The sequence below is a fragment of the Oncorhynchus tshawytscha genome, linkage group LG05, assembly GCF_018296145.1.
Source record: "Oncorhynchus tshawytscha isolate Ot180627B linkage group LG05, Otsh_v2.0, whole genome shotgun sequence".
Classification (NCBI taxonomy): Eukaryota; Metazoa; Chordata; class Actinopteri; order Salmoniformes; family Salmonidae; genus Oncorhynchus; species Oncorhynchus tshawytscha.
Window position 1 is genome coordinate 10,898,998 of NC_056433.1, and position 101,979 is coordinate 11,000,976.

Below are 101,979 nucleotides of genomic sequence, written 5' to 3' on the forward strand. Positions count from 1 at the left end.
TTCTTGTCCCTTTCTCCTGCTCTCTGTCTTGTCCCTTTCTCCTGCTCTCTGTCTTTTCTGCTTTTGACTGAGAAATCCCCTCTCTTTTTCTTCCTTATGTCTCTCTCTCTCTCTCACTCCCCTTTCTCTCCCCAGGATAAATGGCCTACTGATTAGATTAAAGTATATATTCCAGGGTTCCGTGTGGCTGTGTGTTCCCCAGCAGAGAAGCCGTAATGTCTGCTGTCTTCTCCTGTCTGGTGAAAACGTGGCATGGGAACTGCTACTAATGGTACCCTAACACACAGAAACAGGGCATGATTCCTTCCCCAGCCTGGCATTGCTTTTCCTCTGTTTTCACACTGAAATAACTCAGAAATAACCCCCTGAGGTGATTTCAGTGACTTGGTGTGTGTTTAGTGGGGTTGTGGGGTGTGCGAAAGGAACTCTCAGCGGTTGGAGTGGTAAACGTCACACGAAGTTGAGCCACAAACAAACATTTAAAGGACTTAACTAACTGTTGTCTCTGGACGTGTGTAACCATGTCTTTTCCAACTGTTATACTCTATGCTTTTATGGATGTGTATATTTGTAATAAGGAAAACTCAGGCCTCTAAGACAGAGTGGCAGATGGTAGAATGAATTAGGTTTAATAATAGCAAAAAGGGAACAACAATCCACATCATAGCAGAAGATTGTTGCAGTCTTAGACTGAAACACAGCGGGTACCGTATATACCTGATACATAATGGTGTAATACAATTCCTATGTGTGTATACATCCATGTGAATCGTCAGTGTGTCCTCGGTCCTTGGACCTTCAGTAACTAGCTCTGTCATCAATCATTATCATCAGATATATGAGAACAATTTATTACAACAGACAGAATCAAGTCTAGAGATAATATAACTATAGACATTTGTTGTAATTTCCCCATCACAATATACGTTCTGAATTCTAGGATCATTTCATCGTCCTTCCAATGATCTCTGTTCAGTTTATTCTACGTTACTGATACCACGGATACTTACCTCTTACCTGGTACTATAGGAATGGTTGTGAAATTATAATGGGTACCTTCTGGTACTTTCTTCAAAGAATATAACTGGTAACTAACTACCTGTTTTTCCTAGTGGTGCTTGATAGACTGATTCCTAGAGAAAGAGTAATTCAGTGTTGTAATTCCTAGGTTATTATTGTGTAATGACTGTTTTAACAATTTTAAAAGTAAATCAGAGGTAATTTCTTCACTGTAAAATTGAATGTACATTTTGTGTTATTGTTTGCTTTTACGGTGTCCTGCTCTGCCCTGCCTTACAATATATCAATGTCTGTGTGAAACGAGGTTGATGTATCAAATACTGTACACAATAACATACCAAAACATTATTGGCCTGGATGTCACTTCAGACAGAGTTGAATATCATAGTTTGCCAGAATGAACAGAAGAAAAGTTTTACCCCAAAATCAGTACGTATCCTGATAAAAAGCAACAACAAAAAAATATGAAAAACCAAAGTGATGGGGGAAATCCAAGTGGAAAGGAACAAAGTGAATTGAATTTAAAAAATGTTAATTTCATGCAAGGAGTTACTTGTAACCGGACACCTGTACTATATATAGCTAACAGCTCTGAGAGCTGGGAAGTTAAGAGGGCTGATAACTGAGTGTCAGTCGGCTTCCTGTTTCCTGGGCGAGTGCACATCCTTCTGGGACTCTGAGCAAGAGGAGTGGATTTCAACTACAGAGATCTTGAAAAGGTATGATAGAATGATGATCATATATTCTATAGTATTTTGGACATTTTTGCAAATGTTTAGGCACCTTTGTATTTTTCCTATCCTCTGCAGGTAAACATGAACATCCTACTGGTCCTGGTTCCTCTGCAGTTACTGGCTGTACCATCACTTTCTGTGAGTGCTACTTATTTCATTTGATGTGTTGCTTGGGTTTAAAAAACATACAGGGGAATAATGATGAGTGAGAAAGTTACAGACTCACCAATACCATACCCCCCCCCCACCTCAAAAATACTAACATCCCTTGTTATTGTATTTGATTTTAGATTTTTTTTTACTACCCTGTTGCCCATAGCACAGGGTAACACTGAACACATTATTAAGAAACACTATCTTACCTCTGAAGTTGCTACAGATTTTATTGAGTGTCTGACCAATACTCCACCACCTATTCTGCCTTCCTCTTGTGATTATTTAGTTGATAACTTTAATAGCAAAATATGGGCAACCTTTGATGCCATGGCTCCAGTAAAGTTGAAAAGGGCCACAGCCAAACGGAGAGGCTCTTGGATGAGTGATGAAACTAATCAATTAAAGAGAAGTTGCAGAAAGGCAGAGCAAAAGTGGAGAAAGTCAAAGTTACAGATCGATTATGATATTCTGAGACAGCAAATTGGCATATATAACAAGGCAATTAGAAATGCTAGACGGGCTCATTTTTCTAACTTGGATCACTAACAATCAGTTTAATTAGAGAGTGCTCTTCTCGACCATTGATGGCCTGATAAATCCTAACCCCTGCAAACCTACGTGAACTTTCCTCCACATCTAATAAGCAAATTTCAGCCAATCTCCAACCTTCCATTCTGAAGCAAAATTCTGGAGAAATTAGTGTTCAATGAGCTAAAGTATTTTTTAAGTGGCAACCGTATTTAAAATAAAAATCCAATCAGGTTTCCTACACACCACAGCATAGAAACAGCCTTATTTACAGTGTTACATGATCTTAGAGTCAACACAGATGCCAAACACCTGTCTGTCCTTGTACTCTTAGATGTAAGTGCTCCATTCAACACTGGTGACCATGCTGTGCTTCTGGACAGACCTATTTAACCGGTCGAGAGTTTTATTTTTGTCACATTTTGGACTCGATACTGTTCAGTTTATATGTGTTACCCCTTGGCAGCGTTATCAGAAAGCACAGCATTGATTTTCCCTGCTAAGCAGATAATACACAACTTTACATTTCTGTGTCACCAGAGGATTTTTAGCTCCGTGGATAAATTATTAGACTGTATTAGTGATTTAAATACTTGGATGGCTCACAACTTCCTATAGCTAAATCAAGACAAGGTACTTTTTGTTGGAGCCAAAGCACAGAGAAAATCTGACCACAAATGTTAATTCACAGGCAATGAAGATAAAATACCAACTAAAAAAACTAGGTGTTATTTTAGATTCTGAACTCCATTTCAAATCACACATTAGGAATGTGACCAAAATAGTTTTTTACCACCTGAGGAACATTGCCAAGGTGTGGCTGTTTCGCTCTCAGGCTGATACAGAGAGATTCATCCATGCTTTTATTACAAGCAGGCTTGACTATTATAATGCTTTTCTGTCTGGTCTACCCAAGAAAGTAATTTGTCAACTGTAAAACATACAGAATGCTGCAGCATGGGTAGTGACCGAGACCAGACTGAGCGCACACACCACTGGTTTTAAGGTCTCTGCACTGGCTGCCTGTGAGTTTTAGAATTCATTTTAAGATTATTCTATTGGTTTTTAAATCCATCCAGGATTGTGCACCCCAATACATGTTAGACATGCTTTTTAAGTTATGTACCCAGTAGGTCCCTTAGGTCCTCCGGAACTGGCCTTTTTAAACTATCCAAATGCCTTGGACCAAGAGGCATGGAGAGACAGCCTTTAGTTACTATGCCCCCAGCCTCTGGAATAGTCTGCCAGAGAACCTGAGGGGGACCAAGAGGCATGGAGAGACAGCCTTTAGTTACTATGCCCCCAGCCTCTGGAATAGTCTGCCAGAGAACCTGAAGGGGACCAAGAGGCATGGAGAGACAGCCTTTAGTTACTATGCCCCCAGCCTCTGGAATAGTCTGCCAGAGAACCTGAGGGGGACCAAGAGGCATGGAGAGACAGCCTTTAGTTACTATGCCCCCAGCCTCTGGAATAGTCTGCCAGAGAACCTGAAGGGGACCAAGAGGCATGGAGAGACAGCCTTTAGTTACTATGCCCCCAGCCTCTGGAATAGTCTGCCAGAGAACCTGAGGGGGACCAAGAGGCATGGAGAGACAGCCTTTAGTTACTATGCCCCCAGCCTCTGGAATAGTCTGCCAGAGAACCTGAGGGGGACCAAGAGGCATGGAGAGACAGCCTTTAGTTACTATGCCCCCAGCCTCTGGAATAGTCTGCCAGAGAACCTGAAGGGGACCAAGAGGCATGGAGAGACAGCCTTTAGTTACTATGCCCCCAGCCTCTGGAATAGTCTGCCAGAGAACCTGAGGGGGACCAAGAGGCATGGAGAGACAGCCTTTAGTTACTATGCCCCCAGCCTCTGGAATAGTCTGCCAGAGAACCTGAGGGGGACCAAGAGGCATGGAGAGACAGCCTTTAGTTACTATGCCCCCAGCCTCTGGAATAGTCTGCCAGAGAACCTGAGGGGGACCAAGAGGCATGGAGAGACAGCCTTTAGTTACTATGCCCCCAGCCTCTGGAATAGTCTGCCAGAGAACCTGAGGGGGACCAAGAGGCATGGAGAGACAGCCTTTAGTTACTATGCCCCCAGCCTCTGGAAGAGTCTGCCAGAGAACCTGAGGGGGACCAAGAGGCATGGAGAGACAGCCTTTAGTTCTGGAAGAGTCTGCCAGAGAACCTGCCAAGAGGCATGGAGAAACAGCCTTTAGTTACTGCCCCCAGCCTCTGGAATAGTCTGCCAGAGAACCTGAGGGGGACCAAGAGGCATGGAGAGACAGCCTTTAGTTACTATGCCCCCAGCCTCTGGAAGAGTCTGCCAGAGAACCTGAGGGGGACCAAGAGGCATGGAGAGACAGCCTTTAGTTACTATGCCCCCAGCCTCTGGAATAGTCTGCCAGAGAACCTGAGGGGGACCAAGAGGCATGGAGAGACAGCCTTTAGTTACTATGCCTCCAGCCTCTGGAATAGTCTGCCAGAGAACCTGAGGGGGACCAAGAGGCATGGAGAGACAGCCTTTAGTTACTATGCCCCCAGCCTCTGGAATAGTCTGCCAGAGAACCTGAGGGGGGCTGAACATATTAAAACACATTTTTAGATTTGCTTTTCCTCAGGGTGCTTTTTAGTTCAGTTTGTCATTATTTTGTTTTTTATCTCGTTATTTTTTGTGTAGTAAATTATTTCAGCTTTATTTTCATTGTTTTTTCAAATATGTTTTTCCTGTAAAGCACATTGATGTATAAATAAAGCTTGACTTCATTTGATTTGATGGTGAGAGGTTAGCATGTCTTGGGGGTATGATATTTGTGCTTCTGTAACTTTCTCACTCATCATTATTCTCAATTCGTTTAAGGCTAATATGTAATCAAGGTAGCATCCACAATAACGTAGAAGTGTTTAGAAACATATTCTGTTCTTATTTACAATAAAAGTGACCCCAAAATGACACTATACATTATTCACCATTCATTTCTATTGGGCACAAAATGATCCAGAACACAACCAAAACAAACAGCAAATGCATCCAACAAGTTTGTAGTCACAAGCTAAACCATAAGCTTGATGTAATCATTGCGTGCTAGGAATATGGGAACAAACACTTAACATTTAACTATACTGAACAAAAATATAAATACAAAATATAAAGTGTTGGTTTCATGTGCTGAAATAAAAGATCCCAGAAATGTTCCATATTTTCCAGAAATGTTGTGCACAAATTTACAAATTTGTTTACATCCCTGTTAGCGAGCATTTCCCCTTTGCCAAGATAATCCATCCACCTGACAAGTGTGGCATATCAAGAAGCTGATTAAACAACATGATCATTACACAGGCGCACCTTGTGCTGGGGACAATAAAAGGCCACTATAAAATGTGCAGTTTTGTCACACAACACCACATATGTCTCAAGTTTTCAGAGATCGTGCAATTAGCATAGTGACTGCAAGAATGTCCAACCTCCAACGTCGTTTGGAGAATTTGGCAGTACGTCCAGCTGGCCTCACAACCGCAAACCACGTGTAACCACGCCAGCCCAGGACCACCACATCCAGCTTATTAACTTACGGGATCGTCTGAGAACAGCCACCCAGACAGCTGATGAAACTGAGCAGTATTTCTGTCTGTTATAAAGCCCTTTTGTGAAGAAAGACTCTGATTGGCTGGGCCAGGACAACCCATGGCTGTGCCCCTGCCCAGTCATGTGAAATCCATAGGTTAGGGCCTAATGAATTTATTTCAATTGACTGATTTCCTCATATGAACTGTGTAAATCAGTAAAATCGTTGAAATTATTGCATGTTGGTTTATATCTTTGTTCAGTATACTTAAATACACATATAAGTGATTTTTTCCCAATACTTTTGGTCCCCTAAAATGGGGGACTGTGTTCAAAAAGTGCTGTAATTTCTAAACAGTTCACCCGATATGAATGAAAATACCCTCAAATTAAAGCTGACTATCCGTACTTTAACCTCATGATCATTGTAACATTTAAAATCCAAAGTGCTGGAGTACAGAGCCAAAACAAACAAAACAAAAAAAAAACTGGAAATACATATGATGATCTAATACTACTACGCAATACACCAACATGCATTTAAAACACCAATAATACAACTCATGTCATTACACATTACAGGCACACAGTCATATTTTGTTTACAAAAACAGCTGGAATGTGGGGATTTTATATTGTTACCATACTGGTGTGTAAAAGGTTTGTGTAATGATATGTAATTGTTTGTGGTGATAGGATGTTTTCCACTTGCTATTCTGGTGTATACTTACCGAGTACTGTGTTTACTGTCGGGTTATGGCATTTGGTGTGCTCACTGCTGTTATGTTCCAGCTAACGGCGCCCAGCAATGACTACTGGGGGGAATACGGAACCTATGGGCCATGCAGCCGCCCCTGTGGCACTGGAGTAGCCATGAGGACCAGGCAATGTATTACTGCAAGGTAAAAAAAAAAAACTAATGAATGTGAGAGAGTGTGTGTGTGTGAGAGAGAGAGATGGAGAGAGAGAGAGGAAGAGAAAGAGAGAGTTGAGAGAGAAAAGAGAGGCAGAGAGAGAGAGAGGCAGAGAAAGAGAGAGAGAGAGAGAAAAGAGAGGCAGAGAGAGAGAGAGAGGAGAGAGAGAACAGAGAGAGACAGAGAAAGAGAGAGTTGAGAGAGGGAGAGAGGCAGAGAAAGAGAGAGGGAGAGACAGAGAGACAGAGAAAGAGAGAGAGAGAGAGAGAGAAAAGAGAGGCAGAGAGAGAGAGAGAGAACAGAGAGAGACAGAGAAAGAGAGAGTTGAGAGAGAGAGAGGCAGAGAAAGAGGGAGAGAGAGAGAGGCAGAGAAAGAGAGAGGGAGAGAGAGGCAGAGAAAGAGAGAGGGAGAGAGAGAGACAGAGAAATAGAGAGTTGAGAGAGGGAGAGAGAGAGAGAGAGAGGCAGAGAAAGAGAGAGTTGAGAGAGGCAGAGAAAGAGGGAGAGAGAGAGAGGGAGAGAGAGAGGGAGAGGGAGAGAGTGTGTGTATGAGGATTGTATGTCTTTCTGACTCTCCTCTTTGATTTGCAGGACAGATGGAGGAAACAACTGCGTGGGATCTTCAAAATCTTACCGCACCTGTAATACGCAGGTACACACACACACACACACACACACACACACACACACACCTCCCCCCAATGAAAACACCAACAGAATGAGATTGTCTGTTCCATGCAGGCATGTCCCGTGGGTTCCAGGGATATCCGCGAGGAGCAGTGTGCCCAGTTTAATAGGATGGACTTCCAGAGTAAACGATACACCTGGCTGCCTTACCATGGAGGTACAATGGGAATGACATGCAAATTATAAAGTATAATATTTCACTGTGGATTATTACCCATATCCTCATTATACATACATGAAGAATGACTAATGTTTGCTGTTTACCTGTGAAGCGTCTAACCCATGTGAGCTGAACTGCGTCCCCCGTGGAGAGAACTTCTTCTACAGACACAGGCCTGCCGTGGTGGACGGGACACCCTGCTATGTGGGGCGCAGTGACATCTGTATCGCAGGCATCTGCAGGGTATTAGTACTTACCTTATATCCTTCTTTTCATTCCACATTTAATAGTCCAACATGCCATGCACACACACACAGACAAACACACACACTCACAGACATACACACACACTCACACACACACACACACACACACACACACACACACACACACACACACACACACACACACACACACACAGACAAACACACACACTCACAGACATACATACACACACACACACACTCACACACACACACACACACACACACACACACAGACAAACACACACACTCACAGACACACACACACACACACACACACACACATATGCATGCACACACATACACACACACACACACAGACATACATACACACACACACACACACACACACATGCATGCACACACACATACACACACACACACACACACAGACAAACACACACATTCACAGACATACACACACACACACACAGACATACACACACACACACACACACACACACACACACACACAGACACACATATGCATGCACACACACATACACACACACACACACACACAAAACACACACACTCACAGACATACATACACACACACACACACACACACACACACACACACACACACACACACACACACACACATACACACACACACACACACACACTCACAGACACACATATGCATGCACACACACATACACACACACACTCATATTGTCTTAATCTGTGTTATCTGATACCTAGGCGGTGATCAACGAAGAGATCCTCGGCATGGACCGTGACGTGGTGCCGGCCCCTCCCGCTCCTGCCGCCAACTTGCGCCACCGCGAGTCCCTCATGTACGCCTACACATACAGCGCCTGGTCCGAGTGCTCAGCCCCCTGCAACGGAGGCACACAGCACCGCAGTGTACAGTGCATGGTCCAGGACTCGACTGCACCCCACGTGGTGGATGACTCTTACTGCGACTCCCAGGGAATACCCAGGCCGGCCAGCCAGCAGGCCTGCAACCAGCAGCAGTGTGCCGAGTACAGTGTTTCCAGCTACAGTGTGGTGGGTACTGGGTAGCTACAGTGTGGTGGGTACTGGGTAGCTACAGTGTGGTGGGTACTGGGTACTGGGTAGCTACAGTGTGGTGGGTACTGGGTAGCTACAGTGTGGGGGGTACTGGGTACTGGGTAGCTACAGTGTGGTGGGTACTGGGTACTGTGTGGGGGTACTGGGTACTGGGTAGCTACAGTGTGGTGGGTACTGGGTACTGGGTAGCTACAGTGTGGTGGGTAATGGGTACTGGGTAGCTACAGTGTGGTGGGTACTGGGTAGCTACAGTGTGGTGGGTACTGGATACTGGGTATCAAATTTCAAATCAAATTTATTAATATAGCCCTTCGTACATCAGCTGATATCTCAAAGTGCTGTACAGAAACCCAGCCTAAAACCCCAAACAGCAAGCAATGCAGGTGTAGAAGCACGGTGGCTAGGAAAAACTCCCTAGAAAGGCCAAAACCTAGGAAGAAACCTAGAGAGGAACCAGGCTATGTGGGATGGCCAGTCCTCTTCTGGCTGTGCCGGGTGGAGATTATAACAGAACATGGCCAAGATGTTCAAATGTTCATAAATGACCAGCATGGTCGAATAATAATAAGGCAGAACAGTTGAAACTGAAGAAGCAGCACGGCCAGGTGGACTGGGGACAGCAAGGAGTCATCATGTCAGGTAGTCCTGAGGCATGGTCCTAGTGCTCAGGTCCTCCGAGAGAGAGAAAGAAAGAGAGAAAGAGAGAATTAGAGAGAGCACACTTAAATTCACATAGGACAGGAGAAGTACTCCAGATATAACAAACTGACCCTAGCCCCCCAACACAAACTACTGCAGCATTAATACTGGAGGCTGAGACAGGAGGGGTCAGGAGACACTGTGGCCCCATCCGAGGACACCCCCGGACAGGGCCAAACAGGAAGGATATAACCCCACCCACTTTGCCAAAGCACAGCCCCCACACCACGAGAAGGATTTCTGGGTACTGGGTAGCTACAGTGTGGTGGGTACTGGGTACTGGGTAGCTACAGTATGGTGGGTACCGGGTACTGGGTATCTACAGTGTGGGAGGTACTGGGTACTGGTTAGCTACAGTGTGGTGGGTACTGGGTAGCTACAGTGTGGTGGGTACCGGGTACTGTTTACTGGATACTGGGTAGCTACAGTGTGGTGGGTACTGGGTAGCTACAGTGTGGTGAGTACTGGGTACTGGGTAGCTACAGTGTGGGGGTACTGGGTACTGGGTAGCTACAGTGTGGTGGGTACTGGGTAGCTGCAGTGTGGTGGGTACTGGGTACTGGGTAGCTACAGTGTGGTGGGTACTTGGTACTGGGCAGCTACAGTGTGGTGGGTACTGGGTACTGGATAGCTACAGTGTGGTGGGTACTGGGTACTGGATAGCTACAGTGTGGTGGGTACTGGGTACTGGGTAGCTACAGTGTGGTGGGTACTGGGTAGCTACAGTGTGATGGGTACTGGGTAGCTACAGTGTGGTGAGTACTGGGTACTGGGTAGCTATAGTGTAGTGAGTACTGGGTAGCTACAGTGTGGTGAGTACTGGGTACTGGGTACCGGGTACCAGTATGGCCAGTATAGAGTCAACGTTAACAGTATAACAGAGGGCAGATTAGGAGAGTGTTTCCCAAACCTCTCTGTCAGCAAGATGTATCTGTCGGTACGCAAAATCATGTTCAATATACTGTACTTCTCCAGCAAGTTGTAAACTACTGTTCTAACCAACTACAGTGTCACCAAAGAATGATTTTCAGATTGCAGATTTTGTTTTGCCGCTAAATTCCCTAATTGATATGTCCAATGTCCAGTGCTCAGTGAGCTGTGGTGATGGCCAGCAGACCAGGGAGGTGTTCTGTGTGGGGGCTGGAGGAGAGCGCCTTGGGGAACAGGCCTGCAGCGGTCTGGCACGCCCACCCACAGTCCAGGCCTGCCGCAAACTAGCCTGCCATACACACATCACCTGGCATGTCAATGACTTCGGACTGGTGAGAGAGAGATTTTATTTCTTATTGGGTCAAAATCATAAATTACAAAGCACTTTAAACAACATACATAAACAATGAGAGAGTGAGATACTTTTGACAGACTACAGTACACTCTTATGTATCCTCTCATCTTTCCATACTTTTTTTTGTTGTCACTCTCTCCCTCTCTATCCTGCTCTCTCTCACTGTCCTCTCCCCCTCTCTCTCTCTCTCCCTCCTTCTCTGTCCCTCTCTATCCTTCTATCCTGCTCTCTCTCATTGTCCTCTCCCTCTCTCTCTCTGTCCCTCTCCTTGTCCCTATAGTGCTCTAAGAAGTGTGGTGGGGGGGTGCGTGAGAGAAGGGTGGTGTGTATGGACATAGAACAGAACCCACATGGGGAGGACAGATGTTCCCCCCACGTCAGACCCCCCACTGTGGAGCACTGTAACACCCAGAACTGCCATGAAGCCCAGAGTGAGTCCAATCCCTGTGTGTGTGATCCCTGTGTGTGTGTGTGTGTGTGTGTGTGTGTGTGTGTGTGTGTGTGTGTGTGTGTGTGTGTGTGTGTGTGTGTGTGTGTGTGTGTGTGTGTGTGTGTGTGTGTGTGTGTGTGTGTGTGTGTGTGTGTTTCTGTTCATCCTTGTCTCTCTCTGTATACAGTAGGTGTACCAAGTGTCCATGACCCAAGAGGACATGATAGAACTCTGAGAGGATTTGTGCCTTACGACCCTTCAGGTACGTGTGTGTGTGTATCAGTTTGTGTGTGAAATTATAATCATCCTTGTGCGTAGACTGTCTTGGGATAATTCAAGTAGAGACAGAAATAGCTTACCGTTTATTTCTCACTCATTTCTCACTTTAACAAATCAGAGTTGACTATGAGACTATCTATCCTCAGGTTAAAACACACTTCTCTGAAGACTTGTTCTCCCTGCAAGCCTTAATGATCCAAACAGTTCTGTTTTTCAAATTCGTTTTTTTTTCTACAGACTGTCCAATCAGCAAGTTACAAGTGACCAAATGAGATTTGTGCATGTTCAGACAGCAGTCATTTGCTGACATAGCTATGCTAGTTGTCATAGTAATGACGGGCGTGTGCACAGTGGTGTAAGTTGATTGGTGGTGGTCAGTTGAAGCTGCTGAGGGGAGGGTCGGCTCATAATAAGGTCTGGAATGGCATCAAACACCTGGAAAACCATAGGTTTCGTGTATTTGATACCATTCCACCTATTCCACTCCAGCCATTAACACGAGCCCGTCCTCCCACATTAAGGTGACACCAACCTCCTGTGGTGGTGGTGGTAGTGGTGCTAAAACACGCTTCTCTCATGGTACATACTATATGTCCCAGTCCTCCCTGTCTAGACCAAAGGTATCCAACTCTGACCCTACAAGGTCTGGATCCTGCTGGGTTTCTCTTCTACCTGATAACTAATTGTACCCACCTGGTGTCCCAGGTCTGAATCAGTCCAGGAACTAGCTTTGAGTTCCAGAGTTGAATTTGAGCGGTCTAGGCAGTGTTGTAATCCATCATAAAATCATAGCTACATATATACAATACAGGTTGCACTTGCCAAACTGGTAGGCCTATATCTAAAAAATATAATGTCTAGCTAAACATACCTCCCACTACTAAATATACTGTCTAGCTAAACATACCTACCACTACTATTAAACATACCTACCATTACTAAATATACTATATAGCTAAACATACCTACCACGACTAAATGTACGATAGCAAAAAATAAACACACCCAGTTCTAAATATTCTCAACATGCTCATTGTTATCCGGGTGGGTGTTTACTTGTATATGTACTTCAAGTATAATATAGAGTTCAGGTGGGCCTTCGTACCTCACCAAACAAAGGAAAGGAGGGTTGATCAATGACAAAAATCACGAGAAGGGCTTACAAAGAAAAACTTCCAAAAGGGCTAATTTGAGGTGAAAAGGAGTTGTGGCACTCCACAAAGAAAAGGCAGAGATTTATTTATTTTTGCTCATTTTAATCCATTGTACAGGATGCAAACAGACGACTGACATTTCAACGTCAAGTTAAAGTCTTCCTCAGAGTGAAAACCCCCCAAATCTCTGCCTTTCTTTGTGGAGCGCTCCAACTCCTTTTATCTTGAATGAGTCCTTTTGGATGTTTGCCTTGGTAAGCCACTCTCATTAAGGAGAGACTATTTTTTACACATTATGTAAACATGTGACCTTATGTGTGTTTGCTCTCTTTAGCCACTAACACAGTGTATGACCCTTACTCCACCACCGTGGTTGGTCCCCACTGTGCCCAGTCATACTATGGCTGCTGCCCGGACGGCCACACATCCGCTGGTGGGCATAGAGGAGAGGGCTGTCCCACAGATGACTGTGAACGCACCCGGTAAGACTATGGGTCTGTTCAGTATGGCACAACGTTACAGAACATTACAAAACGTTCAGATCGAGATAGCGTTGTGTTGAACACACATGGTACAAAGATGTTGATTGTGACAAAAAGGTATGTTACTTGCAGTCCAACTAGTGACTTTCAACTCGATGGCCTATTTTAGGGCTGCCCAACCCTCTTCCTGGAGACCTACTGTCCTGTGGGTTTTCAGTCCAACCCTAATTTAACACACCTGATTCTACTAATGAGCTGCTCAACAAGACGTTAACTAGCTGAATCAGTTACGCTAAATTAGGGTTGGACCGAAAACCTACAGGACAGTAGATCTCCAGGAAGAGGGTTGGACTGAAAACCTACAGGACAGTAGGTCTCCAGGAAGAGGGTTGGACTGAAAACCCACAGGACAGTAGATCTCCAGGAAGAGGGTTGGACTGAAAACCTACAGGACAGTAGATCTCCAGGAAGAGGGTTGGACTGAAAACCTACAGGACAGTAGATCTCCAGGAAGAGTGTTGGACTGAAAACCTACAGGACAGTAGATCTCCAGGAAGAGGGTTGGACTGAAAACCTACAGGACAGTAGGTCTCCAGGAAGAGGGTTGGACTGAAAACCCACAGGACAGTAGATCTCCAGGAAGAGGGTTGGACTGAAAGCCTACAGGAAGAGGGTTGGACTGAAAACCAACAGGAAGAGGGTTGGACTGAAAACCCACAGGACAGTAGATCTCCAGGAAGAGGGTTGGGCTGAAAACCTACAGGAAGAGGTTTGGACTGAAAACCTACAGGAAGAGGGTTGGACTGAAAGCCTACAGGAAGAGGGTTGGACTGAAAACCAACAGGAAGAGGGTTGGACTGAAAACCAACAGGAAGAGGGTTGGACTGAAAACCAACAGGAAGAGGGTTGGACTGAAAACCAACAGGAAGAGGGTTGGACTGAAAACCAACAGGAAGAGGGTTGGACTGAAAACCAACAGGAAGAGGGTTGGACTGAAAACCAACAGGAAGAGGGTTGGACTGAAAACCAACAGGAAGAGGGTTGGACTGAAAACCAACAGGAAGAGGTTTGGACTGAAAGCCTACAGGAAGAGGGTTGGACTGAATGCCTACAGGAAGAGGGTTGGACTGAATGCCTACAGGAAGAGGGTTGGACTGAAAACCAACAGGAAGAGGGTTGGACTGAAAACCAACAGGAAGAGGGTTGGACTGAAAACCAACAGGAAGAGGGTTGGACTGAAAACCAACAGGAAAAGGGTTGGGCAGCCCTGGCCTATATGGATGCCGTCCGTGTTTCTGTCTCACCTGTCTTTGTGTGTGCCTGTCTATACCAGCTACCTGTTGGTTTGTTTTCTATATCTTACCTGTGTGTGTGTCTGGTTGTCAGGTACGGCTGCTGTCTGGATGGGGTGACTACTGCTCAGGGTCATGGAAGGGCAGGATGTGCTGATTACCAACCACGTGCGGTAGGTAAGAGCTGCTACCACCCATTATACCAGAGTGGCGCAGCGGTCTAAGAAACTGTATCTCAGTGCTAGAGGCATCACTACAGACACCCTGGTTCAAATCCTGGCTGTATCACAACCGTCCGTGATTGGGAGTCCCATAGGGCGGTGCACAATGGGCCCAGCGTCGTCATGGGTTTGGCCGGTGTAGGCCGTCATTGTAAATAAGAATTTGTACTTAAACTGACTTGCCTAATTAAATAAAGGTTAAATATATATATATATATATGTCATACTGTCTGTCTGCCTGTCTTTCTGTATATATGTCTCTCTGTGTGTGCGTGTGTCTGACTTTCTATCTCTCTCTCTGCAGGACCACTCTGCCCCGGCTTATGCTCAGTCCGGCCATATGTGCTCCCTGTCACGTGACGATGGATCCTGTGCCAACTGGACATCCCGCTTCTACTACAACTCAGCCACTGGCAGCTGCACTCAGTTCTGGTATGGCGGTTGCCATGGCAATGCCAACAACTTTGTGTCCAGGGACGTTTGCCAGAGGGAGTGTGGCGGCGCCGTGGTGACACCACGACAGGCATCCCCACCTGCACGGTCTGGCATGAGACTAAGGGTGGGCGCGAGGGCGAGGGCATACCGCGCCCGGTCTTAAGAGACACAGGATGAAGGTGTTTCAGTCATACAAACACCGTACAGAGGAAAGGAAAGATATGAAGTTTTCCATATAATACTTCATATGTGAACAAATGTCTTCCAAAATCTGACCTGCAACATTTCTCTGTGCTTTCTGTCATTGTTGATATCAATAAACTGAACTGAACAAATCTGTTGCATCATGTTATCCTTCTTCTTGTGTCATAATATATTTTTATTTACTTTTTACACTTGAAGAGTGGCCCCAATTTATCACTGGCGTTATAAATATCACGTAGTAAATGGAGACTTTTATTTTGAATAGGTGCTTTTACTTTGAAATAGATAGACATTTTCTCCACTTTTTAGTGATGGCCATTCGGAATCTTTTCCGTGAGCAGCCAAATTGGCTCCTTTCACGTAAAAGAGCTGGCCTATTTGGCTCCAAAACGGCTCTTCGTTCAAAATGCTTAAAAATCGACCTAGAAGAGTACCACGCAGATGTAAAGCAAAAGGTTGTCAGATTGTGGAATGTGCGTTCAAATACATTTGTACCCGAGCAAAGTATTTTATATATATATATATTTTTTTTTTTTTACTCACTGAATAAATCTGCGTGGTACAGATTGACGCGCTCTCACCACTATTTATTGTTTCTGCAGTGAGGAATTTCTCTCTTTAGAGAAATGACTTGTGTGCTCCAAAAGCAATCGTAGCAGTACGCAAGCCAGGGAGTCAAACGTACGGCTCTTTCACCACTGCGATTCGGTTCCCGACGTTCAGCAGAAAAATGTCCGTTCAAAGGAGTCGTTCCCGAACGAACCATCACTACTTCCTTTCTCGCAATTTCTTTCCATACAGCTACATTTCACGGGGCTAGCAGAGCAATATAACAGCCATTTAAACGCTGAATCTGTAAGTCTAGCTTTAAAAGTATAATCGGACTCCAACACAAACATGGTAAGTGTGATTTTACACTGTACGAAGAGCAAAAATAATCTGAACTACATTATCCAATCATTCGACTCTTGCTGAGCTAGTTAGCTAAAACTGTGGCTAGCTGGCTAGCCCGAGCTACAGGGCTCTGGCAGGAGCTCGCAACTTTACTAGCTTAGATACACATTTGCCTAATGAGCCAAATGCAGTCATTTACACAAATGTTAGCAAGCTTCGCGGATGTTGATGCGTGTCATACAAGAATAGCAACTCTATGCGTTATCGAGACAGTAAGCAAAGCTGATCCGTTAGGAACTGTTATGAGGTTCGTCAGACCAAATTCCATCTGCTCTATTCTTATTGGATTAATTGTAACTTTGTATAATAAAATACCATTTGAGCAGTGGTAAAGTGTGTAACAACATTTACTTGATGCAATTGTGGAAGACAACGTCATGGTCGGTGTGTTTTGGTTGTTACAGTATAGGCCAAATACACACTTACATATGTCAAATTAAAAACGACAGTGTTTTTCTCTTCTTTACAGTCACACACCATTCTGCTTGTCCAGCCAACTAAGAGACCAGAGGGGCGAACATATGCCGACTACGAGTCAGTCAACGAATGCATGGAAGGTGAGAATCAGTCTCTGAAGTGGTTGTTCCCAGTAGGGATTAACCCCCCTCCCCTTTTTTTATGGGGGTATAGGCTACTACCCGAACGTCCAATAAGAAGACAGATTTTCATGTTTAGATTCAAAACGTTTTGCTACGTGTGCTCTACTGAACACAACCCCTGGTGTAGGCCCCACTTAAAGAACACACTGTGCCAACGAATGGTTAAAAGAAGTGGTTGGCCGTCCTATTGCCTCTGACCAGAACATTGGCCATGGCTTACTGTTAATATCCAGACGATTCTACATGGTGGCATTCTGCTTTTGACTGTTGGTCAGCACGGTTTGTTTTGTCCTGAACTCAGAAGTATTTTCACGTGTAGCCTCGTTCTATGTATCACTGTCTCAACCTGTGTCCCTCCTGATCCAGGTGTGTGTAAAATGTACGAAGAGCACCTGAAGAGGATGAATCCCAACAGTCCCTCCATCACCTATGACATCAGCCAGCTGTTTGACTTCATTGATGATTTGGCAGACCTCAGCTGTCTAGTGTAAGTAGTACTGTGCAACCTCACCGTTAGAGCCCAATGGTTTAGCAATAAATCCACCTTGCATTCCAGAGGTGCTATTATTATTAGGTATGGTTGTATTTGTTAGTTGACACCATAGCGAAATGTTTTGCAATGGGGGGGGAAACAAACAAACAAACAGTGTTTTCTTATTGGACAAGTTCAGGTAGTCCCTCACTGATTTCTTGTTTTCTTCCATTCCTAGTGAATACCACCCTGGTCTTTCCTGTCATTTCACAACTCTGCCAAGGTTTTAGGGGACTAGGGTTCCATTTTGGATCGTGACTAAGAATTGCCTTCTGTTTTTCCCCCGGGTAATTAGGTCTGGTAGAATTTATTTCCCGGGGTCAAATAGCCTTTCTGTACCAATTGAGCACAAGGCTTAATGTCGTGGGAGAACAATCTTATGTTCATGACATGTCTCTCCTGGGTCTTATTTTGGGAGTAGCAGGTAGCCTAGTGGTTAGAGCATTGGGCCAGTAACCCAAAGGTTGCTGGATTAAATCCCAGAGTAAAAATATGTGGTTCTGCCCCTGAACAAGGCAGTAGGCCGTCATTGTAAATAAGAACAAATTCTTAACTGACTTGCCGAGTTAAATTTAAAAAATGTTTGAGAAAAAAAGAGGGGTTCTTGTTGGAAATGTTGATGTATTTCTTCGCGGTTTGTCTGTTTTTATTCTGTTTGGTGGCTAATGAATACGAACCTCCTGCTCTTCATTCAGGTACCGTGCGGACACTCAGACGTACCAGCCGTACAACAAAGACTGGATCAAGGAGAAGATTTATGTGCTCCTGCGGCGTCAGGCCCAACAAGCTGGGAAGTAAAGGCAGGCAGGAAGGGGGGTAGCCAAGAGGTTGCCCCCATTGCACAGATCTAGGGTCAGTTTGCTCTACCTCGGTCAGAACCCAAACCACTAGGAGGTAAAAACCCTGATTCTGGAACAGTGCATGGGGGCAACTTCATCAGATGGGTGTAGGGGTGGGCCTTGGTTTTATTGGTCTGGGTTATTACTGGGCTGTATGAAGGGAGGGGGACAGTGGCCCTGTTCGAGTACACACAAAACAAAGTGCAGCCTCCCTTCCTTGAGAATCACAGATCTAGAAGTGATTGGATAGATGCGAGCAAGGTTATCAACCTATTGCTTTCGCCAATCCAACCAGATCAGTGAGTACTCCAAGGAAGGGAGAAAACAACTATATTGAAGGTATTCGAACAGGGACTGATCTGGGGGTGGGGTGACGGGGCAGTGATCTATGGGGTGGGGCTTGGGAGACAAGCCTGTGATTTGTTTGGGTCTATTTGTGGGAGGGGCTAGTTGCTTGGTGAAGATGGATCTATTGAACAGAAGAAAAACGAGCTAAAAACAGGACAACTATTTAAGTACTGTTTTTCTTTCAGCAATTGTTTTCCTTTCTGTTCAAGGAAGATGGATATGAGTGACTATTTGCTTTGTTTTTATACATTTTAAGGGAGAATTGAATTGTAACATGCCACTAAGGGTGTGATTTGTTCATTTAAAAAAATTAAATTAAAATGTTGATTTTTGATTTAGTGTGATATTAGTGTCGGTAGATTAATTTCCATATTTGCACCTCTTACTGTCATTCTCATTTTAAACCTGTCTGTTTTTGTAAATGTATTTGCCTGACATCTGATTTCATGTTCATTTTGTTATTTTCTCTGAATACAGGAAATTAACTATTGTTTTCAGATTTGATTTGGAGTGTCTTTTTTACTGAAAGCATATCAATATACTGCTTATGGTACAGACTGCATCTATGCTTTTTATACAGAGAAGATGTGAACAGGCAGAGCGGAAGAGGCTAATCTTTATGTAAAGATTATCAATATATAGCTCATCTTTGGTGGAATGAAGATTCACAAATGGTTTGAATTGTTTAGATAGAAACATTTGGTAAATTACCAGAGGATGAAACATGACATTCTCTAGGGAGACCTGAATCTGAAAAGATTCTTCCAAATAATTGAATATTACTGTGCACGTGTAGCAGTTATGATTCCTTGTCATTAGCTGCATGTATCTTCATATTTTGCACCAAGTGATGCTGAGAGGCTCTTGTCTTACGTTTTGAAACCTGTGTACTGTTGCTTTAAAATGTGGTGGGCTGCTCCATATGCACCCAGCTGCAGCCTAACAGAAGCCTGCCACTAAAACTAGGCAGGTTTCCATTGACTCAGGTTTATTTAACAAAAGCAATGTCGCAAATGTGACGTGAAAAGGAATATATAGAGACATTTTCTAAAAATGAAAGTTTTTATCCTTTCAACAGTGGTGGATTTATATTTTGGTAAAACTTTATTGCGAACAAATGATAGAAACTGATTTTCGAATAAGTGATTAATGCTGACTCGTTTTGAAGGTACGTGGGGCATGTAATATCACGTAACTGTAAATCACCAGTCCACATTTCATTCATTCTAATATAGCGTATGCTTGCAGGACAGAGCAACAAGTTAAATGTATTTGTCACATGCACCAAATACAATAGCTGTAGACTTTACTGTGAAATGCTTACTTATGAGCTAACAATGCTGAGTTAAAAAGTGAGAAAGATGTGCTAATAAAAAAAAGAAATAGTAAAACAAAATAACAATAACAAGGCTATCTACAAGGAGTACCGGTACCAAGTCAATGTGCAGGTGTACATGTAAGTAGGGGTAAAAGTAGCTAGGCAGCAGTGTATGTGTGTAGCGTAAATATGCGTGTGTGTGGGTAGAGACAGTGCAACAACAAAAACGCGGCCTATGAAGATGGGGGTGTGCTCGGCCCTCTGTTTCCTGTAGTCCACAATAAGCTCCTTTGTTTTGCTGACATTGAGAGAGGGGTTGTTGTCCTGGCACTACACTGCCAGTTCTCTGACCTCCCTATAGGCCGTCTCATCGTTGTCGGTGATCAGGCCTACCACTGTTGTGTTGTCAGCAAACTTAATGATGGTGTTAGAGTCATGTTTGGCCACGCAGTTGTGGGTGAACAGGGAATACAGGAGGGGACTAAGTACACATCCTTGAGGGGCCCCAGTGTTAAGGATCAGCGTGGAAGACGTGTTGTTGCCTACTCTTACCACCTGGGGGTGGCTCGTCAGGAAGTCCAGGATCCAGTTGCAGAGGGAGGTGTTTAGTCCCAGAGTCCTTAGCTTAGTGATAAGCTTTGTGGGCACTATGGCGTTGAACGCTGAGCTGTATGTAGTCAATGAACAGCATTCTCACATAGGTGTTCCTTTTGTCCAGGTGAGAAAGGTCAGTGTGGAGTGTGATTGAGATTGCGTCATCTGTGGATCTGTTGGGGCGGTATGCGAATTGGAGTGGGTCTAGGGTGTCCGGGAGGATGCTGTTGATGTGAGCCATGACCAGCCTTTCAAAGCACTTCATGGCTACCGATGTGAGTACCACAGGGTGGTAATCATTTAGGCAGGTTACCTTTGCTTCCTTGGGCACGGGGATTATGGTGGTCTGCTTGAAACCTGTAGGTATTACAGACTCGGTCAGGGAGAGGTTGAAAATGTTAATGAAGACACTCCGCTCATGCTTTGAGTACACATCCTGGTAATCTGTCTGGCCCAGCGGCATTGTGAATGTTGACCTGTTTAAAGGTTTTGTCACACATCAGCAACCGAGAGCGTTATCACACAGTCATCCAAAGCAGCTGGTGCTCTCGTGCATGCTTCAGTGTGGCTTGCCTTGAAGCGAGCATAAAAGGCATTCAGCTCATCTCGTAGGCTCGCGTCACTGGGCAGCTCACGCCTGTGTTTCCCTTTGTAGTCCGTAATAAATTTCAAGCCCTGCCACATCTGACGAGCGTCAGAGCAGGAGTAGTAGGATTCAATCTTATTCTTGTATTGACGCTTTGCTTGTTTGATGGTTTGTCTGAGGGCATAGCGGTATTTCTTATAAGCGTCCGGATTAGTCTCCCGCTCCTTGAAAGCGGCAGCTCTAGCCGTTTAGCTCGATGCGGATGTTGCCTGTAATCCATGGCTTCTGGTTGGGATATGTACGTACAGTCACTGTGGGGACGACGTCATCGATGCACTTATTGATGAAGCCGATGACTGAGGTGGTGTATGCCATTGGATGAATCCCGGAACATATTCCAGTCTGTGCTAGTAAGACAGTCCTGTAGTGTAGCATCCGCATCATCTGACCACTTCCGTACTGAGCGAGTCACTGGTACTTCCTGCTTTAGTTTTTGCTTGTATGCAGGAATCAGAAGGATAGAAATATGGTCAGATTTGCCAAATGGGGGCGAGGGAGAGCTTTGTGTGCATCTCTGTGTGTGGAGTAAAGGTGGTCAAGGATCCCCCCCCCCCTGGTTGCACATGTGACATGCTGGTAAAAAATTTATAAAACTGATTTAAGTTAGCCTGCATTAAAGTCCCCGGCCATTAGGAGCACAGCTTTTGGGTGAGCATTTTCTTCTTTGCTTATGGCCTTATAGAGTTGGTTGAGAGCGGTCTTAGTGCCAGCTTCGTTCTGTGGTGGTAAATAGACAGCTACGAATAATACAGATGAGAACTCTCTTGGTAGATAGTGTGGTCTACAGCTTATCATAAGGTACTCTACCTCAGGCGAGCAATACCTCAAGACTTCTTTAATATAAGACATTGCCCACCAGCTGTTATTGACAAATAGCCACACCCCTCCACCCCTCGCCTTACCAGAGGTAGCGTCTCTGTTTTGCCAGTGCATGGAAAATCCCGCTAGCTCTATATTGTCTGTGTCTTCGTTCAGCCACGTCTCAGTGAAACATAAGATGTTACAGTTTTTAATGTCCCGTTGGCAGGATAATCTTAATTGTAGGTCATCAATTTTATTTTCCAATGATTGCACTTTAGCAAGAAGAACGGATGTCAGTGGGAGTATACTCGCTTGCTTCCGGATTCTCAGAAGGCTGCCCGATATGCAGCCCCTTTTCCGGCAAATTAGTCTTGTCAGGTATCCCGCACTCTGGCCTCTTCCTTTTTCAGAGTCTCAGGGATTTGGGCCTGGTCCGGAATGAGCAGTATGTCTTTTGCCTCTGACTCATTGAAGTAGAAATCCTCATTCAAATCAATGTTAGTTATCGCTGTTCTGATGTCCAGAAGCTCTTTTCTGTCATGAGAAACGATGGCGGAAGCATTATGTACTAAAGAAGTTAACACACAAAATAGCACAATTGGTCATTAGCCTGTAAAACGGCTGCTATACCCTCCAGCGACATTCAAACCCTGCCGAGCACACAAAGATTCAAGTGTACGGAGGAAGAGACCAAAGAGTTTTTTGGTTTGATTCAAAAGTATGGAAAACGCTCCAAGAAACGCCTGATTATTTGAACAATTACTGTAAATAAGACATGCAGAGGAAGGGCTATAACAAAGCCTGCCACATCTTAAAGATCCAAAAGAAAGGCCTTGAAACAGCGCTACCTGAGTGAAAAAACAGAGCTTCTTCGATGTGGTCCTGGAGGTAAAAGCATGATTGGGATATTTTTCTATCGGAAAGAATGAAATCCTAGGACAAAGACTGTTGTTTCAATGCACACCAACATAAACAGCTCACGTGCTGGTAAGTAATGTTACATTAGGCTATAGGACTTCAGCAAGGTAACTTGCAATAATGTTGTGATTCTCAATCTCCACATAGGTGATGACAATTGCCCTGAGGGAGAAGCGTCCGTAGACGACGCGGAGGATGACACCCGGGAGAGAGTACCTACAGGTAGGCTTTTGTATAAATTCCTCTTAAGAAACTATTAGGTTGGCATTGGCTTATCATGAGGCTGTAGCCTACTTTGCTATTAACTGAAGAAATGCTGAAAATTAGTTGGCTAGCCCATATAATAAGGCCTATGTAGATACAACATACACTACATGGCCAAAAGTATGTGGACACGTGCTCGTCGAACATCTCATTCCAAAATCATGGGCATTAATATGGAGTTGGTCCCCACTTTGCTGCTATAACAGCCTCCACTCTTCTGGGAAGGCTTTCCACTAGATGTTGGAATATTGCTGCGGGGATGTTAAAGGAATTAAATTGCTCTATGTTTTAATACCCAATTCAAATTAAACACTCTGTCAATTCATAAGGATTTGTAAGACCCTTATTCTATAATAATGGACAGAGCCCAATCTTAAAGTCAACCAGCAGAGTTTATTCACGAGAGTACTGAATAAGATACAGTTTACCACAGGTTATAAACTGCAAACGACGTCATTAGTTTCAGCACCAACCCGTGCCATCTCCGTTCCAGTACAAAGGCAGTATCTCAAGTCTTCCCACATCGTCTCCCTACTAATTTAATATAATTTATGGCTGTAGATAAGCCTTGTCTCAGTATGGTAAGTTGGTGGTTGAAGATATCCCTCTAGTGGTGTGGGGGCTGTGCTTTGGCAAAGTGGGTGGGGTTATATCCTTCCTGTTTGGCCCTGTCCGGGGGTGTCCTCGGATGGGGCCACAGTGTCTCCTGACCCCTCCTGTCTCAGCCTCCAGTATTTATGCTGCAGTAGTTTATGTGTCGGGGGGCTAGGGTCAGTTTGTTATATCTGGAGTACTTCTCCTGTCCTATTCGTTGTCCTGTGTGAATCTAAGTGTGCGTTCTCTAATTCTCTCCTTCTCTCTTTCTTTCTCTCTCTCGGAGGACCTGAGCCCTAGGACCATGCCCCAGGACTACCTGACATGATGACTCCTTGCTGTCCCCAGTCCACCTGACCGTGCTGCTGATCCAGTTTCAACTGTTCTGCCTTATTATTATTGGACCATGCTGGTCATTTATGAACATTTAAACATCTTTGCCATGTTCTGTTATAATCTCCACCCGGCACAGCCAGAAGAGGACTGGCCACCCCACATAGCCTGGTTCCTCTCTAGGTTTCTTCCTAGGTTTTGGCCTTTCTAGGGAGTTTTTCCTAGCCACCGTGCTTCTACACCTGCATTGCCTGCTGTTTGGGGTTTTAGGCTGGGTTTCTGTACAGCACTTTGAGATATCAGCTGATGTACGAAGGGCTATATAAATACATTTGATTTGATAAGCATTCTAGCCAGTCTGAAGATATCGTTCATTCATTCCTACCAAGGAACAGACAGTCATTGTTCTAACTCTTGATTCATTCACACACATTATATTCAGTACTGGGATCAAAAATTAAAACTCATACATATACAGCAACATAATAGTATTCGGATTAGTACATATACAGTAATATAATAGTATTCTGATTAGTCTGTCCTGATTGAAATGTATACATAATTAGTCATCATTGATAAAAAATTCCCTTAACAGGGGACTTGCTTCCATTCAGCCACAAGAGCATTAGTGAGGTTGGGCGAATAGGCCTGGAACGCAGTCGGCGTTCAGGGCACTGTGCAGGTCAGTCAAGTTCTTCCACACAGATCGCGACAAGCCTTTTCTGAGTGGACCTTGCTTTGTGCACGGGGGCATTGTCATTCTGAAACAGGAAAAGGCCTTCCCCAAACTGTTGCCACAAAGTTGGAAGCACAGAATCGTCTAGAATGTCATTTTATGCTGTAGTGTTAAGATTTCCCTTCATTGTAAGGGGCCTAGCCTGAACCATGAAAAACTGTCCCAGACCATTATTCCTCCTCCACCAAACTTTACAGTTGGCACTTTGCATTGGGGCAGGTAGTGTTCTCCTAGCATCTGCCAAACACAGATTAGTCCGTCGGACTGCCAGATGGTGAAGCGTGATTGATCACTCCAGAGAACGCGTTTCCACTGGTCATGAGAACAACGGCGGTGAGTTTTACACCACTCCAGCCGACGCCTGGCATTGTGTTTGGTGATCTTAGGCTTGTGTGCAGCTGCTTGGCCATGGAAACCCATTTCATGAAGCTCCCGACGAAAAGTTCTTGTGCTGATGTTGCTTCCAGAGGCAGTTTGGAACTCGGTAGTGAGTGTTTCAACTGAGGACAGAGAATTTTTACACGCTACATGTTTCATCACTTGCCGGGCCTGTCCTGTGAGCTTGTGTGGCCTACCACTTCGTGGCTGAGCTGTTGTTGCTCCTAGATGTTTCCACTTTACAACAACAGCACTTACAGACCGGGGTATCTCTAGCAGGGCAGAAATTTGACACATGAGAATTACTAGAATATGGCAAATATGAGTAAATTCTTGCATTCTATCCATACTGGCTTCTTCATGCTACCTGAGAAATGAAACAGATACTAATGTGCAATTTGACTAAATGGAAACACTTCAACCACTTAATTTTTATTTGACATTCTAGTTTGTAGCATTTAAAAAATATGTTTTTAGGTGTGACATAATTATGTCCAGCTGTTTTTACAGATACAAGACAATACAGACCGGGGTATCTCTAGCAGGGCAGAAATTTGACACATGAGAATTACTAGAATATGGCAAATATGAGTAAATTCTTGCATTCTATCCATACTGGCTTCTTCATGCTACCTGAGAAATGAAACAGATACTAATGTGCAATTTGACTAAATGGAAACACTTCAACCACTTAATTTTTATTTGACATTCTAGTTTGTAGCATTTAAAAAATATGTTTTTAGGTGTGACATAATTATGTCCAGCTGTTTTTACAGATACAAGACAATTAAATGTGATCGCATCATAGCAGGAAATTGTTGCATTAATTTTCCATGAGACAATTTGCCATCTACTGGACATGGTTCATTCCTACCACATACATGTGAACTCCTCATTTTCTTTCTTAGATTCCTTTTCTCCCTTCCTCGCTCCCTTTCCAACCTCATTTCCTAGCTCCTTTTCTTTTCCAAATCAAATCAAATCAAATTTTATGTCACATGCGCTGAATACAAAAGGTGTAAACCTGGAAGCCTTAGGAAGTGCAACATAACCAATATCCCACTGTGTATTCAATAGGGGCTGGGTTGAAAATCCACCAACCTCAGATTTCCCACTTCCTGTTTGGATTTCTTCTCAGGTTTTTGCCTGCCATATGAGTTCTGTTATACTCACAGACATCATTCAAACAGTTTTAGAAACTTCAGAGTGTTTTCTATCCAATAATAATAATAATATGCATATATTAGCAACTGGGACTGAGGAGCAGGCTGTTTACTCTGGGCACCTTTCATCCAAGCTACTCAATACTGCCCCTGCAGCCATAAAATGTTTTAACCAACAATGCAGTTTTAAGAAAATAGAGTTGAGAAAATATTTACTAAATAAACTATTGTAAAAAAAAAAAGTAACACAATAAAACAACAATAACGAGGCTATATAGGTACCGAGTCAATGTGCGGGGGTACAGGTTAGTTGAGGTAATTGAGGTAATATGTACATGTAGGTAGGGGTAAAGCGAATATGCATAGATAATGAACAGCGATTAGCAATAGTGAAAAAAAAGTCTTCCTTTCCTTCCCTACTTCTCATTCTGCTATTCCCCTATCACGATTTCCTTATCTCCTTTCCTTACCTAGCTCTTTTCCTAGCTTCCTTTCCTTTACTCATTTTCTTTACTAGATTCCTTTCTAGCTTTCCTCACTCCATTTTCTAACTCCCTATCCTTTCCTCTTTCCTAGCTTCCTTACCTCCTTTCCTAGATTCCTTTCCATCCCTACCACCCTTTCCTCCCCTCCTTCTCTAGCTCCCTTTCCTTAAAGTTAGGAAAGGAGGAAAGAAAAAGTTCACATGTATGTGCTAGGGATTAACCACGGCCTGAAGATGGGGATAGTATTGCTTTTAGTGACAGGCTACTGCGGGGCTGCAGCTGGATACTATTGTGCTGCCCTGTTGTTGCTGTGCTGGAAACCCCGTACTGACTTTCTGAAGGGACCCAAGATGGCTGAATGGTCACAGGGACTGTAGTTAACAATTATCTAGATAAGCGATATGATGGAAATGAATGACAAATAATGTTAGTATGTGAAACATAACATTGGGGGGAGTTATACGATTACAGCTTGATGGTCTTCCTCATTTTGAAATGCAAGGACACCCAGTGAGGAGAGAGACGGATTTCTCCGCGGCCCGGAGCCAGAACATGGCGGAACACTTGGGAAAGAAATAGCTAGCTAGCAGCTAACGTATTATAGAAAGCCGTATAGCTGATCAGAAAAGTCGGGCTACATTTAACGACACTGGTTGCGGTTCGTAAACGGGCAATAATGTAACCGGTGTATGGTATTTGTCGATGTATAATAATGTACTGTTTTCATAAGATGTTGAATGTAGCAAGGCAGTTAGCCGACTAGCTAGCTAACGTGCTAGCTAGTTAGCTCCGGTAGATAGCTAGCTAGCTAGCATATAGCAATTATCTCAGTGTACTATAGCTGAAGTCCTCCAACATAGTATATTTGTAATATTACACGGAATGTTTCCCATTCGAACCTAGTTTATATACGTATTATTTGGTCTATGGTTGTACTGTTTGTGTAGCTAGTTTCTGAAGGAGACTGTCGGTAGCTAGCTAACCGATCTGCTAGACAGTGCGAACGGACGCGACGTAAGCTTTTTGGTCTGAGCGAGGCAAGTTTTGTGGTTGCCAGCTAGCATCTGTAACAAGCTACACATAGCGAACTGTGATAACTAGCTAGTTAATCTAGTTTTTTTTTAAACTCTTCTGACTAAGTTGATCTACGGTAGTTGATCCTCACAACCACCATACTAGGCAGTCGGTAGTTGGCGCGTTGCGGAGCAAGGTAAACAGAAGTCGGCTGGGGAAAGCGGTCACGACCACCTGCCAAGATGACGGACACCCGCCGCCGAGTCAAAGTTTATACGCTCAACGAGGACAGACAATGGGACGACCGCGGCACCGGACACGTCTCCTCGGGCTATGTAGAGCGGCTGAAAGGCATGTCTCTGCTGGTGCGAGCGGAGAGCGATGGTGAGTCAGGTAAAAGTATTGTTATACTCTCACTAATACTCACAACCATTGATTGATTACTATACTCTTTGTTCTGATAATGTCACGATGTTGTCGATAACACCTAGCTAGCTATCTGTAAACAAACTACGTAGCCCCGTTTTTGTGTACTATTATGAAGACAGTCAAAAGAGGAGCCTCGATATCTAATTAGTGGTTGGCTCATTGATCCCTTGAGTCCTACACAAGTCACTGACCCTGAATCCTCATACCATGTGCACTAAAATATACAAATACATAGCTAGAAGTGATCATGGAATATCATGCCCCATCTCAGCCATGCCCCTGTTGTAAATGCAGCTCAGTCTAAACACTATGTCATTGCCTTACAGTTACATAATCACACTGTCCCCACAGCCGCCCAAAGAGGGGCCGAGATACACAACTCCCGATTTAGCCCCCCGCCGTCCTTTTGCAGCAGTGAGCTGCGTCCACTTCAGCTGTCAATCTTTGCGCAAAGCTGCATGTTAGTTTTTGATGTTATCGCTAACTCACTTTGTGTTTCTTCACACCCCCAGGTTCCCTGCTGCTGGAGTCGAAGATAAACCCAAACACAGCCTACCAGAAACAACAGGTCAGTCACTTGCTACACGAAGACACTTGAATGTTAGCGTCATGTCTCCTGTCTTATTCTATGATAGTAATAGTGCTGTTTTGTCTCTTTCCATCAGGACACGTTGATAGTATGGTCGGAGGCTGAGAACTATGACCTGGCCCTCAGCTTCCAGGAGAAGGCTGGCTGCGATGAGATCTGGGAGAAAATCTGTCAGGTAATCCCACTTTTCTTCTCTGTATGTGCGTATAAGATGAAGGTGGAACATACTCAACTCTATTGTCTTGTGGCTAGAATCCAAAAGTCCCTTAATAATGAAGTATAATTATATGTTTAGCTCTCACTTAATGTGAGAATGTAATTTTCTACATTTCTAAGTATGGTTTAAAGGATAGAGCTTGCATGTTCATGTAAAACTAATGCCTTCATGCATTTTGTTTTGACTTGTGTTTCTCTCTGTTCTGTCCCTAATGTTGTGGTGTTATAACTCATTGGTTTGTTCATGTGATTTTTGACTCCCGTGTCTCCGTCTCTACTAGGTCCAGGGCAAGGACCCATCGGTGGACATCACCCAAGAGCTGGTGGATGAGTCGGAGGAGGAGCGCTTCGACGACATGTCCTCCCCGGGGCTCGAGCTCCCACCCTGTGAGCTGGGCCGCCTCGAGGAGCTCGCAGAACTTGTGGCCTCCTCCCTCCCCTCGCCCTTACGCCGTGAGAAACTGGCCCTGGCTGTGGAGAACGAGGGCTACATCCGCAAGCTCCTGGAGCTCTTTCGCCAGTGCGAGGACCTGGAGAACGCCGACGGCCTCCACCACCTCTATGAGATCGTCAAGGGCATTTTCCTGCTGAACCGCACGGCACTGTTCGAGGTTATGTTCTCAGAGGAGTGCATCATGGACGTGATTGGCTGCCTGGAGCACGACCCGGTGCTGGGGGCTGCGCCGCGGCGCCACCGTGACTTCCTCACCAAGACTGCCCGCTTCAAGGAGGTGATCCCCATCGGCGACCCTGAGTTGCGCGCCAAGATCCACCAGACGTACCGGGTGCAGTACATCCAGGACATGGTGCTGCCCACGCCGTCGGTGTTCGAGGAGAACATGCTCTCCACGTTGCACTCGTTCATCTTCTTCAACAAGGTGGAGATCGTGGGCATGCTGCAGGTGAGATTGTGGGGACACTGGGAGGGCACCAGCATGCACAGTAAACACAAACTTGTTTTGTATTTTTTCCTTGTTACTTTCTTTCTAGAATTAGTAGCATTTTATCTCTGCATTGTTGTCCCGTCAGTAAGCATTTCACTGTTAGTCTGCACCTGGTGTTTACCAATGATGTGACAAATAAGATTTGACTTTGATTTGATTTAAGTGGCCACAGTCAGGACAACATAGGCCAGAGTAAGGTGCTACACACACACACACACACATGCAGGTGTACACATGGGGAGCATGGTGAAATGTCAGCGATTTCTGTGTTTTGGTTTGTATTTTATTTTCGTTTTGTTTTTCTTATGATAGCCATATAAACCCCATTCTGAGTACCAGTCGCTAACGTTCCACTCCTTGTCATTGGCAAATAAACGGGCCTTTCGGCAATCTCAACATGCAATATGTGCTGAATTTACAGTGGAGTTGCTCATTGGTTGTTGGAAATAACATTGAATATTTTCCATGATGACATGTGGAGCCTTTAAATAGAATTATAAGTTATAACAAAGTCAAAAATAAACATTTAACAGTTAGCTAGGCCAGTTGTTGTATTTTAAGGCATTTTGTGGTTTGAATTGCGTTATGCATGTGAGCTACAAACTTTTGAGATGTGAGCTACAAACTTTTGACAGACTGGTTTCATCTGGACAAACTGTTGCTTAGCAACCAGATACCAACATGTTCTGTGAAGAGAAAGTGATAGTGTTCCAATATTTGCATAATCGTTGTGATTGGACGATAACTGTGATGGTGATCTCAAGCTCATTATTGATAGTGTTCGTATTTGAAGATGGCAGAAAGGCCAGTGTCTTTGGCACATGACATGGAGTACAGGAAATGGATTAGCTAGTAAGGAGACTGGTACCCAGGCTATATGAACCATACCTAGAGCCCAGAGGTTCATTCTCCTGGCCCTAACCCCACCCCTTGGAACTAAAATAAATGGTCAGCATTTGTGTCATTACAGAGGCACCAGATAAAGTCTAGTATAAATAACTGCTGTGTGTTCTCACTATAAAGGAAGCCTGTGCTTTTTACTTTGTCTTGTATGTGCTGTACCCATGGTCAATGATTGGCTGCTTTTATGGTCAAGTGACCTTATGGTTGTTGCACTGTCAACTCCACACCTTGTTTGTGTACGCTAGTCTCCGTGGAAACGGAAGAGTGTTTTGTAAACAGATTATGCTGTTTGGGGGGAAACGGAGAGACATGGACTGTGTTAATCAGGCACCAAAGGGAAGAAAGCAGACTGAAGCAGCGAGGGACTAGAAAAGTTAATTTGCTGACTCTGAAACTAGACTAACTATGGTAAAAATGTTGTGACTAGGAATTGCTTAGGTGCTGATACAATATGTATACTGAACAAAAATATAAACGCAATATGTAAAGTGTTAGACCCATGTTTTATGAGTTGAAATAAAAGATCCCAGATATTGTCCATACACTAGTGAGCCTGACAGGTGTGGCATATCAAAAAGCTGATTAAACAGCATAATCATTACACAGGCTCACCTTGTGCTGGGGAAAATAAAAGGCCACTCTAAAGTTTTGTCATAACTCAATGCCACAGATGTTTTGAGGGAGCGTGCAATTGGCATGCTGACTGTAAGAATGTCCACCAGATCTTCTGCTAGAGAATTGAATTAATTTCTCTACCATAAGCCACCTCCAACATCGTTTTAGAGAATTTGGCAGTTATGTCCAACCGGCCTCACTACCGCAGAACACGTGTATGGTGTCGTGTGGGCGAGTGGTTTGCTCATGTCAACGTTGTGAACAGAGTGCCACATGGTGGGGTTATGGTGTGGGCAGGCATAAGCTACGGACAACAAACACTTACATTTTATCGATGGCAATCTGAATGCATAGAGATGCCGTCATAAGATCCTGAGGCCCATTGTTGTGCCATTCTTCCGCCGCCATCACCTCATGTTTCAGCATAATGCACGGCCTCATGTCGCAAGGATCTGAACAAAATTCCTCTAAGTTGTAATTATCCCAGTTCTTCCATGTCCTGCGTGCTCACCGTACATGTGACCCATTGAGCATGTTTGGGATGTTCAGGACTGGTGTGTATGACAGCGCATTCCAGTTTCTGCCAATATACAGCAACTTCGCACAACCATTTAAGAGGAGTGGGACAACATTCCACAGGCCACAATCAACAGCCTGATTAGCTCTATGCAAAGGAGATGTCAAACTGCTTGAGGCAAATGGTGGTCACACCAGATACTGACTGGTTTTCTGTGACCGACAGATGCATATCTGTATTCCCAGTCGTGATAAATCCATAGATTAGGGTCTAATGAATTTATTTCAATTGACTGATTTCCTTATATTGAACTTCCTTATATTGAACTCAGTAAAAATCTTAGACATTTTTGCATGTTGCGTATTTAAATTCTGCTATTTTAAATGTTCCAAACATATTGCTCACTATATGTCTGCTGCAGTGGGATAAGCGAGAGCCATTCCAAAACTAGGTTTTGATCAGTCATGGAAATAAGTGCTGAAAACATGTTGGCTCACTATTTTAAAAAGAGGAGAAAGTGCTGTAGAAGGAAGCAGAGTTTTGTCACAGGTACTGCCCACTAGTGCAAAAATATTGTGATTAATGAAAAAAAATATATGGCAATATAAGTAAATAAATATGCCGATATGTAACAATCATTTTCCTCCTCCCATCACTAATGAGGACTTCTCATAAAGGTCCTTTATCTAGGAAACGGTTTTCAACTTCCTCTTACAGTGAGTCAGGTTTGTTAAGCTCAAATGTTTTTCAACTAAAAGTTAAAATGAGTGTTCTTATTGGACAAGGAACGGTAGTACTTCCTCTTTTTGGAAAAATGTTCTCTTGTTTCGTGCCTATTGAAACAACCCCAGGGTTAACACTGCATGGTGGGACAGCTAAACATCAGAAGACCTATTGACCATGCAAGCTTCAGACACATGGCCTTCATAGGCACAGAGCTACGATCAGCTTACCCCTCTCCAACCATAGCCATTTGGGAGTCAAACTCGAGAACGGACAGATCTGTGTCTATGTACAACTTTATGCCGTTGTCCTCCTCCTCAACCTTTGTTCTCTTGTTTTTCTTTCCTTCACGGTCAGGACGATGAGAAGTTCCTGACAGACCTCTTTGCACAGCTCACAGACGAGGCCACAGACGACGACAAGCGATACGAACTGGTACGCCAACTGACATCCGCACAGACGCAACTAATGCCGTACTCACACTATGGGCCCTACCAAACTAGGTCGCATTACCAGGCCGGTAGGGCTTGGCTTGGCCTTATAATGTGAATCAAGCACAAGGGTTTATTTGGGCAAAATCTCACACATTGTATAGTAGTCATTGGCTAACATGAAGTTCTCTTCTCTACAGGTAAACTTCCTAAAGGAGTTCTGCGCCTTCTCCCAAACGTTACAACCTCAAAACAGAGAAGCCTTCTTCAAGACGCTGTCGAACATGGGCATTCTCCCTGCACTAGAGGTGGTACTGGTGAGAGCCCACACAGCACTCCAGACCTGGGTCATACACGACAAATACTTGAAAGTGTTTGAGGATTTTATTTTCATAGTCTTGGGGAGAAGGAGAAATGTATTGTTTGTAAAAATGTGACATACTGGCAGCTGTTCTTGCCATGATTATGGTCTGTGTGTAATTTTAAAGTTGTATGTATGGCATACACCGTCCAATGAAATTCCTGGCATACACCGTCCAATGAAATGCTTGCTTGCAGGTTCCTTCTGGACAATGCAACAACAATAATAAATAATAATAGGAACATAAAGTAAATGTCTCAGAAGAACAGAATAAACATGTTAACATCAGTAGAATACAGGAGGCCCAATTTATAATACAATATGTACACATGTTTGGGGAAGAGAGGATTGGTGAAGTGTTTAAATTGTCCAGTATTTAGCGATCATGTAATTTTAGTTTTGTGTTTTGTGCGCATAAATAAATAATAGTGTTACTTATAAGCCCATGTGAGCTGGCCACCAATAGGTGTATGACACTGGAATAAAATCAATCAGTCAACAATCAGTTAATTAAGCTTGGGTGTCAGGTTCAGAAATGGTAAAATAACTTTTGGAAGCATTCCATTTGACCAGGCAAACTAAATCAAATACCGCTCAGGCATTTGACTGATCTTTTTTGACAAGGCGCACAAAGGTGCCATCGGCCTTTAACAATTACGAACAAATTCACATGTTTTTTTACCTTCACTAACTACTTATGATGTTGTTATTCTAGTCTATTCTGTTCTACTCCATAATATTCTATTCCATTGTGTTCTGTGACTGATGTGGTGTGTGTGTGTGTGTTCATGCCATCAGGGGATGGATGATGTGCAGGTGCGAGGTGCGGCCACTGATATCTTCTCCTATCTGGTGGAGTACAACCCCTCTATGGTACGAGAGTTTGTCATGCAGGAGTCCCAGCAGAACGACGACGTGAGTACAGCTCTCACCTATACCAGGGATGTGTATTAATATGAACCAAACATAAGAAAACACAATTAAGCGGGGAAGGACCTACAGTTGAAGTCGGAAGTTTACATACACTTAGGTTGGGGTCATTAACTCGTTTTTCAACCACTCCACACATTTCTTGTTAACACTGTAAAGTCCATGGAGAACAAGAGCACCTCCTCCCAGCTGCCCACTGCACTGAGGCTAGGTAACACGGTCACCACCGATAACGGCTGGCCATGCCTTCCTCCTGGCTACTCCAACCTCGGCCAACAGCTCCACCCCCCGCAGCTACTCGCCCAAGCCTCCCCAGCTTCTCCTTTACCGAAATCCAGATAGCAGATGTTCTGAAAGAGCTGCAAAACCTGGACCCGTACAAATCAGCTGGGCTTGACAATCTGGACCCTCTATTTCTGAAACTATCCGCCGCCATTGTCGCAACCCCTATTACCAGCCTGTTCAACCTCTCTTTCATATCGTCTGAGATCCCCAAGGATTGGAAAGCTGCCGCAGTCATCCCCCTCTTAAAAGGGGGAGACACCTTGGACCCAAACTGTTACAGACCTATATCCATCCTGCCCTGCCTAAGGTCTTCGAAAGCCAAATCAACAAACAGATCACTGACCATCTCGAATCCCACCGTACCTTTTTCACTGTGCAATCTGGTTTCCGAGCCGGTCACGGGTGCACCTCAGCCACGCACAAGGTACAAAACGATATCATAACCGCCATCGATAAAAGACAGTACTATGCAACCGTCTTCATCGACCTGGCCAAGGCTTTCGACTCTGTCAATCACCATATTCTTATCGGCAGACTCAGTAGCCTCGGTTTTTCTAATGACTGCCTTGCCTGGTTCACCAACTACTTTGCAGACAGCGTTCAATGTGTCAAATCGGAGGGCCTGTTGTCCGGTCCTCTGGCAGTCTCTGTGGGGGTGCCACAGGGTTCAATTCTCGGGCCGACTCTTTTCTCTGTATATATCAATGATGTTGCTCTTGCTGCGGGCGATTCCCTGATCCACCTCTACGCAGACGACACCATTCTGTATACTTCTGGCCCTTCCTTGGACACTGTGCTATCTAACCAAACGAGCTTCAATGCCATACAACACTCCTTCCGTGGCCTCCAACTGCTCTTAAACGCTAGTAAAACAAAATGCATGCTTTTCAACAGTTCACTGCCTGCACCCGCACGCCCGACTAGCATCACCACCCTGGATGGTTCCGACCTAGAATATGTGGACATCTATAAGTACCTAGGTGTCTGGCTAGACTGTAAACTCTCCTTCACAGACTCATATCAAACATCTCCAATCTAAAATCAAATCTAGAGTCTGCTTTCTATTTCCGCAACAAAGCCTCCTTCACTCACGCTGCCAAACTTACCCTAGTAAAACTGACTATCCTAACGATCCTAGACTTCGGCGATGTCCTCTACAAAATAGCTTCCAATACTCTACTCAGCAAACTGGATGCAGTTTATCACAGTGCCATCCGTTTTGTTACTAAAGCACCTTATACCACCCACCACTGCGACCTGTATGCTCTAGTCGGCTGGCCCTCGCTACATATTCGTCGCCAGACCCACTGGCTCCAGGTCATCTACAAGTCCATGCTAGGTAAAGCTCCGCCTTATCTCAGTTCACTGGTCACGATGGCAACACCCACCCGTAGCACGCGCTCCAGCAAGTGTATCTCACTGATCATCCCTAAAGCCAACACCTCATTTGGCCGCCTTTCCTTCCAGTTCTCTGCTGCCTGTGACTGGAACGAATTGCAAAAATCGCTGAAGTTGGAGACGTTTATCTCCCTCACCAACTTCAAACATCTGCTTTCTGAGCAGCTAACCGATCGCTGCAGCTGTACATAGTCCATCGGTAAATAGTCCATCCAATTTACCTACCTCATCCCGATACTGTTTTTATTTATTTACTTTTCTGCTCTTTTGCACACCAGTATCTCTACCTGCACATGACCATCTGATCATTTATCACTCCAGTGTTAATCTGCAAAATTGTAATTATTCGCCTACCTCCTCATGCCTTTTGCACACAATGTATATAGACTCTTTTTTTCTACTGTGTTATTGACTTGTTTATTGTTTACTCCATGTGTAACTCTGTGTTGTTGTCTGTTCACACTGCTATGCTTTATCTTGGCCAGGTCGCAGTTGTAAATGAGAACTTGTTCTCAACTAGCCTACCTGGTTAAATAAAGGTGAAATAGAAATGAACAAACTATAGTTTTGGCAAGTCGGTTGGGACATCGACTTTGTGCATGACACAAGTAATTTTCCAACTATTTTTGACAGACAGATTATTTCACTTATAATTCACTGTATCACAATTCTAGTGGGTCAGAAGTTTACATTCACTAAGTTGACTGTGCCTTTAAACAGCTTGTAAAATTCCAGAAAAGTATGTCATGGCTTTAGAAGCTTCTGATAGGCTAATTGACATCATTTGAGTCAATTGGAGGTGTACCTGTGGATGTAGTTCAAGGTCTACCTTCAAACTCAGTGCCTCTTTGCTTGACATCATGGGAAAATCAAAAGAAATCAGCCAAGACCTCAGAAAATAAATTATAGACCTCCACATGTCTTTTTCATCCTTGGGAGCAATTTCCAAATGCCTGAAGGTACCACGTTCATCTGAACAAACAATAGTACGCAAGTTTAAACACCATGGGACCACGCAGCTGTTATACCGCTCAGGAAGAAGACGCATTCTGTCTCCTAGAGATGAAAGTACTTTGGTGCGAAAAGTGCAAATCAATCCCAGAACAACAGCAAAGGACCTTGTGAAGATGCTGGAGGAAACAGGTACAAAAGTATCTATATCCACAGTAAAACGAGTCCTATATCAACATAACCTGAAAAGCCGTTCAGCAAGGAAGAAGCCACTGCTCCTAAACTGCCACGAAAAAGCCAGACTACGGTTTTGAAACTGCACATGGGTACAAATATCTTACTTTTTGGAGAAATGTCCCCTGGTCTGATGAAACAAAAATAGAACTGTTTGGCTATAATGACCATCGTTATGTTTGGAAGGAGAAGGGGGCTTGCAAGCCAAAGAACACCATCCCAACCGTGAAGCACGGCGGTGGCAGTATCATGTTGTGGGGGTGCTTTGCTGCAAGAGGGACTGGTGCACTTCACAAAATAGATGGCATCATGAGGAGAATTATTGAAGCAACATCTCAAGACCACAGTCAGGAAGTTAAAGCTTGGTCGCAAATGGGTCTTCCAAATGGACAATGACCCCAAGCATACTTCCAAAGTTGAGGCAAAATGGCTTAAGGACAACAAAGTCAAGGTATTGGAGTGGCCATCACAAAGCCCTGACCTCAATCCCATAGAACATTCAGATACACCAGCTCTGTCAGGAGGATTGGGCCAAAATTCATCCAACTTATTGTGGGAAGCTTGTGGAAGGCTAGGCAATGCTACCAAGTACTAATTAAGTGTATGTAAACTTCTGACCCACTGGGAATGTGATGAAAGAAATAAAAACTGAAATAAATCATTTGCTCTATTATTATTCTGACATTTCACATTCTTATAGTAAAGTGGTGATCCTAACTGACCTAAGACAGTGAATTTGTACAAAGATTAAATGTCAGGAATTGTGCAACTGAGTTTATATGTATCTGGCTACGGTGTAACAAAAACAACTTTAACTGTACCTGAATTTGTGCAATAGACACTCTCATTGTCTTTGCAAAAAATGTTTTCCGTTTGGTTTAAACGGTGTCCGTTGCAAAACATTTGGAACTGAATTTGCTATGGGGTTTGTCTAATGAATACACCCCTGCATTCCCTTAGTAGGACATCCAAGATGCTAACCTCAGAGTTATGGACTATCGAAATGGGACAAATATGAAACAACCAAATAAACGGATTGTTCCGGAACACTAGAGATCCCTTTCGGTTCTGTTTCCGTTCCTCAAAATGTCATTATTTTCCGGGTTTCGGTTCTGTTCCCTGAACTGGTTGGAACATTGTGAGGGTGACGTTCCAGGTTGTCGTTTTTGCTGCTGTGCATTTCAGAATATTTCAAGGCTTATGTCCCATCAATGAGTTTCCTGAGACATTACACACCTTTCCAGGCTTTGATCTTGAATCCTTTGGTAATCTGCACAGCTTGACTGCAATAAAAATGACCTGGAACGCCACCATTGTGCATGATGCTGCGTTCACATAGGCGACTCATCATGTCAGGACGAAACCTGATGTCATTGTTTGCAATGAGACAGTGATGCCTAAAATGTTGAACCTTTTGCCTTCTGTTTGCATAAGACTAGTCATGAAGACTAACTAAAGCAATAGCTAGGCTCATTTTAATGTCTATCTGGATATGTTTAGCAACATCACCTACAGTTTAGCTAGGAAGTTTGGATGTTCAAAGTGCCATATTTTTTCAGTTTGGAATTTTGGATGTAGCTAAGCTAGCATGTTCTTCAAATCAGCCAGCCAGGCAAACTGCCAATCAACGTAGGGTAGTCCAAGCTTTCACGTCATCCGGTCTGACATTCTTTGAGTCGCCTATGTGTTTTTAAAGGTAGCATGAGTGCTAGTGGTAATATTGCCTCTAGACGCTGATCTTGGGTCAGTTTTGCATTTCCCCCCACGAATGTTTTAAGGTTAGGTTTGGGGGAGGGGAAGCTGATCCCAGATCTGTCCCTAGGGGAGCAGTGCTAATGGTGTCTGTCTAAAGTCTCTCTTGTATCTCCCACCGTGTCTCTCCCAGGACATTCTGCTGATCAACCTGATCATCGAGCACATGATCTGTGACACGGACCCCGAGCTGGGCGGCGCCGTGCAGCTGATGGGCCTACTGCGCACCCTGGTGGACCCTGAGAACATGCTGGCTACCGCCAACGTGAGTAGAGCTTCTTTCCTCTTAACCTCTCACCCTTCTTTACACCTCTCACCCTGAGCTAACAACCCTCACCCAGGAACATGCTCGTCATCGTCAACGAAAGTCTAGCTCCTTCTCACACCTCTCTCCTCCCGTCCGGAGACGAGGCCTCTCTCGTCTAACCCCTGGTGTAGATCTCCTGTGTTTTGTTGAAGCTTTTTTTTTTTACTTGGGAGTGTTTGTAACTCACAGTTTGTCTCTGGTCCTTCTGCAGAAAACGGAGAAGACTGAGTTCCTAAGCTTCTTCTACAAGCACTGCATGCACATCCTCTCTGCTCCTCTACTGGCCAACACCACAGACGACAAACTCAGCAAAGGTGAGTCATCAATCCCCTGTACGTGTGTGTGCAAAGATGACATTATTTTTGACCTGGCCATGGCTCACTGTAAATGTGTGAGTTCTCTGATTATCATGAGAACACATTCACTGAAAGTTATACATACAGGCACGCTCACCTGAGATGAGATACTGTGAGTGAATGACCACCAATCTTACACACACACGCTTACCATATGAGCCACTGTACTGTATGTGTGTGAGTGCTTTATGATAGTTATGAACCCCCCAAACACCACCTCTCTCCCCCAGATGACTTCCAGACGTCTCAGCTGCTGGCTCTGATCCTGGAGCTGCTGACGTTCTGCGTGGAACACCACACCTACCACATCAAGAACTACATCATCAACAAGGACGTCTTACGCCGTGTCCTGGTGCTCACCGCCTCGCAGCACGCCTTCCTGGCCCTTTGTGAGTCCCCTATATATATATATATATATATATATCTATTACACACATACACCGTAAAGTCAGGGGTTAAAGTTCACTGTTCAGGGATGCAAACTAGTCACCTTTAGGTGAAATTCGGCGTTTTGAATCCAAAATAGGTGACCTTCGCGATTCCTGTAGATCCGATGAGAAAAGGTTGGGAGGGAGGGGGGCTTTGGATCACTACTGGCTGTAAGAGGTTGAGTGATACGCGTTTGGAGCAATACTGTCTGTGTCCAAGGCTCAGCCAATTGTTCACATAACAACAGAATGCAGCGCAGCACCTCGACTGAAGAGAGAAGAGACAACCAACTTACTAGTTAAAGCAGTGCGTCCCCTAAACGATAAAGAAGAGGTAACATTAGGTGAGCAGCCTGACCGGACACGGGGGTGATGAAGGTAACGTTAGATGAGCAGCCTGACCACGGAGACGGGGGTGATGAAGGTAACGTTAGGTGAGCAGCCTGACCACGGAGACGGGGTGATGAAGGTAACGTTAGGTGAGCAGCCTGACCACGGAGACGGGGGGTGATGAAGGTAACGTTAGGTGAGCAGCCTGACCACGGAGACGGACACGGGGCCTGATGATGAGGTAACGTTAGGTGAGCAGCCTGACCGGACACGGGGGTGATGAAGGTAAAGGTAGCGTTAGGTGAGCAGCCTGACCACGGAGACTGGGGGATGATGAAGGGAGACGGGTGTGATGACGTTAGGTGAGCAGCCTGACCACGGAGACGGGGAGCAGCCTGACCACGATGAAGGTAACATTAGGTGAGCAGCCTGACCACGGAGACAGGGGGTGATGAAGGTAACATTAGGTGAGCAGCCTGACCACGGAGACGGGGGTGATGAAGATCACTTCATGAACTGTATCCTAAAACAACACCTGGCATTTGGAGTTTGAGGTGAGGGGAGAAAGTGTGGTGGAACCAGTATTGTTAGCATTGTTAAGTATCTTGCTCGCTGGATCTCCGTTAGCTATCCAGAGAAATGTTGAGCAACATTAGACAACTTATCTGATCAAATAATTGAGTTTATGCTGTGAATATTTGCTTGCTAATAGTCAGACAGCTAACGTTAGTAACCTAACCAATTTGGCTATATTATTTACTGGAATACAACTCCTTGCCATTCCTCAAGTTATAACGCGTTACTGCTTACTGGACCCTGGCAATCCGTGTGAAATGTTCACTAGCTAACTAACTACTATCTGTGAAATGACATTGTTTCCCTCTAAAGTATGTGGTTCATTTTCAGAATGGGAGAATTAGGTGAAAATGAGGCATTGCTTGATAAACAAGTAGATTCAGGGATCAAGTGTAGCTGGAGCTGGGCCTGGCTTAAACTGGATGCTACTATAGAGGTGAAAGGAACACCACACACGTTCCCTCTTTCTCACTTTTGCTGGCACATTGTAGAACAGATGTCCACAGGCAGAAAGTGTACAATGTACTAATGTGTAGTCCAAAGATATTGCTTTTGTTGTGTTGAACTTGACAGTAACACGTGTGAATGAGGGGGGATTATATATTTTTTAAACTCAGTGAACGTTATTTTTGCACACAGCCTTGTGCACTTGGTCAATGTCTACTATAGTGGCCACTATAATAGAGCAACAATAGAATGCCTGTTTGTTTCATTCTATTTCTACTTTAAGATGTTTTTTCCCCAAGTGCAATATTTATGTGTGTGGTCATATGCGTTCTATTATGAAGGCTGTCATGGTAACAAGCATTCTATTGGATTCATGCTGTCATGGTATTAAGCATTCTATTATAAAGCTGTCATGGTAACAAGCATTCTATTGGATTCATGCTGTCATGGTAACAAGCATTCTATTATAAAGCTGTCATGGTAACAAACATTCTATTGTAAAGGCCTTCATGGCTAACTGCAATATTAGTGTATTGTTTTGTTCTCAAGGCTTACAGTAAAGTCTAGGTAACAAATACCATTAGATTGCTTTCTTTCCATGTTTTAGCTGTGAGTCAGGTTCACATGAACCACTTGTTATTTTACACAGAGACTGATCATGTAGATCCTATTCTTTGTTTAATTAGTTCAAACCTGTATTTCCTCCTAGCAGGGATTAGCATGTTTCAGTGTAACAAAGAAAAAGTGTCACCAGCACTGACTTCTATTTCAGCCCTGTTTTCCACCTGCCTTTCTAATGCGATCACCCCTGTTGGTGTCTGTTGGCCCAAGCAGCCTGACATGCAAACCTCACGGGCCACGTTGTGTGCACGAGCATTGAAAAATAAATGTATAACATTTTGCATCGCTCGCGAACACAGTGTAGTCCGCCTGTAACTTTTATTACCACGGGTTTTCCTCATATGGATTCTGGATTCTTTTTTTCTTATCAGATCAGTGTAGATATGAAATAAAAATGTATTTCTTGGGGGTGCGGGGGGGGTCGGGTCGGGGGCTGGTGTGGCCTAAAACATACCCATGTCTGTTCTAAGAAATATATTCCCAAATAAATGTCTATCTCAAATATTTTACTTTCTCTTACACCGTGCACTGAACTGACATGCACGCTTGTTTGCGGACGCTCCGATGTTCAGAGGAAGGGAATTAACAGGTCTATAATGCACATCTCCGTGGCATCGGCGTGTAGCCTATGGTAGCTGCTGGCTAAGTCATTCTCTCAGGATGGAACTGTCCACTGCTACTATTTCTGCCATATAATGCTGTTATCAAAACTAAATCAGACAGCCCCATAGAAGAACAGTTGAAATATTCCCCTCCAGGCGCATTGAAGTTGCAAGAGGGAGGGAAACATGTATTCTGACATGATGTCAATGCACAGCAGATCTTAATGCATCACAGGAAAACACTTTCCAAAGCAGTTTTGGCAAATGTATTTTGAAAGCTGTTTTGGCCTTTGTTGTGATCCCAGTTTTTTTTCAATGCCGCCACGTTTATTTCTCTACTCCTTCAATTGCTAGAGTGGCATCGTTTTACAAATGCGGTTACGACCGGCAATGACACAGCCCTACTTTGTAATAGAAACCAAAATAATCAACTAATCAACTATCAATTAATTTTGAGTGAATAATAATAATATGAATCAGGATGTTGTCCAATGGGGTAAATACAGATGGACCACGCCCTCCACTTCAGCCTATATCAGATCCCTTCGCATGTGGAAAGTATTCAGACCCCTTTCCTTTTTCCACATTTCTTACGTTACAGCCGTATTCTAAAATGGATTAAATACATTTCTTACGTTACAGCCGTATTCTAAAATGGATTAAATACATTTCTTACGTTACAGCCGTATTCTAAAATGGATTAAATACATTTTCCAACTTCACCTGCGATATCGTTTGAGATCAGCCACCTGGATAGCTGAGGAAGCTGTGGGTTTGCACAATTTAATTGAATCCTTTTTAGAATAAGGCTGTAATGTAACAACATGTGGAAAAAGGGAAGGGGTCTGAATACTTTCCAAATGCCCTGTAGATGATGTGAAATCACTAGCTAGTTTCTATCTAGCGATAGTAGTAACGCCCATCGTGCAATTGACGTCACCTTCCCTTTAACATAAAAGTCAACATGATAGGCTTGTCTCTTGGCCTGTCAGCACGGCAGGCTTTTGGTGGCAGGTGATGTGCGGAGTCTCTGGGTCTAACTCTGCTTTAGACAGACAGGGATGGATGCTATATTGTCACACAGTGCTGACACTTCCTCTCATCCTCCACCCTCTCTCTCATCCTCTACCCTCTCTCTCCTCTTCCACCACCCTCTCTCTCTCTCCTCTTCCACCACCCTCTCTCTCCTCTTCCACCACCCTCTCTCTCTCTCCTCTTCCACCACCCTCTCTCTCTCCACCACCCTCTCTCTTCCACCACCCCCTCTCTCTCTCTCCTCTTCCACCACCCTCTCTTCCACCACCCTCTCTCTCTTCTTCCACCACCCTCTCTCTCTCTCCTCTTCCACCACCCTCTCTCTCTCACCACCACCCTCTCTCTCTCCTCCTCCACCCACCCTCTCTCTCTCTCCTCCTCCACCACCCTCTCTCTCTCCTCCTCCACCACCCTCTCTCTCTCCTCCTCCACCACCCTCTCTCTCTCCTCCTCCACCACCCTCTCTCTCTCTTTCCTCCTCCACCACCCTCTCTCTCCTCCTCCACTCCTCCTCCACCACCCTCTCTCTCTCTCTCCTCCTCCACCACCCTCTCTCTCTCTCTCCTCCTCCACCACCCTCTCTCTCTCTCTCCTCCTCCACCACCCTCTCCACCACCCTCTCTCTCTCCTCCTCTCCCACCCTCTATCTCTCTCTCTCTCCTCCACCACCCTCTCTCTCTCTCTCTCCTCCCACCACCCTCCACCACCCTCTCTCTCTCCTCCTCCACCACCCTCTCTCTCTCTCCTCCTCCACCACCCTCTCTCTCTCTCCTCCTCCACCACCACCCTCTCTCTCTCTCCTCCTCCACCACCACCCTCTCTCTCTCTCCTCCTCCACCACCCTCTCTCTCTCTCCTCCTCCACCACCCTCTCTCTCTCTCCCTCCTCCACCACCCTCTCTCTCTCTCTCCTCCTCCACCACCCTCCACCACCCTCTCTCTCTCTCTCCTCCTCCACCACCCTCTCTCCTCTCTCCTCCTCCACCCTCTCTCTCTCTCCTCCTCCACCACCCTCTCTCTCTCTCCTCCTCCACCACCCTCTCTCTCTCTCTCTCCTCTCCACTCCACCACCCTCTCTCTCTCTCCTCCACCACCCTCCTCCACCACCCTCTCTCTCTCTCTCTCCTCCACCACCCTCTCTCTCTCCACCACCCTCTCTCTCTCTCTCCTCCTCCACCACCACTCCTCTCCTCCACCACTCTCTCTCTCTCCTCCTCCACCACCCTCTCTCTCTCTCTCTCCTCCACCACCCTCTCTCTCTCCTCCTCCACCACCCTCCTCCACCACCCTCTCTCTCTCTCTCTCCTCCACCACCCTCTCTCTCTCTCCTCCTCCACCACCCTCTCTCTCTCTCCTCCTCCACCACCCTCTCTCTCTCTCTCTCTCTCTCTCCTCCTCCACCACCCTCTCTCTCTCCTCCAGGCGCGCTGCGCTTCATGCGGCGGATCATTGGTCTGAAGGACGAGTTTTACAACCGCTACATCATAAGGAACTTCCTGTTTGAACCCGTGGTCAAGGCCTTCCTCAACAACGGCGCACGCTACAACCTCATGAACTCAGCCATCATAGAGATGTTTGAGTATGTCCGCGTGGTGAGTATTTTTCCGCTTACGATGTCTCGTCTTTTTGTGATTGAACTTTTTATTGTAATTTTCAAATATATACACTGAAATAAAGTAATTAGGCCCTTATTTTTGGATTTCACATGACTGGGAATACAGATATGCATCTGTTGATCACAGATACCTTTAAAAAAAAGAAAAATAGGTGTGTGGATCAGAAAACCAGTCAGTATCTGGTGTGACCACCATTTGACTCATTCAGCATGACACAACTCCTTCACATAGAGTTTATCAGGCTGTTTGATTGTGGCCTGTGGAATGTTGTCCTACTCCTCTTCAATGGCTGTGCGAAGTTACTGGATATTGGCGGGAACTGGAACACTCTGTCGTACACGTCGATCCAGAGCATCCCAAACATGCTGAATGGGTGACATGTCTGGTGAGTATGCAGGCCATGGAAGAACAGGGACATTTTCAGCTTCCAGGGATTTTGTACAGATCCTTGCAACATGAGGCCGTGCATTATCATGCTGAAACATGAGGTGATGCTGGTGGATGAATGGCACAACAATGGGCCTCAGTATTTTGGCACGGTATCTCTGTGCATTCAAATTGCCATCGATAAAATGCAATTGCCATCGATAAAATTGCAATTCATTGTTTGTAGTTTATGCCAGTCCAAACTGAAACCCCACTGACACTGTAGGGCACTCAAGAACCTGGTGAGGATGACGGGCATGTAGATGAACTTCCCAGAGGGAGTTTCCGACAGTTTGTGCAAAACCCACAGTTTCCTCGGCTATCCAGGTGGCCGGTCTCAGACGATACCGCAGGTTAAGAAGCCGGGTGTGGTCTTGGGCTGGCGTGGTTACACATGGTCAGGTGGCTTATGATAGAGAAATTAACATTTAATTCTCTGGTAACAGCTCTAGTGGACATTCCTGCAGTCAGCATGCCATTTGCACACTCCATCCAAACTTGAGACATCAGTGGCATTGTGTTGTGTGACAACCTCACATTTTAGTGGCCTTTTATTTTCTCCAGCACAAGGCGCACCTGTTTAATGATCATGCTGTTTAATCATCTTCTTAATATGCCAGGTGGTTGGATTATCTTGGCAAAGGAGAAATGCTCACCGACAGGGATGTAAACAGATTTGTGCACAAAATGTTATCTATATACAGTACCAGTCAGAAGTTGGGACACACTTAATCATTCTAGGTTTTATTTATTTACATTTTTAAACTATTTTCTACATTGTAGATTAATTGTGAAGACGTCAAAACGATGAAATAACACACATGGAATCATGTATTAACCAAAGAAGTGTTTTATATTTGAGATTCTTCAAAGTAGCCACCCTTTGCCTTGATGACAGCTTTGCACACTTGACATTCTCTCAACCAGCTTCATGAGATAGTCACCTGGAATGCATTTCAATTAACAGGTGTGCCTTGTTAAAAGTTAATTTGTGGAATTTCTTTCCTTAATGCATTTGAGCCAATCAGTTGTTGTGACAAGGTAGGGGTGGTATATAGAAGATGGCCCTATTTGGTAAAAGGCCAAGTCCATATTATGGGAAGAACAGCTCAAATAAGCAAAGAGAAATGACAGTCCATCATTACTTTAAGACATGAAGGTCAGTCAATCTGGAAAATTTCAATAACTTTCAAAGTTTCTTCAAGTGGTAGCAAAAACCATCAAGTGCTATGATGAAAATGGCTCTCATGAGGACCGCCACAGGAATGGAAGACCCAGAGTTACCTCTGCTGCAGAGGATAAGTTCATTAAAGTTAACTGCACTCCAGATTGTAGTCTGAATGAATGCTTCGCAGAGTTCAACTAACAGAGACATTTCAACATAAACTGTTCAGAGGAGACTGCATGAATCAGGCCTTCATGGTCGGATTGCTGCAAAGAAACCACTACTAAAGGACACCAATAAGAAGAAGAGACTTGCTTGTCCAAGAAACAAGAGCAATGGACATTAGACCGGTGAAAATCTGTCCTTTGGTCTGATGAGTCCAAATTTGAGATTTTTGGTTCCAACCGCCGTGTCTTGTGAGACACAGAGTAGGTGAACAGGGGTTCTCCGCATGTGTAGTTCTCACCCTGAAGCATGGAGGAGGAGGTGTGATGGTGTGGGATTTTGCTGGCACCCGCCTAACCTAGATTTGTCCATCGGACCGCCAGGTGGTTAAGCTTGATTCATCACTCCAGAGGACGCGTTTCCACTGCTCCATAGCCCAATGTTGTTTGAGCTGTACACCACTCCAGCCCCGACGCTTGGCATTGCACTTGGTGATCTTAGGCTTGTGTGCGGTTGCTCGGCCAAGAAAATCTATTTAATGAAGCTCCAGACGAACAGTTATTGTGCTGTTGCTGCTTCCAGAGGCAGTTTGGAACTGGTAGTGAATGTTACGACCGGGGAACAGACAATTTCTACGCTCTACGCGTTCAGCACTCGTTGGTCCTGTTCTGTGGGCTTGTGTGGCCTACCACTTCGTGGCTGAGCAGATGTTGCCCCTAGACGTTTCCACTTCATAATAACAGCACTTACAGTTGACCGGGACAGCTCTTGCAGGGCAGAAATTCGATGAACTGTGAGTTGTTGGAAAGGTGGCATCCTATGACGGCGCCACGTTGAGTCAGTGAGCTCATTCTACTGCCATTGTTTGTTTATGGAGATTTCATGGCTGTGTGCTCGATTTTATACACCAGTCAGCAACAGGTGTTGCTGGAAATAGCCGAATCCACAAATTTCATTAGAGTGCGCATATATACGACACAGGACATTGTATTAAACAAGACTGGTACGTTCTCCCTCTTCCCACCCCTCCCTGCCTCCCTCCCCCTTCCTCCTCTCCCTTCCTCCCTCTCTCTCTTTCTCCCTTTATACTCTCCCGTTCCCCCCAGGAGGATGTGAAGTCCCTGACGGCCCACATAGTGGAGAACTACTGGAAGGCTCTGGAGGACGTGAACTATGTGCAGACCTTTAAAGGACTGAAGCTGCGCTACGAACAGCAGAGGGAGAGGCAGGACAACCCCAAACTGGACAGGTAATATATTGACAACCCCAACCTGGACAGGTAATATATTGACAACCCCAACCTGGACAGGTAATATATTGACAACCCCAACCTGGACAGGTAATATATTGACAACCCCAACCTGGACAGGTAATATATTGACAACTCCAAACTGGACTGGTAATATATTGACAACCCCAACCTGGACAGGTAATATATTGACAACCCCAGCCTGGACAGGTAATATATTGACAACCCCAGCCTGGACAGGTAATATATTGACAACCCCAACCTGGACAGGTAATATATTGACAACCCCAACCTGGACTGGTAATATATTGACAACCCCAACCTGGACAGGTAATATATTGACAACCCCAGCCTGGACAGGTAATATATTGACAACCCCAACCTGGACAGGTAATATATTGACAACCCCAACCTGGACAGGTAATATATTGACAACCCAAACTGGACTGGTAATATATTGACAACCTGGACAGGTAATATATTGACAACCCCAACCTGGACAGGTAATATATTGACAACCCCAAACTGGACAGGTAATATATTGACAACCCCAACCTGGACAGGTAATATATTGACAACCCCAACCTGGACAGGTAATATATTGACAACTCCAAACTGGACTGGTAATATATTGACAACCCCAAACTGGACAGGTAATGTATTGACAACCCCAACCTGGACAGGTAATATATTGACAACCCCAACCTGGACAGGTAATATATTGACAACCCCAAACTGGACAGGTAATATTGTTGTTGTGTATGTTTGTCATGTGTCAAATCGTTTTTACTATGGTGCAAAAGGATTTCCCCCTCTGGGATAATAAAGACTACTGTAATATGGAGGGAGGGGGATGGATTGATGGAAGGTGGGTGGGTGAATGATTGATTCGGTGGATGGAAGGACAGTGGAATCAAAATTCTGCGAGTGATGTTTGGAGTTGGTGGTGTTCATTCTAGCTGTGGTTGTTTGGGAATGACTACCGTTAGCTACAGGGTGAGTGAGTGGTTGTCTTTGGCTTTGAAGGATTCCCATTGGCTAGTGCTGCGATCTTCTTTTGACTCAATCTAATGTCAAACGTTGATAAAGATGTCAGAGTTCAGATATGTGATTGTTTTAGCACAACCCACTGACTGTTTAAACTACTGCACGCGACATGGTACAATGTGCCATCAAATCAGCACAATCTTTTTCATATTTTCCAAATTGCCGCTATCTTGGATGTACAATTGGGATCATGCATATTTTGCTAATGACCATACAAGAAAAGAGTAAAGGAGAGCACTGTACAATACAGCGAACTTAACAAATGTGGAATTTGTTATAAGTGCATATGGGGGGCTGCTATATTTATGACCCTCCACTATTGACTTTACCAATAGTTTTAACATTTTTACAGTTTGGAATCTGCCGGTTCTTTATTGATTGCTATTCATTATGTATCTGTAAATAATCTCTACAGTCATGGTCAGGTTTAACCGTTGGTCACCTCCCCTCACACAGCATGAGGTCGATCCTGAGGAACCACAGGTTCCGTCGGGACGCGCGGACGTTGGATGACGACGAGGAGATGTGGTTCAACGCGGACGAGGACGAGCTGGAGGACGGCGAGGCGGTGGTGCCTCCCTCGGACAACAAGACCACCAAGAGTAGCGCCGGCGCCGGCGAGAACGAAGACCTCATGGACCCCATCAGCAAGTTCATGGAGAGGAAGAAACGTATGTCGCAGGGAGAGAATGCATGAATGTATTTGACCCAGGCCAGTTATGTGAAATACAGTTTTTAGTTACACGTGGATTAGCTTGGAATTTGTACATATTATTCAATTGGTTCTCTTACTGTGAGTTAACTAAATGTAAGCGCAGCTCATTCATTCGAAAGTATCTGACATACTCTATGTACTGAGAAGAAAGTAAGTTGTGTCTTTAAAAATGGTCAAACTGACTTCCTACAACTGTCTATCTCGGTCTCTCCACCCCACAGTGAAAGACTCAGACGAGAAGGAAGTTCTGGGCAAGTCCAGTAGTCTGTCGGGCCGCCAAAGCCCCAGCTTCAAGCTGTCCTTCTCCGGCTCCACTACCAAAACCAGCCTGTCCAGCCCGCCTCCCTCTGCCTCGTTGCACCCCGGCTCGCCAGGCTCTCCAGGATCACCAGGATCAGGGGCCAAGGGCTCGCCCCCGACAGCAGTCGCCACAAAGGTGGGTAGTAGTACCTAAATTGTGTTCATTAAGGCACGTAAGAACAGGAAACATGTCAAATGTTTTCCCGATGGAAAATGAAAATGTGTTATTGGACAAGTCCAGGTAACCCTGCCAGTTTGTCAGTTGTCTTCGTTCTGTGTCTAGTAATGGGGTGATTTTGTTTTTGGGCTTGGGCTTTGGCTTGGGGGGGGGGGTTTAGTAGTTTAGGTCTTACAGAAGACAGGGATAGTTTACCCATAATAGAAAATTGAAAATGGATTTGTTTCCTTACCTTGAACGCAGTCTGGAGAAGGACAGACTGCAATCCACTCTTTGGGTTTGTTTACAGAGCCACTACCAACAACCGCTGACTTTTACCAGTAGTCAATTTACCCCAAATTAGCAGGTGCAGTGTATGCTAGCTTTGCACAGTCTGATGCACGAGTCTTGCTGCTGTTATAGGTGGCCATTTTGAGTCCACATTGTACAAAATATTATTTGTGTGGTGTTGGGGGCTCATTAACATATTTGCCAGCATTCTATGTTAGTGGTTGGAGTTGTTGCGTCCTGTATGTAAGTTGGTTACTCCAAATATATGTGGCCGGTAATATGCAATGGTAATAAACATAATTGTTCCAATAGGGAATAAGTCCTCTGGATGGGAATCAGATATCAGTCTGTGGTCCCCAAGAAAGTAGCTTGCGGTCCAGATGGGGCCCCCGGGTCTTGTGTTGAGTAGAGTTAGTAGGTAAAGACTTTAGTGGAGCTATTTAGTTTTCCTGCAAATCAGAGGAGCAGATCTGAATAGATTAATTATCTCTCCCCCTTCTCTCGCTTTCTCTCTCTCCATCTCTCGCTTTCTCTCTCTCCATCTCTCGCTTTCTCTCTCTCCATCTCTCGCTTTCTCTCTCTCCATCTCTCGCTTTCTCTCTCTCCATCTCTCGCTTTCTCTCTCTCTCTCATCTCTCGCTTTCTCTCTCTCTCTCCATCTCTCGCTTTCTCTCTCTCCATCTCTCATCTCTCCATCTCTCTCTCTCTCCATCTCTCGCTTTCTCTCTCTCTCTCCATCTCTCTCTTTCTCTCTCTCTCTCTCCATCTCTCGCTTTCTCTCTCTCTCCCATCTCTCGCTTTCTCTCTCTCTCTCCATCTCTCGCTTTCTCTCTCTCTCTCTCCATCTCTCGCTTTCTCTCTCTCTCTCCATCTCATCTCTCTCTCTCTCCATCTCTCTCTCTCTCCATCTCTCGCTTTCTCTCTCTCTCTCCATCTCTCGCTTTCTCTCTCTCTCTCCATCTCTCGCTTTCTCTCTCTCTCTCTCCATCTCTCGCTTTCTCTCTCTCTCTCCATCTCTCGCTTTCTCTCTCTCTCTCCATCTCTCGCTTTCTCTCTCTCTCTCTCGCTCCATCTCTCGCTTTCTCTCTCTCTCTCCATCTCTCGCTTTCTCTCTCTCTCTCTCCATCTCTCGCTTTCTCTCTCTCTCTCTCCATCTCTCGCTTTCTCTCTCTCTCTCCATCTCTCGCTTTCTCTCTCTCTCTCCATCTCTCGCTTTCTCTCTCTCTCATCTCTCGCTCTTCTCTCTCCATCTCTCGCTTTCTCTCTCTCCATCTCTCGCTTCTCTCTCTCTCCATCTCTCGCTTTCTCTCTCTCCTCCATCTCTCGCTTTCTCTCTCTCCATCTCTCGCTTTCTCTCTCTCTCTCCATCTCTCGCTTTCTCTCTCTCTCTCCATCTCTCGCTTTCTCTCTCTCTCTCCCTCTCTCGCTTTCTCTCTCTCTCTCCCTCTCTCGCTTTCTCATCTCTCTCTCTCTCTCTCTCTCTCTCTCTCTCTCTCTCTCTTTCTCGCTTTCTCTCTCTCTCTCCATCTCTCGCTTTCTCTCTCTCTCTCCATCTCTCGCTTTCTCTCTCTCTCTCCATCTCTCGCTTTCTCTCTCTCTCTCTCCATCTCTCGCTTTCTCTCTCTCTCTCTCCATCTCTCGCTTTCTCTCTCTCTCTCTCCATCTCTCGCTTTCTCTCTCTCTCTCTCCATCTCTCGCTTTCTCTCTCTCTCTCCATCTCTCGCATCTCTCGCTCTCTCTCTCTCATCTCTCTCGCTTTCTCTCTCTCTCTCTCCATCTCTCTCTTTCTCTCTCTCTCTCTCCATCTCTCGCTTTCTCTCTCTCTCTCTCCATCTCTCGCTTTCTCTCTCTCTCTCTCCATCTCTCCATTCTCTCTCTCTCTCTCCATCTCTCTTTCTTTCTCTCCATCTCTCCTCCATCTCTCGCTTTCTCTCTCTCTCTCTCCATCTCTCGCTTTCTCTCTCTCCCATCTCTCTTTCTCCATCTCTCGCTTTCTCTCTCTCCATCTCTCGCTTTCTCTCTCTCCATCTCTCCATCTCTCGCTTTCTCTCTCTCTCTCCATCTCTCGCTTTCTCTCTCTCTCTCCATCTCTCGCTTTCTCTCTCTCTCTCCATCTCTCGCTCTCTCTCTCTCTCCATCTCTCGCTTTCTCTCTCTCTCTCTCTCTCTCCATCTCTCTCTTCCATCTCTCTCTCTCTCTCTCTCATCTCTCGCTTTCTCTCTCTCTCTCTCTCCATCTCTCTCTCGCTTTCTCTCTCTCTCTCTCTCCATCTCTCTCTCTCTCTCTCTTTCTCTCTCTCTCTCTCGCTTTCTCTCTCTCTCTCTCTCTCTCTCTCTCTCTCTCTCTCTCTCTCTCTCTCGCTTTCTCTCTCTCTCTCTCTCTCATCTCTCGCTTTCTCTCTCTCTCTCTCTTTCCATCTCTCTCTCGCTTTCTCTCTCTCTCTCTCTCCATCTCTCGCTTTCTCTCTCTCTCTCTCTCCATCTCTCGCTCTCTCTCTCTCTCCATCTCTCGCTCTCCATCTCTCGCTTTCTCTCTCTCTCTCTCGCTCTCCATCTCTCGCTTTCTCTCTCTCTCTCTCGCTCTCCATCTCTCGCTTTCTCTCGCTTTCGCTCTCTCCAACTCTCGCGCTCTCTCTCTCTCAGGGAGGTCTGGTGGGGCTGGTGGACTACCCCGATGACGACGAGGAAGACGAAGAGGACGTGAGCGGCGAGAGTAAAGAGGAGACTCCTCCCCTGTCCAAGAAGTCCAAGCTGAGCTCCTAAAAATAATAATAATAATAATAATAAAATAAAAAAAACGTTAATGTTGTTGTTCTCTCTCGCTCCGAGCGCCAGACTATTTCCCACCGATCCCACGATAGGCACAGAAACTAACAAAAACTGTTAAAACCATGAATGACTTCACCCCCTTGGTTTTTTTAAATGGGGGCTCTTGTTGAGGAGCGGACTATGAATGGAAACGCGTCTCCTCGGACTAATCCCAATATACAAGTGCCAATCGGGAGGCCGCGGAGCTAGGAGCGAACGCAGAGAACGAATGGACGAGAGAGGAAGGCGTGGAGAAATGACCATCTCCAATATTACCGTCAGATGAAAGGGGCGGACTGACGATAAATAATTAAATAAAGCTAAAATACCGGAAAAATAGACACATTTATCCACACACACACACTCGCATACAAACTAAAACCCCAAAGAGCTTATTGGCTCAGACCATGACCCACTGCCCCACCCCCAACCCCCCACTCAGGGAAGGACATCGCAACGACCCCCAAAATGGGGCCGGCCAATCCAGACGCAGAACCACCACTCACCCCCTACGCTGACTCCTCCTTCATCCAGCTCCTTTTTTTTCTGTCTCTCCTCCCTCCGCTACATTTCCCCCCTTTTTCTCTCTCCGTTTTTTTGTTTGTTTTTAGGTTGTTTTTTTTTTAAAGATGTTAGTTTCTAGGACCAGACGGGAGACGGCAGACACCGGCGCGGCAAAAATGTTGTCTGTTTTTCGTTTTGATGATGTCATTGTCGTCGTTCAGAGGGAAGTTCTTCCTCTTGATTCGAAAAAAGACATTTCTTATTTTGTCTTTTTACTCTCTTTTTGTCTCTGTCTCTCTCTCGCTCTCTCTCGTTCTCTCTCTCTCTCGCTCTCTCTCGTTCTCTCTCTCTCTCCCCCTCTCCTGTTTTTGTAAACAACCCAGCCTTTACATGTTCAGGACATTTTCAGTCGCACTTGAACAGGTTTTTAAAGACCTCAGTAGGTTGAGCTAGTTTGACCCTTTTTTGCCCTTTGAAACTGCAGATTTTTTGGGAAAAAGAATTTGTAATCCCGTCTTGATTAAAGATTGAGTGGAATTGTAGATGTGATCAATTTTGTCATATCTTCGCTTCTTTTTTGTTTTCTTTTACATAAGTGTATACTTAGTTGTTCAGAAATATTTGGGACCATTAAAAATGATCTTTGCTGTATGATGTCCTACTACCTTTTGTGATGGCGACTCGCAAGACTGAATTGTGTTATCTCTGCACTCCGATGTTGCTGTAGCCTGGTCCCAGATCTGTTTGTGCCATCTTGCCAACTCCTATAGGGGTTTGACAATGACCACAGGAGTTGGCAAAGCAAACAGCTGGGACCAGGCTCATGTTTAAATGTTCTCTAGCTGCTTTTCACCTGACACGTCAAACATTTTGGGGGGGATTTTGTTTTTCATTTCTTTATTTAACCAGGCAAGTCAGTTAACAAATTCTTAGTTACAATGACGGCCTACCAAAAGGCAAAAGGCCTCCTGCGGGGACGGGGGTTGGGATTAAAAATACAAAATGAATAAAATATAATTATAGGACCCAAACTTATGTTGAAAAGTCTAGTGGAATATTGTTTTATTGTGAATGGGAACTTTTTATACTATAATCCTATTTCTAACAATTTTGTAATAGTTTGAAGCTGACCTCGTCAATGATCAGTTCTAAATATTGACATGGGTAAACCTCCAGTCAGTGCACACATTCAACATCTCCTCCAGGTGGTGCCCTCGCCTCACAAGACCTGCCAGTCCGTTTGGAAAAGTTATACTGGGGGTCTTTGGGAGGTGGAAGGTTGTTCTTTCTGGTCTTAGCTACTCATTATGTGTTGAAGTTCATTCTGGGTCTTTGTTGAAGTCCATTGTTGGTCTTTGTTGAAATCCATTGTTTTGTTCAAATCAAATTGTATTTGTCACATGCGCCGAATACAACAGGTGTAGACCTTACTGTGAAATGCTTACTTACAAGCCCTTAACCAACAATGCAGTTCAAGAAATGGAGTTAAGGAAATATTTACTAAATAAAGTGACACAAGAAAATCACACAACAATAATGAGTCTATATACAGGGGGTACTGGTACCGAGTTAATGTGTGGGGGTACAGGTTAGTCGAGGTAATTTGTAAAGGGACTATGCATAGACAATTAACAGAGTGTAGCAGCAGTGTAAAAACAAGGGGGGGGTGGCCATTTGTTTAATTTTCAGCAGTCTAATGGCTTCGGTGTAGAAGCTGTTAAGGAGCCTTTTGGTCCTAGCCTTGGTGCTCTGGTACCGCTTGTCGTGCATTAGCCTTCCTCTGACACCGCCTAGTATAATATATAGGTCCTGGATGTACCTGTGATGCACTACCCTCTGTAGCACCTTAAGGTCAGATGCCAAGCATTTGCCGTACCAGGCGGTGATGTAACCGGTCAGGATGCTCTTGATGCTGCAGCTATATAACTTTTTTTTTCACGACTCTCTCGGTTTGGACTATGATAGTTTGTTGGTGATGTGGACACGATTGCGTAATCTATGGATCTTGTGGGGCGGAATACGTACTGGAGTGGGTCTAGCGTTCCCGGGATGATGGTGTTGTGAGCCATGACCAGCCTTTCAAAGCACTTCCTGGCTACCGACGTGAGTGGTAACCATGTAGGCAGGTTACCTTCACTTTCTTAGGCACAGGGACTATGGTGGTCTGTTTGAAACATGTAGATATTAGACTCATTAGGGAGAGGTTGAAAATGTCAGTGAAGACACTTGCCAGTTGGTCCGCACATGCTTTGAGGACATGTCAGCAATCCGTCTGGCCCCGCGGCTTTGTGAATGTTGACCTGTTTAAAGGTCTTGGTCACATCGGCTATGGAGTGCGTGATCACACAGTCGTCTGGAACAGCTGGTGCTTTCATGCATGCTTCAGTGTTGCTTGCCTCGAAGCGAGCATAAAAGGCATATAGCCTGTATGGTAGGCTCGCGTCACTGGGCAGCTTGCGGCTGGGTTTCCCTTTGTAGACCGTAATATTTTTCTACCCCTGCCACATCCGACGAGCGTCAGAGCCGGTGTAGTATGAATCAATCTTAGTCCTGTATTGAAGCTTTGTCTATTTGATGGTTCATCTGAGGGCATATCGTGATTTATTATAAACGTCCGAATTAGTGTACCACTCCTCGAAAGCGGCAACTCTAGCCTTTAGCTCGGTAAAGATTTTGCCTGTAATCCATGGCCTTAGGTTGGGAAATGTACTTACGGTCACTGTGGGGACGACGTCATTGATGAAGTCGGTGACTGAGGTGGTATACTCCTCAATGCCATTGGATGAATCCCGGAACATATTCCAGTCTGTGCTAACAAAGTCGTCCTTTAGCATAGCATCCATGTCACCTGAACACTTCCGTATTGAGCGGGTCACTGGTACTTCCTGCTTTAGTTATTACTTGTAAACAGAAATCAGAAGGATAGAATTAGGGTCAGATTTGCCAAATGGAGGGTGAGGGAGAGCTTTGTATGCCTCTCTGTGTCTGGAGTAAAGGTGGTCCAGAGTATTTTTTTTCCCCCCTCTGGTTGCATGTGACATGCTGGTAGAAATTAGGTCAATCTGATTTAAGTTTCCCTGCATTAAAGTCTCTGGCCACTGCTTATGTCCTTATACAGCGGTCTTAGTGCCAGCATCAGTTTGGTGGTAAATAGATGGCTACCAATAATATAGATTAAAAACTCTCTTGGTAGATATAGTGGTGGTCTACAGCTTATCGTGAAGTATTTTACCTCAGACGAACAACACCTCAAGACTTCTTTAATATTAGACATCGTGCACCAGCAGTTATTGACATACAGCCCCACCCCTTGTCTTACCAGACGTAGCTGCCCTGTCCTGCCGCTGCACGGAGAAGCCAGCCAGCTCTATATTATCTGTGTCGTCTTTCAGCCACGTCTCGGTGAAACACAAGTTATTTGTTTTTAATGTCCGGTTTGTAGGATAGTCTTAATCGTAGATTGTTCAGTTTGTTTTCCAGTGATTGCACATTTCCAATAAAACGGAAGGTAGTGGTGGTTTACCTACTCGTCAGCAAATTCTTACAAGACACCCCGCCTTCCCCTTTTTCTGCATCTGTTCTTCATGCCGATTATGGGGATTTGGGCCTTGTCTTGACAAAGCCGTTTGTCCTTCGCGTCGGACTCATTCAAAAAAAAAAAAAATCTTAGTCCAGTTTGAGGTGAGTAATCGCTCTTCTGAGGTCCAGAAGCTCTTTTCGATCATAAGAGACGGTAGCAGCAGCATTACGTACAAAATGTCTTACAAGCAATGCAAAAAAACAAACAACATAGCACAGTTGGTTAGTAGCCCGTATAATGGCAGCCATCCTCTCCATTCAAAGTCCTTTGTGGGTCTTTGTCTATATTGAGTTTTGAGTTCTCACATGCAGGTTAATCAGGTTGTCATGGTTCTTATTTTCTCAACAAACTGCTTATTTTGATAAACTGCTATTTTGTTCTACTATAGTCGTGCAGGTTTCTTCAAAGAGAAGAGCATCTGTAGTCCACTTAGACCCGCTGTGTAACGTTTGATAGCACAGTTTGACCGCTAAAGCAACAAGCACCACCTCTGGGATTACAATAACACTTTACATTTAATTGTGTTGTCTCATCTGTATTAGATTGCCTTCGTATGCTCATTAAAATGTCAATGATTGAAATATTTCCCATTTTGCAGGTAGTCTATGGGCCAGGGGAGATTAGTTTTAATTCCATCCACTCTATTAATACCCAAGGGGCAATTGTTGAAGGTAACTACACACCATTTTTATGGTTAAGACCAGGATAGATGTGTGACTGACAGTTCTCTTTACGATAAACATTGATTAGTCTTGTCTTATCTGTGCCTCAGTGGGCCCTGGAACTAAACCAAAAAGCTAACTGTGACATGGTGCGCCTCGCATTATCCTGCCTCATCCCTTCAATAGCAGAGTCGGCTATCAAACGTCTGCTATTAATTAAAACCATCTGATTAAACCCATCTGATCCACAAAGCTCAGCAGGCCGTGATTCATTGTGATTCACAACGCCTATTTCCAACCCCATTCACTACAAAGCCTTTATTGACTTCAGAGACAAGATGCGTTTCAAAAACAACCTTTCTCCCTGCCAATGCTACTTTTGTTCCACAGCATGACTGTGTGTTCTCTCTCTCGACTCCCTACCGGACTGGGGACAGGGGCAGTCTGGTAGTGGCCTAGTGATGCCAGCTCTACTCGACCAAAAGGCATGCCAACCCAGCGCAAGGTTTTTGCCAAGACCCTTGCCCCCTTGCGTTGCCCGCCTGTGTGTCTGCCAGCCTGAAGGCATCCCCACTGGCGGAACTGCTGGCGTGCCGTGGACTTCCTGGCGTGCCATTGAATACCCTCTTTGACAGCTCTTTTGATTGGCATGACTCCCTGTCTTCGCCGGCATTGCTGCCCACAGTTTTGTCTGGGAGCGAACAGGAGCTGTTCCGTCGACTGGCCAGTCCAGGATGAGCATTAACAGCAATGCAGGTAACTGACAACGCTACATAACTGGTTCACTTAAATGCTATCTAGCCAAGGTCCCTTAGGCCAGTGTTTCCCCTAGTTTATGGGTGGGCCTGGGAGGGCGTAGGTATGTAGCCTATAGTTAGCCCATATGTTAAGTCCTACTACCCCAGTTTTATTTCGTTGTATTAAGAATCCAGACGACTGCATCATCTTCTTGCCATTGGGCCGTGACTGTCGTGGGTTCCTGCAGAGGGAAATGTCGGCAAATGTCAATGGCATTTGGTTGAGATGAAACCGGCTAAGCATACAGATTGCTTATGGCAGTGGTAATTTGTGTATGTAAATCAGTAGCCTAGGAATTGAGTGTTTTATATACAGGCATCGACTGGATTCCGGGAGTGAAATCATTTTGACATGTAAAAAATGAATATAAGGTGAATTCAAGGATTTTACGTTAGTGGGTTCCCAGACTGATTTCCACCCTTGATATCGAGGTTGTGAGGTAGGCTAACACAATGTGTTGAACAGTGAGATGGCTTCGGATCCCCTAATTAGGAGGTAGATGAGGATCACGGCCCATATTCACAAAGCAATTCAGAGTAAGAGTGCTGATCTAGGATCATTTTTTGCCTTTTTAGATCATAATAAGGTTATATGGACTGATCCTAGATCAATACTCTTACTCTGAGATACTTTGTGGATATGGGCCCTGAACCTTCCGTATGACACTATAACTAGAGCAACCAGCGGCCCTTCTGCTGCGTACAGTCCTGAATTGGTCACCTCACACTTCAGGTAGGTCAATCTTGTCCTCTTATCTGGTCTTGAAAGCAGGTACAGGGATTGGAAAGGGGGATACCTAGTCAGTTGTACAACCTGAATGCATTCAATCAAAATGTGTCTTCCCGTAATTAACCCAACCCCTCTGAATCAGAGAGCAGTTGTTGCTGGGGGTATACTGCCTTGCTCAAGGGCAGAATGGCAGATTTTTCGGCTCAGGGATTCAAAACCAATGACCTTTGTGTTACTGGCCCAATGCACGTAACTGTTAGGCTACCTGCTATAAGAAGCCATGGATTTGAAATGAATGTTTATAATCCGAATCAGAAATGTGTCTCTGATACTTTTATTATTGCATTGCCATTGAGACTTAGTTAGGGACTTTTATTTTCACAGTAGGCTACCCTTCTAATGCTCACCTGCACCTGAGGAGATACACCTGAGAGATGAGAGGGTGATTCCTCACCAAACTATAATAAAACAAGACCAGGATATATATATTTTTTTTAACAATTTTATCCATCAAAGGGTCTTTTGGAGAAAGAATTGTTGACGTACAGTATAATTGACATTTGTATCTTAATTATTTCTCAATTATGTTTTAATTTGGAATTTTTGTTGGCCTTACCCATTAATACTATATAACGTTTCATATGTATGCGCTACAAAGGACTGTGTATCAAATGAAGCTCTACCTCTTGCGCTGTAATATGAGTAGTAACTTATTTTGATTTCAATAACAATTTTCTAAATTTATGAATATAGAAATATATAAACATGAATATTAAAAATAATACGTTCCAAAGTAGTATCTTTCCTAGTTTTAGTGAGGAATCGCCCGTCAGCTGTAACAAGGGAGAGTGATGGAGTCTTTGCTGCTGCTACCTGGGCTTGGATTAAACTGAAGAAAGGAAATGCATTGTAACCTGGTCGTTTTGTCATCGAATCCCCGCCACGGGCCCTTCGGAGAAAGTGAAATATAATTAAAAGTTAAGAAGTTAGGGTTCGAGTATCAACGTGCAAAACAACTTTCATGTGCCAATTATTGCCGTGGAGGAAGCCACCCCAGATGTAATTTCTGCTACTTTTAGCTAATTAAGTGCCTTTTTTAATCTTCTAGCATGTAGGCCTAATATGAAAAATGAATCTTGTGGCAAAATAGGAAATGTAGCCTGTGCTGGGGAGGAAATACATGGCCGTGCATGGCGAGGTTGTCGAAACGAGCCCCGCACAATGTCCGCAAAATGGACCCAGGCGTGGCGACCGGCGGACAATGACCTGTGTTCTCGCCAACAAAGTCTCCTCTGTCTTGCCTTGTGTTGGCGGCGGTTCCCGGGCTAATAGAGGTGATTGGCCATGTTCAGCACAGCGTGTCCGCTGTGATTAATCACCATGTGAAAACGGCCGGATCTCTGTGTGCTGTGTCCTACGGGGTGAGAGAGTGGCGGGAGGTCCAACTGTGCAGATGGCTGCCGCTCGCGTTGCGAAATTGGTAGTAGCCGCCCCATGCCCGAGGTCACAGCAAGTCGGCATCCGTCTCCGCAACAGTCAGCATCCGTCCGTCGGTAGCTGTAATGAAAGACCTGAGAAAAAAAAGTCATCTGTTTCGCCATGTGTTTTAGATTTAATGCCGCTCCTGGGAGAGAAGAGGCCGCACTGCAGCACTACACTGTTGGCTTTCTGCCAGACCTGGAGTTTTCTTTTTAATTGTCACTAGGTGCGTTGATGAGAGACATTAGAGCTCAGGGTCTCTGGTGATAACATGCTTCACTGAAAAGGTCAGATGTAGGCCTTGGATGAATCCCGTATTCTTGGATATAAAACATGTCGTCCTACCCTATTCAGTAACCTAATTTGTATTTTGAGTTGTGCCAAGCATTATCCAATATGTAGGCCTAAAGTGTGTGTGTGTGTGTGCGTGTGTTCGTTGCCTGTCTGCCTGCATGCTTATATCACTCATATCCCTTATCCCATCTACAAATGGCCACGTGTTGTACATCTGTGATTTCCTGTACAACACTACTTATATAAGCAGACTTGTCTTCCACAAGAAAACGGAAGGCCTACCAGGTCAGATGACCAGTACAAAATGTGCTTTCTCAAGTGACAAAATACACTGAGTGTACAAAACATTAGGAACACCTTTTAATATGGAGTTGCTCCCCATTTTGCCCTCAACAGTCTCAATTCATCTGGGGTATGGACTCTACAAGGTGACAAAAGCATTCCACATGTTGACTCCAATGATTCCCACAGTTGTGTCAAGTTGGCTGGATCTCCTTTGGTTGGTGGACCATTCTGGATACACACAGGAAACTGTTCGGCAGGAAAAGCCCCAGCAGCATTGCAGTTCTTGACACAAACCGGTGCACCGGTCATCAAATACCACACCCCATTCAAAGGCACTTAAATCTTTCGGAGTTAACGAGTGACATCAATAGGGGATCATAGACTGACCAGGTGAATCCAGGAGAAAGCTATGTCATGGAATGATCAGGCGTCCTTAATGTTTTGTATACTCAGTGTATAGGCATACAGTATAACCCAGCTATTCAATGTGACTCGGTTACATACATCTGTTTCTCAATAAGTTTTGCAGCTTGGATACATCGCCTATTCTTTGTCTTGGATAACAGCAAAACCCCAATCCCACCATCAGTCTGCTGTCACTCCAGATCTGGAGGGATATGATGAGCTTTTCAGTGAATGGCGATGGGATCTGTTCCTGCTTTACGCCCGTCTCAAATGTTAAGTGGTGGGGGGGTGTTATTGCTCACTATGGGGGCACAGGAAACAAGGATGTGAGGCTAAGTGCGTTCGAGCCGCGTGTTAAATGGAACTGTCACAGTGATAAAGAGCGCACCTCCGGCACCGGAAGTGTGTTTGTGTGTGAGAGATAATGTGAGAGAGAGACTATTCCGCAATCGCTACAACTCCCATTTGCAGTTGTATGACTACTCTCTAGAGTCTAGAGAATGGGCTCCCGAGTGGTGCAGCAGTATAAGCGACTGCATCTCAGTGCTAGAGGTATCACTACAGACACCCTGGTTCGATTCCAGGCTGTATCACAACTGGCCGTGATTGGGAGTCCCATAGGGTGGCGCACAATTCGCCCAGCGTCGTCCGGGTTTGGCTGGTGTAGGCCATCTTTGTAAATAAGAATTTGTTCTTAACTGACTTGCCTAGTTAAATAAAGGTACAATTTTAAAAAATTGCTATGTAAAGTCATGCATTGAGATCGAGCAGATAAAAACCTCCACAGGTGTGAATTTCTCCCCTCCATTAACAGATGTATAAAACTCACACTGAGTGAAACTAACAGTTAAAAGGCCCCAAAGGCTTGTACAGTAAGCTGTTCAGGAGGTGTTATTGAGGAACGAGAGCGCGCTGGGGGAACGTTCAGGAACAACTCTTCTGAACGCAGCCTAGAGGCAGAGAGAGACAAACATCCAGACGGGTCGTATTCATTAGGGCATGCCAAAGCAAAATGTTTTACAACGGAAAACGAATATGAGTGTTTCACATTGGGAAAGTTCAGCTAGTCCCTCCCTGTTTCTTTTTGTTTTGTGCCTAATGAATGGGACCAGGGGTTAGCCAACCTCACTCACAGCGGTGTAATATCATTTGGCATAGAGGGAAACTGCCAACAGCAATCAAGCTATTGAATTCACTTCATTCACCCAAGTATTCTGCCCTACCAAGCAAAAAGGCAGTAACTGCTCATTTGGTTGAAAATGATCTAATGATATTTTTGCTTCATTAAATACATGCTTAATAATGTACAAGTATCCTGCCTCTATTGTATTGTGTTTTGGAGAGAATGGTGGTCATGTTAGCAGTAACTGTATAAAGTTACTATGAATCCAAGGTACATTAAAGCTGTTTTCTCAGTTCCACGCTATTAGCAGCTACTGTCTTTTTGCTTGGTAGGTCCAATGCAGCTGTTTTTATCTCAATATCAAATCATTTCTGGGAAACAATGAAGTACCACAGGCCTACTCAAATCAAATTAGATGATGATAGACAATGAACAGAGGAGCAGCATATGTGAAAGTGTGTGTGTGTGTGGCATCCATGTGTGTGTGTGTGGCATCTATATGTGTGTGTGTGTGACCGTATATATTGTGTGTGTGTTGAAGCGTCAGTGTAGTATGTGTGGATAAAGTCTAGTGAGCATAGTCAGTGTAGTATGTGTGGATAAAGTCTAGTGAGCATAGAGCCAGTGTAGTAAGTGTGGATAAAGTCTAGTGAGCATAGTCAGTGTAGTATGTGTGGATAAAGCCTAGTGAGCATAGAGCCAGTGTAGTATGTGTGGATAAAGTCTAGTGAGCGTGTGTGGATAAAGTCTAGTGAGCATAGAACCAGTGTAGTATGTGTGGATAAAGTCTAGTGAGCATAGTCCAGTGTAGTATGTGTGGATAAAGTCTAGTGAGCATAGACAGTGTAGTATGTGTGGATAAAGTCTAGTGAGCATAGTCAGTGTAGTATGTGTGGATAAAGTCTAGTGAGCATAGAGCCAGTGTAGTATGTGTGGATAAAGTCTAGTGAGCATAGAACCAGTGTAGTATGTGTGGATAAAGTCTAGTGAGCATAGAACCAGTGTAGTATGTGTGGATAAAGTCTAGTGAGCATAGAACCAGTGTAGTATGTGTGGATAAAGTCTAGTGAGCATAGAACCAGTGTAGTATGTGTGGATAAAGTCTAGTGAGCATAGAACCAGTGTAGTATGTGTGGATAAAGTCTAGTGAGCATAGAGCCAGTGTAGTATGTGTGGATAAAGTCTAGTGAGCATAGAGCCAGTGTAGTATGTGTGGATAAAGTCTAGTGAGCATAGAGCCAGTGTAGTATGTGTGGATAAAGTCTAGTGAGCATAGAACCAGTGTAGTAAGTGTGGATAAAGTCTAGTGAGCATAGTCAGTGTAGTATGTGTGGATAAAGTCTAGTGAGCATAGAACCAGTGTAGTATGTGTGGATAAAGTCTAGTGAGCATAGAACCAGTGTAGTATGTGTGGATAAAGTCTAGTGAGCATAGAGCCAGTGTAGTATGTGTGGATAAAGTCTAGTGAGCGTGCATAGAGCCAGTGTAGTATGTGTGGATAAAGTCTAGTGAGCATAGAACCAGTGTAGTATGTGTGGATAAAGTCTAGTGAGCATAGAACCAGTGTAGTATGTGTGGATAAAGTCTAGTGAGCATAGAGCCAGTGTAGTATGTGTGGATAAAGTCTAGTGAGCATAGAACCAGTGTAGTATGTGTGGATAAAGTCTAGTGAGCATAGAACCAGTGTAGTATGTGTGGATAAAGTCTAGTGAGCATAGAACCAGTGTAGTATGTGTGGATAAAGTCTAGTGAGCATAGAACCAGTGTAGTATGTGTGGATAAAGTCTAGTGAGCATAGAACCAGTGTAGTATGTGTGGATAAAGTCTAGTGAGCATAGAACCAGTGTAGTATGTGTGGATAAAGTCTAGTGAGCATAGAACCAGTGTAGTATGTGTGGATAAAGTCTAGTGAGCATAGAACCAGTGTAGTATGTGTGGATAAAGTCTAGTGAGCATAGAACCAGTGTAGTATGTGTGGATAAAGTCTAGTGAGCATAGTCAGTGTAGTATGTGTGGATAAAGTCTAGTGAGCATAGAACCAGTGTAGTATGTGTGGATAAAGTCTAGTGAGCATAGAACCAGTGTAGTATGTGTGGATAAAGTCTAGTGAGCATAGAGCCAGTGTAGTATGTGTGGATAAAGTCTAGTGAGCATAGAGCCAGTGTAGTATGTGTGGATAAAGTCTAGTGAGCATAGAACCAGTGTAGTATGTGTGGGTAAAGTCTAGTGAGCATAGTCAGTGTAGTATGTGTGGGTAAAGTCTAGTGAGCATAGAACCAGTGTAGTATGTGTGGATAAAGTCTAGTGAGCATAGAACCAGTGTAGTATGTGTGGGTAGAGTCTAATGAGCATAGAGCCAGTGTAGTATGTGTGGGTAAAGTCTAGTGAGCATAGTCAGTGTAGTATGTGTGGATAAAGTCTAGTGAGCATAGAACCAGTGTAGTATGTGTGGATAAAGTCTAGTGAGCATAGAACCAGTGTAGTATGTGTGGGTAGAGTCTAATGAGCATAGAGCCAGTGTAGTATGTGTGGGTAAAGTCTAGTGAGCATAGAGCCAGTGTAGTATGTGTGGATAAAGTCTAGTGAGCGTGTGTGGATAAAGTCTAGTGAGCATAGAACCAGTGTAGTATGTGTGGATAAAGTCTTGTGAGCGTGTGTGGATAAAGTCTAGTGAGCGTGTGTGGATAAAGTCTAGTGAGCATAGAACCAGTGTAGTATGTGTGGATAAAGTCTAGTGAGTATAGAGCCAGTGTAGTATGTGTGGATAAAGTCTAGTGAGCATAGAGCCAGTGTAGTATGTGTGGGTAAAGTCTAGTGAGCGTGTGTGGATAAAGTCTAGTGAGCATAGAACCAGTGTAGTATGTGTGGATAAAGTCTAGTGAGCATAGAGTCAGTGTAGTATGTGTGGATAAAGTCTAGTGAGCATAGAGCCAGTGTAGTATGTGTGGATAGAACCAGTGTAGTATGTGTGGATAGAACCAGTGTAGTATGTGTGGATAAAGTCTAGTGAGCATAGAGCCAGTGTAGTATGTGTGGATAGAGCCAGTGTAGTATGTGTGGATAAAGTCTAGTGAGCATAGAACCAGTGTAGTATGTGTGGATAAAGTCTAGTGAGCATAGAGCCAGTGTAGTATGTGTGGATAAAGTCTAGTGAGCATAGAGCCAGTGCAATGTTTCTGAATATAAAATAAAGGGGGTTTATGTAAGTAGTCTGGAAATAAATTTGACTAACTGTTCAGTAGTCTTATGGCTTTTGGGGTAAAAACGGTTGAGAATCCTTTTGGTCCCAAACTTGGCGCTCTGGTATTTCTTGCCATGCGGTAGCAGAGTGAACAGTCTATGACTTGGGTGGCTGGAGTCTCTGACAATTTTTAGGGCCTTGACACCCCCTGGTATAGAGGTCCTGGATGGCAGGAAGCTCGGCCCCAGTGATGTACTGGGCTGAACACACTACACTCTGTAGCGCCTTGCGTTCGGATGTCAAGCAGTTGCCATACCAAGCAGTGATGCAACCAGTCAGGATGCTCTCAATGGTGCAGCTGTAGAACGTTTTGAGGATCTGAGGCCCCATGCCAAATCTATTCAGTCTCCTGAGGGAGAAGAGGCATTGTCGTGTCCTCTTCAGGACTGTGTTGATGTGTGTGGACCAGGATAGGTCCTTAGTGATGTGGACACTGAGGAACTTGAAGCTCTTGACCTCCTCCACTACAGCCCTGTCGATCTGAATTGGGGCGTGCTCGGCCCTCAGTTGCCTGTAGTCCACGATAAGCTCCGTTGTTTTGCTCACGCTGAAGGAGAGGTTGTTGTGCTGGCACCACACTGCCAGCTCTCTGACCTCCTCCCTTGTCGTCGTCGGTGATCAGGTCTACCACCATTGTGTCGTCAACAAACTTAATGATGGTGTTGGAGTTGTGCGCAGACACGCCGTCGTGAAGGTGACTAAGCACGCACCCCAGTGGGGCCCCTGTGTGGAGGGTCAGCGGGGAGGATGCGTTGTTGCCTACCCTCACCACCTGGGGGCAGTCCGTCAGTAAGTCCAGGATACAGTTGCAGAGGGAAGAGTTTAAAACATCTGCGATGTAAGGACCCCTGTTTTGGGGACCTGTGTGGTTCTGGTACCGGTTCCGACTGACATTTTCACTTATAAATCGATCTGTGGACACGGTAGATTGAAATGCCTTACATTGAGTGATAGTCTTGGTTTTCACGGACCCAGTAGTATTTGTTTTGAGCCTGTGTGACGTAGGATGTGCAATCTGAAACCACTTGAAGCTGGGATGTTCCTCCTACCATTTAATTAGCTCTTCTGACTGTCCATCAATCCCAGGCTGAACCCCACATTGCAGCCACTGACAAAGCACACCTGCCTTAATTGTTACATGCTAGCGCAGTAGAAGAGTGGTTTCATCACGGTAGCACATTCAGAGATCTATTTATAGCCATTCATCTAAAATAGTTCATAGATTTAAAACAAAAAAACACTTTCTGTTTGTCATAGATGGACAAGATTAATATGTAATGAAAGGTGAGTTCCTAATAAATTCAGAAAGTCAAGCTAGAGCACTGACACGTTCAAAGCGATGGGGGCAGAGAAGAGACCTTAAGAAAATAAGCACATTTATCTAACACTAAACATGAAAATATGTATTTTACAGGGGACATCTTATAGTTAGTCATTTTATAATTTGATTATGTTAAATTTAGGAAGCTTATGTCATTTCCAGCCTTATTCATAGTGTTGTTGAATAGGAAATGCATCATATCAAATGTTTCATATTTGTACTGTGAACTTGAGCTTGTGACCTCAGCAATATATAACTTTTATTTTTAAACCAGAAAAGTAAGATTTGATCCTTTCTCTGAGTATGCAGCACTACTAGTTATTGGTTATGGCCCTCTCATGATAAATAATGACTTTAGGGTTTTATGTGGATTTTTGATTACATTTGAGCTCCCAAGTGGCGCAGCGGTTTAAGGCACTGCATCTCAGTGCATCACATCTCCTTGTGTCACTACAGTCCCTGGTTCGAATCCAGGTTGTATCTCATCCGGCCGTGATTGGGAGTCCCATAGGGTGGCGCACAATTGGCCCAGTGTTGTCCGAGTTTGGCCGGGGTAGGCCGTCATTGTAAATAAGAATTTGTTCTTAACTGACTTGCCTAGTTAAATTAAAGATGAAATTATTTATAATTTTTTGAATAACTGGTTAATCCCAGGGTCCTTAGTTTAGTCGTAAGCTTGGTGGGCACTATGGTGTTGAATGTTTCAAATTAAAAAGGTAAAAAATACATTCTTAGCAAAGACCAATTTCTCAAAAGCAAAAAAATGTTTCAAGGACCGTCTGGAATTGATCTGAGTGTGGAGGGGGAAACTGAACACGAGTTGTTTTTGCCAGAAATGTTTGGATCCCTCTTCCTTATTAGTCTATCTCATTTACCACCTGGTGATGTCACCAGGAAGGCCAAAAACAGGCAGAAATGTTTGGATCCCTCTTCCTTATTAGTCTATCTCATTTACCACCTGGTGATGTCACCAGGAAGGCCAAAAACAGGCAGAAATGTTTGGATCCCTCTTCCTTATTAGTCTATCTCATTTACCACCTGGTGATGTCACCAGGAAGGCCAAAAACAGGCAGAAATTTAAATCGGCCTTTTCAAACAGCATTTACACTAAAAGGGCATTATCATCATTTTCACAATTTCACAATATTATTACAAACTCATAGTGTGGAAATATACACTTAGTGTACAAAACATTGGGAACCACTTCCTAATATTGAGTTGCACCCCCTTTTGCCCTCAGAACAGCCTGAAGTTGTTGGGGCATGGACTCTACAAGGTGTCGAAAGCGTTCCACAGGGATGCTGGCTTCCCACAGTTGTGTCAAGTTGGCTGGATGTCCTTTGGGTGGTAGACCATTCTTGATAAGCACAGGAAACTGTTGATTGTGAAAAACCCAGCAGCATTGCAGTTCTTGACCCACTCAAACCTACTATCGTCTGTCCTGTCCATTCACCATCTAAATGGCACACACAAAATCCATGTCTCAACTGTCTCAATGCTTAAAACTCCTTCTTTAACCGGTCTCCTCCCCTTCATTTATGCAGATTTGAAGTGCAGATTTGAAGTGAAGTGATATCAATTAGGGATCATAGCTTTCACCTGGTCAGTCTATGTCATGGAAAGAGCAGGTTTTGTACACTCATGTATATACAACACAGGTAAATCACATTTTTGACTGCACCAGGCCTTTTAAAGCTGGAACGAATAAAGCCTTAAAGATATCGCGTCCCAAATAAACAGAAATAAATAGTCATTTTAATAAATGAATAATAAGCAATTAACAGGGGAGTCAGAAGTCGAGGACCTAAAGGTTCAACCGGAGTCGGAACATGTTGAGCAAGTTGCCGATTTGCGTCCCAACCCCCAGTCACCGTTGTCTGGATACACACTGTTATACTCTGTACATTTCACTCCTCATTTCACTTAACGTTTAAATCGACAATTCAAAAACCTGTAGATTTTATGTTAATGTCTTAGCAGACGCTATGTTTTGCTAGTAATACAAAACTAAGCAAAATATCTATGTTTTCTACATACGGTGGCAGTCTAAGCGTTGTTTGACATTCACACTTTCCCTCCCAAATTTTCCACGGACACAACGGTCATTTTTTTTGTTACGGCAAACTATCAGCCCCAAAGATGTTAAGTCAGGGCTGTCAAGCAAAAATGGTGTCCCGCTGGGGTGTCTGGAGGATTGTGGCGGCGGCTCTGTGTCGTGGGGCGATGGCGTCTGTGCCCTGCCAGTTGCACCACGGCGGGCAGGCGATGTGTGTGGTCATCAGGCGACTGGGTGACCATGGGGGAGAGAGTGGAACCAGGTCAAACCCGAGCCCCTGCTAACTCCACTCATCTTTCCCCCATCTGTCTGTCTATTACTCTCTTGCTCTCTCGCCTTCTTTCTCCATGGCCATATTTTCTCTCTTATTCTCTCACTTTCTCCATTCATCCTATTTGACCTTTTTCTTTCACACTTTCTCTCTTCTCTGTCTGTCTGGCACGTGCCCTGTCTTGTTCATGCACGCACACACACAGCTCCCTCGGTGTGGCCTAGGGGCATGTGGTTTAGCTGGGCAAGAGATAAGAGAAGTTATCAGCTGGTGGTTGTGAACAAACACTTAATTTCTTCTCCTTTGACTCCTCTTTTCCTCCCCACTTCTCTCCTCTCCACTCTTCTCCTCTCTCCCTCTTCTCTTCTCTCCCTATTCTCCTCTCTCCCTCTTCTCCTCTCCACTCCTCTCCTCTTTCTTCTCCTCTCCTCTCCACCCCTCTCCTCTCTCTCAACTCCACCCCACTCCACCCCTCTTCTCTTCTCTCTCTTCTCCTCTCCACCTTCTCCTCTCCACCTCTCTCCTTGCTCTTTTCTCTCTACTCTTCTCCTCTCCACTCCTCTCCACTCTTCTCTCCTCTTCTCTCTTCTCCACTCTACCCCTCTCCTCTTTCTCACTCCACCCTTCTCCACTCTCTTCTCCTCTCCTCCTCTCCACCCCTCTCCTCTCCACCCCACTCTTCTCTCTTCTCCTCCACTCCACCCCTCTCCTCTCCACTTCACCATTCTCTCTCTCATTTCCTCTCTACTCCTCTCCACTCCTCTCTCTTCTCCTCTCCACCCCTCTCCACGCTTTCCTTCACCCTCACCCTTCATCTCGTTCTCTTTCTCTCGGTCTCTTTATCTCTGTCTCTCCAACTCTGCACTCACCCTCCTTTCACCAATTCTCCTCTCTGCTCTCCTTCCTCACCTAACCCCTCCACTCTGCTCTCCTTCCTCACCTAACCCCTCCACTCTCCTCTCCTCCTCTCTCCTTCCTCACCTATAACCCCTCCACTCTCCTCTCCTCTCTGCTCTCCTTCCTCACCTATAACCCCTCCACTCTCCTTCGTTCCCTTTTATCTCATGTTAAGAAATTGTCTGGGCACAGTTAGAGAGGAGAGTGGCCCATCAGAGAGAGATGTTGTATTTGTGTGTGGTGGAAGAAGAGGGGAGAGAATGGACTTCAGATGCTCTCCAGGAGTGAAGGAAGGGGGAAGATGAGGGGATGAGTGAACTAAATCTCTCTCATTCACCTATACATCAGATTGCAGAGACACACACACACACACCGCTCATTTTTCGGACGATTTGTTTCCACCACGTCTTCTGCTTTTGTTTACCCCCCCACACACAGCACTTTGATTTTCTGATTGCCTTGGTTTCTGTGGTGGGACAGCTTAGGTTACTGTTCAGACTCGTTTCCAAGGAATGTGTGTGTGTGTGTGTGAGAGCCAGTGGCAGGTTTCACACTATTAGCTGCTATTCTTAGCCCACTCATCCATGGTCCTGTTTTTTTCCCCCCTCCACTTTTTATACTAGAGTTTCATAATCTCTGTGTGTTTCCCAAATGGCACCCTATTCCACATGTAGTGCACTACTTTAGACCAGGGCCCATGGAGCTCTGGTCAAAAGTAGCGCACTATATAGGAAATAGAGTGCCATTTAGAAGTAAAATTCTGAATCTGAGCTACATGAAATACAGACAGCTCTGAATCTGAGCTACATGAAATACAGACAGCTCTGAATCTGAGCTACATGAAATACAGACAGCTCTGAATCTGAGCTACATGAAATACAGACAGCTCTGAATCTGAGCTACATGAAATACAGACAGCTCTGAATCTGAGCTACATGAAATACAGACAGCTCTGAATCTGACACAGCTGTATATAGATGGATCTGTAGATGTAGCTAATCAGTGTAGATCGGTTTGAACCTACATACATACACTTACACACTGGCAGACACACACACACACACACACTTGCCCATGCCATGCCATGCCCACATCCTGGCTTTGATGTCCTGACACCTTAATTCAGCCCCATTAAGTCCAGATTTGTTTATGTGTCCTTGAGACATTGAAAATAATTTAAAGGGCATTGAGACATTAAGAAGAGTTTGAAGGGCTTTGAGACATTAAGAAGAGTTTGAAGGGCTTTGAGACATTGAGAAGAGTTGAAAGGGTTTCTAGACATTGACAAGTTTATAAATGGTTTCTAGACATTGACAAGTTTTTAATTGGTTTATAGACCTTGAGAAGAGTTATTAAAGGCACAAAAGGAAAGTGAAAGAAAAGTGAGCAAATTTACTTTGAGTGGAGGCTTCTGTGTCTGGCACCCACACAAAGAAAATAAGACCAGGATGACTGTCTGCACCACCTCTTAGGAGAAAACCCTCTAGATTGACAGGTAAATCTGTCCACAGACTCTGACGACGTGTGTGTGTGTGTGTGTGTGTGTGTGTGTGTGTGTGTGTGTACGAGACTTTGCGGAACTTTAAGTCAAGAACGTGTGCAAAACACAAGTGAACCATCCTACTAAAAAGTAGAAAACTACACCCCAGTGGTCTCAACCTGACCAGAGAACAAGACCCAGTGTTCAGTAATGTTTCCCAGGGCTTTTACCCTCTGTTCAATATCTGACCCAAGACCAGTTTGATGTTAGTTTAGGAATGTCTTAGATTTCTGTAGACCAGGGAACAAGACCCAGTGTTCATCTGTGCTTTTCCCCACTGTTCAATATCTGACTCAAGACCAGTTTGATGTTAGTTTAGGAATGCTGTAGAGCTCCCCACAGTGTTTTCAATCTGACCCTAGAATTAAAGGTCTGTGAGTTTAGGAATGCTTCAAACTACTCCCCTGTGTTAAAATCTGACATGGAACCAGAGTTTAGAAGTACAGGGAGTGCCTACTTGAAAAGGTTAACTTTTCTGTCATGAAAAAAAGAAAATATTCTAAGAGAAGTGTAAGAAGTCCTAAGATATAACAATAAGTTATATTTTATACATTACAGCTTTTTTCTTCTTTCGTGTTAACTGTGATTTAAACCTTACTGTAAATAGTGTTTTTCTTTTTCTTTCATGTTAACTGTGATTTAAACCTTACTGTAAATAGTGTTTTTCTTTTTCTTTCATGTTAACTGTGATTTAAACCTTACTGTAAATAGTGTTTTTTCTTTCATGTTAACTGTGATTTAAACCTTACTGTAAATAGTGTTTTTCTTTCATGTTAACTGTGATTTAAACCTTACTGTAAATAGTGTTTTTCTTTCATGTTAACTGTGATTTAAACCTTACTGTAAATAGTGTTTTTCTTTCATGTTAACTGTGATTTAAACCTTACTGTAAATAGTGTTTTTTCTTTCATGTTAACTGTGATTTAAACCTTACTGTAAATAGTGTTTTTCTTTCATGTTAACTGTGATTTAAACCTTACTGTAAATAGTGTTTTTCTTTCATGTTAACTGTGATTTAAACCTTACTGTAAATAGTGTTTTTTCTTTCATGTTAACTGTGATTTAAACCTTACTGTAAATAGTGTTTTTCTTTCATGTTAACTGTGATTTAAACCTTACTGTAAATAGTGTTTTTTCTTTCATGTTAACTGTGATTTAAACCTTACTGTAAATAGTGTTTTTTCTTTCATGTTAACTGTGATTTAAACCTTACTGTAAATAGTGTTTTTCTTTCATGTTAACTGTGATTTAAACCTTACTGTAAATAGTGTTTTTCTTTCATGTTAACTGTGATTTAAACCTTACTGTAAATAGTGTTTTTCTTTTTCTTTCATGTTTTATTTGAGGATATTGTGTTTTCAGCACAGTCTGTGTTCTTCATGGGGTGAGCTATATTTACATTATGATCAGGAAACTGGGTTGGTGGGTTTTGTTCGGTCGAGCGAAAGAGGATAAGAGGGGATATGAGCCGTTTCCCCTCACAAGTTCTATTGCCTTGATCCGCTAGTGAATAAAGTGAATAAAGTGTGAAACAATCCAACAGTACTATAACATCACTGTACCAGGTGTTTATTGTTCCAACAGGGAGAGACAAATCCGGTGTTGGTGGTCATCAGGCTTTTCACAAGGTACACTATGTATACAAAAGTATGTGGATTCAAATTTGTGGATTTGGCTATTTCAGTCACATCCAATACAGACTGGTGTATACAAACGAGCACACAGCCATGCAATCTCCATAGACAAACATTGACAGTAGACTGGCCTAACTGAAGAGCTCAGTGACTTTCAACATGGCACCATCATAGGATGCCATCTTTCCAACAAGTCAGTCTGTAAAATTTCTGCCCTGCTAGAGCTGCCCCGGTCAACTGTAAGTGCTGTTATTGTGAAGTGGAAACATCTAGGAGCAACATTGGCTCAGTCGCGAAGTGGTAGGCCACAGAAGCTCACAGAACGGGACCGCCGAGGGCTAAACGCGTAGCACGTAGAAATAGTCTGTAACACTCACTACCAAGTTCCAAACTGCCTCTGGAAGCAAAGTAAACACAATAACTGTCCGTTGGGAGCTTCATGAAATGGGTTTCCGTGGCCGAGCAGCTGCACACAAGCCTAAGATCATTATGCCCAATGCTAAGCGTCCTCTGGAATAGTGTAACATGGAACCCAAACCGGCTCCGCGCGTGCGCCGTCGTGCGCTATCGTGCACAAATTTATTTTGCCCCCCCACACCAAACGCGATCACAACACGCAGGTTAAAATATCAAAACAAACTCTGAACCAATGACATTAATTTGGGGACAGGTTGAAAATCATTAAACATGTATGGCAATTTAGCTAGTTAGCTTGCACTTGCTAGCTAACGTTAATTTGTCCTATTTAGCTAGCTTGCTGTTGCTAGCTAATTTGTCCTGGGGTATAAACATTGAGTTGTTATTTTACCTGAAATGCACAAGGAGCTCTACTCTGACAAAAACAGCCAACCGAATCGTTTCTAGTCATCTCTCCTCCTTCCAGGCTTTTTCATCGTTTAACTTTTATATGGAGATCGCATCTAAACTTTCATTGTATTACCACGAAACAGTTTGTCTTTCAGTCACCCACGTGGGTATAACCAATAACCAGATGGCACGTGGGTACCTGTTTCTATAAACCAATGAGGAGATGGGAGAGGCAGGACTTTCAGCGCGATCTGCGTCAGAAATAGGAATGAGTTCTATTTTAGCCCTTGGTGTTGCAGACGCTCGCGAGCAGTGTGGGTGCAATAATTGAAAGACATGGACTTCTAAATTTAATTTGCGACGCTCGCGCACGCGACGTGTCCGGTCTGGTCAGCATATAAGAGCGGCTCTGGGAGTGTGGTGCCAGGAAAAATAACCTCTCCCTCAATGTCAACAAAACTAAGGACTTCAGGAAACAGCAGAAGGAGCACCCCCCCTATCCACATCGATGGGACCGCAGTGGAGAAGGTGAAAGCTTCAAGTTCCTCAGCATACACGTTTACTGACAAACTTAAATGGTCCACACACACAGTGTGGTGAAGAAGACACGCCTCTTCAATCTCAGGAGGAAGAAATTTGGCTAAACACCTAAAACCTTCACAAACTTTTACAGATGCACAATTGAGAGCATCCTGTCGGGCTGTATCACGGCCTGGTACGGCAACTTCACCACCCGCAACCGCAGGGCTCTCCAGAGGGTGGTGCGGTCTGCCCAACGCATCACCGGGGGAAAACTACCTTCCCTCCAGGACACCTACAGCACCCGATGCCATAGGAAGGCCAAAAAGATCATCAAGGACAACAACCATCCGAGCCACTACTTGTTCACCCCACTATCATCCAGATGGTGAGGTCAGTACAGGTGCATCAAAGCAGGGACCGAAAGACTGAAAAAACACTTCTATCTCAAGGCCATCAGACTGCTAAACAGCCATCACTAGCACATCAGAGGCGGCTGCCTATAGACAGGGTATCCTAGTGGTTAGAACGTTGGACTAGTAACCGAAAGGTTGCAAGTTCGAATCCCTGAGCTGACAAGGTACAAATCTGTCGTTCTGCCCCTGAACAGGCAGTTAACCCACTGTTCCTAGGCCGTCATTGAAAATAAGAATTTGTTCTTAACTGACTTGCCTGGTAAAATAAATACAATTTAAAAAAGGAATCACTGGCCACTTTAAGGAAATGAAACATTAGCCTCTTTAATAATGTCTCTGTATCTTGTATTTACTCATCCCATATGTATAAACTCTATACTATTCTACGGTATCTTAGTCCCTTTAATTGTGTGTAAGGGTCAGTTGTGTGTAAAATATTGCATCAAACATTTCATATGTATATACTGTACTCTATACTATGCCACTGTATCTTAGCCCAATGCCGCTTTGACATACTGTATATGTGCAGGTATATGAACAATATATATAAGGTATATGAACAGCAAAAAAAGAAACGTCCTCTCACTGTCAGCTGCGTTTATTTTCTGCAAACTTGTGTAAATATTAAAATGAACATAAGATTCAACAACTGAGACATGAATTGAACAAGTTCCACAGACATGTGACTAACAGAAATTGAATAATGTGTCTCTGAACAAAGTTGGGCGGGTTTCAAAATCAAAAGTAACAGCAAGAACTGGCAAATCTGGTGGCCACACCAACAGCAAGAACTGGTGTGGTGTGGCAACCAGCTGCATTAAGTACTGCAGTGCACCTCCTCCTCATGGACACAATATTTGCCAGTTCTTGCTGTGAGATGTTACCCAGCTATTCTACCAAGGCACCCGCAAGTTCCCGGACATTTCTGAGGGAAATGGCCCTAGCCCTCAAACTCCGATCCAACAGGTCCCAGACGTGAGATTGAGATTCGGGCTCTTCGCTGGCCATGGCAGAACACTGACATTCCTGTCTTGCAGGAAATCACGCACTGAATGAGCAGTATGGCTGGTGGCATTGTCATGCTTTTTACCAGTCCAGTCTGGTCCAGCGACGGTGGGTTTGTGCCCATAGGCAACGTTGTTGCCGGTGATGTCTGGTGAGGACCTGCCTTACAACAGGCCTACAAGCCCTCAGCCCAGCCTCTCTCAGCCTATTGCGGACAGTCTGAGCACTGATGGAGGGATTGTGTATTCCTGGTGTAACTCGGGCAGTTGTTGTTACCATCCTGTACCTGTCCCGCAGGTACAGAAGCACAAGCATTTCGCTACACCCGCAATAACATCTGCTAAACACATGTATGTGACGCTACAGTATACAGTCACATCCATTATCCCAGAAACTCTAGACCCACTCCAATTTGCATACCGCCCCAACAGATCTAGAGATGATGCAATCTCTATTGCACTCAACACTGCCCTTCCCACCTGGACAATAGGAACACCTATGTGAGAATGCTATTCATTGACTAGCGCTTAATACCATAGTGCCCTCAAAGCTTATCACTAAGCTAAGGACCCTGAGACTATACACCGCCCTCTGCATCTGGATCCTGGACTTCCTGACGGGCCACCCTCAGGTTGTAAGGGTAGGTTAAAACACATGTTCCACAGGGGCCCCTCAGGGGTCCGTGCTCAGTCCCTGCCTGTACTCCCTGTTCACTTATGACTGAGTGGCCAGGCACAACTCCAACACCATCAAGTTTGCAGATGACACAACAGTGGTAGGCCTAATCACCAACAATGATGAGACAAACTATAGGGAGGAGGTCAGAGGCCTGGCCATGTCGTGCAAGGATGACAACCTCTCCCTCAACGTGATCAAGACAAAGGAGATGATTGTGGACTACAGGAAAGGGAGGACCGAGCACTCCCCTATTCTCATCGATGGGGCTGTAGTGGAGCAAGTTGGGAGATTCAAGTTCTTTGGTGTCCACATCACCATCAAACTATCATGGTCCAAACAGACTTAGACAGTTGTAAAGAGGGCACGACAAAACCTATTACCCCTCAGGAGGCTGAAAAGATTTGTCATGGGTTCTCAGATCCTCAAAAGGTTCTACAGCTGCACCATAAGAGCAGTTTGAGGCCACGGAAGGAGAGTTGTATGGCATTGAAGCTCGTCTGGAGGTTAGTTAACACAGTGTCCAAAGAGTGGCCAGATGTATACAGAATGGTGTCGTCTGCGTAGAGGTGTACCAGAGAATCACCAGCAGCAAGAGCAACATCATTGATGTATACAGAGAAGAGACTTGGCCCGAGGACTGAACCCTGTTGCACCCCCATAGAGACTGCCAGAGGTCCGGACAACAGGCCCTCTGATTTGACACACTGAACTCTGTCAAAGAAGTAGTTGGTAAACCAGGCGAGGCAATAATTTGAGAAACCAAGGCTGTCGAGTCTGCCAATAAGAATGTGGTGATTGACAGAGTCGAAAGCCTTGGCCAGGTCGACGAATACGGCTGCACAGTAATGTCTCTTATCGATGGCGGTTATGAAGTCGTTTAGGAGCTTGAGCGTGGCTGAGGTGCACCCATGACCAGCTCTGAAACCAGATTGCATAGCGGAGAAGGTACGGTGGGATTCGAAATGGTTGGTAATCTGTTTGTTAATTTGGTTTTTGAAGACCTTAGAAAGACAGGGTAGGATCTGTAGCAGTTTGGGTCTAGAGGTCACCCCCTTTGAAAAGGGGGATGACCACAGCAGCTTTCCAATCTTTGGGAATCTCAGACGATACGAAAGAGAGGTTGAACAGGCTAGTAATAGGAGTTGCAACAATTTCGGCAGATCATTTTAGAAAGAGAGGGTCCAGATTGTCTAGCCCGGCTGATTTGAAGGGGTCCAGATTTTGCAGCTCTTTCAGAACATTGGCTATCTGGATTTGGGTAAAGGAGAAATGGTGGGGGCTTTGGTGGGATGCTGTGGAGGGTGCCGGGCAGTTGACCGGGGTAGGGGTAGCCAGGTGGAAAGCATGGCCAGCCGTAGAGAAATGCTTGTTGTAATTCTCAATTATAGTGTATTTATCGGTGGTGACAGTGTTTCCTAGCCTCAGAGTAGTGGGCAGCTGGGAGGAGGTGCTCTTATTCTCCATAGACTTTACAGTGTCCCAGAACTTTTTTGAGTTAGTACTACAGGATGCAAATTTCTGTTTGAAAAAGCTAGCCTTAGCTTTCCTATCTGCCTGTGTATATTTGTTCCTAACTTCCCTGAAAAGTTACATATCACGGGGGCTATTCGATGCTAATGCAGAACGCCACAGGATGTTTTTGTGCTGGTCAAGGGCAGACAGGTCTGGAGTGAACCAAGGACTATATCTATTCCTAGTCCTACATTTTTTGAACGGGGCATGCTTATTTAAGATGGTGAGGAATAGCCAGGCATCATCTACTGACGGGATGAGGTCAATGTCATTCCAGGATACCCCAGCCAGGTCAATTAGAAAGGCCTGCTCGCAGAAGTGTTTTAAGGAGTGTTTGACAGTGATGAGGGGTGGTCGTTTGGTCGCAGACCCAGTACGGATGCAGGCAATGAGGCAGTGATCGCTGAGATCTTGATTGAAAACAGCAAAGGTGTATTTGGAGGGTGAGTTAGTTAGGATGACATCTATGATGGTGCCCATGTTTACGGATTTGGAGTTGTACCTGGTAGGTTCATTGATCATTTGTGTGAGATTGAGGGCATCAAACTTGGATTGTAGGATGGCCGGGGTGTTAAGCATGTCCCAGTTTAGGTCACCTAGTAATACGAGCTCAGTAGATCGAGGGCAATCAATTCACATATGGTATCGAGGGCACAGCTGGGGGCAGAGGGAGGTCTATAGCAAGCGGCAACAGTGAGAGACTTGTTTCTGGAAAGGTGGATTTTTAGAAGTAGAAGCTCGAATTGTTTGGGTACAGACTTGGATAGTAATACAGAACTCTGCAGGCTATCTTTGCAGTAGATTGTAACACTGCCCCCTTTGGCAGTTCTATCTTGACAGAAAATTCTGTAGTTAGCGATGGAGATTAAGGTTTTTGGTGGTTTTCCTAAACCAGGATTCAGACACGACTAAGACATCCGGGTTGGCAGAGTGTGCTAAAGCAATGAGTAAAGCAAACTTAGGGACTTAATTCCATAGTTAGACTATAAATAACAGTGGGCACATTGAATACAGTGTTGTTTGACATGACAATGCATGAAAATACCATGGATGGATTATTGTGACAGGGTAGGAACCAAAGTGATGTTCAGTGTTTCCTAGGGGACCCTATAATCTTAGGATACATAAAATCTTTATTCGTATAGCCGACATATTCATGCTTCCCCTATTCCTCTTTGATTTAGAAGATACTGTTGCACAAACAACATGCTGATTTAAGCCTCCACCAGCACTGGTATCAGGCTGTATTAGCTAGCTACGTTTGCTCTGACTCAGTACTTTTATTAGCAAGTTAGCTAGCCAGCTAACTAGGGATTAGCATTAGTGGCTAACATTATTTAGCTTAACTTGCTAAGAAAATATCTCTTTGCAGATGTAAGAAACACTAATATTGTAATTATAGAATGCTTGTGGATTTATATTAAAATCAAAGTGGAAACAACATCGTTGTCATCAACATTGTTGCATGTGCTGTATTGACCATGCAGACTGAACGAAAGTATCTCGCGGTCAAGCAACAACAAATGCGCTCCTTGAGTGACAGGGGGAGGGACTAGGTCTGTGTGGAAAGCAGCATGGAGAGAGAGAGAGCGGAGAGGGATGACTCAAGTAGCGGAGAAAATTGTCTATTTTTTACTTTTTTACTACACTTTTTGTTTCTTAAAGCATTGTTGGTTAAGGGCTTGTAAGTTTCACTGTAAGGTCTATGACCTGTTGTATTCGGCGCATGTGACAAATACAATTTGATTAGATCCTAGATGATTTTGTTCTTCCAACTTTGTGGCGACAGTTTGGGGAAGGCCCTTTCCTGTTTCAACATAACACCAACTCCGTGCACAAAGTGAGGTCCATACAGAAATTGTTTGACGACTGTTAGTTGTTTACAAAGTATGTGACAAATAAAATGTGATTTGATTTGACGCACACACACACACACACACACACACACACACCTGGAGGTGACCCTGAACAGATGGGACGGGGCTCAATTCCATGGGCCAAGCGCCAGTGTTCTGCTGAGGAGGTGAAATGCAACCCCACTCAATGTACCAGATCGATGGGCTCGCCCCTCTGACTAGTCTCTGGGGTCTCCTCCTACCCCACCCTTACCCCCATCTATTTGTCCTATCTTTTCTCTCTCTTAACGATCTCTCTGTCTCTCAATTATCTCTTTTTCTCTCTCTCTCAGTGATCTCTCTCGCTCTCTCTCTGTCTCTCAACGATCTCTCTCAATTCAATTCAAGGGGCTTTATTGGCATGGGAAACATATGTTAACATTGACAAAGCAAGTGAAGTAGATAATATACAAAAGTGAAATGGACAATAAAAATGAGCAGTAAATACTACACTCCCAAAAGAAGAAAGACATTTCAAATGTCATATTATGTTACATACGGTGTTGTAATGATGTGCAAATAGTTAATAAAGTACACAAGGGAAAATAAATAAACATAAATATGGGTTGTATTTACCATGGTGTTTGTTCTTCACTGGTTGCCCTTTTCTTGTGGCAACAGGTCACAAATCTTGCTGCTGTGATGGCACACTGTGGAACTGTGTACTCTCTGTTTAGGGCCAAATAGCATTCTAGTTTGCTCAGTTTTTTTTTGTTAATTGTTTCCAATGTGTCAAGTAATTATCTTTTTGTTTTCTCATGATTTGGTTGGTTCTAATTGTGTTTTTGTCCTGGTGCTCTGTGGGGTCTGTTTGTGAACAGAGCCCCAGGGGACTCTTGTCCAGGTTCATCTCTCTTGTCCAGGTTCATCTTTTATGTTCCTTTTGATGGCATAGAAGTCCCTTCTTGCCTTGTCTCTCAGATCGTTCACAGCTTTGTGGAAGATACCTGTGGCACTGATGTTTAGGCCAAGGTATAAATAGTTTCTTGTGTGCTCTAGTACAACAGTGTCTAGATGGAATTTGTATTTGTGGTCCTGGCGACCGGACCTTTTTTGGAACACCATTATTTTGGTCTTACTGAGATTGACTGTCAGGGCCCAGGTCTTTCAGAATCTGTGCAGAAGATCTAGGTGCTGCTGTAGGCCCTCCTTGGTTGGTGACAGAAGCACCAGATCATCAGCAAACATTAGACATTTTACTTCAGATTCTAGTAGGGTGAGGCCGGGTGCTGCAAACTGTTCTAGTGCCCTCGCCAATTCGTTCATATATATGTTTAAGAGGGTGATGCTTTTTTACCACACAATTGTTGTTTGTACATGGATCTTCTAATGTCGTATGTTTTTCCCCCAACATCACTTTCCATCAATTTGTATACCAGGTCCTCATTCCAAATTGAGTCGGGAGGCTTTTTTGAAATCAACCAAGCATGAGAGGACTTTGCCTTTGTTTTGGTTTGTCTGTATGTCAATTAGGGTGTGCAGGGGGAATACGTGGTCTGTCATACAATAATTTGCTAAAAATCCAATTTGTTATTTGCTCAGTACATTGTTTTCACTGAGGAAATGTACGAGTCTGCTGTTAATGTTAATGCTATAAGAGCACAAGGCAAGACCCAAATGCAGACACAGGAGGCAGATGGTTAGAGTCTTTGTTGTTTATTTTTATCCAAAAGGAGTTGGCAAGAGAATGGTCATGGACAGGCAAAAGGTCAAAACCAGATTCTGAGTTTAAGAGGTAAAGAGTGGAAGACAGGCTCGATGTCAGGCAGGTGGGTCCGGAGTCCAGAAAAACAGATGGGTCAAAGCCAGGAAGACTAGAAAAAGAGAATAGAAAACAGGAGCACGGGGGAAAAAACACACTGGTTGACTTGGAAACATACAAGACGAACATGTATCGAAACACAGGGATAAATGCACTGGGGAAAATAAGCGACACCTGGAAGGGGTAGAGACTGTCACAAGAACAGGTGAAACAGATCAGGGTGTGACAAATGCAGAGGATTTTCCCAAAGTTGCTGTTGACACATATCCCACGGTAGTTATTGGGGTCAAATTTGTCTCCTCGATTGGGGTGATCAGTCTTTCGTTCCAAATATTGGGGAAGGTGCCAGAGCTAAGGATCATGTTAAAGAGTTTTAGTATAGCCAATTGGAATTTGTGGTCTGTATATTTTATCATTTCATTGAGGATACCATCAACATCACAGGCCTTTTTGGGTTGGAGAGTTTCTATTTTGTCTTGTAGGTCATTGGATAATCCAGTGGGTTCTGGTAGTCTTTAATAGTTGATTCTAAGATTTGTATTTGATCATGTATATGTTTTACTGTTTGTTTTGTGATAGAGCGGAAAAGATGGCAGAAGTGGTTTACCAATACGTCTCCATTTGGATAGATAATTCTTTGTGTTGTTTTAGTGTTTTCCAATTTTCCCAGAAGTGGTTAGAGTCTGGATTCTTCAATTACATTGGTCCTGATTTCTGACGTGCTGTTCCTTTTCCCATGGTGTTTCTGTATAGTTAGTGATTCATCATAGTGAAGGATTAGACTCAGGGTTTTTGGTTGGACAGGTTTCTCAATTTCTTAGGTTTTTGCATTCTTCATCAAACTATTTATCATTGTTCATTTTCTTTGGTTTTCTGTTTGAAATGTTTAGATTTGATAGGGAAGCTGAGAGGTCAAATATACTGCTAAGATTTTCTACTGCCAAGTTTACACCTTCACTATTACAGTGGAATGTTTTGTCCAGGAAGTTGTCTAAAAGGGATTGAATTAGTTGTTTCCTAATTGTTTTTTGGTAGGTTTCCACACTATATTCCTTCCATCTATAGCATTTCTTAATATTACTCAGTTCCTTTGGCTTTGATGCCTCATGATTTGAGTGTTGCTCTGTTCAAGTAGACTAGGATTTTGCTGTGATCAGTGGGCTGATTGTGGTGTCAGTGGGCTGACTGTGATGGCTCTGAGAGACTCTGGGTTGAGGTCAGGGATAAAGTAGTCTACAGTACTACTACCAAGAGATGAGCTATAGGTGTACCTACCATAGGAGTCCCCTCGAAGACTACAATTGACCGTGTATATACCCAGTGTGTGACAGAGCTGCAGGAGTTGTGACCTGTTTATTTTGTTGGTTATATTGTCATAGTTGTGCCTAGGGGGGCAAATGGGGGAGGGAATGCTGTCACCTCCAGGCAGGTGTTTGTCCCCTTGTGTGCTGAGGGTGTCAGGTTCTTGTCCAGGTCTGGCATTTAGGTCGCTACAGGCTACATGTCCCTGGGCCTGGAAATGATTGATTTCCCCCTCCAGGATGGAGAAGCTGTCTTCAGTATGGGTATTCTAGTGGGGGGATATAGGTAGCACACAGGAGGACATTTTTCTCTGTTGAGATAATTTCCTTTGAATTTCTAGCCAAATGTAAAATGTTCCTGTTCTGATTCATTTAATAGTGAGTTAGGTCTGCACTATACCAAATTAGCATATCCCCTGAGTCCCTTCCCTGTTTCACACCTGTTAGTTTGGTGGATGGTACTACCAGCTCTCTGTAACCTAGAGGGCAACCAGTGGGTCTGTCTCCTTTATACCATGTTTCTTGTAGTATGACAATGTCTGTATTTCTTTGATAAAGTCCAGGTTCATGCTCTTTAGGCTAAAGGCAGATTACCTCAGGCCTTGGATATTCCAGGATGAGATAGTGAAGGCTTTGTGTTCCATAAAGTGTCCAATGTTGTGTGGTTTGGCCTCAGGCCAGTAAGTGTGAGCAGAGCCTGCAGAACATCTGGTACATTCCATTGACTTGGGCTAGTGAAAGAGTGGGGGTTGGCCTGCTCCTTCTCACGGCCTGGGTGTATGTGTGACTTCCATGTTGAGGCTCTCTTTGCGGGGGGCATGGGGTGGGCAGGAGGGGCATAGGTCTGATCTCTAGGGGTCTAAATGGGGTGTGGGCATGGGTGACTTGCGGGGGTGTTGATTGGTGGCGGTGTGATCTGGATGTAGGTCCTCTCGGCGTGGGTCCTCTATGTGGGGGTGGTGTCTTGATCTGTTGCTCCTGTGTGAAGTGTTGGGGCTGCGGTTGAGAGCGATGTCCTTGCAAAGATGGGCACTGCTGCCTTGTATAGGTGGAACTGGTCGTAAAGTCTGTTCAAGTCTAGGGTGGAGTGGTGGACCAGGTAAACATCTGGTTTTCAGTCACGGGAAAATCTTGCGTTTGCCCGCTGTGTGGAAGTCTTTTCGTGGTAGCAGGGTGGAGAACCACTTGTGCGTTGGGGAAAGTGGGAGAAGCTTTTTCAATCCCTCCCTTCAGTGCTGTGGCCACCCTTCCCTGCTGTGCTTTCAGGTTGTTTGTGCCTGTGTGTATTATTATGTGGCTTGTTGAACCTAGTTGGTCCTCAGACAGAAGGTCTAGGGCGCGCTGGGTGTTTAGACACTGTGACTGGGGAAAAAGTATATATTTTTTGTATATATTTCCTGTTTGAGTCCATAAGGAGTACAATTTGTTTTGTGTGTGGGGGTGTTGTCAGGATGCTGACAGGGGGGTTATCAGAGGGGTCGTGGGGTTCTTCATTTGTCTGTCCCGCTGTGATTTTGACGCTATGGTCAGAGTCTGGGAAGGACTGTTCTGCTATGACGTCGACTTTTGTCAGGAGCTGAAGTGGGCTGTTCTGCTGGCTTCTCTGTAGGGGTGGCCACCTCTCTAGTGGGCTGTTCTGCTGGCTTCTCTGTAGGGGTGGCCACCTCTCTAGTGGGCTGTTCTGCTGGCTTCTCTGTAGGGGTGGCCACCTCTCTAGTGGGCTGTTCTGCTGGCTTCTCTGTAGGGGTGGCCACCTCTCTAGTGGGCTGTTCTGCTGGCTTCTCTGTAGGGGTGGCCACCTCTCTAGTGGGCTGTTCTGCTGGCTTCTCTGTAGGGGTGGCCACCTCTCTAGTGGGCTGTTCTGCTGGCTTCTCTGTAGGGGTGGCCACCTCTCTAGTGGGCTGTTCTGCTGGCTTCTCTGTAGGGGTGGCCACCTCTCTAGTAGGTTGTTCTGTCACACGCCATCCCCCTCACCCTCTCCTCCAGCAGTCTGATCCTCTCCTCTAGTGCGCTGTTCTTCTCCTGCTCTTTCTCCTGTTGATGTTGTCTCACTACCGTCCAGAGTGCAGATGTCTCTCTCCAGGTCTAGTTAAGGGGGTGTTGTGCTGGACTGTTGTCTGGGTCTGTGCTGACTGGAGTGTGTTCACCTGCTGTTCCAGCTCCACCTGCCTTACTTCCTGGGTGAATTCATCCTTCATTTCAATGAGGGAGTAGTACTCTGGGCTGGGAGGTTGACTTTCAGCCTGGGGTGGCTTGTCTGTGGGGTTATATAATGAAGAGGTCTGGTCTGACCCGCTCGGGGTATCTTTCTCAAGGGAGAGCTTCTCCTGCTGAGCTAATTCTTTGTTTGGGTGAAAGTCCAGCTGAAAGTGTTTGGGGTTACCCTGTACCATTACTGTTCCAGACTTATAGAGATCTATATTGGCTGACTCCAAGTCCTCATTGTCTAATATCTGGAGTTTCCACCCCTCGTTAACTTCTTGCGTCGAGCAATCCTGTATCCGGGAGCGTAATCATAGCCTCAAGCTCATTACCATAACGCAACGTTAACTATTCATGAAAATCGCAAATGAAATAAATATATTGGCTCACAAGCTTAGCCTTTTGTTAACAACACTGTCATCTCAGATTTTCAAAATATGCTTTTCAACCATAGCTACACAAGCATTTGTGTAAGAGTATTGATAGCTAGAATAGCATTAAGCCTAGCATTCAGCAGGCAACATTTTCACAAAAACAAGAAAAGCATTCAAATAAAATAATTTACCTTTGAAGAACTTCGGATGTTTTCAATGAGGAGACTCTCCGTTAGATAGCAAATGTTCAGTTTTTCCAAAAAGATGATTTGTGTAGGAGAAATCGCTCCGTTTTGTTCATCACGTTTGGCTAAGAAAAAACCCCGAAAATTCAGTCATTACAACGCCAAACTTTTTTCCAAATTAACTCCATAATATCGACAGAAACATGGCAAACGTTGTTTAGAATCAATCCTCAAGGTGTTTTTCACATATCTATTCGATGATAAGTCATTCGTGGCAGTTGGGTTTCTCCTCTGAAGCAATTGGAAAAATGCACGCAGCTGGAGATTACGCAATAATTGCAACGGAGGACACCAAGCGAGCACCTGGTAAATGTAGTCTCTTATGGTCAATCTTCCAATGATATGCCTACAAATACGTCACAATGCTGCAAACACCTTGGGGAAACAACAGAAAGTGTAGGCTCATTCCTTGTGCATTCACAGCCATATAAGGAGACATTGGAACACAGCGCGTTCAAAATCTGGGGCATTTCCTGTTTGAAATTTCATCTTGGTTTCGCCTGTAGCATCAGTTCTGTGGCACTCACAGATAATATCTTTGCAGTTTTGGAAAAGTCAGTGTTTTCTTTCCAAAGCTGTCAATTATATGCATAGTCGAGCATCTTTTCATGACAAAATATCTTGTTTAAAACGGCAATATGTGCTATGTAAGAAAGCTAACGTTTCAGTTCCTTGCTCAGAACATGAGAACATATGAAAGCTGGTGGTTCCTTTTAACATGAGTCTTCAATATTCCCAGGTAAGAAGTTTTAGGTTGTAATTATTATAAGAATTATAGGACTATTTCCCTCTAAACCATTTGTATTTCATTAACATTTGACTATTGGGGCGGCAGGGTAGCTTAGTGGTTAGAGTGTTGGACTAGTAATAGTCCAAGCTGACTAGGTACAAATCTGTCGTTCTGCCCCTGAACAGGCAGTTAACCCACTGTTCCTAGGCCGCCATTGAAAATAAGAATGTGTTCTTAACTGACTTGCCTAGTTAAGTAAATACAGATTTCCGATTGTTATAAAAACTTGAAATCGGCCCTAATTAATCGGCCATTCCGATTAATCGGCCGACCTCTAGTTAATATAGCACTGTGCCATGCCAGGGGATGATCTGTGTGGAAGATTAATAATAGTCAGCAAAAATTGTCTCTTGATTTTCCATAAGGAGCTTCATTTTAAACTACACTGCTCAAAAAAATAAAGGGAACACTAAAATAACACATCCTAGATCTGAATGAATGAAATATTCTTATTAAATACTTTTTTCTTTACATAGTTGTGTGATTTTGTTGTCAGCACATTCAAGTTATCAATGGAAATCAAATTGATCAACCCATGGAGGTCTGGATTTGGATTCACACTCAAAATTAAAGTGGAAAACCACACTACAGGCTGATCCAACTTTGATGTAATGTCCTTAAAATAAGTCAAAATGAGGCTCAGTAGTGTGTGTGGCCTCCACGTGCCTGTATGACCTCCCTACAACGCCTGGGCATGCTCCTGATGAGGTGGTGGATGGTCTCCTGAGGGATCTCCTCCCAGACCTGGACTAAAGCATCCGCCAACTCCTGGACAGTCTGTGGTGCAACGTGGCGTTGGTGAATGGAGCGAGACATGATGTCCCAGATGTGCTCAATTGGATTCAGGTCTGGTGAATGGGCGGGCCAGTCCATAGCATCAATGCCTTCCTCTTGCAGGAACTGCTGACACACTCCAGTCACATGAGGTCTAGCATTGTCTTCCATTAGGAGGAACCCAGGGCCAACTGCACCAGCATATGGTCTCACAAGGGGTCTGAGGATCTCATCTTGGTACCTAATGGCAGTCAGGCTATCTCTTGCGAGCAGATGTAGGGCTGTGCGGCCCCCCTAAAGAAATGCCACCCCACACCATGACTGACCCACAACCAAAATGGTCATGCTGGAGGATGTTGCAGGCAGCAGAACGTTCTCCATGGCGTCTCCAGACTGTCACGTTTGTCACATGTGCTCAGTGTGAACCTGCTTTCATCTGTGAAGAGCACAGGGCGCCAGTGGTGAATTTGCCAATCTTGGTGTTCTCTGGCAAATGAAAAACGTCCTGCACGGTGTTGGGCTGTAAACACAACCCCCACCTGTGGACGTCGGGCCCTCATACCACCCTCATGGAGTCTGTTTCTGACCGTTTAAGCAGACACATGCACATTTGTGGCCTGCTGGAGGTCATTTTGCAGGGCTCTGGCAGTGCTCCTCCTTGCACAACGGCGGAGGTAGCGGTCCTGCTGCTACGGCCTCCTCCACGTCTCCTGATGTACTGGCCTGTCTCCTGGTAGCGCCTCCATGCTCTGGACACTACGCTGACAGACACACTAAACCTTCTTGCCACAGCTCGCATTGATGTGCCATCCTGGATGAGCTGCACTACCTGAGCCACTTGTGTAGGTTGTAGACTCTGTCTCATGCTACCACCAGAGTGAAAGCACTGCCAGCATTCAAAAGTGACCAAAACATCAGCCAGGATGTGGTCACCACCTGCAGAACCACTCCTTTATTGGGGGTTTCTTGCTAATTGCCTATAATTTCCACCTGTTGTCTATTCCATTTGCACAACAGCATGTGAAATTTATTATCAATCAGTGTTGCTTCCTAAGTGGACAGTTTGATTTCACAGAAGTGTGATTTGACTTGGAGTTACATTGTGTTGTTTAAGTGTTCCCTTTGTTTTTGTGAGCAGTGTATTTTCTTGCCTTGTCATTTATTACATACAGAGGGTATTTGAATTACCTCTGAACAGCGTGAGGCAGCTCTGAATTTGGTTGGGGTAGCCTGTTTGATTCTCCTACCATTGTTGGGCTAAAGGACTTTGGCAACATTCACACGTCAGTGCTAATTGAATCTCTTGTCCAAGCAGCTTGGTAGTCTAACTTAGCATTCAGTCCTTATAAAGTCCAATATATATCATTGTCATGTATTTTTCTTCTTGGCTTTTGAATATGAAATATAGTTTCAGACTAAACATTACTCACTCAGTTCTCAGTTTGTTTGTTTGCCAGAGCATTTGATGTATAGCTTGGGCTTTCCATTTAATTCCGTCCAAAATCAGGTTGTAGGGTTTGAGTGAAGGTTATGTTGTGGAGGGTAGCATCCTGTATATGTCTCTGCCACAATATCCAAGTTTATCTAACTATATCTTATTTTCAGAACATACTGAAAAATGCAGGAGCTCATGATCTCTCTCTCAATTATCTCTCCATTTTCTCTATTCTACATAGTTGGTTAATTAAGGGCTTGTAAGTAAGCATTTCACTGTAAGGTCTACACTTGTAGTATTCGGCTCATGTGACAAATAACATTTTGATTTGATTATTTCTCTCGGTCTCTCTGTGTGTGGGTGTGTCTCTCTCATATGCCTGTGTGAGGGCCAAGTGGTCCCTGAGTGAAAAGCAAGTCTCTGGCGACACATACAGAAAGAGACACACACACGTGAGCTTGAAAACACTAATCCAAACACACACACACATGCGTGCATGCTCGCTTGTCTGTGCTTCGATGAGTTTTCAAGCTTGCATGTGTGTCTGTATGTGTGTGGTATGTGTCGCCAGGGACTCTTCACTTTCACTCAGGGACCACTTGGCCCTCACACAGGCATGACTGTGGCCTTGTGTGTCCAGGATCCAATATAAGAACTTGGGAATTCCAGCGAGGAAGTTTTTCCTGTAAATGTCCTCCTCCAGGTGAGAGTCATCAATCCCGCTCTAGCCTCATCCCGCCCGGAACCACGGATCACGGCCAGTCAAAATACTGGAGTGTTTGGTTTCCACCATTGTGCCCGGTTTTACGCCAGTGGCAAAAGAGTGAAGGAGAGAGAGACTGTGTGTGTGTGTGCATGGCTGGATGCCAGTTGAAACCTGAGAGAGACATGAATAGAAAACCTTGTATCCACTGTTAATTCTCTGGGAAGCCTAAGAAAATAGAAGGACAGCCTCTGCCCTCAACTGAACGAAACTCCAACCTTTCATCTCGAATAAAGATAATTGCGTCAAAATGTCCATCCCTGAAACGTGTGAGTCTCTCACACATCTTCTCTTAGCACGTTGGGCTACTTACTGTACTCTACTTTCAATGAGAGCTCCCATCTGTATATTTCCCTGCTCCGCTTCTTTCGTTTCTTCTCAGCTACACAGAAACACAGTTCATTAATCATCACCTGTGACTCTGTCAGTCTCGTTTCATTCCGCTTTTTGATCCCAGCGGTTTGACAGCTCCCTCTCACTGGCGTTTGATATGCCAGAGGAGTAAGACCGCAGGCTGGGGTGCATGGGGGGCGCAATTGGCTGTGAGCGGATCCAGAGCGATTCCTTTCTTTTTGGGGGAGGATCCCCTGACAGTGGTTGTGTGTGTGTGTGTGTATCCAAGGTTTTGGACCCCCTCCAGGAGCGTGGGATATTTTTTATTTTGCATCCATTCTACATCAGGCCGCAAGAATGTCACCCCCCCCCCAAGATTTTGTCCTCCTTCTCTCCTTTCTCCCACTCATCCCTCTCTCCTTTCTCCCACTCATCCCTCTCTCCTTTCTCCCACTCATCCCTTTCTCCCACTCATCCCTCTCTCCTTTCTCCCACTCATCCCTCTCTCCTTTCTCCCACTCATCCCTCTCTCCTTTCTCCCACTCATCCCTCTCTCCTTTCCCCCACTCCATCCCTCTCTCCTTTCTCCCACTCATCCCTCTCTCCTGTTTCCCATTAAGTTTTATTTGAAATGCAGATTTATATTGACTCATCAGAAACACATGTTGGGCCAAGACACACAGGCATGATTGTATGTATGCACAGCGCGCACATGCTGAAAGCCGATCCACGAGGTTCACTGTAAAGTCGGCCCAAGGTGCGTTAGACCGGGAGCGCTCCGGAAATACCTGGAAGTTACCCAGGATGCATGTTGTTTTATCTTGCCTCTCTGAGGTCGCCAGAGTTCAACCTACCTTCAGAGGCATACCTCTTTGATTGGTCTGGATCAGAACCAGGGAATGTTCTGCCCTCAGGCAGTGCGCTGGGCTCAGGCAGATCCAAGGTTGTATTCGTTAGTGCACACTGTAGCAAAACATTTTCCAACGGAAAACAGAGAACAAGTGGTTCCTATTAGACAAGTTCAGGTTGTCTCTCCCAGCTTCAGTCCGTTTTTCCCCGTTGGTGCCTATAGAACCAGGTTGGCTCCATTTAACTTCGACCCCTGCTGATCAAGCACAGGCCTGCTCTAGCATCCCAACCCAGCTTTTGTTTACCAGCTTTGTTAATTGAATGTTTCATGGCTGTACTGTCGTGTTTGTGTGGTCAATTTGGACCTGCAACAAAGGGTAATTTGCTACAGGGTAAACAAACATCCCAGTCGGTGCCGTGGTAACGTGAAGGCCCCACTGTCCCTGCTTTTGGGGATGTTTTTTTTTTGTGCAACAGGAAGTTTCACCCTCTAATGATGCCCTTGGGAAATGAGAGTTCTAGGAACCAAACGGTGTTGGCTCATACAACTCAACACCGTGATGTCTCATTTAGCTGTCTGACATACAGAGCCTTCAGAAAGTATTCACACCCCTTTACCTTTTCCACATGTTGTTGTGTTACAGCCTGCATTTAAATTGGATTAAATAGTGATTTAAAAATATATATATATTTGTTACTGGCCTACACAATATGTTGAATATCATCACTGTATATAGACCTTTTTTCTACTGTATTAATGATTGTATGTTTGTTCATTCCATGTGCAACTCTGTGTTGTATGTGTCGAACTGCTTTGCTTTATCTTGGCGAGGTCGCAGTTGTAAATGAGAACTAGTTCTCAACTAACCTACCTGGTTAAATAAAGGTGAGGGGGAAAAAAACTGGCCTACACACAATATCCCATAATGTCAGGGAAAAAACTGGCCTACACACAGTATCCCATAATGTCAGGGGAAAAACTGGCCTACACACAGTATCCCATAATGTCAGGGGAAAAACTGGCCTACACACAATATCCCATAATGTCAGGGAAAAAACTGGCCTACACACAGTATCCCATAATGTCAGTGGAAAAACTGGCCTACACACAGTATCCCATAATGTCAGTGGAAAAACTGGCCTACACACAGTATCCCATAATGTCAGTGGAAAAACTGGCCTACACACAATATCCCATAATGTCAGTGGAATTGTTTTGTAAAAAAAAAATGGAAAAATGTAAATGTCTTGTCAATAAGTATTCAACCCCTTTGTTATGACAAGCCTAAATAAGTTTTATTTGCTTAACGATTCATAAAATAAGTTGCATAGACTCACCGATGGGTATTAATCATATTAAAATAAGAAGACATTGAATATCCCTTTGAGCATGGTGAAGATATCAATTAGGCTTTGGATGCTGTATAAAAACACGCAGTCACTACAAAGATACAGGCATCCTTCCTAACTCAGATTCTGGAAAGGAAGGAGATTTAAAACAGTTAGAGTTTAATGGCTGTATTCTGAGGATGGATCAACAACATTGTAGTTACTCCACTAACCTAAATGACAGTGAGAAGAAGGAAGCATGTACAGAATAAAAAATATTCCAAAACATTCATCATGTTTGCAAAAAGGCACTTAAGTAAAACTGCAACAAAAAAAACTTTTTGGCCTGAATACAAAGCTTCATGTTTGGGGCAAATCCAACACATCACTGAGTACCACTCTTCATATTGCCAAGCATTGTGGTGGCTGCATCATGTTATGGGTATGCTTGTCATCGGCAGGGAGTTTTTTAGGATAAAAAGAAATAGAATACAGCAGACAAAATCCTAAAGGAAAACTTGGTTTAGTCTGCTTTCCAACAGACACCGGGAGGCAAATTCACCTTTCAGCAGGACAAATTCACCTTTCAGCAGGACAACAACCTGAAACACAAGTTCCTTACCAAGACGACATTGAATGTTCCTGAGTGGCGTAGTTATTTTTGACTTAAATCTTCTTGAGAATCTATGGCAAAACTTGAAAATGACTGTCTAGCAACGATCAACAATCAACTTGACAGAGCTTGAATAATTAAACAAAAATAATAATGGGCAAATATTGTACAATCCAGGTGTGCAAAGCTCTTAAAGACCCGAAAAAGACATCACTTTAATCGCAGCCAAAGGTTCTTCTACAAAGTATTGACTCGGGTGTGAATACTTATGTAAATGAGATTTCTGTATTTCATTTTCAATATCTTTGCAAACAGTTTTTGGGATATTGTGCGTAAATTTGTGAGAGAAATTATATTGAATCGAATTTGAATTCAAGTTGTAACAACAAAATGTGGAATAAGGCACTGTACCAGAGAAAAATCCTTACGTTTGGATTATTTGCGTAGAAGTATTATTATTTTTTTTTAAGTGTCTTCACCTGACCCTGTGATGACAGCACCAAGGACTGAGTGAGTGGGAGAACATTTGCGGGATCAAAAGGGTTGAGCGTGGGGCTCACATTTGTCATAGAACCATCACCAAGGTTACGGGGAGGTTATGGGAAGGGTTCACTGCCTAGATCCTCCATCTGTGTGTGGGTGCATGGGGGTTTGCATGCATGTGTGGCCTAGCGGTTAGAGCGTTGGGCCAGTAACCAAAAGGTTGCTGGTTTGAATACCCGAGCCGACAAGGTGAAATATCAGTCGATGTGCCCTTGAGCAAAGCATGTAGCCCTAATTTACTCCAGTGGCGCTGTACTACTATGGCTGACCCTGTAAAACAACACATTTCACTGCACCTGTCTAAAACAACACATTTCACTGCACCTGTCTAAAACAACACATTTCACTGCACTTGTCTAAAACACATTTCACTGCACCTGTCTAAAACAACACATTTCACTGCACCTATCCAGTGGATGTGACGACAAAACATGTTTTTTTTTCTTGTCTTGTTATAAGGGTCTACCTGAGGAGAGTCTGTTTCTGTTGTCACGGTAAATTCCTGAAGAGTTCCCACGGTGTCAGAACTGGCTCTGTGGCCCCCTTTCATAGCCCCTGGGTCGCCCCCTGCCTGTCTGAAATGAAAAGCCTTTCTGTCCTTGTCTTCTGTGAGGGTACACAGTGTAGGTGATGTACCTTTAGAGAAGCACTCTCATATAAACTAACCAAGGACATTTCTGGGAGGCATGTTTTGTTTTTGCAGTGGTGTGGATGTAGATCATTTAAGACATTTAAACATCTTTAATAATGCCACTTTAATAATGTTTACATATTTTGCATTACTAATATTATATACTGTATTCTATAGCATCTATTGCATCTTGCCTATGCCGCTCGGTCATCACTCATCCATATATTTATATGTATATATTCTTATTCCATCCTTTAGATTTGTGTGTATTAGGTAGTTGTTGTTAGATATTACTGCACTAACAATTCCACAAGTATTCTGTCAGAACTAGAAGCACAAGCATTTCGCTACACTCGCAATAACATCTGCTATTCATGACCAATACAATTAAAATAACATTTTATCTCTGATATAGGTAACTGTCACGTTCTGACCTTAGTTCTTTTGTGATGTCTTTGTTTTAGTATGGTCAGGGCGTGAGTTGGGTGGGCAGTCTGTTCTTTTTTCTATGATTTGGTATTTCTGTGTTTGGCCTGGTATGGTTCTCAATCAGAGGCAGCTGTCAATCATTGTCCCTGATTGAGAACCATACTTAGGCAGCCTGTTTTCACCCTTGAGTTGTAGGTGATTATACTTTCTGTTTAGTGTGTTTTGCACCTGACAGCTGTTTCGGTTGTGCGTTTTGTTTCTTTGTTTGATGTTGTTCAGTTTAAATAAATAATATGAACAAGTACCACGCTGCGCTTTGGTCCTCACCTTCCACCGACGACCTTGACAGTAACACTGTCGAGGGGTCTAAAACTCCAGCAGTATTCTTTTCAATAGGAAGCTGTTTTAAACCTTGTTTTTATCCCCCCAAATGTATTTATAGCAGTGTTCTCTTTTTTTAAATGGATATTTTTAATGTATTTAACAGTTCACCTGCCCAGGGTGGTATGCCTATACATCCCCAATATGTTCTCTTTGTAAGGATTTCTCACAATGTGTCATAAATTGGAAGTTTATTTGAAAAATATCTACTGTTTTCTTTGGCATTCGGTTGTGAATGACCTTAAATTACCTTCAGCAAAATATAGGATTCGTACTTTGGTTAATCTGGGCCGCATTTTCACACATCACAATGTATGACCATTGTATGTCGCACTGTAGGACCATAATTCCTGTCGCACCATAGTACCATTATTCATGTCGCAACTGATGACCAATATTTCCATGATGGCCAGTCGATGAGGGAATTCATTATCCTAGTTCAAATAACATAGGAGATATCTGTACTAGATTTTCTATTGTTTCTGGGCATGGGAACAAAAGGAATGGGGTGGTAATTGGAGGGAGGGAGTCAGGGGTGCTAAGTAATGCGTTTTTATGCTGGAGACTTGGTCATTTTTCCGCCTACACACTCAACGAAGAAGACGGCACACACTCAACTTTCCCTATCCCTCCTTCTCTTTGTCTTACAGAATCTCCCTCTCTCTCATGAAGACCCTCACTTCCCTCCCTCCTTCCCACCATCCATTCCTCCCCTCCACCCTTCCCCTCTTTCTGACATTGAAAGTCTTACAGAGGGTAATGCTCTCTATCTCCTCTCTCTCATGTGAGCATCCCTCCCTCCCTCCCTCCTTCCCACAGATTCCTCCCCTCCACCCTTCCCCTCTTTCTGGTGTAATGCTCCCTCCCCTCCCTCCCTCTCCCTGTCCCTCCCTCCCTCCCTCCCTCCCTCCCTCCCTCCCTCCCTCCCCTCCCTCCCTCCCCCTCCCTCCCTCCCTCCCTCCCTCCCTCCCTCCCTCCCTCCCTCCCTCCCACCATCCATTCCTCCCCTCCATCCCTCCATGTCTCTTTGTCTTACAGAGGGTAATGCTCTCTATCTCCCTCTCTCTCATGTGTACTTTCCCTATCCCTCCCTCCCCTCCCTCCCTCCCTCCTTCCCACCATCCATTCCTCCCCTCCACCCTTCCCCTCTTTCTGACATGTGCTCTACCTCCCTCCCTCCCGTCTCCTCTCTCTTTCTTTCTCCCTCCCTCCCTCTCTCCCTCCCTCCTTCCCTCCCTCCCTTTCTCCCTCCTTCTCTTTGTCCCTTTCTCAGTCCATGCTGTAATGTATAGATGATGTCATTGTAGGGGTTGCACTCATTGCTTAACGTTGTTTGCTTGGAGGTTGACATGGTGTATATCTCAAATGGCACCCTATTCCCTATATAGTGCACTACTATTGAGTATGGCCCATAGGCCATTTGGGAGGCAACCATTGTTAGAAATGTAGACAGCAGTTTTTATTAAGAGTAGACACTGTGGGAGATGTTCAGGTGTTGATGATGATGTAGTCATCTTTGTCTCCTTCTGTCTCACTGATTACTTTGGCTCGTTATTTCTCTCTCTCTCTCAATTCAATTTCCATTTAAGGGATTTATTGGCATGGGAAACAGATGTTTACATTGCCAAAGCAAGTGAACTAGACAATAAACAAAAGTGAAAATAAACAATTAAAATGTACTGTTAACATTACACTCACAATAGTTCCAAAATAATAAAGACATTACAAATGTCATATTATATGCAAGTAGTTAAAGTACAGAAGGGAAAATAAATAAATATAAATATGGGTTGTATTTATAATGGTGTTTATTCTTCACTGGTTGCCCTTTTCCTGTGACAACCGGTCACAAATCTTGCTGCTGTGATGGCACACTGGTATTTCACCCAATAGATATGGGAGTTTATCAAAATTGGGTTTGTTTTCAAATTCTTTGTGGATCTGTGTAATCTGAGGGAAATATGTGTCTCCAATATGGTCATCCATTTGGGAGGAGGTTAGGAAATGCAGCTCAGTTTCCACCTCATTTTGTGGACAGTGTACACAAAATCTAAGGAAGTCTCAAGGTTTTGCTCACCTGAGGTAGAGTATCTCATCATAAGCTGTAGACCACACTATTTACCAAGAGAGTTTTCATCTATATTTTTCATAGCTGTCTATATAACACCACACACCGATGCTGGCACTAAGACCAACTCAATGAGCTGTATACCACCATAAGCAAACAGGAAAACGCTCATCCAGAGGTGGCACTCCTTGTGGCTGAGGACTTTAATGCAGGGAAACTCCTCCGTTTTACCTAATTTCTATCAGCATGTTAAATGTGCAACCAGAGGGAAAAAACTCTACACCACCTTTATTCCACACACAGAGTCACGAACAAAGCTCTCCCTCGCCCTCCATTTGGCAAATCTGACCATAATTCTCTCTACAAACAAAAACTTAAACAGGAAGCACCAGTGACTCGGTCAATAAGAACGTGGTCAGATGAAGCAGATGCTAAACTACAGGACTGTTTTGCTATCACAGACTGGAATATGTTCTGGGATTCTTCTGATGGCATTGAGGAGTACACCACATCAGTCACTGGCTTCATCAATAAGTGCATCGATGACGTTGTCCCCACAGTGACCGTACGTACATACCCCAACCAGAAGCCATGGATTACAGGCAACATCCACACTGAGCTAAATGATAGCGCTTTAAGCAGGTCAACATTCACAAGGCCGCAGGGCCAGATGGATTACCAGGACGTGTACGCAGAGCATGCGCTGACCAACTGACAAGTGTTTTCACTGACATTTTCAACATGTCCCTGACTGAGTCTGTAATACCAACATGTTTCAAGCAGACCACCATAGTCCCTGTGCCCAAGAACACTAAGGTAACCTACCAAAATGACTACCGACCCATAGCACTCACATCTGTAGCCATGAAGTGCTTTGTAAGGCTGGTCATGGCTCACATCAACACCATTATCCCAGAAACCATAGACCCACTCCAATTTGCATACCGCCCAAACAGATCCACAGATGATGCAAACTCTATTGCACTCAACACTGCCCTTTCCCACCTGGATAAAAGGAACACCTATGTGAGAATGCTATTCATTGACTACAGCTCAGCAACTGGATCCTGGACTTCCTGACGGGCCGCCCCTCAGGTGGTAAAGGTAGGTAACAACACATCCACTATGCTGATCCTCAACAAATCAATTCAAATCAAATCAATTCTTATTGGTCACTTACACATGGTTAGCACATGTTAATGTGAGTGTAGCAAAATGCTTGTGCTTCTAGTCCGACCATGCAGTAATATCTAACAAGTAATCTAACAATTTCACAACAACTACCTTATAGACACAAGTGTAAAGGAATGAATAAGAATATGTACATATAAATATATGGATGAGTGATGGCTGAACAGCATAGGCAAGATGCAGTAGATGGTATAGAGTACAGTATATACATGTGAGATCAGTAATGTAGGGTATGTAAACATTATATAAAGTGGCATTGTTTAAAGTGACAAGTGATACATTTATTACGTCCAAGTCCCATTATTAAAGTGTCTGGAGTTGAGTCAGTATGTTGGCAGCAGCCACTCAATGTTAGTGGTGGCTGTTTAACAGTCTGATGGCCTTGAGATAGAAGCTGTTTTTCAGTCTCTCGGTCTCAGCTTTGATGCACCTGTACTGACCTTGCCTTCTGGATGATAGTGGGGTGAACAGGCAGTGGCTCGGGGGGTTGTTGTCCTTGATGATCTTTTTGGCCTTCCTGTGACATCGGGTGGTGTAGGTGTCCTGGAGGGCAGGTAGTTTGCCCCCAGTGATGCGTTGTGCAGCCCTCACTACCCTCTGGAGAGCCTTACGGTTGTGGGCGGAGCAGTTGCCGTACCAGGCGGTGATACAGCCCGACAGGATGCTCTCGATTGTGCATCTGTAAAGGTCTGTGAGTGTTTTTGGTGAAAGGCCAAATTTCTTCCGCCTCCTGAGGTTGAAGAGGAGCTGTTGCGCCTTCTTCATCACGCTGTCTGTGTGGGTGGACCATTTCAGTTTGTCCGTGATGTGTACGCCGAGGAACATAAAACTTTCCACATTCTCCACTACTGTCCCGTCGATGCGGATAGGGGGTGCTCCCTCTGCTGTTTCCTGAAGTCCACGATCATCTCCTTTGTTTTGTTGACATGCGTGTTCAGTTCTCTCCTGTACTCCTTGTTCACTCATAACTGCATGGCCAGGCACAACTCCAACACCATCATCAAGTTTGCAGATGACAAAACAGTGATAGACCTGATCACCAACAACGATGAGACAGCCTATAGGGAGGAGGTCAGAGCCCAGCTAGTAATGAGGAATTGGCCCAGAAGCGGCCCTCTTCTGGGGGGCCGGAACTGATTGAATCGGACCGGAATCGGGTGTCGGACTCGGCCCGGAATCTAAATTAATGACTGGCCAGAATCGGCCCAAGTACATCGGGCCGTTTCTGTCTACCAGAATTCAGCCAACTTTGCCGGGATCTTACCAGCACCCCCCAGAAGCGGCCCGATGCAAATTCAAATAAATGTATACAAAATTACCTGATTTAGTAATTTTAAAGATTACTATTATACATTGTATACATAAAAATTATACACATCCACAAAAACCATTTTGTCTTGGAGGAAACACCATACACCTGGTGACCATGTCAGCGTGCACGCACCTATCCCGCCAGAGGAGTCGCTACAGCGCGATTGGACAAGGACATCCCGGCCAAACCATCCCCTAAATTGGATGACGCTGGGCCTATTGTGCGTCACCTCATGGGTCTCCTCGTCGCGGCCGGCACTGTTCTCAATCCAGCATCTGTAGAAATGCAGTTTGCACTTCGGTGCAGTGTCTTAGACCACTGCGCCACTCGGAAAGCTCCATCCACAATTCAATTGTCTTGCACAAAGTATCTACTAAAATACTACATAGGACTCTTGAAGAATTTAAATGTTAATTGTGTTGTTTGATCACAGAAACAATTAGGAAAATATGGAAAAATAAATAAATAATGAAATGTTAATTATATTAAGCAGTAATCTTCTGCCAGAGAGTAGCCGCAATCGGCTAAGTAATATATTTGGGCCAGATAACTCACACCAGAATCGGGCTGAGCTCAATCCCCGTATCCTAGCCATAAATAATACTGCCGAAGGCGGCCCAGACATTCAATGGTACAGTGGTATAACTTTTTGTGGGCCCATACAAATCTTTTCAACCTCCTGAAGGGGAATGAGGGGCTGTCACACTTTTTTCACGACTGTTGTGGTGTGTGTGTGTGTGGACCTTTATAAGTCCTTAGTGATGTGGACACTGAGGAACTTGAAGCTCTCAACCCGCTCCACTGCAGCCCTGTCTATGTAGATGGGGGCGTGCTCCCCCCCCCTTACAGGCTGTGTAATAAGATTCCACCTTATTCCTATATTTGCTTGTTTGATGTCTCTGTGGATGTCATAGCGGGACTTCTTGTACTTGTTTGTGTCCTCAGCCGAACCCTCGGGGTTGTCTGTGATAGCCCTGTGTGCAGTAACTATCTCATGGATCGGTTTAGTGTACTCTAGCTAGAGGGAGGTGAGGGGA

General features: G+C 44.4%; 3 protein-coding genes across 5 annotated transcripts; all 3 read left to right on the top strand.

The window, feature by feature from the left end:
• The first annotated feature begins 1,603 nt into the window (after positions 1-1,603).
• LOC112249827 (papilin-like) lies at positions 1,604-15,664 on the top strand. The gene is made up of 13 exons (XM_042321461.1): positions 1,604-1,739; positions 1,830-1,892; positions 6,780-6,889; positions 7,493-7,553; positions 7,643-7,745; positions 7,861-7,991; positions 8,720-9,028; positions 10,837-11,013; positions 11,317-11,467; positions 11,654-11,728; positions 13,234-13,381; positions 14,768-14,846; positions 15,199-15,664. The coding sequence occupies exons 2-13, from the start codon at positions 1,836-1,838 to the stop codon at positions 15,490-15,492; spliced, it is 1,695 nt and encodes a 564-aa protein (XP_042177395.1). The 5' UTR covers positions 1,604-1,739; positions 1,830-1,835; the 3' UTR covers positions 15,493-15,664.
• Positions 15,665-16,274: 610 nt separating this feature from the next.
• Positions 16,275-19,302, top strand: LOC112249913 (enhancer of rudimentary homolog). The gene is made up of 4 exons (XM_024419644.2): positions 16,275-16,433; positions 16,957-17,044; positions 17,453-17,573; positions 18,314-19,302. The coding sequence occupies exons 1-4, from the start codon at positions 16,431-16,433 to the stop codon at positions 18,414-18,416; spliced, it is 315 nt and encodes a 104-aa protein (XP_024275412.1). The 5' UTR covers positions 16,275-16,430; the 3' UTR covers positions 18,417-19,302.
• Positions 19,303-27,237: 7,935 nt separating this feature from the next.
• On the top strand, positions 27,238-55,121 carry LOC112249914 (serine/threonine-protein phosphatase 4 regulatory subunit 3). Of its 3 annotated transcripts, none has more exons than XM_024419647.2 (15): positions 27,238-28,433; positions 28,991-29,046; positions 29,144-29,242; positions 29,565-30,185; positions 33,343-33,420; positions 33,617-33,733; positions 34,576-34,692; positions 39,461-39,592; positions 39,846-39,948; positions 40,221-40,379; positions 45,451-45,620; positions 48,507-48,649; positions 50,153-50,367; positions 50,633-50,847; positions 53,802-55,121. In XM_024419647.2, exons 1-15 carry the CDS (start codon positions 28,292-28,294, stop codon positions 53,919-53,921), a joined length of 2,487 nt encoding a protein of 828 aa, XP_024275415.1. In that variant the 5' UTR covers positions 27,238-28,291; the 3' UTR covers positions 53,922-55,121. The 3 variants fall into 3 exon arrangements, with proteins under 3 accessions (XP_024275415.1, XP_024275413.1, XP_024275414.1); XM_024419645.2 differs by having other exon boundaries at positions 27,239-28,442; XM_024419646.2 differs by having other exon boundaries at positions 27,240-28,442; positions 48,510-48,649.
• The last annotated feature ends 46,858 nt before the right edge of the window (positions 55,122-101,979 follow it).

What these genes read in the sequence shown, in the direction of transcription:
- LOC112249914 (XM_024419645.2), top strand. Translation starts at nt 28,292, where the DNA reads ATGACGGACACCCGCCGCCGAGTCAAAGTTTATACGCTCAACGAGGAC. An exon ending in AGACGACAAACTCAGCAAAG is followed by an intron (nt 39,949 to 40,220) that starts GTGAGTCATCAA and finishes TCTCTCCCCCAG; the next exon opens with ATGACTTCCAGACGTCTCAG. An exon ending in TGTTTGAGTATGTCCGCGTG is followed by an intron (nt 45,621 to 48,506) that starts GTGAGTATTTTT and finishes CGTTCCCCCCAG; the next exon opens with GAGGATGTGAAGTCCCTGAC.
- LOC112249913 (XM_024419644.2), top strand. An exon ending in AGTCAACGAATGCATGGAAG is followed by an intron (nt 17,045 to 17,452) that starts GTGAGAATCAGT and finishes CTCCTGATCCAG; the next exon opens with GTGTGTGTAAAATGTACGAA. An exon ending in GCAGACCTCAGCTGTCTAGT is followed by an intron (nt 17,574 to 18,313) that starts GTAAGTAGTACT and finishes CTCTTCATTCAG; the next exon opens with GTACCGTGCGGACACTCAGA.
- LOC112249827 (XM_042321461.1), top strand. Translation starts at nt 1,836, where the DNA reads ATGAACATCCTACTGGTCCTGGTTCCTCTGCAGTTACTGGCTGTACCA. An exon ending in ACCGCACCTGTAATACGCAG is followed by an intron (nt 7,554 to 7,642) that starts GTACACACACAC and finishes TGTTCCATGCAG; the next exon opens with GCATGTCCCGTGGGTTCCAG. An exon ending in CTGGCTGCCTTACCATGGAG is followed by an intron (nt 7,746 to 7,860) that starts GTACAATGGGAA and finishes TTACCTGTGAAG; the next exon opens with CGTCTAACCCATGTGAGCTG.